The sequence below is a fragment of the Coptis chinensis genome, chromosome 7 (assembly GCF_015680905.1).
Source record: "Coptis chinensis isolate HL-2020 chromosome 7, ASM1568090v1, whole genome shotgun sequence".
In the NCBI taxonomy this organism is placed as follows: Eukaryota; Viridiplantae; Streptophyta; class Magnoliopsida; order Ranunculales; family Ranunculaceae; genus Coptis; species Coptis chinensis.
This window is the reverse complement of record NC_141462.1, coordinates 95,803,533-95,932,500: the sequence shown is the minus strand read 5'-3', so window position 1 is coordinate 95,932,500 and position 128,968 is coordinate 95,803,533. Positions and strand designations below refer to the sequence as shown.

General features: G+C 37.3%; 10 protein-coding genes, 2 long non-coding RNA genes, 1 other non-coding gene and 2 pseudogenes across 21 annotated transcripts; 9 read left to right on the top strand and 6 right to left on the bottom strand.

The window, feature by feature from the left end:
• Positions 1-7,841: 7,841 nt before the first annotated feature.
• Positions 7,842-9,655, top strand: LOC147490269 (pentatricopeptide repeat-containing protein At2g37320 pseudogene; annotated as a pseudogene).
• A 311-nt stretch (positions 9,656-9,966) lies between these two features.
• Positions 9,967-12,954, top strand: LOC147490268 (pentatricopeptide repeat-containing protein At2g37320-like). The gene is made up of 3 exons (XM_086571885.1): positions 9,967-10,197; positions 10,767-10,892; positions 11,016-12,954. Exons 1-3 carry the CDS (start codon positions 10,059-10,061, stop codon positions 11,102-11,104), a joined length of 354 nt encoding a protein of 117 aa, XP_086428011.1. The 5' UTR covers positions 9,967-10,058; the 3' UTR covers positions 11,105-12,954.
• A 5,706-nt stretch (positions 12,955-18,660) lies between these two features.
• On the bottom strand, positions 18,661-19,461 carry LOC147490267 (uncharacterized). Its single transcript, XR_015201315.1, has 2 exons — positions 19,207-19,461; positions 18,661-19,079 (listed from the first exon to the last, which is right to left on the bottom strand). It is a non-coding gene; the product is annotated as an uncharacterized LOC147490267 (long non-coding RNA).
• Positions 19,462-20,592: 1,131 nt separating this feature from the next.
• Positions 20,593-21,228, top strand: LOC147490266 (uncharacterized). The gene has a single exon (XM_086574837.1). The coding sequence runs from the start codon at positions 20,593-20,595 to the stop codon at positions 21,226-21,228; it is 636 nt and encodes a 211-aa protein (XP_086430963.1).
• Positions 21,229-36,611: 15,383 nt separating this feature from the next.
• On the top strand, positions 36,612-37,630 carry LOC147490265 (heavy metal-associated isoprenylated plant protein 47-like). The gene is made up of 3 exons (XM_086573016.1): positions 36,612-36,846; positions 36,954-37,032; positions 37,167-37,630. The coding sequence occupies exons 1-3, from the start codon at positions 36,841-36,843 to the stop codon at positions 37,448-37,450; spliced, it is 369 nt and encodes a 122-aa protein (XP_086429142.1). The 5' UTR covers positions 36,612-36,840; the 3' UTR covers positions 37,451-37,630.
• Positions 37,631-45,259: 7,629 nt separating this feature from the next.
• LOC147490264 (uncharacterized) lies at positions 45,260-46,327 on the bottom strand. Its single transcript, XM_086574836.1, has 2 exons — positions 45,782-46,327; positions 45,260-45,712 (listed from the first exon to the last, which is right to left on the bottom strand). Exons 1-2 carry the CDS (start codon positions 46,325-46,327, stop codon positions 45,260-45,262), a joined length of 999 nt encoding a protein of 332 aa, XP_086430962.1.
• Positions 46,328-47,331: 1,004 nt separating this feature from the next.
• LOC147490263 (uncharacterized) lies at positions 47,332-50,379 on the top strand. The gene is made up of 5 exons (XM_086574959.1): positions 47,332-48,117; positions 48,280-48,323; positions 48,620-48,776; positions 49,503-49,648; positions 50,280-50,379. The coding sequence occupies exons 1-4, from the start codon at positions 48,076-48,078 to the stop codon at positions 49,569-49,571; spliced, it is 312 nt and encodes a 103-aa protein (XP_086431085.1). The 5' UTR covers positions 47,332-48,075; the 3' UTR covers positions 49,572-49,648; positions 50,280-50,379.
• A 107-nt stretch (positions 50,380-50,486) lies between these two features.
• LOC147490262 (uncharacterized) lies at positions 50,487-52,403 on the bottom strand. Its single transcript, XR_015203025.1, has 3 exons — positions 51,097-52,403; positions 50,910-50,995; positions 50,487-50,824 (listed from the first exon to the last, which is right to left on the bottom strand). It is a non-coding gene; the product is annotated as an uncharacterized LOC147490262 (long non-coding RNA).
• Positions 52,404-54,598: 2,195 nt separating this feature from the next.
• LOC147490261 (U1 spliceosomal RNA) lies at positions 54,599-54,757 on the top strand. Its single transcript, XR_015203361.1, has one exon. It is a non-coding gene; the product is annotated as a U1 spliceosomal RNA (small nuclear RNA).
• A 5,655-nt stretch (positions 54,758-60,412) lies between these two features.
• On the top strand, positions 60,413-66,191 carry LOC147490260 (phosphoacetylglucosamine mutase-like). Of its 2 annotated transcripts, none has more exons than XM_086571768.1 (10): positions 60,413-60,750; positions 62,608-62,734; positions 62,818-63,080; positions 63,178-63,297; positions 63,390-63,532; positions 63,616-63,870; positions 64,459-64,877; positions 64,975-65,150; positions 65,289-65,385; positions 65,825-66,191. In XM_086571768.1, exons 2-10 carry the CDS (start codon positions 62,674-62,676, stop codon positions 65,977-65,979), a joined length of 1,689 nt encoding a protein of 562 aa, XP_086427894.1. In that variant the 5' UTR covers positions 60,413-60,750; positions 62,608-62,673; the 3' UTR covers positions 65,980-66,191. The 2 variants fall into 2 exon arrangements, with proteins under 2 accessions (XP_086427894.1, XP_086427895.1); XM_086571769.1 differs by having other exon boundaries at positions 60,603-60,750; positions 62,615-62,734.
• An 845-nt stretch (positions 66,192-67,036) lies between these two features.
• On the top strand, positions 67,037-80,027 carry LOC147490259 (uncharacterized). 7 transcript variants are annotated; one of them, XM_086572378.1, is made up of 20 exons: positions 67,037-67,139; positions 67,408-67,502; positions 68,257-68,279; positions 68,463-68,641; positions 69,605-69,724; positions 69,889-69,934; positions 70,299-70,399; positions 70,577-70,672; positions 70,977-71,031; positions 71,558-71,648; positions 72,940-73,159; positions 73,956-74,121; positions 74,194-74,231; positions 75,198-75,270; positions 75,340-75,432; positions 75,541-75,566; positions 75,666-76,659; positions 76,786-76,835; positions 76,958-77,118; positions 79,656-80,027. In XM_086572378.1, the coding sequence occupies exons 2-20, from the start codon at positions 67,461-67,463 to the stop codon at positions 79,779-79,781; spliced, it is 2,700 nt and encodes an 899-aa protein (XP_086428504.1). In that variant the 5' UTR covers positions 67,037-67,139; positions 67,408-67,460; the 3' UTR covers positions 79,782-80,027. The 7 variants fall into 7 exon arrangements, with proteins under 7 accessions (XP_086428504.1, XP_086428503.1, XP_086428506.1 ...); XM_086572377.1 differs by having other exon boundaries at positions 75,189-75,270; XM_086572380.1 differs by lacking the exon at positions 75,198-75,270 and having other exon boundaries at positions 75,351-75,432.
• LOC147490258 (two-component response regulator ARR17-like) lies at positions 77,585-80,802 on the bottom strand. Its single transcript, XM_086572382.1, has 5 exons — positions 80,459-80,802; positions 78,969-79,045; positions 78,560-78,637; positions 77,852-77,922; positions 77,585-77,735 (listed from the first exon to the last, which is right to left on the bottom strand). Exons 1-5 carry the CDS (start codon positions 80,583-80,585, stop codon positions 77,609-77,611), a joined length of 480 nt encoding a protein of 159 aa, XP_086428508.1. The 5' UTR covers positions 80,586-80,802; the 3' UTR covers positions 77,585-77,608.
• A 9,808-nt stretch (positions 80,803-90,610) lies between these two features.
• LOC147490257 (vacuolar-sorting receptor 1-like) lies at positions 90,611-95,969 on the top strand (annotated as a pseudogene). Its single transcript, XR_015200968.1, has 12 exons — positions 90,611-91,055; positions 91,362-92,051; positions 92,411-92,499; positions 92,618-92,687; positions 92,809-92,892; positions 93,183-93,259; positions 93,465-93,546; positions 94,083-94,165; positions 94,247-94,313; positions 94,878-95,006; positions 95,343-95,451; positions 95,557-95,969. The product of XR_015200968.1 is annotated as a vacuolar-sorting receptor 1-like (transcript).
• A 1,055-nt stretch (positions 95,970-97,024) lies between these two features.
• LOC147490256 (protein FATTY ACID EXPORT 3, chloroplastic-like) lies at positions 97,025-101,646 on the bottom strand. The gene is given in 8 exon segments (XM_086571551.1): positions 97,025-97,271; positions 97,887-97,990; positions 98,954-98,991; positions 99,116-99,162; positions 99,977-100,034; positions 100,036-100,145; positions 100,630-101,023; positions 101,349-101,646. Coding segments are annotated over 7 exon segments (936 nt in total). The 5' UTR covers positions 101,547-101,646; the 3' UTR covers positions 97,025-97,271; positions 97,887-97,899.
• Positions 101,647-117,647: 16,001 nt separating this feature from the next.
• On the bottom strand, positions 117,648-118,422 carry LOC147490255 (uncharacterized). The gene is made up of 2 exons (XM_086574835.1): positions 118,316-118,422; positions 117,648-118,020 (listed from the first exon to the last, which is right to left on the bottom strand). Exons 1-2 carry the CDS (start codon positions 118,420-118,422, stop codon positions 117,648-117,650), a joined length of 480 nt encoding a protein of 159 aa, XP_086430961.1.
• Between the last annotated feature and the right edge of the window lie 10,546 nt (positions 118,423-128,968).

The window sequence follows — 128,968 nt, the reverse complement described above, 5'->3', positions numbered from 1 at the left end:
AGTTGACTCTATTTAGCATTCTTTACATAGTTAGCACTCAAAAAGAAAAGGGATACTGTCAGTTCACTTTATTTCTTCTTCAAACCTTATTAGAGTTTTTGGGTGAAACTCACAGAGTCACCGAAACCATTTCATAACAGGTGCCCTAGAGGCGTGCCATAGCCATGGGACGTTGGCAGTCTATTTAAAGAGTGGATGAAGTTTCGTTTCAACAGAAAACTCAAGTATTCTCCTCCAAGTTGACTCACATCAGAGACCAACCCATCATACGTCACCCATTGTCACCATTTCTCACAACTAAACACTCGCCCAACTGAAACTCAGCCCATGATCCATTAGATCTTCCTGGTTCTTCTTAAACCAGTGCGTTGTCATGTTTTTTAGTTATATGTTAAAAATATACAATTTCAAACACTTTCTAAAGGCGCTAAGGCAGAGATCTGTCACATTCTCATTATGATAGATTATGTTAGGCAGGTCATGGGTGGCAAGCAATTAACCTCTGCCATCAGATGATTTTTCTGCCAGTGCAAGTATCCCTCAGTCACTCGGAAAGAGAAAACAGACTGCTACTTACAGGGTTACAGTTGACAGTTTTATAGGAAGTATCTACCTAGGACCTACTAAATAGAGGTAAACTATATTATGGGCTTTACGGCCACTACCACTATAAGTTTCAGTGAAGCAAGACAAAGGGATTGAAAAATAAGCAATTAGGTAATTTCATTTTGTATCCTTAAGGCACTATGGCCAAACAGTGGACAGAAAGACTCACCCCTTGAAGTAGTTGTTCTTAATGACAGTGGTGGTGTTAAAAATGTAAGAGAGGAGACCATGGGGGATGAATTCCAGAGCTTCATCAGGGTATGGAGGAGTACAGCTGTAGCATCTCTAGCCCACTCAAAGTTTTCAAATAGGCAAGTTCAGACTTCTCTCTCTCCTTGCTATTATCTCTATCTTCACTATACTTACTTTGACCTTCTCTTCCATACATACACCTAGAAGGTTTGACAACTTCCTTTATCACGTGGCTTGCAAATTTTAAGCTTCTCCTTTTTGCATTTAACTTCCAATATGTCACTCCTTAGTTTTACTTCCTTGGCTTGGCTCCTTATTGAAAAAAAATCACCCCAAGAAGACACTAAGCCTTAAATTGCAAAGCAAGATTGGTTTGCAATGTTAGTCATGTTACATGTGCACGGTCTTTCGTGTGCGAGATCGATACTGAAAAATATGAAAAAATAGACGGAAAAACCGAAGTTGTTACCTGAGAGGCCGCGATTAATTGAGAGATGGTGTGTTCGGCGTTGTCTCCGGTGTGATATCGAGAGCAGAGTCGAGAGTTTGGAGAGAAGGATGAACTAAAATGTTCTTTTGGGCGAGAGAGAACGTTCTGGGCCCAAAATGTTCTTTTGGGCTGTCCTTGTAGTCCATTCATTTAATAAGCATAGTAGCGCATCTAGTGATTGGGAGTTCTTGGTTTGACTTTGTTGTTTTGTTCTTCCCGAAGTGAAAATGCATCTTTTAACCTACATTATAGCCAGGGAGTCTTCTACACTCGTGTAGTCAGTATGCTTGAAGACACATTCCATTATCTAATGTTGTGATTTCCTCGAGACCACCTCTGTGTGGCGTACTAGAATTTTCAGGTTGAAGTAGTTTGCTGTTGCACTTGGCAGATCACTAGGTGTTTATCTTGCATGTTTTGGTGTTTAGTATATGATTTCCGACTTTTAATAAGATGCTTGAGCTGTGCAGGTATTCTCCACAGCAGCTGATAACCAGACTCAGGTTGGTGTTAAAGTCCTGCAAGGTGAGCGGGAAATGCGTCTGACAATAAGCCCTTTGGGGAGTTTGAGCTTATGGGTATCCCACCTGCTCCTAGAGGTGTGCCCCAGATTGAGGTCACGTTTGACATTGATGTGTTGGAGTTATCCCTCACATGAGGAGAGAAACTGGAGCCGGATGTAAACGGCTTAATTCGCATCGCGTTAGAAGCGCTCTGATAGAAGCGCGACTTCGGCTCGAGCTCCAAGAACATAGAGGCGACCAGCTTCGGTGTCAGTTCAGTTCTGACTTCGCTTTCCCGTGTAGATGCCCGCTTCTCAGTCTATTTTCGTGGGCCTTGCTACGATTGCCCGCGAATTTGGTTTTGGAGATAAAACCAAAAATCAAGGTTTTGGAAAACCTAACCTAACGAGAACCGGACAAAGTCGGGAAGGATTGGAATCCGGACTAAAACAAAGAGAGAACCTTTTACACGAGATACAACCACAGCCAGAAAGAGATAAGAGTGATCTAGTAAGGTGAGAGACTGTAAGGAGAGATTGTAATCTTCCTTCCTACTTTATTAAGAACTGGCTCTTGTGGAAGTAGGCATCATTAGTAGAACCACGCGTAAATCTTTGTGTTGTGGTTTGTTGTTTAAGCTTTTTACATTATTATATGTTGTTGATAGTTGTTTAGTGAGTTGGGCATGTTAGTATAGAAGTTTGTAGTTGATATTTAGATTTTGTCCTGGAGTTGAAGTGTGTTCATACAAGTTATCTCAGTGTAGTGGGGAACCGACGATTGGTATTGGTGTAATCCCCAACAAGTGGTATCGAGCCTTGGTTAGAATAGCCTAGGGTGTTATCCGAATCTTAGTCGAAGGTGTTTGGCCAAATTCCGAGAGAAGATTTGAGGTTAAATAACTTGTAGAGATGGACCATTCCGTGAACACTTTCATGATGATGAGTGAATAGGAAGAACTACACCATCCGGAAAGCCAAGATGGAAGACTTGCTATCTTGCAAGGACTTGGCACTTCCCATTGAGAATGAGGGAGTAAAACCGTAGAAAAAAGGCCGATGAAATTTGAGTGGAAAAAGCTTGACCGAAAAAGCGATTGGATACATTCGGCGCTGGATTGGCGGCGATGTCTTTCACCATGTAGCCCGAGAGACTGACCTTTCGATCTATGGAAGAAACTCGAAGACCTTTATGAGGAAAGTCGGTGGAAACAAAGTGCTAGTCGTTAAGAAGTTTGCGGAACCGCGAAGTACCAAGAAGGTTCTTCAATGTCCGAGCATCTTAATGAAGTACGAGAATATCATCAATCGGGATGCATTTGATGAAGATCAATTTGGGGAGGCGAAGTTGAGGCTTTGTTTCTATTATGCTCTACCCGAAAGTTGGGAGACATTAGCGGTTTCTACATGGAGCGACCAAGGATGGAATTGTTACCATGGAGATGGCTACCACGTCTTTGTTGAATGAGGAGACTAGAAGGAGTGCAAAGAAGCGGCTCTTCTAACTCGGAGGTCCTTTCACGCAGAAACGGGGAGAGGTCGAAGCGAAAAACCATCTCGTTCTAGAGGTGATGGCGAAAAATCTAGGGGTGAAGCTAGAACTCCTAAAAAGCGTAGAGGCAATGTTACTATTGTGCCACCAAAGGCCACTTCCGGATATGAGTCTGGAACGAAGAGGGATGAGAAGAATAAGCGTGTACATGAAGACATGTGGTGCGGAACGGAAACACAAAGCGAGATACTACCGCACTAGTCGGCGACCTAGTGGGGAATTGTGTCGTTGTGGTGTGTCTTTGTCTTAGTACCTCATGTCGGGGATCTGAGTGGGTGATAGATCGAGGGAGCATCCTATCCGTCACACCACCACGGGGATTCTTCACTACCTACCGTAGTGGTGAATATGGTGAAATGTAAGGATGGGGTAACGATGGAGTCTCAAGATTATAGGCATTGGAGATGTTCATGTAGAAACCAATGTCGGCTACACCTTGACACTTCGGGGATGTAAGACATGTCCCCGACATCTGGCTAAACCTAATTTAATTTTGGGAATTAGATGATGATGGCTTTGTAAACTTCGTTTGGTAGCGGGGTATGGAAACCGACCCGAGAGGTTCCATTGTAGCGGCCGAAAAAAAACTTGCTCTCTTTACAAAACACGGGCTAGTTTGTGTAAAAGCGGAAGCGAATCTTGGCGAAGAAGAAGCTTCATCCTAACTGTTGTGGCACAAGACCGTATCGCACATGGGCATAAAAGGATGGAAGTTCTTGCTAAGCAAAAGGCCATGCCGGACATTAAAGGTACACATTTAAATACATGTACTCATTGTTTGGTAGGAAAGCAACACAGGGTGTCTTTCCAAAGATTCCGTCTCCTGAAAAGGACAACGTCGCTTGAGCTAGTGCACCACGACTTATGTGGTCCTATGAGAGTGAAGTCCCACCGGGAGCCGTGCTTCTTGACATTCATTGATGATCGTCAAGAAAGATATGGGCCTATAGTCACGAAGACCAAGGATGAAGTACTTGGCGTGTTTGAAAATTCCACGACATGGTGGAAAGAGACTGGGAAGTTGTTGAAGTGTATTATTTCGGATAATGGGGGTGAGTACATTGGGCCATTTGAAGAGTATTGCCCGTCATCATGGATTAAATCATGAGCGGACCGTTCCCAAGACACCAAATGAGAATGAAATAGCGAGAGAATGAACCGTACCATTGTAGAGGGATAAGATGCATGCTATCTCACTCTAAAGCTACCTAGAAGCTCTTGGGGTAGAAGCAATGCGTCTGTACCGTGCATGTGATCAACTGTCACCCGGAAAGCCTCCGAATAGTGATTATCCGGAGAGAGTATGGTCGGAGATGTTGATTATGGATACTTGAGGGTATTTGGGTCGCGGGGCATTTGTGCATATTCCGAAGGATGAGAGATTCAAGCTTGATGACAAAAGCAGCGGTGCATTTTCCGGTTATGGAGATGAAAAGTTTGGTTACAAACTCATGATCCGATTAACAAGAAGGTAATCCGAAGTCGATGATGTTGTGTTCTAGAAGACCAAACCATAGCAGACTTTGAGGAGGGTGAGAAGCTGAGGGCTTTCACCAATGATCTTGTTGATTGAGCCGAAGTTCCTACTTGGAGAGCGTCTTGAAGGCATTGAGAATCTGAGAGAACCATGAGTTTGAAGCTCGTGATGAGAATCTATTGCTCATGATGGGATAGAACCTATTGGAATAGAAGATGCAGATGAGATGCATGAACCACCACCACGAGCAAGCGAAGTGCATCCTCCGAGGCACCGGCCGGATGGGGCAAGGGAGGTCCGCCGAGAGAGAGACTAGCTTCAACCAGGTATCCACCACATGCGTGCGTCTTCTTATCGGATGGTGGAGAACCTATGTACTATCAAGAGGCACTTGAAGAAGGTACGACAAAGAAAAGTGGTTGAAGGCCATGCATGACGAGATGGATTCTTTGCATAAGAATCACACTTATGAGTTAGTTGAGAAACCCACGGGGAGAAAAGTTCTCAAGAATAAGTGGATATACAAAGTCAAGCATGAGGAGAACAATCCTCACCCAGGCACAAAGCTTCGCCTTGTTGTGAAGGGATTGATCAAAGGAAAGGGATTGACTTTGATGAGATTTTCTCTCTGTAGTGAAGATGACTTCTATCCGGGTGGTATTGGGTATGGCCGAAAGTATGAACCTAGAGGTTGAAGCGGCTAGATGTTAAGGCGGCTTTTCTTCATGGAGACCTTGAAGAAGATGTCTACATGGACCCGACGGAGGGTTTGAGGTCAAAGGCAAGGAGCACCTAGTATGCAAGGCGATAAAGAGCTTGTATGGGTTGAAACAAGCAGAGACGGTGGTACATAAAGTTTGATTCCTTTATGGCGGCGGGATACAAGAAGTCCGCTTCCGATCATTGTGTGTTTGTTCGAGATTTCGGATGGGGATTTCATTGTCTTTATTCTTTGTATGTGGATGATATGTTGATAGTTGGCCCAAACATCAACAAGATATCAAAATTTGAAGAAAGACTTGAGTAAGTCCTTTGAGATGAAGGATTTGGGTCAAGCAAAGCGGATATACTGGGATCGCGGATCACTTTCGTGACGTAAAGAGTGGAAAGTTGTGGCTTTCTCGAAAGCTACATTGAGAAAGTGTTGAAGAGATTCAACATGGATCAAAGCGAAACCCGGTCGGTTAATCCGCTTGGTGGCGGTTCGCATGACCAAAGAGATGTGTCCTAAGGGTGAGCATGAGCGAGTCGGATGGAAAAGATTCCTTATGCATCCAGCGATTAGGCGGTTTGATGTATGCCATGGTGTGTACTAGGACCGGATATTGCTTTTCGCCGTTGGGGTGGTAGCGATTTCACATCAAATCGGGTAAAGAGCATTGGGAAGGTGTTAAGTGGATATTGAGATATCTCAAAGGCACTTCCAAATCATGTTTGTGCTTTGGTGGAAGTAAGCCCTTACTTGAAGAGCTACAATCGATCACGGACATGGCGGTGATGTTGACTTCGATGAAGTCCACCTCCGTTATCACGGTTACTTTTGCGGGGGCGGTTTCTTGGCAATCTAAGTTGCAAAAGTGTGTTGCCCTCTCCACTTCTGGTAGCCGGTATATTGCGACCACTCGAGTGTTGCAAAGAGTTGCTATGGATGAAGAGGTTCTTCGACGAACTGGGGCTAAAAGCGAAAACGGTTTGTAGTTACGTGTGGCGATCGAGGCGCCATCCACGAAAGCAAGAATCCGAGTTTTCATTCTAGATCCAAACACATACGTCGTGCGTTATCATTGGATTAGAGAAGTACTTCGAAGACAAGCATTTGTGTATCGAGAAGATCCATACCGACAAGAACGGGTCGGATATGATGACGAAAGTCTTACCGAAAGGTAAGTTTGATGTTTGTTGTCTTATTCTTGGGAATGGCGAAGACACTCTCCTCTGTTGATTTGGCAATTGCATGGAGGTAGCCCCCATCATTTGGGAGGGGAGATTGTTGAGTTATCCCTCACATGAGGGGCTTGGGAGAAACCGAGCCGAATTGCAAACGCCAAGAGTTAAATTATTGCTTTTGATGAAAGGCGCGACTTCGGCGCGAGCTCGATAACATAGAAGAATACCAGCTCAAAGTGGCGCCAGCGCTCGATGTCAGTCTTGGTAGCGACTTCGGCGCTCGAGTGGCCAGCGCCAGCGCAAGGTCTATTTTCGTGGGCCCCTTACTTTCTGATTACCCGAATTTGGTTTTGGAGATAAAACCAAAAATCAAGGTTTTGGAAAACCTAACCTAACGAGAACCGAACAAGTCGGAAGGATTGGAATCCGGACTAAAACAAAGAGAGAACCTTTACTGAGATATCAACCACGTAAAGAGATAAAGAAGAGTGATCTAGTAAGGTGAGAGATCGTGTAAGGAGATTGTAATCTTCCTTCCTACTTTATTAAGAACTCGCTCTTGTGGAAGTAGGCATCATTGGCGAGAACCACGGTAAATCTTTGTGTTGTGGTTTGTTGTTTAACCTTTACATTATTATATGTTGTTGATAGTTGTTTAGTGAGTTGGGCATGTTAGTATAGGCTGTAGTTGATATTTAGATTTTGTCCGGAGTTGAAGTGTGTTCATACAAGTTATCTGTGTAGTGGGGGAACCGATTGGTATTGGTGTAATCCCCAACATGATGCCGATGGTATTGTGACCGTTTCTGCCAAGGACAAAGCTACAGGAAAGGAGCCGCAGATTACAATCAAGTCATCGGGAGGGCTGTCTGAGGATGAGATTGAGAAACTGGCAAGGGAAGCTGAGTTGCATGCTCAGAAGGACCAAGAAAGGAAAACACTCATTGACATCAGGAGCACAGATGACACAACCACCTACAGCATTGAGAAAAGCGTGAATGAGTACAGGGACAAGATCCCTGCTGAAGTTGCAACTGAAATTGAAACTGCAGTTTCAGACCTCAGGAAGGCTATGGCGGGTGACAACGCTGATTAGATTAAGGCAAAACTTGATGCTGCCAATAAGGCTGTATCCATGATTGGGCAGCATATGTCAGGAGTTTCAGGTGGATCTGGGTCAGGAGGTCCATCTCAAGGTGGTGATCAACCACCAGAAGCAGAGTATGAAGAAGTAAAGAAGTAACTTTATATACATACTTAGGTTTTCTCAGTAAGTTCATCATAACAGCTTCAGATCTTGTTGAATCATCAAAACTTATTGTCATTAGCAGTTCCACAGTGTATTACTGTATTATGGGCCGTCTGGTTTTTTCTTCAATGTATAAAAGTCTCTTTTTTTCCACAGTACATGTTTTTTTGCTAAAGGTGCGCGTGTGTGTATCAGTGTGGTCAGATTAGTTTAGGACTTAAGGTGACAATTTTATCTTCCCTGTTGCCCCGCGATTGCTAGATGAGCTTTGAGTCTGAGCGTATTGAAGATGTCAATTTCCTTTACTCAAGTTCTTTGAGTACTAGATTTCATAACACCCAACAACAACAACAAATGTACCCAACAACCTCAAAACCATCTACGACTCATACAGTCATGCATGCAAAATTACAACAACCAACACACTTAGATACAACACCTTGTATGTTTGATAAAATGTATGAGAGAAATAATGTTTGTTGGGGTACTTTGTTTATTCAAATGCATAGACAAGGAATGAGTGCTGACGCCTTGAGTACCCTTTAGGTGTGCGTTGAGTTCGATCGATGTTTAGAACAGGGAGTGCAGCTTCATTGTTTAGCAATGAAGAGTGGGTTTTATGTGTATGTGTATGTTGGGAGTTCTTTGACTAGTTTTATATGGAAAATGTGGTCATTTGAATGAGGCTTATCGGGTTTTTGAAGAAATTCCTGTGAAGAATGTGGTGTCTTGGACTTCTATAATAGCGGGTTTTATTGCCAGAATTGGGATGTTGATATGTGTTTGATGCTTTACTATAGAATGAGATGTTCAAGTCAAAACCTAATGATTTTACTTTACTAGTTTACTTGGTGTTTGTGCGGGAAGTGGCTCTTTAGGCCAAGGGAGGAGTGCTCATTGTCAAACAATTCAGATGGGTTTTGAATCTTATATCCATATTGGTAATGCACTTATTTCTATGTATTCTAAATGTGGAAACGTGGATGAAGCTTTTTTTGTATTTTTGAATGTATGCGAAAAAGGGATTTGGTATCATGGAATTCAATGATTGCTGGATATGCTCAATATGGTCTTGCTGAGGAAGCTATAGAATTGCTTAATGAAATGAAGGAACTGAAAATTAATCCCGATGCCATTACTTTTCTTGGTGTGCTCTCGTCATGTTGTCATGCTGGTCTTGTAGAATATGGTCATTATCTGTTTCAATTCAATGGTTCAGTATGGAGTAGAGCCAGATTTAGACCACTACTCATGTATTGTTGATCTGCTAGGCCGAGCTGGGATGGTGAAAAGAAGCTAAAGAGTTCATTAACAAGATGCCCATTTGTCCTAATGCAGTTATTTGGGGTTCACTACTTTCATCTTGCAGGCTTCATGGGGAAGTTCTTATTGGAATTGAGGCTGCAGAGAATAGGCTATTATTGGTTCCAAGTTGCACTGCAACCCATGTGCAGCTAGTGAAATTGTATGCCAATGCAGGTCGCTGGGAGCAGGTAGCAAGAGTTAGGAAGCTTATGAATGATAGGGGCCTAAAGACTTATCCTGGGTGTAGTTGGATTGAGATCAAGAATGAAGTTTACAAGTTTAGAGCGGAAGACAGGTCAAATGCTAGAGTGGACGAAATCCTGGCAGTGGTTGATAGTTTAATAGACAACATGAGGCGTTTTAGTCATGTGCGGAAGTACATGAAGAAGGTTTAGACCAATAATAAAATCGTTGCAAATCATGCTGGCTTAATGATGGTATGTTTATTGTTTTGTACAATGCAGACATAAAGTTCACCGATAAATTCATAGGCTAGAACCAAAACTGAGGCTGTTTTAATGTTTTATACCATATGTTCTTCCCGGTTCTGTTCATAATTCAGATTTTGATTTGGCGCATTGAGCTTGAACGCTGTCTTACACGGGTTGTGTCATTCTTTATAGTTCCTTTACGTTGGTTCCACCATGAAGTTGAGTTCATAGCCACGTATAATATCTTTTGTAAGGGCTTAAAGCGCCCGGTCTTGTATTTGCTGCTGTTGGGATTAGAAAGCTTGCAAAGAGTTTTTTCCAATTTCGTTCAAAGAGTTTTGATGTTCTTGCAAATGCTTGTCTTTACATGTGTCGGGATCTGAAGGAGGTTTCTCAAACGAGGAGATTCATGAGGAGTCTCCCAATAAGAGGGCAAAGGGTTTGGGGTTTTTCACAGAGGGAGAGTTATTTAGTAAAGAAGAATCCTAATAGCACTAAGCTCACAGGTTTGTCTCTTAATCTCTGCTTGTTTTCTTCTTGGTTGATATTTTAATTAATTGTTGTGTGCAGTACTCAAACTTGTTTTTGGCGTGTGTGCATAATTATCATAACCATCATTGATCCAGGGAAATTAGGAGGCAGACAAAAGAGCTACCTAGACATGCAATTTACAAGTTTGATTACCTACAAAGTGTCTGGGATGCTAATTGCAGGGCACTACTTCAGATTGTTTGTAATTGTTAGAAGTATACTTTTCATATAATCTATTCCTTGGAACATTATAGATTAGCAAGGTTGATTCTACAATTTAAGAGGTTTTTAGTTTTACTAATGTTTATATTGAGTGTTATATTAGTATGCATTCATCCTACTACAAATGTTTACTTACTCATAGATTCATATATTTATTTTCCTTCTATATGGTTCATTTTGTTTTAGGTTCAATTGGTTAGCGAAAAACAATAATAAAATAGAATAGGAATAAATGGTTACTTTGACATGCTATCATAATATTTTGTATCCATGATGCAATTGTGTTGTCCCAACATGTGAATGAATTTCCAATTATCTTCAGAAACTCAATATGGAGTGGAGCCAGAGTTAGATCACAACCCATGTATTGTCGATCTGATAAGCCGAGCTGGGTTGGTGAAAGAAGCTAAAGAGCTCATTAATGAGATGCCCGTTTGTCCAAATGCAGGTATTTGGGGTTCACTACTGTCATCTTGCAGGCTTCATGGTTTCATATCAGAGAACCGATTATTATAGGTTCCAGGTTACGCTGTGACCCATGTGCAGCTAGTGAATTTGTATGCCTGTGCAGGTCGCTGGGAGTGGGTAGCAAGAGTGAGGAAGCTAATGAAGGATAGAGGACTAAAGACTTATCCTGGGTGTAGTTGGATTGGGATCTAGAATGAAGGTTACATGATTAATAGACAACACATGACATTTTGCTTATATGCCAAAAGTACACGAAGAGGATGTTTTGTTTTTCGGACAATTTGGTAATGGAAGTTCTGCTGATGAAGTTAGAACTACGACTTATTATTATTATTTTATTGTTTGTTACACTTTTGTTCTATCTGGTTTTCTTCGATGGTTCAGATATGAAAATTGTGATGCTTAAACCAACATGGTTGGCCCTGAATATTACATTCTTACTAAACGTGTTCCTCATTTTGGATGAATGTTAGATTTGTTACCCTTCACAGGTGGAAGAACGGGTTTGATTGTGTAAAAATGTGGTGCTCTCCTCATTAGAACGCAAGCTTGATCATGATTTGGGTATTGCTTTCCTTTACTTATCTGCAGGTCTTGTGGTTCGCCTTTACAGAGACAGAATGGGTTGCAGAAAAAGAGCTCAATTAACATGTGAATTGTTCAGAAATGGGGACCCTGAAGGTTTTCTCCAGTGATGCTTTCGCTGAATAAGTTCACGAAGAACCAAGTTTTGCTCTAGCTGGAACTGCTTTTCGGTGTGAAAAATCATAGCCCATGTTACTCCTGGAAATGGTCTTTTGTTTTTCAAGTACTTGAGTCACAAGCAACATATTGAGTAACATGAAACCAAAAAGTGAGAACTCATTGTAAAGTAAACCAATTGTACAAATGATTGATCTCATTTGACAATGTACACTCTAATTTTAGCTTAAAAGCTAAAGTTTTATGTTAAATTTAAAGAACAGGGATAGGAAGTACGAAAAAGCGAATGAATACATGGCTCTCAGAAGCGGGCAAGAAGCTTCACCTTGATCTGTGAATGGTTGGCACCTCTTATTTTGTCGAAGTGACCTGTGACCTCTTTGGAGTCGATCCTCGGAAAGAAAGAGGATGTAATCCTGCGGTTCCTGCCATTGGTCTACTTCATGAGCAAGTAACCAATCTTACTTGTGCAAAGCCCGACTTCAAAGTTGCCGTATCTCTTTTGATAATATACCGAGGGTCTCAAGTCATTTACACTTCTGTGTGCATTTCAACCGTGCAAGGAAATATGTGGCACATCACTAATGTGGATGCAACTTTTATTAAGAGAAGAACCTCATGTATGTTTGTTGTGGTTGTCACTGATCGCAATGGAGCCAGAGTTGCATTACATTCAACGTTTATTAATCTGCATATATCCAATGTTAAGAGTAAAATTTGGGAACCCCTAGATACTTCTGTTGGGGTGACACATTTATCTGATGATACGGAGCGTGAGAGTCTGAGAATCAAGCATTTTCACAACTTACTGTTGGGGATTATACCAATACCAATCGGTTCCCCTACTACACAGATAACTTGTATGAACACACTTCAACTCCAGATGAATTCTAAATATCACAAACTACCTATACTAACATGCCCAACTCGCTAAACAACTATCAACAACAAATAATAATGTAAAGCAGTAAAAGCAAACCACAACACAAAGATTTACCGTGGTTCGGCCAATGATGCCTACTTCTACAAGAGCCAGTTCTTATTAAAGTGGGAAGGAAGATTACAATCTCTCCTTTTCAGTCTCTCACCTTACTAGATCACTCTTATCTCTTTACAGGGTTGTATCTCTGTAAAGGTTATCTCTCAATCTTGATAGCTTTCAAGATTGGTTTTCTCTCTTTGTTTTTGTCTGGTTCTCAGTCTTAGTCTTCTTTTCGGTTTTCCAAAACCTTGATTTTGGTTTTATCTCCAAAAACCAAATTTCGCGGTTACTGTAGCGAAGCCCACGAAAATTAGACCAGGGCGCGGGTGCTCCCCCTTTGAGTGCGGGTCGCGCCCAAACACTGGAGAGCCCTGAGCCTTGTGCCTCTTTCCGGCGGGCGGCTTGAAACATGGAACCACGAGTGCGGGTCGCCCCCCGCGGCGGCGAGTTCTTCGGCCAAATCTGAAACCGAATTTGCTCCGTTTCTCTCCAGCTCTGTTTCTCTCCTCATGTGAGGGATAACTCACAATCTCCCCTCGAACGGTGGGGGATACCTCCCATGCAATTGCCAAATCAGCGGAGGAGTGCGCTACCATTCGCGGTAGCGGCAAATATCAAACTTACATTTCGGTAAGATTTTGGTCATCATATCCGACCCGTTCTTGTCGGTATGGATCTTCTCGATACACAAATACTTGTCTTCGAAAGTACTTCTCTAATCGATGATAACGCATGTGTATGTGCTTGGATCTAGAATGAAAACTTCAGATTCTTGCTCAAGTGGATGGCGCCTCGACCGTCACATAGAACTACAAACCTGTTTACGCTTTAGCCCTAGTTAGGTCGAATAACCTCTTCATCCATAGCATCTCTTTGCAACACTTTCGATTGGTCGCAATATACTAAACTACGTAGTGGAGAGGGCAACACACTTTTGCAACTTAGATTGCCAAGAAACTGCTCCCCGCAAAAGTAACCGGATAACCGGAGGTGGACTTCATCGAAATCAACATCACCGCCATGTTGCGCATCGATGTAGCCTTCAAGTAAGGGCTTACTTCTACCAAAGCACAAACACGATTTGGAAGTGCCTTTGAGATATCTCAATATCCACTTAACACCTTCCCAATGCTCTTTACCCGGATTTGACAGAAATCTGCTTACAACCCCAACGGCGAAAGCAATATCCGGTCTAGTACACACCATGGCATACATCAAGCTGCCCACTGGCCATCTGACTCTGCTTATGCTCACCCTTAGGACACATCTCTTTGGTCATGCGAACGGGCCACCACCAGCCGGACAACCGACCGGGTTTCGCGATCCATGTTGAATCTCTTCAACACGCTTCCGATGTAGCTTTCTTAAAGAAAGCCACAACTTCCACTCTCTCCACGAAAGTGATCCGCGTCCCAAGTATCGCTTTTTTTGACCCAAATCCTTTATCTCAAAGGACTTACTCAAGTCTTTCTTCAAATTGGATATTTTGTTGATGTTTGGGCCAACTATCAACATATCATCCACATACAATGATAGCCAATGAAATCCCCATCCGGAAATCTCTCGAACAAACGCGACAATGATCGGAAGCGGACTTCTTGTATCCTTGCTTCGCCATAAAGGAGTCAAACTTTATGTACCCAATCGTCGTCGGTGCTTGCTTCAACCCATACAAGCTCTTTTTATCGGCTTGCATACTAGGTGCTCTTTTGCCTTTGACCTCAAACCCCTCCGGGTTTGGTCCATGTAGACATCTTCTTTAAGGTCTCCATGAAGAAAAGATGTCTTAACATCTAGCTGCTTTCAACCTCTAGGTTCATACTTGCGGCCATACCCAATACCACCCGGATAGAAGTCATCTTCACTACTGGAGAGAAAAATCTCATCAAATTCAATTCCTTTCCTTTGACCGAATCCCTTCACAACAAAGGCGAGCTTTGTGCCTTGGGTGAGGATTTTTCTCCTCATGCTTGACTTTGTATATCCACTTATTCTTGAGAACTTTTCTCCCCGGGTTTCTCGACTAACTCATAAGTGTGATTCTTATGCAAATAATCCATCTCGTCATGCATGGCCTTGAACCACTTTTCTTTGTCGTACCTTCAAGGTGTGCCTCTTGATAGTACATAGGTTCTCAACCATCCGATAGTAACGCGTGCGTTATGTGGTGGATACACGGAAGCTAGTCTCTCATCCGGACCTCCTTGCCCCATCTAATGCCTCGGGGAGGATGCACTTCGCTTGCTCGGGTGGTGGTTCATACATCTCATCTCGCATCTTCTATACCAATAGGTTCTATCCCATCATGAGCAATAGGATTCTCATCATAAGCTTCAAACTCATGGTTCTCTGCATTCTCAATGCATACGCGCGTTCCACGGTAGAACAACTTCTGGTTCTAAATCAACAAGATCATTAGTGAAAGCCTGTAGCTTCTCACCCTCCTCAAAGTCTGCTATGGTTTGGTCTTCCAGGAACACAACATCTCGACTTCGGATTACTTTCTTGGTAATCGGATCATAGAGTTTGTAACCAAACTTTTCATCTCCATAACCCGTAAAAATGCGCTTGGCTTTGTCATCAAGCTTGGATCTCTCATCCTTCGGAATATGCACAAATGCCCCCGCACCCAAATACCCTCAAGTATCCATAATCAATATCTCTGCGACCATACTCTCTCGGATAATCACTATTCGAGAGGTTTTGTTGGCGACGAGGTTGATTACATGCACGGTATGACGCATTGCTTCTACCCAAGAGCTTCTAGGTAGCTTAGAGTGAGATAGCATGCATCTCATCCTCTACAATGGTGCGGTTCATTCTCTCTGCTATTCCATTCTTCGCGGTGTCTTGGGAACGGTGCGCTCATGGCCGAATCCATGACTCGGCAATACTCTTCAAATGGCCCAATGTACTCACCCCCATTATCCGAAATGAATACACTTTAACAACTTCCAGTCTCTCTTTCCACCATCTTTGGAATTTCTCAAACACGCCAAGTACTTCATCCTTGGTATTCAGACTATAGGCCCATATCTTTCTTGGCGCATCATCAATGAATGTCAAAAATCTGAAACTCCGGTGGGACTTCACTCTCATAGGACCACATAAGTCTCCAGGCATTATAGTTCAAGGGCGGTTGTCGCTTTCGTGAGACGGAATCTTTGGAAAGACACCCGTGTTGCTTTCCTACCAAACGATGAATACCGCGTATCTATATGTGTACCTTTAATGTCTGGCACGACCTTTTTTGCTTAGCAAGAACTTCCATCCCTTTTATGCCCATGTGACCGCGGTCTCTTGTGCCACAGGTTCAGGATAAAGCTTCTTCTTCTACCGTGCGTTCGCTTACGCTTTACACAAACTAGCACGTTTTTGTAAATAGAGCAAATTTTCTTTCCTCCGGCTCTTCTGAATGGAACCTGCCGCTTTCGGTTCCATACCCGTTACCAAACGAGTTTACAAAGCCATCATCATCTAATTTCCTAGCGAAATTAAACTTAGCGAATGTCGGGGGACATGTCTTACATCCTTGAGTGTCAAGGTGTAGCCGACATTGGTTTCTACATGAACATCTCCATGCCTATAATCTTGAGGGCGCCAGCATTACCCCATCCTTACTTCACCATATTCACCACGGTGTAGGTAGTGAAGAATCCCTGTCGCGGTGTGGCGTGATAGGATGCTCCTGTATCTATCACCCACTCTCAGTATCGACATGAGGTACTAAGGCGGCCACACCACAATCGACCGCAATTCCCACTAGGTCGATTGACTAGTGCGGTAGTATCTCTGCTGTGTTTCCGGCTCCTTTTGCACCATGTCTTCATGTACCGCGGTTATTCTTCTCATCCCTCTTTAGTGTTCTGCACTCATATCCGAAGTGGCCTTTGGTGGCACAATAGTAACATTGCCTCTCGCCTTAGGGTTCTAAGCTTCACCCCTAGATTTATACATCATCACCTCTAGAGCGAGATGGTTTTCTGTTTCGACCTCTCCCCTGCTTCTCTGTGAAAAGGACCTCTGAGTGAGAGGACCTGCTTCTTGCACTCCTTCTAGTCTCTTCATTCAACAAAGACATGGTAGCCATCTCCATGGTAACAATTCCATCCTTGGCTGCTCCATGTAGAGAAACTGCTAATGTCTCCCAACTTTCGGGTAGAGAGCCTAATAGAAACAAAGCCTCAACTTCGTCTCCCAAATTAATCTTCATCAAATGCATTTGATTGATGATATTCTGTACTTCGTTAAGATGCTCAAACATTGAAGAACCTTTTTGGTACTTCGTGTCTGCAAACTTCTTAACGATCAGCACTTTGTTTCCACCCGACTTCCTCTCATAAAGGTCTTCGAAGTTTCTTCCCGCAATTTGAAGGGTCTCTCTTAGGACACATGGTGAAAGACAATCGTCAATCCACTGTCGAATGTATCCAATCACTTTTCTGTCACGCTTTTTCCACTCAGCCTCATCAGTCTTTTCTGGTTTTACTCTCTCATTCTCAATGGGAAGTGCCAAGTCCTTGCAGTATAGCAAGTCTTCCATCTTGGCTTTCCAGATGGTGTAGTTCTTCCTATTCAGACTCATCATGCGAGTCTTCCCGGAATGGTCCATCTCTACAAGTTATTTAACTCAAATCTTCTCTCAGGAGTTTTGTCAAACACCTTCCAACCAAGATTTGGATAACACCCTAGGCTATTCCAACCTGGCTCTGATACCACTTGTTGGGGATTATACCAATACCAATCGGTTCCCCCACTACACAGATAACTTGTATGAACACACTTCAACTCCAGATGAATTCTAAATATCACAAACTACCTATACTAACATGCCCAACTCGCTAAACAACTATCAACAACAAATAATAATGTAAAGCAGTAAAAGCAAACCACAACACAAAGATTTACCGTGGTTCGGCCAATGATGCCTACTTCCACAAGAGCCAGTTCTTATTAAAGTGGGAAGGAAGATTACAATCTCTCCTTTTCAGTCTCTCACCTTATTAGATCACTCTTATCTCTTTACAGGGTTGTATCTCTGTAAAGGTTATCTCTCAATCTTGATAGCTTTCAAGATTGGTTTCCCTCTTTGTTTTTTGTCTGGTTCTCAGTCTTAGTCTTCTTTTCGGTTTTCCAAAACCTTGATTTTGGTTTTATCTCCAAAAACCAAATTTCGCGGTTACTGTAGCGAAGCCCACGAAAATTAGACCAGGGCGCGGGTGCTCCCCTTTTGGCGTGGAGTCGGCAAAACATCGGAACCCCCCGGTGTCTTCCGAGGCCTTGGGCCTTCCTCGACAAATCGAAACCAATTTGCTCCGTTTCTCTCCAGCTCTGTTTCTCTCCTCATGTGAGGGATAACTCCAACACTTACAACTTCTTTTTGTCGAACAATTCTCTAACAGGGTTTCATCTTCAAAACGTGATAACATACGGGGTGGTCTTCTAGTAGTACTGGCTGTAATTAAATAGAGCATTACAACTTCGAAAAAGCTTTACATTATTTACCGTAGATAAAGAATATTTATGAGTACTGGCTATAATTAAACAGAGCGAACTTCGAAAAAGCTTTACATTATTTACCGTAGATAAAGAATATTTATGACATAAATAATGATTGCACCCAGAAGAAAGAGGCATTTGCTCTTGGACGCGACTGATTGTGGATCGATATCAACGAGAATTGACTTCGAGATTTGGTTAGTTTTTGAAAATATAACCAGGTTTTGAGTTGTGAAGAGAGGTTAGGGGCGGCATTCGAATGCTTTCTACAATGGTCCATCAAGTCAGGAACATCTGTAGACATGGAGTCATGGACGCATAACAAGTACAAAAAAGTTTCACGGACTAGGACATCTTATTAAACTTGGGGAGATAATGGACTTGCTTAGTTGCTAGGAGAGAGAGGTATAAAAAGTGATCTAGAGGTGTGTCCCTGCCACTCGGTGCTTTGATATATGTAAAAGAGAGTTCATAAGTTCATTAGTCCGGTCCGTCCATCCCATTTTGATTTTGATTTTGATTTCAATGTGTTCTTGTTGTTATACAGTTCACCGACAAAAATGGATTGATCATGTAAAATTGTAAACTCTTTTAAGGACGCAGGTGTTGGAGTTGAACATCAACACCTTCGCTGCTATATGTGGTAGCAAGGCTACTTGCAAAAGGGAAAATTTCTCTCGTGTACAATAACATCCCATCCGTTCAAAGGAGTATACAACATTGTTGAAATCACCAACAACACTACATGGACCACTAATACTTCAAACATAGAACATAAGTCCGACAGTTTAATTCTATCATTCTCTCGTTGCTAGCATAAACTATATTGACATGAAACCCTTTTGGAGTTTTGCAACGAGGTTACTGGAAGCATGTGCGGAGCACACTACAGATAATATGCCATAATCAAAATCCGCATGAACATCACTTATACTAGCCCTTTGAATGCTTTCAAACTTTCCATTCTGATCTCTGTTTCAAGCACTGGGAAAAAATATTTGAACTATTCAGTTAAATATGTTCAAGATGCAACGCAGCAAGTATAGTACGAATAACAGCAACACAATAAATTTAGCAATCAATGAAGTCTAATAGCAACAACAGAGATCACCTCGTCTAAAAATCACTCAAAGCAGGCCATCCAATGCAGACAATTTCATACACTAGGCAATGAATATCTTTTTGTTACACCAATGAAATGTATAAAGCATTCTGCTCCCATCTACTAAATGCTAAATGCTTCATTGCACAATATTACAGCAATAGAGGTAGGAACAAATATGGTTCCTTGTGAGTCACAACTACTCTTCTCGCCACTCGCGATTGCATTCGTCATTGCAGCACCTGTAAAAGCGTGACATGGGTTCATCTGGCTTTGACCGAAGTCCGAAAACTCAATAAAGTAGGCTTCGATGGAGTTCGCGATGCAGGCGTTCTTGAATTTTTTGCGGTCTTCATTTCGTCTTTGCTATTGAAGATGGGCTCAATAGTTTTCTTTACAAGGGGTTGTCTACGCTTTATTTTATTTTCTATCTACGCAAATGTATGGACAGGTTGGCAGAATAACCTAAGCTTTCGGCCCGAGGTTTTGTGCATCGAACGCAACATGTTCCCACACGTTGGACAGAACTCCATTGCAGCAATATATGCTTCTTTGAAACTTGTGGAAACTGCATGCAGCAAAGCTAAGTATTATTGATATTGATATTGATATTGATATTAAAAGTGTTATTACATTCATGCATGCAACGACGACGATGACGACAACAACAACAACAACAACAACAACAACAACAACAACAACAACAACAACAACAACAACAACAACAACAAGTCAAAAACAACAACAATAACACATGACGAGAGAGGGTCCAACGGTCCAACTCCAACCGTCACTTGTACTGAACAAATCATATTGACAGTAATTGTGATATTTAAAAAATATGAATAGGCCCTCATTATATCCAACCTGAACAAATGATTTGTGGTATGATGATATCTCCAGTACACAGAAATAGAGATCATTCACAAAAATCAGAAGTGGAATAAAAAGATATAAACAATAAAAAATAGAACACAACTAAACATTTAAAATCATCAGATAACTAAACAACTATCAACCTTACCTTTATAACTTTCTCTCAAGATGGGTTTTAGTCTTTTAGACTAAGTTACGTTAGCATGGGATGGTATTAAGACTACAACTATCAATCATCTCACAACTATAATAAAAACAACTGACATTTATAGCTTTTGTGCACAACATATCTCCAATAATGTTAGCAAAGAAGACACCAAAGGGAGAGTTAAGGCTGCAGTAGAAACTTATGATAAAGCTGACTTTGTGAGAATCATGTGTCGTATTTGGTGTAGTGATAGTAAATGTTACGCCAAAAAATAAAAAGATTCGAAGGAACGGTTGGTCATTTGCCTATCTTTGAAATGAGAAGGTATGTAATTTGTTATACAAATCATATCGAGTTGGAATAAGATGATTATGACTGAGCGAGCTATGCCAATTACATCTATGCTAAATGGTATTCGAATGAACATTATGAGGCACTTTTATGACTATCGGGTCATGGCTTCGAAGCTGAAGACAAAGCTGACAAAATCAGCTGAGGATGTAATCATTTCCTCTCGTTATGTTAGTCGGTCGTTCACTACAATAAGGGTTAGTGAGTACGTATACTTGGTTACCAGCGTAGAGCGCACGGATACAGTTGACCTACTAAAAAAATGTTGTACATGTGGTTTTTTTCAACAAGTTGGTATTCCTTGTAGCCATGCAATGAAGGCCATTGATGATGGTCGGTTTTGTGTATATGACTTCTACCTGCCGTGCTACTCAAAGGAAACGATGATGGATACCTATCAAGAGAATTGGACACCGATGAAGGGCAAAGAACAGTGGCATTGTGGAAGTTACAACATCATGGTTCGTCCTCCCACAAATGAGGTAATGCCTGGCAGGCCCCAAAAGAAGAGGAAACGTTCTAAAGGGGAAGGTGTGTCAGTGCAAAGGAGAAGGTGCAGCCGTTGTGGTGCCCTTGGACACAACAGAGCAACCTACCCTAATGCGACAGATGATGCTGCTTGGATTGACTTTTCAGCTGGGGTGGGTTCCGGCTGATTTTACCAACGAAGATAACATTTGAGTTAACCATCAGCGATAAATATAAGTACTGTCAACAACTAATCTTGTAATGTTATTTGGATTTTCTTGGGCCTTTCAATGACTATGTAAGTTATTTGGGAATCAATGTAATGGTATTTTGTTGTTTATACTTGCAGGTGTTTTTTCTATTGAAGTTATTAATATGTAAGGTAGCAAAAAAAACAAATACTATAAAAAAATACTATAAAATTAAGGGTTAAAATTAACGCCACAATTGAAACACTTAGGATTGTAACTTGAAAATTAGAGACGTTATCTAGGGCCGTTATCTAAACAAACCACTGACTTCAAACCCCTACAAAATATTATGTTTGTCAAAACGGAGTACTACAAGATTAGACACATAAGTTCCAAAATAATAACAAACATCTTAAAATGAGAGCATTTCGATGTCCCCTAGTTCTTGTCTTCAACTATTTTCTCCTGTTGGTCAGCAGACCCATCTTCAGCATCCTTACCTTTGTTGTTTTTTGCATCCTGCAGCTATACTTAGCTTCTAGCTGTGTCGTCATGAGTCTCTTCATCTGGGTCAATGTTGAGTTGGTCCTCAGTAGCAGCTTCAGCATCCTCCTTGACTTGGTCACTTCCAGCTGCACTCTGTTGGCATTGGTTAGCCTCCACTTGGACCAACATACTTATTAGCAGGTTCAACATGGAGTTGGTCCTCAGTACCAGCTTCAGCATCCTCTTTGACTTGGTCACTTTCAGCTGCATCTGTTGCACTCTATTGGCATTGGTTAGCCTCCACTTGGACCAACTCATTAGCAAGTTCAACATCCTCATTCACTTGGTTACTTCCTGCTGCATCTGCTTCACTCTGTTGGCATTGCTCAGTCTTCACTTGGACCAACTCAGTAGCAGGTTCAACATCCTCCTTGAGTTGGTCACTTGCAGCTGCATCTGCTTCCTTTTGTTGGCATTGCTCCGTCTCCACTTGGTTCAGAGTAGCAGGTTCAACATCTTTGTCCACTTGCTCACTTCCAGCTTCAACATCCTTTATCTCAGTAGCTGCTTCAGCATCCTTGGGCTCTATGCCAATGTCAACTTGCTTCAGTACCTCTGTCCTAGTAGCTGCTACATCCTTGGACACATGCTTCAGTACCTCTGTCCCAGTAGCTGCTACATCCTTGGACACTTGGTTATCTACTTGCAGACTTTCTTCTATCAACCTCTGTTCAAATTCTTTTATCTTCTTAGCCACTTCATTTGGATTTAATCCACAGGATATAATGTCTATTCCAATCCTCAGCCGCATTCTAAATGGTTGCATGTCAATATTGTTTACCCTATCAGGAACACCTCTAAGAAGATTATCAATAAAGGCAAGGCAATATAACCCACAGCTGTTGGAATCTGGTTGTTGTGTGGCACTAACAAATTCATGAGCCCATGGTGTGTTCAAATCAACAGTAGAGCTTGGATCAACACACCTGAGCACATAAGGAATCATTCCCTCCAAAGCTAGTTGTTCATTAGAAATTTGGTTTCCACCAAGAGAATCATAGGTGCACACTTTCATCTCTTTAAAGTTAAAGACATCAACAATCCAGTGACTACCATGAACTTGAAGAGGTACAATTACTCCCTTACCCTGTACTGGGTGCAGTTGATTTCTAATCCTTCCTTCAAAAGGGTCCAAATACTCTTTCACAATTTCATCTGTATGGTACAAACCATTAACCAATCTTTCCTCTGGTCTTGTAGCTCGAAAACTTGGGTCTTGTAGCTTATTCTTGAATATCTCATACTCTCTTATCATGAATTTCTACATCCACAAAGTGATGATTAAGTTTATCAAACTTAAGTAAGATTAGTGAGTAAGCTTCAACAGAAACTTAGTATTAAAGTATAGAGAACTCACAGCAAAGTAAACATCCTCCATAATAGTATACACTTCATCTTATGGAATGGCATGTTCTTTACAGTGCTGCTTATACCACCTTATCAATAGCTTGACATATAAGCTGAGAACCTATAAAAGAATCAAATATGAATTAGTAACAATTAACTTTCTGTAGTAGTTTACTTTGCACATTAATACCAAGTTGCTGATAGTTTTAAAGCAAATTACTAATGGTAGATTCATTACCTCACCATCCACCCATTATCTTCCATGTAACGAATGAAAATTATGCACTGAAATAACTTGATTATACCTAAAAACTCTCATATATGGAGAGCTCTCATTGATCCTTCTTCCCATCTGCACTTTCTCCAGTAATAATTGACAACATTTACCTCACCTGTGGTAGTTGTTTTCTTGTAAAAGGTTGATGACAGAGCAACCTTGATTAATGAGTCACAGTCATTTCCCAGTTTTTTCTCCCTCCTCCTTCTTCTACGACCACTCTCTGCACTTTTCTTATCCATTTCCTTCTCCATCTAAGTGTGAATGAGTACCACATTAGGATCCTCCACATCACCAGCATCATGCTAACCCACAGTGTTCTGGTCATCATCTATAGCTGCCACATCATGTTCAGTGCTTACTCCTTCTGATGGTGATAGGGCTGGCAATACAGTTATGTCAGGGAGCTCTGCACTTCCAGCCAATAGAGAAACAAAACTGAATTTTTCCATTTCTCTATTCAGGATTGCTTCCCCATCAAGATCACCAGGAGGAAGGACTAAAACTAAAGCCAAAGGATATGATTCCCCATCAAGATCCCCAGGAGGAAGGACAAAAGTAGAAGACAAAGGAGAGTAAAAGGGAACATGATCAAGCATTGAAGATTTAGCATAAGATACTATAGCAGTCTGTACCCCCACCAGGTCCTCCTCCAGCTCCACACTATGTTTTTGGTATGTCCCCTTGGGTATGATGATAAACGAAAAAATGATAATTTACCTACGAAATGAATGATAAAACTCAAAACGTAAGTAAACTAAAACTTGTTACGAGTCTATATTATCAAAGATTTCTACTCTCAATCCTATGAGATATAGTGGAGTAGATGATTCGTTCCACTCCTAGTCCTTCCGCATGCTGTGTTCTCTACGTATAAGTAAACTACTCTAAAGTCTAATGAGAGATTTACGAAATGGAAACTAGACTACGATGCAACTACCCACAAGATGCAACTAGTCGACTATTAGAAAAACTATGGGAATGCTACGTTGATTCTATGATAAGGAGTTAGAGGGGGAATTGATTCCACCTTAACTCAACTTAACTTGCTAACGATGAATCGTCGTAATCTGAATTGAACTGCTACGCAGAACAATTGGTTCTTCCTAATCCCTAATTACACATGGCATTTCTACTAATTCATAACTAGCATGTGAACGATTAAACCCATTCTCATGGTGAACTAATCGTTTCTAGAGTGGAATAGAAATTACGACTATCCTATGCTAACACAAATCAAGCTTTCATCAAGGCTTCTCAACCCCCTTCTAATGGAGGTTTAGCCGAGAATCATTACGTAATCATTTCCGATTAAATTAAAACTAAACATACTATAAAGAATTGAAATTTACTAATCTAATTTAAACAATCATTAAATTCTAATTAATAACTAAGAATTGAATAACAAGTAATAAATGAAATTAGATCTAACAATTGTAAATGACAAGAAGCGAAATTGACAAACTAGCTATTTATTGAATCAAACTAATTAAGAATAATGATTCTAAGAGTTTAATCCAAAACAAGAATTGGATTTGAAACTAAACTTAATTAAAAACAATTAAATCTAGATCTAGAAGCTATTCTAATGGCTACTTTCTATTCTAAGCTACCTTTATTTTCTAACCTAACTATCTACCCTTAACAAAGAGTCAAGCTCTTGTTTTTATACTTTCAGATCCAAAAATCGTGCATGGGCTTAGAGCCATGTTTTGGGCCAGAGAATCAGGCCCAAAACCCAATTCTTTCAGTCCAAAAAGGCCTCTTCAGCTACAGTTGGCTTCAACAGACTTTTCGTCCAATTATGCTCCTCTGATTGGGTCAAGGGTTAGACCATTGGAAAGCTCTTTTCGAGCCGGTCGTTTTGACATAAGGTAGGCCCAATTCCGAGATCTGAGTCCAAAGATACGGCCTTGAAATTCTCTAGCGACTTTGTGTCTTTGTTTACGCCAGCGTCGACTTTTCAGCTTTTGACCAGGGCTTTAGAAAGGCTTTGTCTTCTTGAATCTTGGCCTTTAATCACAGAACTCCTTAGTAACCGACCTTTGCTCCTTTATCTCGCTAAAGTGGCACATTTCTGCACATAATGAACTTTGAAGCCTGAAATGCATAAAAACACGTAATCAGTGTTAACTCTTAATTATTACTCACATAATTGGTCTAAAAGTATGACTGTTACAGGGTTAAAACTACAATTTTGGGCTCTTATCATATGACCTCACTAATCTCTTGCAAAGCACTTGCAGCAATTGACTCGAAATCATTTTGCCCTCTTTGTTTCTGTGCAACATCTTCATCTTCATCTGACTTAGCCTGAATCAACTTCCTTCTTTGTTTGGGTGTCTCAGCTTCCTTAAGATTCAGCTCCCTTTCTCTTGTTCTCTCATTGATTTGATATTTTTTCTTCAAGTTTTGCCTCTCACTAGCCTTTATAGCCTCATTTTTGCTGGCCTTTGATGGCTGAACTCGAGTACCACAAACTTTGACCACTTTCCTTTTCTTTCTTTCAATCTGAGCAGGTATTGAAGTATCTCCCACAACTTCGAGGCTTTGATCCTTGTCCAATGCTATTTTTCTTTTAGATGAGGAACTAGGAGAAACCTCAAAGGTAACTTTCTTAGAAGCAGATGAACTCCCTTTCTTAGGTTTTGAGTGAACCTTTTTCTGGGAAGACTTCGGTAGACTTCTTCTGGGAAGACCTTGTTGGTGTTTTCAGTTTAGCATCAGCACCTACATTGCTTGGCTTTCTTGGGCTTGAGCTTCTAGTTGTAGCTCCTTTCATAACCTTAACCTCTAAACTTTTGCTCCTTGTTCTGCCCCTTGTTCCAGGCCCTTTCATAACCTCAACCTCTGAACTTTCTATACCACCTTTCATCCCACCATGAGCAATCTCTTGAATTATTGTTTCCATGCCAGTCCTTATTTCACTCTGGAGTATATCCCCAACAACCCTAACCTCCTTACTGACCTGTTTTAGATTAATCAGAGCACATAACAAAGAATATAAGTAAGATCCCACTTCACTATTTATAAACCACTACAGATGAATTGTAGTGGCTGACATATCATGTCTAACAATAGCTCACTCATGATACATTAACATATTACTGCCTCATATATGAAACAATGCTACAACATGCAGTTCCATAACAACACATTATTAGTGCTTCATATAACAACATGGATCCACACAACATTTGCAATTCCAATTCAAGAATGTACCCATATCATATTACAACTTTCAATAAAATTTTAAGATTATATGAGTACTTCAAATGTCAAATACTGGTTACCCATATATTATCATAGGTACCCTATTATTATTCTGGGATCAACATGCAAGATCCCACTTCACTTTTTGTAAACCACTACAAATACATTGTAGTGGCTTACATATCATGTCTTACAATAGCTCACTCATAGTACATTAACATATTACTGCCTCATATATGAAACAATGTTGCAACATGCAGTTCCATAACAACACATTATCAGTGCTTCATATAACAACATGAGTCCTAACAACATTTGCAATTCCAATTCAAGACTATATAATAGGGTACCCATATCATATTACAACTTTCTATAACATTTTAAGATTATATGAGTACTTCAAATGTCAAAAACTGGTTACCCATATATTTTCATGGGTACATGTAACACCCTCATTTTATTAAATGTCCAAAATTAATTATTTTACAAAATAATAATAATAATAGTAATATAATATTGACTAAGTCTTAAGTTAAGTGGAGTGAATATGTATGCTTGACTTTTGGGAAAAAAAGAGGGAAAATAATTTGTTTGGTTTGAAAAGGATTTAATAGGAAAGTTTTTAAGTTTTAAAATAACGTGTAGAGATTGTATTAATAAGGAAACAAGGAGAGAATAATTCCAAAATTTATGGGAGAAAATATGGAAAGTTTCTTAAAGTAAAATATGGTAGAATTCTTTAGAATGGGATGCTTTTTCAAAAATGGAGGTTTTTAAGAAAAAAACTAATTTTTCATTAGAACTAGACAAGTTAAAACAAAGAAGAATGGTGCACGGATCATGCGTATTCTAGCTGGCGTGGAATCATTTTTCTTTCATATTCTAGATACGTTTTCGCGATACAGGTGAGTAGTTATTTTGTTATTTTTCATCGAACCTATAGTTTAGTTTTACGTGTATACATAGATATTTGTCTGTCCAATGTTTTCGTCCATTGTTACTGCTCATTCTCTTGTTATTTTCGATGTCGTGTCGTATTATTAAATTAAACTCTATTGAATATCAGAAATTGAAATTGAACTTTTGAAGAAGCTTGATTGGGCCCGTTAATGGTGGCGCAAGCCCAGGAGACAGAAATCGTCCTCATAGTTTTACTTTTTTTTGTTGTGGTTTTAAATTCCTATTGTTGTATATATTGATTGTGGATTGTGGATTGTGGATTGTTGGTTTGATGTTTTGGTGATGTCGGGGGACTATTAGAGCTTGAAAGGGCGTTAATGGCGGCTCAGAGAAATTGCCAGTAAAATGAATGTGAACTGTTATTGTTGTTTTTGTGTTGATTTGAGATTGGGGGTAGAAAGGGGTTGAGGTTTGGTTATTGTTGTTTGAATGGGTGCCGGAAAGGGGCTGTCAAAGCTCGAAGAAACCGTTAATGGCGGTCGGATCCATAATTTGGGGAGTGATTTCAAAACTGGAAATTGGGAGTTTCTTTGTTAATTAATGTTGTGGGATTTTTCACCTTCACCAATTTCGGTGGGTTTGTATAGGGTGGTGTGTGGAGGTTTGTGGTGGCTGGGAAACTAGCTGCTGGCGCTGGGAAGGAGATGACAGAGAGAGAGATCCAGTGCTCCCCATCTCACCAATGCAAGTCTATTTCGGTTGGGCTTTGGGCCAAAAATTTATTTTTGTTTTGGGCTGGTTTCTATATTAGTTGTTGGGCCAGATTTTATTATTTAGTTTTGGGCCAGTTCAGTTTAAGTTTTTGGGCCAGTTTCATTTCTTTTGTTTGGGCCAGTTCTATTTTTGTTTGGACCGGTCCATATGACTTAAAAATGGGTCCAATTGGGTCTTTAAATGTTTGGACTTTCGGGTTTTGGTTTTGGGCTTTGATTGTGAACTTTTGACTGTGGAATTGTGCTACATTTTATATTGTAAATTGTATGGACAAGTCCAATGATAGAATATTGCGAAAGCCTGTATAATTGGTCAGTCATTATCTAAGAAAGATTTGACGTTGATGTTGTGTATTTTTGACACGTGTCGAGATAGAAATTTTAGGAGATATAATATTCCTAAAACGCTATAAAAATGTTATGCGATACGTTTGAAGCAATTATGACATTATATAATATGTTGGAATATATATATTAAATGCAATAGTTTTGGAGAAATAAATGTATAAATGCTCCATTATTTTATCTGTGAGATGCTACTAGGAGGTAGTAGAGTATTTGTGGATATTTTCCACGGGATTGTGGCGTAGTGCAATAATATATTGGCACGTGAAAGAATGAAAGTGGTTATGAGATATATTGAGATATTTCTAAATATTGTGGCTTAGTGCAATAAGGTATTTGACCTGTATGTGATATAGTGGAATGATTATGAGATATAAATGTATGACACCTGAATAAATTACGTAACGAAAATCCTAGAACCTAGCTACCACAACTCATGTGATTTGGCTCTTGTGATCGGCGTATGTGATATGATTGGCCCTTCTGGCGTTTCAGTGAATCTGAATGGCCCTTCTGGCGTAAGTAATTTGATTGGCCCTTCTAGCGTTTCAATGAATCTGAATGACCCTTCTAGCGTAGCCGAATAGTGGCAGTACTCACATAATGGCTTTTCGTTATGAGGTTACCCCACGTCGATATCCCGCTTAGGGTAGCTACGATTAGTGGTTTATTATGTGAGGGAGGCATGTGGATATACATGTTAAGGCGGGTAGCGATTGTGGGTAGCCAAGAAAACTAGGTAAGACATAGATCTGACGTGATTTTAGGGACACGCAAAGAAAACCTTAAATAATATAATTATGGTAATATGTTGGTTAATGATATATCTTTAAATATATAATTGTATATGATTTTGCAGAAGGGTGGGTCAAACTAATTACTTGCAGAGACGACCCACTCAGTAATTGAGCATGAAATCACGGTAAGTATAGAATATGCTTGGCTGGTTAGTAGTTTAGTTAGAACCTAAGGCGCCTTGGTGGAGGAACTAAATGCCTTTGTATTATTGTTGGGAAGCTAAGGCGCCTCAGTGGAGGAACTATCTGCCTTAATTATTGTACTTAAGGATGTTGTATTATTCGTTGGAGGTTAAGGCGCTTCGGTGGAGGAACTAACTGCCTTATTTAGTGTGTAAATATATGTATAAGTATATATTATATTTTAGGGCTACTCACACCAGCATTGTTTATAATGCTGACCCGATTTGCATGTTTGCTTATCGGGTGTGTTCATTAAATGAACATAGTTGATAAGTCTTGATAGGTTTAGTGTTAAAGAAGGTTGGTTGCTGCTTGTGGTTTGCATTAGCATCGCATTCAGGAGATGTTTGTTTTCCCTTAAGGTGTAATAGATTTTAGTTGAGACAAATGTAATTTGTATTTTCAGTTGTAATGATAATTAAAGAGTTGTTGAAAGGAGATTTGTAAGTTAATCAGATTTGTGAATTTTTGAAATGAATAGGACTTTTGTTTATCTTAAATTTTTATTGGTTTTTAATTATCCGCATATTTAAACTATTTATGGGTTTTTGGAAGTTGAGAGTACATCACACCTCGAAAATCGAAGAGTCGGGAACAAATATTGTTTTCAGATTCATGAAAATTGGGTGTGTGATTCTATTATCATTCTAGGTTCAACATGCAAGATCCCACTTCACTATTTATACATAGTAGTTGCTGACTTATCTTGTTTAACAATAGCTCATTCATGGTACCATAACATATTACTGCCTCATATATGAAACAATGCTGCAACATGTAGTTCCATAACAACACATTATCAGTGCTTCATATAACAACATGGGTCCTAACAACATTTGCAATTCCATTATCATATTACAACTTCTATAACATTATAAGATTATATGAGTACTTCAAATGTCAAAAACTAGTTATCCATATATTATCATGGGTACCCTATTATCATTCTAGGATACAACATGCAACATTGTTGAACACAGTAAAGAAAACAAGTTACTTACAAGACCTTTAATTACTTTTGTCTGTCTTTGAAAATGTTCCTCATTATTGTATGTCCCTGAAACTGCTGCACCACTTTGCATGGGCTGTTGCCCCAAAGCATTCTTTAGCACTTCTTCATTCAGTTCTCCTTGAAAAGATCTAGACTTTCCAACACCAATCGCGCTTCCCCCAAAAGAGGTCTTTTTTTCTTATAAGTATGTAGATGTATGTTTCTGGAAGGTAAGTTTACCCAATCTAGTATTCTGGGGAATCTACCATCAACTTGTCTCCGAGCCCCAAGAGATGGGATGTGAAGATATACCCAAATAACAAAACAAATTAAACAACCATAAACTGCGAAAGAATCCTTTCCAACACTCACCAGGTTAGACATGTCTTCCAAAGACTCTTCCAACATTTCAAACAGAGGTGTGCCCCAACGAAAGCTGCCAAATGCATTTAAATTCTCAGCCAGATCAATATACCTCCCATCAACCTGTCCTAGCAGATCCCCGGAAGCACAACCCCCTGATATATACAACCTAGTCGGCCTAAACACATCATTAAGACTTTCTTCACCAACACTTGATTTTGCCAAGTTTCTAGCTTCTAATATTTATGTTTGAAAACCGTGGTTCCTTTAAAAACCTTGCGAAATTGGGATGAGATCTTGATGTCTGCCGTGTAGAATGAATTAAACCGGCTTCACACTAAGACCCATTATAAGAGCAACATCACTTTTTTAAACACCAAATCCTTCTTACCGATTCGATAGCAAAGTTTACCTACTTGGTGTCCCAAAACGACATACACACTAAGCGTAGTAGTGGTGTGCATTCTCTAGTTAATGCTTAAAACTTCCCAAAGCAAGACTTCTCAAAATCTTCCCTCTCTTGATGAGTGAATGTTTTGAACAATTTATGCATTTTATCGGTGACATCTGAATAGTCAAATTAAACTTTCTCATTTTGAAAGATTGGAAATGGTCTGAAAATTAGGGATTCGAGGTATTCAATTTGGTTTTTGGTCGAAAATGAACACTGAACCGTCCCCTTATACCCTCAAACATATTACTACCGACCGCGTGCAGTTAAAAGGTTAAAAACCATCATTTCTTCAATAGTTCGGGCTAATAATTAATGCTATCGTTATCGTTCTTAATACGCATTGGCAAAGATTTTTCCCCACCCAAAGTAGATTTTCATCTCACCAAATTTATCTTAGTACGGACATATTGTAATGTACTACCTATCAACAACTTCGAGTGCGGTCATTTTACAAAGGGTGGGACTTCCTAACATTTTGGCTATTTGTATAAAAAAACTTTTTAAATATTGAACTACGGGACAAGCTTGTAATTGAGTTGGAGTCTTAACAATGGTGAAATATGGCCTTTGAGATGCTAGTTACTACTTCTCAACTTCAAGTTATGTGATTAAATGCTACACTTTTGTTTTACTTGATATTGAATAAAGGGTTGAATAAACTTATCAAAGTTAACTTTTGTTTAACTTGTTATTGGATAATACTATTTTGTACATAAGTTATAGGTGTATATTAAAGCCAACCTGATAGTCTTAATTGTGTTCTTGTATATTTTGTAAATGCTAAATGCATTTTTTCTTTTTTCTTAAAACATATTTATTTCTATTAGGGTCTCATTATCTCCTTATAAACAACAACAGTGATATAAGGGTACCCCTGATATAATCACAAACAAAACATATGAACATTAATTGATTCTTTGTCGACACTCCAAAGCCTGATGAACGCCGCGTTTCACAAACAACAAAATACCATTACATCAATTCAAGCCCAAACCTATACAGTGAAACATACTTCCAAAACTCCATAAGGTGATATGTGAAGTGGAAGTGGGATTTCAAAAGAAACCCAAGTTGCTGACGGTACATGTAATTTAAGTATCGCTTATGGTGACATACACAGAGTCTTCATTGCTAAAACCTGGCGGAACCGCGACTGAAAAGGCAATCCAAGCTCACCACAATGACTGCTCAGTTGTCTTTTTCTGCTTTTGAATCATGCCTTGAATCATATTCAAGTAGTCAAATTTTTTATGGATCTAGAAAGGGACTTGTTCATCAAATACATCATACAAAAACTCAATTTCATGCACTTGGACAAACCTTCCACAAGACACATGAATCCTTCTAAGAAAATATACACATCAAACACTCTCAATTTCACCTCACCTGTTACATACTTCTTCACTCAATGCAAAAAGAACAAAATCAACATGGAAATAGTAAACATATATAACTATGGAAACCTTAAAAAAACTCTATACACTACTATGTAAAAGCAAACCCAAGTTCTTGTGGTACATGTAAGTGTAAACATGGTGGCATCCATGAGTCTTCATTGCTAAAACTCAAAAAACCCTTTTGAAAAGGCAATCCAAACTCACCACAATGACTTCTCAGTTGTTTTCTTTTGCTTTTGAATCATGCCTTGAATCATATTCAAGTAGTCAATTTTTTCATAGATCTAGAAAGGGACTTGTTCATCAAGTACATCATACAAAACTTTCAATTTCATCTGTTGGGACAAACCTTCCACAAACACATGAATCCTTCTAAGAAAATATACACATCAAACACTCTCAATTTCACCTCACATGTTACATACTTCTTCCTCCATGCAAAAAGAATAAAATCAACATGTAAATAGTAAACACAACTATGGAAACCTTAAAAAACTCTATATACACTACTACATAAAACAAACCCAAGTTCTTGGCGGTACATGTAAGTGTAAACATGGTGGCATCCATAGAGTCTTCTTTGCTAAAACTGGCGGGCTATTTGAAAAGGCAATCAAGCTCCCACAATAATTTGCTCGCTTGTTTTCTTACGCTTTTGAATCATGCCTTGAATCATATTCAAGTAGTCAATTTTCATGGATCTAAAAGGGACTTGTTCATCAAGTACATCATACAAAACTCAATTTCATGCTTGGACAAACCTTCCACAAGACACATGAATCCTTCTAAGAAAATATACACATCAAACACTCTCAATTTCACCTCACCTATTACATACTTCTTCACTCCATGCAAAAAGAACAAAATCAATATGGAAATAGTAAACACAACTATGAAAACCTTAAAAAAACTATATACACTACTACGTAAAAACAAACCCAAGTTGTTGGCCCGGTATGTAAGTGTAAACATGGTGGCATCCAAAGAGTCTTCATTGCTAAAACCTGGCGGAACCACAATGACTGCTCAACTATCTTCTTCTGCTTTTGAATCATATTCAAGTAGTCAATTTTTTCATCGATCTAGAAAGAGACTTGTTCATCAAGTACATCACACAAAAACTCAATTTCATGCGCTTGGACAAATCTTTCACAAGACACATGAATCCTTCTAAGGAAATATACACATCAAATACTCTTAATTTCACCTCACATGTTACATACTTCTTCACTCCATGCAACAAGAACAAAATCAACATGGAAATAGTAAACACAACTATGGAAACCTTAAAAAACTCTATACACTACTCCGTAGTAACAAACCCTAGGCGACCTAGAAAGAAACCAACACCAGACAACAAACCAAAATTCAACATTTTAATGAAATTGCAAAGTTTATTTATAAACAAAAACTAATTCGGATCACTTGATGTTTGTGAAATGGATTTAGGTGAAAATGATGAAAATAACAGAAAATAGACTTTTGATTTGAAGATAGAAAATCCGTTTGAGCAAATCATATCTCTGTTAAAGAGTTAGTCTCGATTTTTAATCAATCGTAAAAGCATTGATTGGGGTTTATCATTTAACTTCACTTTTCAATAAAATTGCAAAAGTTTATTTTATAAACAAAACTAATTAGATCCATTGAATTTGTGAAAAGTGAATTTAGGTTAGAAAATGATGAAAATAAAAAGAAAATTGACTTTGATTTTAGGAGATAGAAAATCCGTTTGAAGCTGAATCATATCTCCGTTAAAAGAGTTAGTCTCGATTTTTGATCCCCTAATAACGACTTTTCATCTCTGAGGAGGTGTTATTAGCTACGATGAAATCGATTCAAAACCCCATCTCTCTCGGGTGAACTTTTCAGTTCCCTAATCGTTATAATTATCCGAAACACCTTCCCTTGAGGATATAATCCTCATTAGGGTGGCGTTTACGCTCGAGATCATAGAACTAAATTGTTATTCTAACACATGAAAATAAAACTGAATTAAAAACATTTTAATTAAAATTGTAAATTAAATTCTTCATTATACTAGGAAAGCGATAAACTTCTCTATCTTTCCCTCGATGGAATGCTAACCATTCCATCCTAAAAATCGAAAACCGACCCTATTTATAGTTTTTAGGCGGTCTAGATTCAATCCATCTAATCTAAATCTTCGGTTCTGAAATAAAATAAAATATCCTAGAGAATATTCTAGAAATATTCTCTAGAATAGTAATGGGCTTGGACTAAATAGTAACATGCTTTGGCTTTATCTTCATATTCCAAACTGTATGACCATTTTTTGGAAGCTAGATACCGTTAGTAAGAGTTTTTACGGTCTTGATCATTTTAGTTGGTGAATGCATGAATCGAGTTAGGAGACGGAAGATATCGACATTTGAAGTTTTCTCCTGACTTTTGGGCTGATTTACGTCAGTTTGACCAAAATCTCTTCTTTAGCTGGCTTAGGGACTCAAGTTTGGATTCTTCAACTTGTTTCATGGTTCTCTACGAGTCTATATGAGCTTTGTTGGCGTTTGGAGTTTTAAATGAGCCGATCATCAAGATTTCAAGTCCAAGCTTTATTCGGCCGAAAATATTTCATGCTAAACGCGGGTTTCCGTGTGTATTTTATGGTTGTCCGTTAAAACCGCGAAACATGAAAATACAATTAATTTACATTTATTAAACACATAATTGACCCAAATGTAATGTCTCTACGGGTTTAAAACACAATTTTGGATACTTATCAACTACTAAAGACCATAACAATCGGTAAAAATCTTTATCTAGCAACTTGAACCTTGCGACAGAAGGACAATATAATATGTCAAATGTCAACTTTGCTAAGTAACATCTAATATACAATATATGAATTTGATAAAATTAATTAATACCTTTTTAAATCTCCAAATCCATTAAATAAAATGCATAACTACTACAAACTATGTGATAATCAAATAATAAAATTTCAAAAGAATTAAGCAAGTTTAGACTACTCACCGGAATTAATCGAAAATTGAAAACGTTAGTTTACGTTACAAACTTGAAATTAATTCGAAAAGGCAAACCGACATTAAGATAGTCTTTCTCCTTTGAAACCTTCTCTTTACCACTCTCAAGGCAGTAACACTTTATCTCTCTCTTTTCATTCTTTACGTCTCTTTTTGTTTTTCTTAACCTTTTTTTTTTTTTTTTTTTTTTTTTAACCCTTAAAAATATCCAAGAGGGAGCAAAAGAGGGTTCGGTTGTAACTAAACCCTTTTTCTCTCTCTCCACGTTTTCTCTCTTTTATTTTATCTTTATCTTTTTTTTCTTATTATTATTACTTAACTATATATTTTAATTTAAAAAGGAGAATAAAAAATAGGGGTGTTATATCTTCCCTATCTAGAATAACATAAATTTATGTACACACTTGAATGCAAAATACATCCACAAGTATAATGCATCATGGTAGGCTAGAAATTAAACTGCGTAGTTAGTTGGTCTTTTTGTAGAAAGGACAGCACTTCAAACTTTTATGACTAATTAAGGTCTTAAGGTCTTTTTTTTTTCTTTTAGGTCTTTTTTGTTTGATGATTAAAGTCTTTGACATCATCATCTTGTTTGATCTTTGGGTCAAGTACCCAAGTCCAACATGAGGATGGACGAAGCTGTCTTGATCCTTCTTTATGAGATAGTCCCTAAATAAAAAACAAGTTAACATGACCGTAGTCTTTCTCTATTGGACCCTAGCCTTAAATCTTGATGATCAATTTCTTTTATGATTAAGGTCATTTTTTGGGTCTTTTTCTTTTATGACTAAGGTTTTGTTTGATCTTTCTATTACCCAAGTCCAACACGAGGAAGCTGCCTTGAACCATCTTTATGAGACCTATAAATATGAGTATTATAGATCTTCTAGACTCTGAGTCCAAACTACTAGAAGAGGTTGACTCAAACTACTAGAAGAGGTTTTATGTACAAATATAGTGCAACGAGCTAGAGCAGAATTCAGTTCGTTGCAGTGCCTTGATCGACTCGACAATGAAGGTAGGGATTTGTTGCAACATGTATGGAATATTATGTGAAAGTAGTGTACTCGATCCGAATTCTGTTTAATTATCTAACTTGGTGCATAATTCGTTTAAATGTTGCAGCAAAAGGTGGTGATCAAATTTGCAATGAATGGTCCTAAAAGCAGGACAAAGGCCATGAAAATTGCTGTTAGTATACCAGGTACTCAACTTATTTCTTGTTAGTTGTTCAAATAACACGACCATGAATATGTATGTAGGAATCACCTTCACGTTCACACACTACACGAACGTAGTCTTATCACTTCCGTAGTTGTCATCGTACATGCTTTGCAGGTGTCATATCGGCAGAGTTACAAGGTTCTGATAAGAACGAAATTGTGGTAATTGGAGAGGGAATCGATTCAACAATTCTTACAATGTCAATAAGAAAAAAAATTTGTTGTACTGAACTTGTTAGCGTGACCCCGATTCCCGAGAAGAATGTAGAAAAGAACAAACCACCGACGAGTGACGACAAGGTGCAGCCAATGGTTTGGAATAGTTACTCCCACGGCACGCCTGACATTTATTGGACTGAAGTTCGCGACCACAATCAAGACTTTTGTAGCATCATGTAGCTAGCGAACCATGTCTTTTGCAAGGATAAAAAATTTGAATTGATCGGGTTGTGCAATGTTCATATAGCTTGATATATTTATGTGATTTTTTTTTTTAATGAGGAAGAACTGCTGTATAAAAAGTACTATATATCATAATACAAAATATCGCGATATGGGTATTTATCGATATTGATTTCAGATATGTATGGAGTGGATATATCTCTCTTTTGGAGATATTTGGCATTGTTTTACATACAAATATCGTAGATATATCCAAAATATCGACAAATATCGTGGATATTGTGGATATTTCTTGATATATCATAATACATTATTTATATTTATTTGAAATATAATGGTAAATATTAAATAAAATTGTGATATACACAAAATATCGCCAAATATCACAAATATCATCGAAATATCGCTGATATTTGCAGTCGTATATATCTCTGAACATATCGTGATATTTATATATCTTTCTATGAAATCTGGATAGATATCCCCAAATATCGCGATATATTGGGATATTTTGTACCATGATATATATGATGTAGATGTTGAAGTTGTTACGGTCAGTGTCAAGAGCGTTCGCCCCTAGTTCGAGTCCGAGCCCATAGTCGTGTTTTGTGTGTGTAATTAGGAGTCCATTAATTATTATTTGCCACGTGTCTGTTTTCTATTGGTTTGCTTTGTTGTCAGGGTTAGTATAAATAAGGGCTTATAGTTAGGGTTTTAGGGAATTGTTTTAGTTGTGTTTATGTGTGTTATGAATTATTAAGTGATTATCAATAAATGTGAGATGTTTATGGTTTTATAAAGTGTAGATTTTGATTAAGTGTTATTTCTGCCACTTCAATCTATATTATTTGGTATCGGAGCGTGTTGATTTTTGGGAGATTGGTGCAAAAACACTATTCGCAGTCTTGTTCACCGAACACTGTTCATCCGGTTACTGATGAAGAATTCATGGAGAACTCATAGATTCATATTAACCCCTACAGTACGAGTTGCTTGATTAGAAGAGTGGAGAGAAGCCTTGATGCAAAACATGTTTAATCGATTAGAAGAAGCGACTAGTCAACTTAGGGAGGCTATGGTGGAGCTTTTGCAGCCCAAACCACTTATCGTTGGTGGAGCTTCTATATCCCAACGTAAAACACCGATTGTTGTCGATGACAACAAAGAGAAGGAAAGAATTTATGAAGTCGTTGTGTCAAGTCTTAAGCGTGATAACAAACGAAATTAGCAAGTTCATCACCTTCCTTTGCAACAAAGACGTCCTACTGACCATATCTATGAAGGTATTGTTCCTCCGATTCGACAAGCACAAAGTGGTGGTTATATTGATCATTTTCTAACCAATTTTGAGAAGGTTTTGCTTTCGCGCAACCACAAAGCACTTCAACACATACTTCGTGATTTTCAGTATCCATTGTGTTTCAAGAAAGGAGTACTAGCAACATTGTGGTGCCATGTTATTCGTTTGAGCCGATATTTGGGCAAAATTCGAGGTCGAATTTCTCAGAACCATGGGAGGGTGACGTATACAAGTTTAAAGCTTGGAGAGTTTTTGCATATTGGTGAGTTTTTCATGTCAACAAGTTTGTGGACAAGCTTCTTCAACTTGGAGAGAATGATATAGGACACACATAAAACTTAGAGAATAATGCAAATGTATTGAACTAACCTAAAAAATAATTAACGGAAAATCGGAAATTGGATGTAAATACATTGAACTAATTAAACTCAAATGATAATTAACTTGAAATAGGAAAGTTAATGTAAATGTATTGATCTAACCTCATAGAGTTATTAACGCGCAATCCAAAACTAAGTGCAAATTCATGGAACTAATCTCAAAGAATAATTAACAAAAATTGAAAAATCGGAAATCAGAAACTGGATGTAATTGCATTTAAGTAACATAAAAGATGAATTAATAGAAAATCAAAAACTGGGTACAAATGCAATGAATTGATCTCAAAAATATTTAACGGAAAATCGAAATTAAATGCTAATGCATTGAACAAATCTCAAAACATCGTTGTTTTATGTGTAGTGGAAATGTCTCGACAAGTATATGATTGGTAATGACTTGATATTCAAGTATATTCAATATGAATTTAAGTCTCATTGGGCATTCTCACAATTTTTTATCAAACTTCTATTATTAAAACAACAAAAAACTTCGAAGGATTTTTATAAAAGTTATTATTATTATTATTATTATTATTTTCTGGAGTGTGGTTTTCATGTTGTAAGAAATTTGGATGAGTAACCAATGTAATATTCATATCTCATAAATAGATCTATATACATAGTTCAAATATTTTTAGAATAATTTAATATAACGGCACCCGTTAAGTAGGGCCGGGTTTGAAAGCTAGTTGATTTATCTGTTTTAGTTGTTTCTTAAATTAAAAAGTCTCTTTAGTTTTATCTGTTTTAGTTGTTTCTTAAATTAAACAGTCTTTAGTTTTTTTTTAGGTGAAGAGGGGAAAAGACAGGGGTTTTTTACTTGGGTGGTGATTTTGTTGGAGTAGGACTCTTTAGTTTAGACTTTAGAGTAAGTAGGACTCTTAAAAAATTGATTTATCTGTTTTTAGTTGTTTCTTAAATTAAAAAGTCTTTAGTTATTTCTTAAATTAAAAAGTCTTGTGATCACCGTTAGATTATCCCAAAAATGCTTTCTCCGAGACCGCTCGATATAACAACATAAAAAATCAAGCTACTTTATTATATGTTTTAGTTGTTTCTTAAATTAAAAAACTAATTTTAAACATGTTCTATTTAAAAAGATTGCCACTCGAGTCATTATGAGTGAATTTAGCAAAATAAAATCGTGTCAATTTATTATTTTAACCCTAATTTTATTGGGAAAAAATCAAGAGTGTTTCCACTATTTTTTTACATTTAAATTGAACTTTTGTGCATCATACATACTCAATTTCACACGGCAATATGCCCATAAAAGTGATGCACCCACAAATGCTTCAAATCCCATGAGTAGTTGTTAAGTCCCTTTATAAGAATTAAAAAAATAAATAAAAAGTCAATAGCAAACTCCTATAATCCAAGGTATATATTGCTATCAATAAAAACCTAAAGCTCAAGGGTTATATAAACACTGTTGGAGCACTATTAGGCTCTTAGTGAGAACTTGTCGCACATTTGTATACTTAGAGTGAACATTGAAGCACACCCCATCCTCGGATTAAACAAGCAAATGTTATTTTTAAGCCAATAACAATCTTCGTGGGAGAAATTTTGTGGGTCTTTTGCCTTACTTGTTTTTAATCTTGCTAAATACATAGCGAGATTAGCTTATTAATGAGCACATAATTATTATCATCAATAGTTCTGCAGATAGTCTTGCGGTAGAACATGCTTGAATCAAACAACTAAGATCCCAAATTGATATCAAATGTTTCCTGCTAAAGGACATGTTTGCAAGTCTACAATCCATTGGACTGCCAAACGAAGTGTCAACAGCCAACAACAAAAGCAATAACTAATATGAACTGCTAAAGTAACAAAAAGTTCTCAAGTTTTCTTGATTTTCTCAACATCAAAAGTTCGAAGACAGTAGCTAAATGAATTCAATGCATCTAATTAATCACGTCCATTACACAATTACTACAAAAATGCATAAGAGATCATATGTAAGATGCACTACAAATTATGCCATTATATTGAACAAACAAAGATATTTCAAATGACCAATATAGAGCCCATGGAGCTTCAAATAGGCTCAATTAAAACATGGCTATTGTAAACAAATTTATAAGTCTGCTACTCAAAGATACTACTATCTTTGGGAATAGTTCGATCCGGCCACTCAAAGATACCACTGGGAATAGGTTTGTTACTCAAATGAACTTCCAAAATTTGCTCTTAATGCCTATAATACCCAATTTGCAAACTTCAATGGGTGGGGAATCTGTTAGTTGCCAAAATATTATCGTCTTTATTTCCTTCGTTGGATAGTTCCTGCATAAATATAATAATAGTGAAAGTCATAGATCTATTAATAAGTAAAAACAAAATGGATCCTTGCTAAATTCAGCATATATGCAACCAACATGTCACAGCCCGAATTTCTAAACAATTAAAAAAATGAATATTTGAAATATAAATATCTCAAACATCACTTGGTTCAATTGTCTAAAAACCCAGGCTATGACGGGGTGGATACAACACATGTCAAAACCTAAAACCCACATCATAAACAATCTTAACCACAAATTCAATCTCCAAAATTCTCTTTATTACTTTATACAAGTCTATCTTCCATCAAAAATCATCAATATAACATTCTAATAATAACAGTCCTCAACATCGTGATTCTCATGTCATACTAAAAATGTAAACTACGTTATTACATCATTCCATAAGAATCGGACCTAAAAGAAAACTAACGGACTGCTCGGGCAAGAATCCCAAATCAAACGCCGCGGTTCCACGCCTTCCACCTATGTTCCCAAGAACACACCCACGCCAAAACAAAGCAAACATGTGTGAAATTGAATTTGCTTTGGTATGAATAGACTAAATACATATAAACATTTCAAACTTTACTTATCCAACTAACACTTTAAATCTATCATAACCTAATCATTCTCAACTTGGAAGGCGGTGGGTTCGGAATATCTCAACCGCATAGTTTCTTCCCAAGCAAAACTTCCATTTTATTAACTCATTCTAATAACTCCTTTTAATATCTAAATAATTGAATTGCACTTACCGATGTCCACCATCAGTATAAGGGTAGGACCCGCCCCCTCAAGACAAAAATGTTATTAAGTCCTACCCCTCCCGCAAAAGAAAGTTAGAACTTCTATATAACCTTTGTAGATATTATATTAGGCATTCAAAAGTAAACCCAACACACTTCGCAGACAATCAACTTAATTTCTCTTATTAATTAATCAATTACTTTTCTTATACACATATTTCACAACTTATGTACCTTAGGTCATTCCCCGCCACATTCAGGAATACCCAACCCTACATTCCCGCAAGACACTCGAGGAATACAACTAACTGCAAGGCTTAATACCTTAGTTCCTACTCAGGGTAGTCGAAAACAATCACGGTCATTCAAGGCGCATTCAATGAATATCCGTCATTCATAAGACATTCAATGAATACCCATATATAACGCTTAATCCGCCATTTATGGCGCGTTCGAATAAATGCCCACCTAATATATGGCATCATCAACAAATCGTAAAACTCAATTCTAAAACTTGTGGCGTAGAGTTCTAAAAAAGGTGGTAAATTGGTTTACGCTTTTTTGAACCTTATAAAGATATATTATTTCAAAGAACGAATGAGTATCTTGATAAATGTATTTTTGGTTTACGCGTTATTAATTAGATTGATGTCTAAGTGTCATATACGTTGCATATCATAAAATCTTGCAGAAAACACATAGTAGTTAATCTGGCATACACACGATATATATATACATGTCTTAACCTAAAGTCAAGACACTATCCCAATAACCCAAATCATAATCCGAGGTTAAAGGTCAAAATTGAGTTAACTTGTCAAAGTCAACTATAGTCAAAAGTCAACACTGGTCAAAGTCAACTCTGGTCAAAGTTAAAGTCGACCGCCAAGGGTCAACAGCAGTCAACCAACCCCAAACTCCTCTAACCCAAAAGCCCAAAGTCAAAGGCCCAAAGTCTAACTTAAAAGTCAAATTTTAAAAAAAAAAAAGAAAGATATAAGCCCACGATTTTGGCCCAAGCCCAAAATCGTTTTTGGCTACTGTTCATCTCCTTCACTCCTTCCTTCTCCAGCCACCACCGACCACCACAACGGCCACCACCGGCCACCATGACAGAAAAAAACCCAGCGGTTTTGATCCTCACTAAAAACCCAATCCACCGATACCCTCAAAACGCGATTTTGTTATACTGACAAAATCGAGGTCGACGCCATTACAACCCTTTTTAAAGCTTCAACAGCGCCATTTTCAATACTCACACACACCTAACTACCTCCAACCACCCATAACCAATCAATAACCAACCAATAATAACCAAAATAGTTCAAACAATGCAATAGGATTTCGTTCATGGCTGGGCGATTCTCTGGCCGCCATTAACAGCCATGACCAACCTTCAAAGCTCTCACAACACCCAATCTCCAGTCCACCATCACCCATCTCACACCAATTAGAACACTCACAGTTCCAACATCACCACAAATCAAAAAAAGAATATACTTCAAACACAAAACAGGAAGTACGGTTTGGGGCTTTGGTGCTGATGGCGACGCCATCAACCACCGCTGTCCAGACTTCGACAGTTTAAACTCTCAACTTGTCAGAATGGATTTACTGTAGTACTTAACAATGGTAATGGTATCTAATAGAGACGGCACCATTAACAGAGTTTTTACATACTGTTACTGCGACATTCGTATAAATCAGTCGACAATATTAAAGGGGTTTACACTATACAGTATATCGTATTGGCAAAAAAAAAACATCATGTGAACAGTATCTCGTATCACAAAATCGATGGTAAACAAAAATAAAACGTGAAATATCCACTCACCTGCAGCGCTCTCCGATTATCAAATTTACTGAAAAAACTTCCTTTTTCTTCTTTAAGAAAAATCCCCGTTTTTTCTGCAAAAACTCGCTTTGTGTTTTTCCCGAAACTTTCATTGAAAAAACTATTCTGTTTTCTTTACTCGTTAAAAACAAAACCCCGAAATAGGGAAGAAGGTTTATCCCATAAACCCACGTCTCCTATTTCCACTAACACTTATCCTATTTTTATTTTTTTCTATTATACATTATTATTATTATTAGGAAAATAAACGAAATAAAACACGGGGTGTTATACAACACTACTGCGTAAGAAGCTAAAGACAGCCCACAACCAATGCTCATGACAACATGGGGCAGTTTAGTAGCTAGCTATTAAGAAGTGAGCCCAATTGACAATGAAATTTGAACTTCTATACCCACTTCTTGCAGCTAAATCTTAATCACAAAGCCATAGCCAACCTTTCACAATGCAATGATGAAAATATAATATTTTGTCAATCTGGCAACGTTCGTTAGACAATCCAAGGATATAAACCATTAGATTCCAAACTTCTGACCCAAATATGCAGCTCAATTGTATCTGATGAAGAGTGTGCTTTCTTGCCTACCTTTATCTACTTGTTCCAATCTTGGTGTGAGGTAGTCTTCATGTGTCACATTCTCAAAATGTTGGTTTCAATTCAACCCACAATCCTTTGTACCTGGATTTAACATAATTAATAACTGTCAAATGATAACTAAATACATATACTGTGTGAGGTACGGTTATGAAGTCCTAATAAGTGCACACAAAGTCACAATACAAAGAGGCGAAAACATCCAAGAAATTACAATCTTAATATAAAAATTTATTGAAACTAAAATATCATGTTAGAAATTATGAGAATTCAAAAATCTGATAAGAAGAGAGGATACTGATCCTCGATAGTCGAGTAATGATATCATAAAAAGTAGAAGTTCTACTTGTGCCTTGACTTATACTCTTTTGGTTGTTGCATTCTTGACCATGCACTTATGCAACACAATAAATATGGGAAATGAGTCCAGCATAAACATTTGGGATTGGAAAACGATACATTCTTCTACATTTAGTCTCCTACTCAACACGTCTTTACAACTACAAAATGCACAAAATGAAACATACATCTACAGACAAATAAGACATAGTTTTTCAAATATAAATAGTGAAAAATAACTTTTCCACTAACTTTTTTTTTTTTGAAGAAGTTATGGGTTAGGCCTGACCCAAACCTGTATTACTCAAAATCTAGTGTACATGTATCCAGTTGCATCTTCATGCATGCACTATTACAGACAACCTTTCCTCTAAAGGACCAATATGAAATTCTAACATTTTCATCTTCTTGACAACAAGCTTTAGCTACAAAATCTGCTGCTCTATTGCTTTCCCTATAGATATGCTGCACTTTCAAGTTAGAAAACATTTGTTTATGTAACCTGATCGCTTGCATTATATCCAAGCAGTACCAAGGTGTGCCCTCAGTCTCATTTACTATATTTACAGCTCTCTCAGAATCAGAATTGACATGCAATTGCTGGAAACCCATCATCACTGCAGTCCTCAAACCCACTTCAATACCCAGTATTTTGAGGTAAAGAATAGACCTTTTCTTTGACGCACCATTGTACACCAATAGAACTCGTCCATCAGAATCTCTGAACACACCGCCCATACCTGATATGATTGCCTGAAGAGTACCATCATAGTTCAACATGACATAGTTTGGAGGTGGCTTATTCCATTATACTTGTTTTACCACTAAACTCTTGTATTGTATATGAATGCCCATCCTATCCATCATGAGCCTTGTTGCACTAGTGTTGTCTGCTTCCTTGAGTGCCTGCTGAAGGTAGAGTTTCATTTTCTTCAGAATATCCTTTAGAACATGAGAAGAAGAGTGATATCTCTGTTTGAACCGTCTACAGTTTCTCTCATTCCATAGTGCATATATCACTGCACATGCCATTGCCCTTATCATCTCAGAATCAATAGTGTTCTTTCTAGTTATTCTGAATATCCAATACCATTTCTTGTTGGAGTCAATCACATTTGAATTCAAACCCATGCTTATTTTAGCTCCAGACCACACCTCCTTAGCATATGGACAATTAAAGAAGAGATGGTGAGAATTCTCTTCCGAGTTTCTGCAAAGAATGCATTCTGAGTGAGTAAGAATGTTCTTTTTAATGAGATGATCTTGAGTTGACAAGCTGCCGTTGAAGAGTTGCCACGCCATGAAAGAGTGTTTGGGGACACACAATTTTCCCCACACAAGCTTATACCATTTCACTTTCTCCTTCATTCTCTTGAGACCCACATATGCTGATTTAGTGCTATATTCCCCAGAGGGAGTAGCAGATCAAATAACTCTATCTTCCCCAAGGTATCGTAAGATCTCTACATTCAAAATACTCTTTTTTAGTTCTCCTTTAGGTAAACTTGTGACTCTATAGCTAATTTACTTGCTTCCATTATAGCTAATTCTTCACTCTTATATTTTTTTTTGTAACTTCGACATCGCGTTCGGTCATGTTGGTGAAAAGTTCCCATTCAACAATACGTAAACCTTCCATTGATTAGTTCAATCTTGCAAAGAAGCGTTGAAGTCTCGCGACTTTGTACATACCAAAATGAATGTTGATTCTTTGTTGTTTACGTGCATAGAAATAAACTTGAACAATTAGAAGGAAATGACGTTAAAATGTACTTGCCTTCTGGCCGCTTAATCCCGGAGGAATCTTATTCAATAGAAAATATTTATTCAATTATCAATGGATTTTGCCAAAATATTTAGAAATCCAAATTGAGTGTTAAAGGCATACTTTTCATTACGCCCATAAAACTATGCACTGAACCAATATGTAAACTAAATACAAATTAATATTACTTGTTGAAGAAGAGACATAGAGTGGTGGAGAGAGCATGACGCAGTGGAGAGAACCGAGATAGATAAATCATGTTAAGAATTCTTACTGAAGAGAAGAAGATAGTATTGAAGAAGGTTACTGAAAAACAGTATGGAAAAAGCAACAAAACTCACTGACAACGAAGTAATGAGATTTTTTTTACCTTAAACCGAGGGATTAGCGTCGGGAGATCCTTGTACTCAAATGTGACAGGTGAGAAGAAAAAGGTGTTATCTTCTTGGTTAAGAAGAAGAAAAGGTTGTAAGGTATCTTAGTGAGGAAGAGGAAAAGAGTGAAAGACGTAGTTTTTATTTTTATTTTTTCCGGTAACTAAAAGTGATTTGTTTATTGGTAACTAAAAGTGATTTGAAGAAAAAAAAAGAGAATGTTCATGTGGCAAGGAGGTACAGTGGTTATTCTCTTAGTGTGCGTGGTTGCATATTTGCGGCAGTTGTGTTACCTATGGCCTACTAGTCATTTGTTTTCTCAAATGCAACCAAGTGGTTTGATCTTTATATATCGTTCTGATTCTCCAGTTCTGCTTTTATCAGGCAATTAGAAGTAAGAAAAGAAAAGTATGTGCAAGGAAAGTTAATTCCAAGAATGTTGAAGAATTCTCTCAAGGGGCCCTAGATAAAAGAACTTTAGTAGAATTCTCTCAAGGTAAATGAATATGGTAAATCATCAAGGCAGCTGAGAAAGAGGTCAGGTGCTTCTTTTGTTGACGAGCCGGATGGAAGTACTGAAGAAAATGTTGACGTGCTTGCTGAAACATCCAACTATTCTTTAGTGGATGAAGATGACCAGTATGATGTTGATGAGGAATACAGGGAAGAGACATCACATCATAATAAGACAGCAAGAAAAGCTAAGCCAGCAGTTCAAAATGGGAAAATGGGTCGAAGGCGTAAAAGCTCATCTGAAGGAAAAGAGTCATCAAGCAAGGAACCTCCAAAAAAGAAGTTCCCTCACTCTACTCGAAGAAACAGAAGAACCTCCAATTACTAAGTCCCTAAATTCATTCAACTCTATGGTGTTTAGAGATGCTTTTTTCATATTACACTAATTGACCTATGCATTTCTAGTGAACAAGGTGTTGCTTGAAACCCCAAAGGAAGAAATTGATCCCCGAAAGCTACCTATTATGGATTTAATCCTTCCAGGAGAGTTAAAGGAACAGAGATTGGTACATATTCGTTCCCACCTCATGTTTCACTTGTCCTTGTATACTAGAGATGATTTATGTTTTGTCTATAAGTAGACATTTAGTTCATATTTTCACTGTTGCTTGTTCATATTTTCATTTGTGCGATTCTCTTACTGAAACCTGTCATTTTCTTTTTTGCAGAAGAAAGGTGCAGCGACTAAACAAAATTCACTTCTCAACCGAAGGTATTGACTCCACATATTCTATTTTTGTTTCATTTAAAGATTTCAGTAATCTTACAAGTGAAAGAGTTTCTGCTTCTATATTCTGTGGCATAAAGCTTTTCTAGGTGACGTCTCCATGGTAGCTCCTGATTATTTTCTATGTACAAAAACTATATGTATAATAAATAAATAAATAAGTAACAGAATTGCAGATTTTTTCCTTTTTGTAACACTGAAAGTAGCATATAGAGTACTAGTCAAATTTTCAAATATACTGGTTAAAGTTATCTGTGTCTCTAATTCATTTCATTTTGCAGTGGCACTAATCCTTTTGCCGAGGATGCTCCTTATGATGATGATGATGAAGCAGCTCCATATGCAAGTTCTTCAAAATATAATTACCATTCCTTCATGGAACCACATAAAAAGCGTAAGAAGAGATGGTCGAAAGAAGATACAGAGCGTTTTTATGAGGTGAAGTTGCTTTTATTCCTTGTAATCATACGAAATGTTGCCTTTTGAAAGTTTTAAGGTACATGTGAAATCTATATTGTGTTTTAGAATGTAAAAGTGACTTCAGAGAGTTTTTCTTTTTGTTTCATTTGGTTTTGTCCTAGTTAAAACGGATTTAATTATATTTTTAGCAACTTGGACAGAGTTAATCCACTCTAGTTCTGGTATTTCTTAGCCGAGTCAATGCTACATATTAAGTGGTCTAATCTTCTTGTTTAGTTGTAGTGATACACACACCGAGTATCTAAACCTACCATTTTAAAGAATTGAGAATTTTCTTATGATCCAATAGAAATTTCCAGTTGCTGGGTAAATAACTGGATAATACCCATTGAAAATTGTCTTTTTCCCAAGATATCAGAAATCAGAAATCATAATAGGATACTGGAAGGGGCACTGGTATAATGAACAGGAATAGAAATTATCCATTGCTAAGGTCAAGAACGCGGACAATGAAGTAGACAATAATTGGTCATGACACTTTCTCGCGTGAAGTATTGCTGTATACAAGGTTAAGGACGATGTGCTGAGAACTTGTAATTTCGAAGTTACATATCACTATTAGGTTGCACTCAGTACTTAAACCTTTAACATGTTTTTTTTGGAGTATGTGTTGCATTTGTTAGTAACTTTATTGTTTTTATTGAAAGCTGTTGGCTTGTTTATATGGTGTATCCTGTTTTTTAGGCCATTCGAGAGGTTGGGACAGATTTTCAAATAATAGAAACATTATTTCCTGGTCAGCCATCGCCGTGATGTGGTGCTGAAATATAAGAATGAAGAGCACCGACATCCTATGAAGCTTCATGATGCTTTAACTAATTGATCCAAGGGTAAGTAGTGTCTTCCCTGATAAAGTTTCATCTTTGATTTGATGTTGCTCTGTATATATTCAATCATTGTCAACTATTACGTCCCTATGAATTCCATTTTTATGCAGTGCGTTCTATATTAGTAGAGTACTAGAGTGTCTAGATATATGTTTTTATTTTTGACAATTTGACAAAGTCGTTTTGGTGTTTGAGTTGTAATTGTATAGATGTGGGTCCACAACAACATGATAAGTTCTGCATAGAGTTATTTTTCACTCTTTCCACACATATATACACACAACAAAGGAGAAGATATGGGTAAAAGCAAGAACTGCGTTACTTGTCAAAATAGAAAACATATTGTTGTAGTGATAAAGCCCTTAGAGTCTAGATCAATACCACAATGCTAATGAAGGTGTTGGTGAAATTAACACAAGGTTACTGATTATAAGAATATGGATAAAAGCATATACTCCTTTACTCGGGGACATAAACACACTTGTTTGTACATCACTGTGGGGGCTTTGTATGAAGAAAACAAAATAAGCAGAATTTAGCGAGTGGTTTATCTGTAGATATCTTCCTAGGAATTAGCATGTTTGAAATTTATTGTTTTATGTATACATTATTGTTCTCTTTTCTTTTCTTGCAGATCATTCTGAATTTGAACAGCTGATAGAAAAGCTGCAAGTTGCTGTTCAGACAGACCAAAATTCTGACAGAGACATGGAGTCAGTTGGTATATCTGGCGAGGCAGAGGACAACTCTCCTGAAACAAATGTAGGGTTTGTCATTGTTCATGATTTTGTTTTTATATGGATTTTTGAAATTAATTTTAATACTATATATCCTTCAGAAGTTCCTGCAATTTCAAGTATATTTATTCAAATACGGTATTACAACATTAACATACTGATCACACATACTTTGAACAGCACATCTCAGAACATTTAGAATTTTAGAGTAACATATTTAGAATCCAAGTCCTACTTCCTAGTTAATGACGTGTTATATCAAGAAGTAGAGAAATCCGACCAAAATGCAACAATCGCTTTGTCAGTTAAATCAGTTGTAGCGCATCTTTCTAGTCATGCCAGAATTTATACAGTTAAATCAGTTGCAGCGCATCTTTCTAGTCATGCCAGAATTTATACATCCGCAGACTTCTTTATACGATCCAATGCATTGTCAACCTAGCTACATACATAGGGATCATTAATGGTGTTTCAGTACCAATTTATTGCTCAAATCAAAATGTAGGAAATTAGTGTAGCTCTGTTACCTCAGTTTCCCAATCTGTCATAACAAATAGAGTGATCAGGACTAGAGTTTGTAGGAAAAATCACATATCATTCCACACCAAATTCCCTGCAAAAAGAACAACGTGAGTCAATATCTAATGAGTTGGATGAAAGATTCAGAGGTCTGTATCTTAGCTTTGCCTTAAGAGTTGAGATTAGTATACTTACAGCTACACCCATGCTTGTCATGAAGATGAGACCAAATCCTATGGTGAGACCAATAAAGTAGTAATTACTAATATAAAAGCAAGCACCAAAGCCTGGTCTTCCAATACCATTTGCCACACCTATGTAAAAATATAAAATAAAATGTGTGAATAGAGATGGTAGGAACAGCACATGGTATTGATAAACGGTAATTTCCAGAAGGGTTAAGAGTTATCTGCAGGTTTTGTAAAAGCTCATTACAACTAAGCTAGCAAGGGACATGGGAAATTATTTTGATCACAAGAAGGGACTCCTTAATTTCTTCATCTTAGGAGAGATATCTTAATTAGTAGTTGCTTCATACAAAAAATTACTGCGTGCAAATCAACAAGAAGTTCATGTCCAAGTTTAGTATGTAGGACCATTATTTTTCCAACAAATTAAATAAGTAAGTACTAATTAATTATATGGATGATTGCCAACATGTTTAATTTGAATTATAGAAAGAAAAAGAAATCACATTGCTAGAATTAATCATAATAAGATAATAATAATAATAATATGATAATTGATATATAGGATAGAAAGCTTTTACATATTAGCTTTTACATATTTCTTAGTTCAATCCTTGATTCGGATTATATTGGAGAACAAATCCCCCTAATCTTTTAACTTATTGTCACCTATTATGCTTTTCATCCCCTAGTAAACATGAGGAGTTTCATTAATTAGAAGCTTCAGAGTCTGCGGTGCTAGGTCCTTCAGATGAAGCTACAGATTCTGCGAGGCTAGGTGCTCCAGAAGCTTCAGATTCTGCGGGGCTAGGTGCTCCAGAAGCTTCAGATTCTGCGGGGCTAGGTGCTCCAGATGTATTATCAGCACTTTGAGCTGCTACCGAATATTCATCTGACTCATTATAACTCGATCGACCACTGCTGGATGAGGTTTTCAAGGACTCCTGATTACTATCAGATGGTTGATCATTATTATTGAATTTGAGATTGATCGTTGTCCCATCTTTAGTTACATACATTCCAACATTATAAGAGTCTAGTAACTCTTCCTTGTTGTGCACAAGATATTGTTGGTTCCTATCAACAGCACATAAAGGCTCTAGCTTTTCTTTTATTGCATAAATGGTATCATCAAGTTCCACGTTGAGATTGTAGGTTGCATTGGTTACTGATTTAACAATGATATTGATTCTACCAGCCATCTTCTCAACTCACCAGATGTAAACCAGAAATACGAATTAAAGAAAAGACAAACTTAGTATGTGGAAACTGATTCGTTATTTACTTCTTTATATAAGTGAAAAGTCATGGTAAAAAGAAGGTTGTCATGTGTTGCAAGCTCCATTCACTATAACCCAATACATGTGATGCATAGTACAGAATGAGGATTTTATGTCTAATTGTACACAAACAATATTTTGTTCGCAAGTTCAGATACTGAATTATGGTAGCAAGACAGAAACATTATTGAATATTTGAATGTAAACTTAAAATGATTTGGTTTCTTAGATATAAGTGTAGGAAGGAAATAGCTTTGTCTACATCATGAATAATCACTTTTGAAACCGGCCTTAAATTTGACTATACTTTAATGGAAACCTCGGCTAGATACAATGCAAAATCAGAACTAATTGAAGAGCAAAATCCGTGTTAATAAATATGGAATTATGGACCCCAATAACTCAGTTATTGTGGTGTGCCAGCTAGAATATTATGTCGGATAAAAGATTATGATAGTATTTTGCATATACACATACTCTCAGAATTATGATAGTAGTGTGCCCATAGTTCGGAATTTTGGAATTTTCGAAATTCCGACAAATTCAAAAACCGGAATTCATTAAATTTCGACCCTTGTTGTTTTTGGAATTTCAGATGATTTCGGAATTTCGGATATTTCGACCTTATATTCGGAATTCCGTTTTTTTGAAAAACCGAAATTCCTGGCGGAATTCTGGAGTTTCGTTCGGAATCACAAACTATGAGTGTGCCAGCTACTGTTTTATGTTGTTCAAACTTTTCAAACTAACTCGGAACTTGTGTGTTGCTAAACTTTATTTAGTATGATTTTTTGGGGGTAATTTTGATTCATTTTTAGGTGGGTTGTGACACCAAACTGAATTTGACCTTTCATATCTTTAATTTGGGCTGATTTATTATTATTTTTTATCGTTAATCACTAGTATGTGTCCTGTGCTACGCATCAGTTCGCCAAGTTGTAAAAAACTAAAATGAAAATTGTTAAAAAAACTAAAGAGATATATAATTTAAATAAACGTAGGGAGATTATAAATACACTGTTCGGTTGAGAAGTGTGGTTACTACAAACCCGGCTATCATATAGTGTAGAGATGTGACTGAAGAGAATTGCTTATGATTGAAAGTTTCAAACACTGATCGGTTAACATAGCTATTCATCCAAAGTTTCAATAGCTTTTCATACAAGTGTCAAATAGCAGAATCGCCGCTCGTCAAACAATATATCTGTGAACTGGTTGATTTTGTCATATTGCCCGAGTAATTTTCTTAAACACGATTCTTGTGTTTTACGCAGGTGGGAGGGTGGACTAAACAGTACGTTGGTCTGAACTTTGTATCAATAAGAGGAGCAGGTCATAGGTCCCTGCGACCAAACCCAAGCTAGCTCTTGTCCTCTTCAAGTCGTTTCTGTCGGGAAATCTAATGCCTTCTCTATTACCATAGATTATTGATTATTGATTTTTCTCTTCTACCTTCAGTTTTTTACCTTGATATTAAAGTAATTTTGTCACGAAAAACTTATAATGAACTATCAGTAAGAAGATTGAAACTGAGGATCTTTGTATATCCGTTATGTCCTTCACATCGAAAATAAATTTTGCGACAAAAAAATCTGATCCTTGTTGGAGTTACTTCATAACTATCTGAAATTCAGAAGCAATCCTCCAGGACTCACAGTAGAGTCCAGATTCAGCTGAAGACATAGATGCATATCTCTACACTATATGATAGCCGGATCTTTAGGAGAAAAATTTCTCAACCGAACTGTGTATTTGTAATCTCTCTATTTTATGATTTCAGAACCACCTCCCTTAATTATTCTAATCAGCTCCTTTTTTTTTAAATAATTTACCAAAAACTTTCTCACTTTATTGAAATTAGAATTAGGTTTATATTATTTAAAATAATTTAGAAAACCTTATTCACGTCATTCAAATTATATTCAACCCCTCTTAATGTTTTATATTATTTTTTAGATTATAACTAGAATTCAAAAAATCATACTATCAATGCGTAGCACGGTTCGCATACTCGTTTTTATTAATGGACCATATATGCCGAACACCGCCTTACTAATCAATGAACATTACTGGTTGATTTGATCTGCCAGATTGAACAACTGAAGTGATGCCAGTCTGAGTGTCTTAGAATGTGATTGGGCTCTTAGTGACTTAGTCCCACATAGAAGAAGTGTGATATTTGTAAGGCATAGGTGGATGTACTAAAGGTAATGCCAAATATTGAGATACATACTTACCTGGACGGGGTCAATGGGCGATCAAGAAGGTCTATGGCCTAGGTTAGTGACCTCCATTGCACTCAGGAGGGGTGCTTGCCTAAGATATCTCCAAGTGGGATAATCTACGTCATAATTTGTTGTAGAGGGGTACGCGTTCGCGCGGCCCTGCAAATCTGATTTTCAAATTTTTGTGGCACTGTTTTTCTTGAACTGGCAATCTAAGGTGCGTGCCGAAAATGATGTTGCTAATCTTAGTATTTGTTTACACGGAACGCGTTCTAGCTGCAAATATGATTTAAAGCATGTCTTTAAAGTAGATATATATCTGAATCAAGCTATGTGAGTTAAAGGTTAAACATCGATGATCTGGCTGCAGCTTGAGAACTGCTTTTTCGAAGGCGCACTAAAAGAAGTCCCGCTGGAATATTTGTACTTGGCTTATTAAATCCATCATGAAAGTGATGAAACAGTTACTCGAAATCATTGAAGTCTCAAAGTTATACATTTACTGATCAAAAAATAAAAATTGATACATTTTGAAACCAACAAAAGGCCAGGCAGGTTTTAGTTCGGCCTTTCACTATGTTAGTAGGAATCAGTCTTGAATCTTGTGGACACAGTATAAATTTCTAACAATGCGCTGTTTGGTTCATTATTCCTGAAATTAATTTCAATTTTGAAATATTATTAGCCTAACCTTACAGAGATTAACTAAAACCCCTCCAGATGGGACTGATGATTAGTACTTAGTTCAGTTAGTTGTGCACAATGAACAGAAAGAGCCGATAGAGTGAACATGGTGTAGTACTTGGAGGATAATATATACCTCCTACCTTGACAAAAAGTTCTAAGTTCAGATATCTGAGGAGCTGCTAGGAACTAGCTAGTATCATACTGTGGTACCGTGATTTCACAAAATCTTACAAATACTAGATCAATATGATGCTTCGCGTACCATAAAAAATGGATTACCAAAATATGTAAGAACTGTGCTTCACATGGTAAACATCATTTGGTCATTGTGGGATATAAGCGGGCTAATATATCGTGTAGACTACTTGATGTGCACATGATCGAGGAAGGCAAATGGAGCAATGCAGTTATCATGCACTCCGCTCAAAGGTTTCGTCCTGCACCAAAGAAGGTACCGGTAGAAGCTCTTGAGGGAGGGTGAATGTTAGATGCATTGGATACAAAAGCTGATCCCATATATGAACTTGATGCAGGCAGACTTGAGCAGCGGAAGAGGGGCACCATCATTGACTCTGCTCATCAAGGACTTCCATATTAACTAAAGATGGTAGAGATGGAAGCCCTTGAAGGAGAGTCAATGCTGAATGCATTGGTTAATTGAAGAAGCTAGGTATATATATGTGATCCCTTATGTGCACTTAAATCCAAATTATTACTTCTTTCTTGCGGTATATATATAGAGATCGAGTAGGTCAACAACTTACATATATGCTCACACATCTCACTTTTGTCACGTACTATAATTGCAGTAGATAGGACGTTGACATTGTTTCTAACAAGGAATAAGTTCATAATGTTTACCATTACCAATTGGGTGTCCTATATGTTCTCAAGCAGATGTAGGTATCTGAAAAGAAATCTGACATTATTCCTATATTTCAGGGTCATGCGCAATATATTTGAAATCATTAAGATCTTCCCAGTGATTGACTAAGTGGGCATCTGATCATGTTCATAGTTCTGGATTTCGGAATTTTTGGAATTCCGACAAATTCAAAAACCGAAATTCATCAAATTTTAACCCCTATCATATTCGGAATTTCAATTGATTTCAGAATAATCAATATTTTGACTCTATATTCGAAATTCCGGTTTTTAAAAAAACCGAAATATTGGGCGGAATTCTGAGGTTTCGTTCGGAATCACGAACACTGATCACAATCTAATTTTAAGTCGACCTCTCGTGTTCTGTATTCCTTGAGCAACACAACAACTCAATGTCGTTGTTGGCTATCTACTGTTTATAGAATAAGAAAAAATTACATTGATAAGATTAAGGATGATAATGGTATTTGGAAAGAAGAAAGGACTGGGGTAGGCAATACTATAAATGAGTATTTCGACAATATCTTTGAATCTGATAATCCTGTTGATAATAAATCTATTCTTAATCTGTTTAATCCTTGTATTAGTGATAGAGAGAATGATATCCTCGCTGTTTGTCCTTCTGATGATGATATTTGGCATGTTGTAAAAAAGTTTGGGGCTCTTCAAGCCCCTTGCCCAGATGGGTTCTAAGGTATTTTCTACCAGCAGTGCTAGAATGTGATAGGTACTAGTATTTTGAAGTGTGTAAAAGACTTTTTTGTGCAAGGTAAGATGAACCCTAACATCAATGAGACTTTCATAACTCTTATACCAAATATTTCTAATCTTGACCATATTTCCCGGCCTTGAACTTTAAGGGGCCCAAGGCGAGTTTCTTAAAATGGGCCTATATTATTGAGAAAAAAACAAGTCTTTTACACGAGGGGACGTGGGCCAATGTTTGAGTGGACTGGACTGCACATAATTTGACTGGACTGAATAACCTTGAGTCCTTTACATGTGATCTAGTGGGTATAAAATTATACTTGGGGGCCCAAAATTTAACCAACAAGCTAGGGACCTAGGCGGCCACCTAGTTGGCCTGCCCTTAGAGAGTCGGCCCCTGCATATTTCTAAGTTTAGACCCATTAGTCTTTGTAATTTTTGCTATAAGAGCATCTTTAAAAGAGAAACCAAGAAAACACCAAATTTTTGAACCAAACCAAACACCAAACCAAAAAAACTCCAACCAACTTTAGGAGAAACATCAAATATTCGACATCAAATGACGCGGTTTTGGATAAACCGTGCCATATAGCCCACGCAACTTTCTCAAAACCGCGCCACTGAAGCACATCTTAAAAGCCCAAGCCCATGAGGTTTTCCAGAAACCGCGTGATGTGTCGCACATCAACTTTCTTCTTTTTTCTCTGTCCAAATTTCTTGCGCAGTTTTGCAAAAACCATGTGATTGAAGCCCACATTCTAGCCCAAGCCCATGCGGTGTTCAAAAAACCACACGGTTTTTCCAAAACCGCAAGAGAAATTTGATACAACACCAAAGCTGGAACCAAATTTTGGGCAATTTGGTGTGATTTGGTGTTTGGTTTGGTGTTTTTTTTTGTGTTTTCATCAACTTGTGTCTCTCCTGAAGATGAAAAAACACCAAATTATTGGAAATTTGGTATTTGATGCTAGGATAGTATCTCACCTAAAAATGCTCTAAGATCATATCAAAACTTCTTGTTATTATACTAAATGCTCATATCAATAAAATTGTCTCCCCTTTTCAAGAAGCTTTCATAAAAGATAGGAATATAGGAGATAATATAGGATTAGCTTGTGAGATTTTCCATAACATGAAACATATGAAGAGAAAACAGGGGTTTGTTGCATCGAAAATGGATATGTCTAAGGCTTATGATAGAGTAGAATGGTCCTTACTAGATAAAATTTTCCAAAGATTAGGCTTTAATGATAAATGGAGACTCCTCATCTCCAAATGCTTGTCCACAGTCTCCTTCAAAGTCTTATTGAATGGGGCACCTCTTGATCAAGTTAACCCTCAGAGAGGACTTAGGCAGGGAGATCATTTATCCCCCTATCTTTTCATTATTGTTTCTGAAGTATTATCTAGGATGATTGCAAAGGCAGAGCATCTTCATGGTATTAAAATAAGAAGGAATGCACCTCCTATTACTCATTTATTTTATGCTGATGATCTTATTCTGTTTACCAAAGCTAACTTAATAGAAAGTGGTAAGTTAAAGAACATTTTGGAGGATTACTGTGTTGTATCTGGTCAAAAGATTAATTATGATAAGTCTAGTATCTTCTGCAATAAGAATGTTCATAACAGACATAGGAAGATTTTTAAAAAGTTTTGGAAAATGAGAGTTTTTGGAAATAGAGATAAATAGCTAGGAGTCTCTAATATTGTTTTATCTAGGGAGAAAAGTGAGGATTTTGATTATTTAGTTGATAAGGTGCATGGTAAGATTAAAGGTTAGAGGGCTAAAGTTCTATCTCAAGCTGGTAGAACTACCCTCATTCAAGCTGTTGTACAAGTCATTCCCTTGTTTGCTATGTCTACCTACTTGCTACCTATCTCTACTTGTGAGAAACTTGATAAAACTTGTAGGAGTTTCTGGTGGCATCGCACAGAGAAAAGTAAAAGCATCTTTTGGGTGGGATAGCATCTGTAAGCCTAATAAGGCCATGGGTGGCCTAGGTTTTAGAAAAGCACAAGATATGGACAAAGCTATGTTAGCTAAGCTTTCTTGGAAAGCTTTAACTGATACTTCTTCTCTGTGGGCAAGAACTTTCATTGCGGTATATGGGAGGAACTAGTTTGATATTAAAAAGGATCCACCACCTTATGCTTCTTGGTTTTGGAATGGGGTTTATAAGGTGGCTATCAGTATTAAAGATAGCTGTATTTGGAGTATTGGTAAGGGTGAGGAGGCTTCAGTGATGAATCACTATTGGCTTTGCTTCAATAACAAACCTTGTACTATAACTGATCTTACCCCTATGAAGCCTGACCTCTAAAATCTCAAAGTTAAGAATCTTTTTCTGGAGGATGGAAGTACGTGGGTAGGACTCAAATAGGATTGATCACCTATTCCCACCTACCATAGGTAACCTTATTAAAAAGGTGGTGATTAGACCGAAATATGCTGAAAAAGATAAACTGAGATGGATGGGAACCAGAAATGGAACCTTATCTGTTAAGTCAGCTTACTCTATGCTGACAGAGCACCAATGGCTTGAGCAAGCTTCATCTTTCAATACAAAAACTATCAAAGCTCTCTGGGAGCGAGGGTAATATCATAACCAGTAACCATTTGTTCATCTGGAAACTGTACATGGGAATCCTTCCTACTAGGGATTTGTTATATACAAGAAATATGAAATGAGAGTTCTCTTGTCCATTGTGCTGGTCCCAAGAGGAGGATCCAATACATGTTTTTTTCAAATGTGAATGGACAAAATCCATTTGGTTTGCCTCAAACATAGGGGGTAGGATAGATGAAATGGAGGACAATACCACCATAAGAGACTGGTTGGATGCATGTTTTCTTAGAATGGATCAAGGATGCAGACCAGGGTAAAGCAGAAAAGGGTATATTAGCTCTGATTATTCTACAGGAAATATGGACCATGCGTAATAAAGTAAAGTTTGAAGGCAAAGTTAGCAACAGAGACAGCCTGATAAGAAGATCATACGCACTCTGGAATAGGTGTCAACAAGCATATGAGGAAAAACAAGGAGTTGGGATTGGAAATACACAAATATGATCTTATAGGATTAATAATAACTACACGTATAATGATATATCCCCTGTTGTTGAATTTGAAACTATTGTAATAAGATTTGATGCAGTATATTGCAGGACTTCAGGAAGTGGACAATGAAGGAATTCTAAAGGGAGCAGCCAACAGGAGATTCATAGCAGCAGAGGTGGAGGAAGCAGAAATGGTGGCAATGGAAGTAGCAGCCAAGTTAGCTAGGAGTACAGGAAAGCGATCCTTTTTGTTTGAGGGGGACAGTAAACTAGTAATGCTAAATCTACAGACCTCTCAGGAGGAGAACTCTAATAATTGGCGTTTAGAAGCTATTAAGTTTTTGATTAAAGGCTTATGTAAACCCTTTAAATTTTGTAAGTTTAATTGGATTAGTAGGAAGTACAATGGAGAGGCAGATGCTCTGACACAATGGGCAATCCATAACTAGGATGTGGGTTCTCTTCCGCAACACTTATTTAGATTGTAGTATGGTTCGTCTAATGTTCTAAATATATATACCGTACGTTCAGAACTGGTTACAGACTTACAGCTAACGCAAATTAATCCAAAGTACTAAGAACCGTGGGCCGTTGTCCGTTTCTTACAAACAAAAGGAGGCTATGTTGTTCTGGCCCATTGGTTGGTTTATGTCTGTCCTCATTTTTCACTCTCAAAATTTCTATCGCCCCCTTCATCTCTCCCTCGATCGTCTCATCCTTCTCTCCAAACTCTCATCTCTGCTCTCGATATCACATCGGAGACAACGCCAAATACACCATCTCTCAATTACTCGCTGTCTTTTTATATTTCTCAGGTAACAACTTCGGTTTCTCCGTTTATTTTTTCATATTTTTCAGTATCGATATCGCATAATGGTCACCGAAAGGCCGTGCACATGTAACATGAATAATACTGCAAACCCATCTTGCTTTGCAATTTATCGATATCATTAATCATTTTCTTAGTGTGTAAGCTGATTTGGTGCGATTTCCACTTTGGCGGCATCTAAATATTATAATGTAGTAACGGAGAATCCAGTTATTATTTTTCACGTGTACCCTTTCTAAGGAACATACTGAATTTGATGTTGCAATGATTTAATTACCTGAAAAAATGGACTTGTTTAGTTATTCGTAATGAGATCCTTTTATGAGCGACTTAGCTAAACTTTATATATTGTTTTTCTTCGAACTGCACAAGTTAGAAACTAGAAAGTGTTATTTTTGTTTTGGGTGATTTATTTCAGTAAGAAGACAATCTTAAGCCAAGGAAATAACTAGAGATTTGGTGCCTTCTTGTTAAGGTAGAGGTTAATTGCTTGCCACCCATGACCTGCGTAACATAATCTATCAGAATGAGAATGTGACACATCTCTGCCTTAGCGCCTTTAGAATGTGTTTGAAATTGTCTTATTTTAACATAAAACTAAAAAACATGACAGTGTACTGGTTTAAGAAGAACCAAGAAGATCTAAAGGATCATGGGCTGAGTTTTGGTTGGGCGAGTGTTTATTTGTGAGAAATTACTAGTGACAAACTGACAATGGGTGAAGTATGATGGGTTGGGCTCGGATGTGTAGTCAAACTTGGAGGAGAATACTTGAGTTTTCTGTTGAAACGAGGCTTCTAGACTGCCAACGTCCCATGGCTACGCATGCCTCTAGGGCAACTATTATGAAATGGTTTTGGTGACTATGAGTTTCACCCAGAAGCGCTAACAAGGTTCAAAGAAGAAATAGAGTGAACTGACAGTATCCCTTTTCTTTTGAAGTGCTAACTATATATAGAGTGCTAAATAGAGTCAACTTTTCATTATGTATAGCGGGGGCTTAACTATGCCGGTGGTACTTTCGACTTTTCTTGAAGAAATGCACTGCTCCGCACACCCCCACTGCAATGCAGTATACTAGTACAGTTTTGTTTCCTTCATCATCGGTCATTTATCAAATTATCAGTCTATGCCTTACTGTCTCTTTCTCCCTAACACCTAATAATTCACAGCAAGGAATGGTACCATTTTTATCTAGTTTTCTTTTTACTTTTTTATTATTATTTTTTCTCATTTTTTTTAGTCAGGCCCAAGGAATGCCCATGGTGATATGATCCTCAGTTTATATTGTCTTTTACTGTTACTGATTAGAGGTCCTTTTATAGTTTTCACTTTATTACTGAAGTCAAATATTTTGTAATAATCATTATCTAATTACATACTATTTTGGCTTTTGGGCACTTAATTAAATCTCAAATGCAGGCCTTATGGGGCATAATTGAGGAAAGACCACTGCAGCCCCTATATCCATTTTCGCCATCCTTAAAAAGAGTCCTGTCGTTTTAAGGATTTTGGGGTGTAATTACTAATTATGTGTGTTACGCTTGAGATTGGATTCATTGTCAGTAGCTCAGCTTAGTTGGCATTTGGCAAGTAGATGATGATATTACCGCTATGCCATTGACTTTTACCCATTAGCATTGTTCACATCTGTTTTAAGAACCTAAATAATATCAGTATGCATTGGGAAGCCTATCTCTGATGTCCATTAAATTGACCTTTATAATCTGATGTTGCCATCTATTTAATGGGCCTGCAGTGGATGTTTTTATTATAGTTATTATTATTATTATTGCTATTATTTTTATGAACTATTTGATTTCATTTTGGTAATTGTTTTTAGCCTTCAGCCATGCTTGATCAGTGGATTTAGAGGTTCAATTCTGCTTGCCCCAAAATTTCTTCTAATATGAACGAAAAACAGCGGACCCTTCTTATTGAATCAGCTTCTCGTTTCCCACCTCCTCAAGGTTCGTAAAATAAATTGGTTTGTTAATTTTTTTCCTGTCGCTTGCATTTTCTAAATGGTGTGTGTAAATTTGGTTTCATACAGGGGTGAAACTATCGTATGGGACATCAGGATTTAGGGCAGATGCTTCAATTTTATCATCGACAGTCTTCCGAGTTGGGATTTTGGCAGCTTTGAGATCAATTAAAACAAAATCAGTTATTGGATTGATGATTACAGCTTCACACAATCAAGTTTCAGACAATGGGATCAAAATTGCAGACCCTACTGGTGGTATGTTGACTCAAGACTGGGAACCCTTTGCCGATGCCATTGCAAATGCCATCGACCCCAAAGATTTTATCCAGGTGAATATTGAGTTTGCGCTCTCTTTTTCTTGCTGTGATCAGTAAATGAACTTTATTACTCATTGGTATTCTTAATGATTATTCCACTCCTTTATAGTTGATAACTGAGTTTGTAAAGAAAGAAGATATTCCAATTGGAGGAGTCCAATCTGCAGAGATATATTTGGGAAGAGACACAAGGCCTAGTGGAGAGGTTCTTCTTGAAGCTGCCAAACAGGTATGCTAATGTAATCTCATATCTGCTTCAAAAAATCTATCGTCTTGTTGACTTGATTGTATGAAATTATTTTATCTTTGTATCCTGGGCAGGGAATTAGTTCTGTAGTCGGTGCTGTCGCAATTGACATGGGAATCCTCACAACACCGCAACTGCATTGGATGGTCCGTAGAAAGAATATGGGCATGAAGGTGTCTGAATCCAGTTACTTTGAGCAGCTGTCAAACTCGTTTAGGTCAGAACCATATGTAGTCACATAATAAATAAAACATACCGACACACACATATATTTGCTTAGCATCTTCAAATATGTGTTAGGTGTCTTGTTGATTTGATCCCAAAGGAAGATACTGTCACCTCTAAGGTGGATGAAAAATTGATAGTAGATGGTGCTAATGGGGTTGGTGGAGAAAAGCTTGAAGAGTTGAAGAAACTAGTGGATGGTCTGATAATTGAGGTCCGTAATACAGGAAAAGAAGGGGAAGGCATTCTTAACGAAAGAGTTGGTGCCGATTTTGTGCAGAAGGAAAAGGTTGCTCCCCTTGGGTTCAGTTCAAATGATGTTGGGATAAGGTTAGTCAGCTATCTACATGTTCATACTCATCGGCAATGTGTTTTGGTTATTTGAAACGATTAGGATATTTTATGGATTAAACAACTGTCAAGGCAAACACATGAACCATGGAAGTATACATTCAAGTCATTTCGAACTTTCTGTCAAACATCTAGATCATTTTCTACTTACATGGGTTCACTCAGACCAGCTTCCAGGCTATATTTTTCAATTAAGGTGTGATAGACTGTGGGTTCTTGTATTCATCATTTGCCTTTGATATGCATAATACTGCTGTCTCTGTATAGCAGTAGTAGTTTTTGTCAAATTTTCATAGACGCTAAACTAAGTAAATAGATAAACAGGTTTTTTGATTGGCGAGCATTGTATGTAAACTGCATGGAATGATCTATTATTGAATTTCCTTAGATTTATCATTCTAGGTCAAATTTGGAGTTGAGCGGTCAGGTTTAGAATAAATTTGGAATATTTTCTTTATTGATGATTTCTTTTTTGTTTTTTCCTTTAGGGGAAGTTACATTTGAAATAAGACAGTGAGTTGATGTAGGAACTGCATGCTAAATGTATTAAGTAATTTAATGTTTCAGTTGTGCGAGTCTGGATGGAGATGCAGATCGGCTTGTGTATTTTCACATTCCATCAATTTGTAATATGAAGATTGATCTTGTCGATGGAGACAAGATATTATCTCTGTATTCTTTATTTATTATGGAGCAATTAAGGGCTCTGAGCAAGAAAGAAAACTCAGGCATGATAGCTGATTATTCTGTAAAGCTTGGTGTTGTACAGACAGCCTATGCAAATGGGGCGTCAACAGAATACCTCAAACAGCTGGGTCTTGACATCGTGTTTACGCCTACAGGAGTTAAGTACCTACATGAGAAAGCCGCGGAGTATGATATTGGGATCTATTTTGAAGCTAATGGGCATGGAACCATTTTATTTTCGGAACATTGCATTTCTTGGTTGGAGAGCAGAACAAATGAAGTTTCATCCACATCTAAAGGTTCAACTCTGATATGCATTTCATGTGCTACAGTGATTATTGCACTCTCAGTTATAAAATTTAGTGAAAACTGAAAACCAATTTGTTTATGTTTCAGGTTCAGAGCAGCACAAAGCTGCCTTGAGATTGTTGGCTATTAGTAATTTGATCAACCAGGCAGTAGGAGATGCTTTGAGTGGGTTACTTTTGGCTGAGGCTATCTTGCTACACAAAGGGTGGTCAATCAAAAGATGGGCCACACTTTATCAAGACCTTCCAAGTAGGCAGCTTAAGGTTAGTTCCTTCGAATGTCTCAAATATTAGAGGGGGGGGGGTAAAATTCTTTTGCCATTTTACACATTAAAACTGAATTTGCATATTCTCTCACTTGTAAATTGATGTTTCATTTGGTTTGCCATCTTAATACTACAGGTAAAAGTTGCAGATAGAACTGCTGTTACTACTGCAAATGCTGAAACTGTGGTTGTGAAGCCTTCTGGTCTTCAAGAAGCCATCAACAGTGAAACTGGTAATTTTCTACATGCTTTATATGGCTGTTTAGATGTTTAAACATGTGAATAATCATATTTGTATTGCCAATAGTTTCAGACTCTCTATATGTTTGAAACAATTGTCTAATTCTTTTCACAAAATCTTGAATATTCCATTTTAGCTGTGTAAGATGTTTTCCAACGAGTGAGTCCTAAATCAACCAAGATATAAATCATCCCAATCTTTAGCTCTCTCGTTGAATCATTAACAGTAACAAGTTCACCAATATCCATATGACTGCCGAAAAAAATGATTATGTACCATCCAGCATGCAACATTAAACATTAGATGAAGGTCATTATCATCCAGAAGAATTCTTCATATTGGTTTTGGATCCATTTTCATCTAATGTATTCAGAATATATGTTTTTCTTAATGCAATTTAACAGTTCATCTATTTTTTTCCTGGTATGCAGCCAAATTTCCTCTAGGCCGTTCATTCATAAGGCCGTCAGGGACGGAGGATGTCATACGGATATATGCAGAGGCATCCACACAGGAAGCAGCAGACACCCTAGCAGAGTCAGTGGCAGAGCATGCGAAATGTTTCCTTGGTCTTAATAAATCCTAGTTACTGAATGTGAAGCTAATTATTGTCTGAAATGAAATTATACCCCGAGGTCTGGTAGCATTTTTGGGAAACATATTTAAAGCTTGGAATTGGTATATGCAAATTCCATTGCACCTAAAGTATTCTCTTACTAAAACAAGTAGAGTGTATATTAAAGTGCATGAAAACCTTGCTTTGAAAGTAGGTTATATATGAAATCCTGCTTTGGATCAGAGTGTTTGTTCTTGCTTTGCAAACTTTGCTTTGGCACTACCTCTCCATTACAACTCCTAGATGCCCATTTACAGGCAAAAGGATTTAAAGAAAAACTCACGTTTCTTAATGGAAAGTAAGATATGATAGTTGTTCCAATCTGAAGGGGTGAGATTTCCTGCAACTGAATCTACTACTATCTTGTTGTCTCCATGAATCTGGACTGAAGTCAGCTCCATCTGATGTGCCAGCTTCAGAGCAAGCTCTGCAGCCAAAAATTCTGTTTGTTCTGCAGTAGAGGTCTTAAACCTAGTGTAGGCAGCTACTGACATGCTTCCATCCTCAAGTAAAACAGCAAGAACCAACAGCTCCACTCTTTAGGAATCTGTTAAAAGAGGCATCAAAACATATCTTAGGCCATACATCATCAGTCACAAAGTGTTCCATATCATGGACAGTAGGAGGTTGTTGTAAATTTGATTATGTATAAGCTTTCTGACAGGAAATCCATGAGTGCATTGTGTTCTTTAGTGTTGTCTTCCAAGAGATGGCAGCTCCTTTCAATTCCATTCTTGCTTTGTTTATGTGACACCAGATTTCATAGAGCAAGCAACAACAACAAGAGCTTTTTTGTTTCATATCCTCTTAAGGAGATTCATTCCAGTCCATTAAGAGGTGTATAAGTTTGATTTACCCATGAAATGCTTGCTCAATATAACTGTGCATGAAAGAAATATATCGACATTTTGATATTTTTCAATACATATCGAGATTTCAGCAACCGTTGGTGTTTGACCATTGACCAGCAACACTATAAAAGCCCATCTGAGTCTCCCGCCTAACAAACAAACAAAAAACAAAAAAAAAAAAATCCCTGCGACTCAAAATGAGAAAAAAGAAGCGAAATAAATAGAGATCTGAAATTCGAGCTGTTTACTTACTACTCCAAACAAAATCGATCGATTAAAGTAACTAAGATTCAAAACTCTTCTCCATTTTCATTCGTTTACATTTATCAGCTTCAAATTTCATTTTAATCGATTCAAAACTTATATTTTGATCAGTAACAGCGTTTTTACCCGATCTTTTACTCATAATATGAAATGTTTTAAGCTTTAATGTTATGAAATTTGTGAATTCAATGTTTATATTGTCTGATTAAGTTCGGAAGATGTCTTTTGGAGTGTTATTGTTATTTGAATTTAGGGTTTATTGTTTCTTTCTATTTCTGAAAAGGTCATATTAGATTGTTGTTGCTTCAAGTTTTGTGGCTGGTTACGGCCGGTACAATGTTGCAGTGGATGGGAGGTTCACGACGGAAAGTGAATACTGTAAGTTTGCGAACACGTAATTCATCTTCTGATTGTCCCTGTCTGTTTCGAGCTTTCATTTTTCATGTTGAACTCTTGAGTGTTGGTTGAACATCAACATTAGACTAGATAACAATAAAAAAATAAAATAAACCCTGAAGCTGGGAGGGACTAGATTAAATGTTTTGGGCCTGTTTGACTGGAAATAGTAACATAAATACTAGAACAGTAGATAAAAATCTGTCCGGGAAGCTATGCCAACATTGTGCAAAGGGCTTCATTGACATAGTTTAGTGTTCAAATTATCCATCATTTTTTTAATTTCTTCAAAAAAGGAAAAGATGTTAGCTCGCAATCGTAAAGCTTCTCATCCTTAGATGCTTAGACATTCAGGTTTAGATAATTGGCTCTTTTCACCTGGATAAAATCTCAATAGGCTAAGCGAGAGCTGTGGCATTGGTTGGTTTCAGGTTCCTCCGTCTTACCCTCTGCCCCGAACACTTTAGTATGCATGATTTGTGTGTATTCTCGAAGGCTTTGAGAAGATGGAACCTCATCTGTTCACTTCCATAGTTCCATTGCATGTGTATTTATATAATTTATTTTGTGCGCACACAACATGCCTCGCGTCAACTACAATAGCTTGAATTCTTTTATGTGCTATTTCCTGGCTTTTTTGAAGCATCACGAGCAATGCTGATTTCTTGACTGACGAATTAGCTTGCTCTTGTTTTCATTTCATCTCTTGTTTCTGGTGGATATGGGGAAACTCCAGTCAAGAAAATCAACACATAAAAGGTAGCATCAGTATCATTCAAGTTGTACTTCCTTCAATTATATGAATTGTGTTACACAAATATGGTGTTCCATTTCACAACCGGTCAGATGCAGACTTACGTTGTTATTTCTCTTTAGATAAGTGAGAATGTTAGTGCCCTTTATGTGTTTAATCAACCTGATCTATTTTCAGTGCAATTTCAGGCAAAGACAATACTTTGAGCAAAAGAAACGTCAACAACAGCAGACAGCTGGATTTGATAACAATGTTGATGGATTAAATAGTTGTGGAGAATATCATGAAAACCCCAAATCACTGGACATATTAAGTTTTTTAAACTTGGCAACAGTTTCTCAGGAATGCAAATCTAGTTTGACCAATGGTAACCTACCAATACTTTTAGTATATGGAGTTTCTCCTTTCTTCCTTTGTAAAAGCTAATTTTTGTGTTTTCTTCTTTTTCACTGCATTTTTAACTCTAGTTGAGGTACTTAGGAGTACATATAGTTCAAAATTTATCTGTATTGTTCATCAAAACATATGTTTATTTCTGTACCTTGTCTTTGTTACTTTTAAGCTTGGTTCCTACTTCCTAGTTTGCATCTTCTTCTTTTTGCTTTTTTGGCTCTATTATTGAAGATGATAACTGAAGCATCTTGTGCGCGTAGAACTTAATGTATTGAAAATGTTATTCAGCTCTAGGTTAACTAACAGAAACTAGACTTTGTAGTGTTGTGGCCAACAAGCTCAGATTATTTTCCACTCTTATAAATTCATTTCTTTGAACTCCATTAGTTATCCCAATACTCTGTTTCCTCAGTGGTAAACTTTTTTTTTGCAGTTTTCTGCTGCAATCTTGCATTTTACAAACATTATCCTCTTGTCTGACCCCTTTTTGACTTGTCAGCGTGCATGGAAGCTATTTGTTACTGATATTTAGCATAGTATGGTAAACAAATGCTATCTATGATGTTTAAGTGATGCATTTGTCGAATTACGTTAGTTTGTATCAAACATTAGTCAATATTTCCTATAATTCTTGTATGAGGTGTCTATAATGTTAAAAAAAATTAGTATGTGTTTATTTTGAAATTACTAATCCCTATTTGTTATGTATGGGCCTTGTTGTGGTTGGAAGAATGTCATCGTTATAAATAAAATTAGGTTGTAGAACCAATGTTTACAGTGCTAGTTGTTGTCAATTATTTTGCTAGTAACATAATGTGTTTTTGCAAAAGTGGTCATATATTTCTCTAAGGTCGTTGTTGATTTCATATATCTTTGTCTTTATTTTTATTTTATTTAAGGTTCATGATTCATGTTGATGTTGTTTACGTGTTCACAGAAGCGGAAGAAAGTGCAGTTATCAATGCTTCACCAGTAAAACACCACTTTCCGAAAGGTTCACCTTTGAACCTAATAACAAGAATCACTCCTAAGCATTCAGCTGATCGAAAGGGAGCAGGTAAACTTTTGACCCTGTGTCTATAGTCTTATGCATGATGGAGACCAGGCTAGAAGTAGCTGGAGTGTTGCTCTGAAATGTTGCACCTGCAATGATAAACGCTATATGGATGATGGTTATATGCTGGATCTAACCAATTAGTCTTGTTTAATTCATAACTGCAGAAGCTAATTCATCTGGCATTGGAATGGAATATGTGTCATCAAAAAAGTTAGTGACAAATTTCAAAATACTCAAACACTTTATTTACTAAACTGAGGAATGGTACTGAGTTCTGACATTCTCTGGGTCAAAGGATATATGCCTGTATAATCTGGTGTAATGGTGTCTGTACTCTGGGTGTCTAGATGCTCAACTTGTGTGCACGCTTGTTATGTCTGTGTTAACGGTAATGCTTGCTCATGTGAAAAAAAAAACTTCATCTCGTAGCCGTTGGATCTTGCAACTGGGGGTAGGGGTATCCCTAATTGCAACTAATAATGGGGGATGTATCCCTAATAGTTACTGTTTATGTATCTAGTGTGGATACCTGCTTTCTTCCCTGTGAGGAGCTCATGTTGTGTTCTCCTGACAGTGTTATCTCCAACAGTCCAGTTAAGATACCATCTTCTCGCAAACACCCTAACAACAGAACCAGTGATAAGTTGGATAACCAGAACATGGACACTGAAAACGGTAAATTTCAAGTTTTATTCGCTCTAGTTTTATATTTTCTTTATTTGATGCTTACGGACTTTCAATTCTCCTAACGAAGTGAGACTGTGGCATCAAAGGTACATTTAAAGGTCAATGTCTTTATTTCATGTTTTTTTTCATTTCCTGTTGCTGTGACCTGTGAGTCTGTCATTGCAGAATTATGTGTTTTAGATTTACTTGGGGATGATGGTCCAAATGAGAATTCAGAAGGAAGTCCAGTACATGAAGCTCATGTTGCATTTTCTGTGGAAGGTATCCATTGAAATTCAATTCAAACTCTGGTCTGAAACACTTTTAAGGTCTTCAAAAAAAAACATGAAATGCAAACCCTATACATGATAAGTAAGCATCTCTTTTGCAGTTGTAAACTATATGAGAAAGACAAGTTAATCAACAACAATTGGTCTGCTGAATTTTAATGTAGTGTACTATATATATACAATCTCTAATTCGTGGCACTTTGGATCTTTGTCTCCTCCTACTTTTCTTGTCAGATGTATGTGGAATGAAACTATATTTTCAAAACGTGCTCCTTGAGCTTTCTCTTGCTTGCCAGGTTTGGGTAAAATGGAGATGGGTACACCGGTTCATTCACCACGGCAACCTGGCAGGTACTTATTACACCCTTATAGATGTGTATGTAGATAATTTAGGTGAGTCGGTGGATAGATGGATGGTGGCACAAGCAACCTCACACTTAAATTATCTTCAGGGTACTTCTGCGGCCATAGTAGGAGGGCACAGAAATTTTTGCATCCGTAGTACTTCTCATGTTACTTTTTTTTAACAGATTGCTTGTATCTAAGCAATTAAGAACTGGAGCATATAATTCCTTGTGTTTAAGATAATAGACTATGAATAGTCTCATTAAGTGATATACAGCCTTCAGTTTATGCCTTTAGTCACAATTATTATAATTGTAGGTAAAGGAAAATGGTTTCAGAATCAAATGTTGCTGAGATTTTCTACTTATTTGTTTTGTCCTAGATGCTTCTGAAGTCTAATATGTTCATCTCATTAGTTATTAACCATCATAAGGCAAAGTCCAGAAAAGATTTTATTTATCAAATTAAAATAACAAAGAGAAGAATGAAGCTTTATGTAAGTTGTTGTAACCTTTTGCATATTTGATATTAGAGTCTTCGATGGGTTCTTGCCACCAAAGCCTGTGAAACGTTATCAGTCATCCAAGAACCTTCATTACGTGAATGATTTCGAGTTTGAAGTGGTAAGAACCATACCGAATATCTACTTGGTCTTCGTAATCGCATATTTCTTTTTAGACTCTTGCATGCTAGTTTATTTCCAATAGCTGAACCAAAGCAATACTTTTTCTTCTTCTTACTCACTTACAAAGTTTTACCCTGTGGGCTGTGGCTGTGCTTGGTAATCCTGCAAATAGAAGCGAAGTGTTCCTGCTCAAGTCATACTTAAACTAGGAAGGTCCCTTGATTATAGTTCTCTTGGTAAAATATTCAACTTTGTGCCTGCAGCACCTGGAAAGTTTTGCAGTTTGAAACAACTGCAAAGTTTTGAATGTGTATGCAGCCACAGGGATGGAGATTTTGGTGGTGGAACCACCTATCAAGACAGTCGTAGCCATGAGACCAGCTAGGCTTATGCATAAGTATAACATGAGCAGGAAATTTTGCATGTGTTAGTATGTTACGACCAATCATCTGGTTGATGTACATTGTTGGTGCCTCTCACTACAAATTTGATCAACAGTATTCATAAAAAATAAAAGAAAAGAAAAAGAAATAAATTATCCTGTGGTATCACTGAGGGAAAGATCTGGTATGTACGCATCCAGTCTATCTGGCCATATGTATTTGCCGAGTGCATGACCTGTCCCACTGAGGGAGAGTGTTACGACCCATGATATGGTTGATACACATTATTGGTGCCTCTGTCTACAAGTTGAGCTTCTGGAGCAACTGGTGCTTAACAGCAGGTTCCCAAGCACAGCCGATTACTTAAACTCATTCTTTAGGTTCAGAAATATTTGACCAATTAACAAAGACATTTATCTGACATGGATTAGAAGTGTCAGACCCAAAACCCAGATTTTGTCGAGTTATATAATTCACGTGTACACAGAAAAAGGATTTTTAATGCGATAGCTGATAGGGAAATACAGTTTATTATACAGTTTTCATTAGATTGTTTTCAGTGACATTTTCTTTTTGGGCATTGTAATGGCTGTTGCATGCTGCAGCAATCATTTTGTAGCCATTTGAGCAATTTCAGTTTCTGACAAAAATGACAATTTATAGAGTGAATTCATATTACTTTGTATTCCAAATTTCGACATTGCTCAGTTCGTTTTCACTTTTCTTTGGACAGCCTTCTTTACCGACAATGGTTCTCCATAGACATTGCTATCAAAGGATGAGCTCTATTTCATCCTTTGTAATCTATGAAGGAACTAATTTTACAGAATGTCTGGCTTATGACAATTTGTATGCTAAGTCCTTTTCTATTGATAAAAACAAGTTAAAGTTCAAATTTGACTGCAGAATGCTATGATACATGACATTGATATGCCACCATGTGGCAATCATTTGGAATTACCTATCAACCTAAAAGGCATCAAGGATCACTCTAGCCATTCAAAGCATGAAAGATTGATTGAAGAAGAATGCATGCCATTGGATGCTCATGTTTGTCAAGTAGACAACTACTTCAGTGCGGAGGCGAATCCCTACATCAATGATGAGAATGAAAGGCTATGGAAAGGTTAATTCACTTTGAACCTTCCAACTAAATTTTACAGCTTGTCAGATCTAAATCTTGTCATGTTCTAATATGTCCTTATACAATAACCTCCCTCTACTCGATATTGTGGGGGGAACTCTTCAGTATGAAATTGGAGAGGTTTTCAGTATGTTGGAATTGAATTATTAAACAACAAGCCGTAATTTTATTCTTCAATAGAACATTAAGATGTTGTAAATGCTCCAAAACCATCTCTTGCTCTACCAGCTGCTTAGACAGTATTTCATTTCAAATATATTAGTTAGAGATGTAGACTTTGGAAAATAATCTGCTGACAATATATAGGCTCAATGTTCTATATCTATGTAACTTAAGGTGTATTGTACATCTTTAATCTACCTTGTCCATAAATGATCTCTTTGGACAAAATTTGTATAGACTCTTTTGATTTAGCAAAGAGGTTATTTACTTATGCCTCTGAATCTGGGACCAACAATCTCACGCTAATGTAAAGACTTATAATAAAGGAGAGTATGAGATAGATGTCCTAAAGAAAAACCATTTTGGTGAGAAAATCTACTCTATCATCAATATGTATTTTAAAAGCATTTGGGGAATACACTTTCAGGTGTGCCTTCTGCAAAGTTACTCAAAATGCATCAAACGATACACAAATATTTTATGCTTAGTACCCTTAGGTAATAAGAGGTGTAAGCTTTCTAGAAAGGTGCAGGGTACCTATATGGCTATATGCATCAGATCCAAACATTTAACTCTGTTGGTGGATGGAAGTTTTTAACTGTTTCATTATAATCAGCTGGGTATGGCTTCCTGGATGAAAACTTCCCTTATGAGAGCACACATGATGCAGCTTGGAAGAATCAAGCATATGATATGGATAGTAATTATGTGTATTTCTCGATGGATAGTACAGAAGATGTTTCTGATTTTACGTTTGAAGATCCTTATTTGACAAACAAAAGGTTTCTTCTTCATACTGTAATTTGTTTGATGTGTATGTTCTTCGTCATGACAACAATTTTACATCTATGCAGGGATGTGGCCAAAGGACTAGGAGATTTCAATATTTTAGGTGCTTCATTTACAGCCATATAAGTAGATTTTGTTGAAATTATATGACATTTATGTTTTGGTTTTTCAAAGTACTGCTGAAAAGCTAAATTAGAACAAATCTTGCTCTTTCTATATAAAGTATGGTGTTTTTTCGTGTGCTGCATGGACTGTGTAAGTAATTCGCATGGAATGTTTCAAAATACTTTCACTTCCATAAGACTTGATAGATAGACGATATGAATTCTATGGTTTGTGTTCTAGTGGGAATTGCAATCTTTTTCAATTTTAGTGAAGAATATATATATATCTTTGACCGAGATGAGTGAGTTTTAGTATACAAGAACAAGAATTCTGTTCAAATGTTTCACAGCGGCACTCATAACATATATTAAGAATAGTAAAAATGTTTTTGCACCATGGCTTCACTGTATAGCTCCAGGGACTGTGTCTTGGTACGAGAATGTCCCTACAAACCAAGAATGTGTCCACTTCAGTGGTTGAGTAATCATATATGGCAGTTATGACTCTTTGGTTGTTGAAGCTAGCTGTGACAAAGTTTCACCGAAGTTTTGGTCCTTAGGCCCTACTGGCCTACCCCTTCACCTAGATTTGTACTTGCAGGGTGTGGATAGGATGCATTGATCGCATATTGACTGCATGTGAAGGATGTATGTGATGTTGTTATTATGATTAACAAAATTTTATTCTGAGGGGGAAGTTGGGTAAAGCTTGGATGTTATCACGTTTGAGTTTTTCATACTTGAATTGGACTCATTTTTCCAATGAGAGTTGAGCTTTGTTTTTGTTGAAGAGTGGTTGTGTGTGTCTTTTTTCTATCTCTGTTTTTTTCCTTTTCATTTCTCTCTTGTTTTTGTAGTCTCCCGCATGTTACAAACTTCATCTTTCCTCAACATGTGTTGTATTTTTTACTTCAAGTATGTAGCAGTAAGCGATTCAGCTTTTAAGTTCTCTTTAGTGAAAACAGATTTTCCTGCATCTTATCACAAGCACCAGGCGTCACAGAAAGAACAGGACTTCATTAACATAAATGCAAAGAGGTAGTTCAAATTTGCAGGTGGAGTGTTTAGATAACAGGAATAATAACTGAGTCCCTCCTTGATGGGCAGGAATCCCGCAGTAAATGGAAGTTGGGATTTCAATCGACCAACTTGGCCTTCTTTTGCTGCAGAAGATGCAAAGGATAACACAAGCTTGTTGAGGCAAGTTTGGATCTTCTTTTCTTACGAAGCAAAATTGTCTATCGGCGTTTGTCCATCTAAAGTGATTCTTATACATATCACTTGCTTCTTCTTTCAAACTTTTTGCAGTGAAGAGTCATGCTCATCCAGTGCGGGTATCTTTGTTGCTTACTAATAGATTAGTTGGTTGCTAAAGGATTGTCTAACGAATTGTTTCTTTAAATCATTTTTGACGTTGTCATTTTTTTCCTTAGTGAAAGGTGAGAAAGCGATATATTCTCCACGAAACTCTATTCTGGGAAAAGGCAAAGGGAAGTATGGAAGTGAGTTTTGCAGGAAGAATGCAAAACACAACAGTGAAAAGGATCTATATGCAGACAGAACAGTGTATAAGGATGGGGACAAAAAACATCCAGGCAAAGATCTGAAAGGGTCAGGAAAGCAAACAAGGGTGTTGAACTCATCAAGGAGAATAATATTTAATCAGTCAAATAGTCTCCCTAGTTTTCAGAAAGATCATGATTCACAACATAATTGGTTGCCTGAGGAAGAATTTACATCAGTTGATATGGACTCACGTCTGAATTCGTTTCAAAGAGTTTCTGTAGAATCAGATGTGGCATCCGTGGACTACAACTATTGGTCTGAAGATCTTTTTGGTGTATCTCCTAGTTCGTGCCTTAACACGCACTCGTCTTGTAAAAATTCTAAACTTGATGCTCCTATCAAGTATGCTGCCCCTTCTCGCAATAGCTTATTCCCTGAAAAATCTGTAAGCCCTCAACCATTCAGTCCTTTGCACTACTATGATTCTCCCACATTTCTAAATATAGGAGGCAAGTCAAATAAGCCAGATATAACTCAGGCTTCCAGAATGGAAGCCGAGCCTCCCAATTCAGATCGTGCTACTGATTCTGAAGAAAACACTAAACACCCAGCTTTATCTGGGCAGGGTGATTTTTATGAAGATAGTGAAGATGAATCAGAAGTTCAGCCAACTGGAAGTGGGAATTCTCCCAAGGAGCTAGAGAAAGAGATTTCTGTTGGAAACAATGATTACTCATCAGAAAATGGGAAGACTGAGGATGCTCCAGGCTTTAAAGACAATGGCAAATACATTGAAACAGAAGATGGGACTTCAGAACACAGTGATCAGCCAATAACAGGAGATTCTCCCAAGCATGTCAAAGAGACTTCATCAGCTAAAGTAGAGGTTCCTGAAGAGCTAGAAAGATGCATGGATGACAAGTAACTAAAGTTCTACCTTATGTTTTTTATCTTCAGTCATCATTCTCACTTTCTATTGCAGTTGTACCTGATTTCTGTATCAGATTCCTTCCTCGTGACTTCACTGAATATTTCTAATTTGCTCAGATACCCGTTCGATAGCGTCATGCACATTTTATCTCATGGGTGTAATGAAGGTATTCATTTTTCTTATTTGCTTGTATCCGAATTCCCTTTTCTTAGGTTTACTCCTTGTGTCTACTGACACCTATTTTGAATGCCATGCTACACATTGGTGGAAAATATGTATTTTGATCAGGAAATGTGGGAAAAGAAGACTCCAGATCCGAGAAAATAAATATCAAGAGTGACGGACACCGTCGCAAGGACCAATCTTACGAAGTGACGCTTGAAAGCTATGTACTTCTATGTGTAAAGAAAGTTCTAAAAGAAGTATCTGGAGAAGACACTGTAAGAAAGGTATGATGTTTCAATGGCATTCTCCCATCCAAATAGATTAAACAAGTATCTAACATTAAGGGTGGAGTATCGAAAAAACATTAAGGGTTTAATACATGGTTGGAAAATGACCTTCATACATTAAGGGTATATTAGTACACGATTGGAAATTACCTTCATACGTCTCTCTGCCTATATATTAGTTTTAATAAGAACCGTGTCACTCTGTTATCTGAAGTGCAGCCATGTCCAACTAGACTATTATGTAATTGGAGACACCCAGATAGAGAGAACAGAAAGCTAGTGAGCATTGAGATAATTTTTCTTTTAATAGGATCCAACTAAACAAAATTCATTCAACAGTATCAAATCTCATGAATAACCACAAAAAGCAAGAAAGTTATCTTTCTTTCAAAACCCAGTTTCTTCATCTCTAGCTTATCACTTTAGAAAACACCGGAAGTGATAATGTGTTTCAAACTTTTTCTCTAGTCCATGCTTCCTTGTTTGTCTACCTTCCCAAGCAAAATCTCCCATTAGTTGGCTTGTTCAATGATGTCATTTGACATCTCAATTTCTTCACATCTGATGGCTTGATGGGTTTCAGCATGAACTCCTGGGCTCCTTCCTCTATACACCTGTTTTAAAGTAGGATAGAAATTAAAATTAGTCAATCTGATTGCATCAATTTGAGAAAAAAAATATTGTTTAAAATGCCAAAGCAAGATAGGAAATATGCTTTGCTAGTAATTACTTGTTAATTCGTGTTGGTATATTTTCTGAGGACACTATGACCACTGGAATCTCCTTCATCGTAGACGACTCCTGCTTAAAAATATAGAGAAATTATATCTCGTGTAAACAAAGCAGATTAGATTTCATAATAATTCTTTGGCAATTAATATTCCAATTTGTTTATATTTTTATGGTACAAAAGTCTGACTAACTGATCCTTCAAATTAGGGCTGGTCATCGAGCCGAGCTGCTCGAGAGTAACTCAAACTTAGCTCGACTCAAACTCGTCCACGCAAAAGTATTGAGTCAAGCTTGAGTTTAATTTAAAGCTCATCCTATATCGCGAGTAACTCGAGCTCGAAAGTACCTCATGAGTCGCTGCGCTCGAAGTCGAGCTCAAGTTTGAGTAGCTCATGAGCTACTAGTTTTATAAGCTCATACCCAGTATATAATTTATAATTTATACCGGTTTTAATGTTTTATACACTTTTTTTTCAAGTAGCTTGAGCTCAAACCCGAGCTCGTAGTGCAAAACGAGTTGAGCTCGAGCTATTAGTACAACTGGACGAGTCAAGCTTGAGCACAATATTAAACTCAAAAGTCGAGCTTCTACATGTGCGAGTCAAGCTTGAGCATGGAAAAACTCAACTCGGGTAGGGTAGCTCGATGACCAGCCCTACTTCGAATGATTACATTGATCTCTACTTAAAAAAACGCAGCACGATACCTTGATCTTTTTAAGCAGTTCGTATCCGGTCATTCCTGGCATGCAATAATCAGTAATAACCATATTCACCTTCAATTCCTGCAAAGTAAGAAGGTATGCACAAAAGCTTTAGATTCATTTTGGTTGGTGTAATGACATGAATTACATGCCTAAAGCATATGATTTTGAGGACTCGACTACAAGTATGAGTGTATTCCAGAGAAAGAGGAAACCTCCTGCACTTAAGCATGTGAAATGCATACACGACGGGGAAACTTTTCAAGGCAGATAGATTTTAGATCAGGTTGGCTGAGATGCCCCCAAGCCCTTCTTAGTCCACTCAGAGTTTTTGTAAAACTCTTGATGCATTCATCAACAAGAAGTACTATGATTGAGTAAAAATTAATAGATCAAAATTAAACCCGCTTACTTTGTTTTCTGTAGTTCCTTTCTGATCTCCAATGCCAAGATATTCCAAAGCTCGTAGGCCATTTTCTGCAATAGTCACTGCAAATAGCAAACCAAGATTGACATCCAAATGTTCTTTAAGCAAGTATGTAGATCGATTCTATAAATAAAAATATTAATTAGCCTGCATTAAGAGTGAAGAAATAATAACATTCATACATACAAAAAACATCAAAATCAAGTTATAAATTATTGCTCGGCCCATTTTTGTAATAGGCATTAATTAAAGATTTTCACACAATCCCCATTTTTAGATTTGTGCTTGTTGAATATATATATATATATATATATATATATATATATATATATATATATATTTTTTTTTTTTTTGGTAAAAACTTTGTTTTAAATTAGATCAAGAACTTTTTTGATCTTTGGCATACCTCGAACCCCAGACCTCCTGTATCATCACCCAAAGGTTTTTACCGACTTTGCTTTCTTAGTCAAGATGCAAAACTCTTAGTTTGGGAAACATAGAAAAACTCTCTCATGAATCAAACTTCCTTCCCATTTAATTTTGGAATTCCTTTCCAGAAAATTTCTGGCCAAAACTTAAAATTCGGTAGGATCGAAAGTTAAAAAAAGAAGTTACTATTTTATGTTTCTTTCTTCCTTATCTTTTTCTCTATTTTATGTTTTCATATAACAGCATTGTCAATTCACAAGCAAACGTTCAACAATCAACAACTTTGTTGATTTTAGTCCAAGGCCCAGTTTATATTGTAAAGCACAATCAGCATTCAGCTATTCATCATCCTACAACTTGTTTATATAATTATATACAAACCTGCTTGGCGAACTTGCTGGACACAAAGATTATAGGCAGTTTCTAAAACGGAACTACATTGTGCGGTCTTACATTGTGCTCAACACAACGCTTCATTTGCCTAATGTTCCTAAAGTCCCTAGCTGTGGTGTCACTTTGTTGATTATTTGCTTCAACATTAAAGTTTGTTTGCAACGTTGCAATTTATAAACAATTTAGAAGCACTGAAGCATACTTTGCTTATAGATTGTTGAAGGACTGGAGTTACTCTAGAAGTCTAGATTAGTTTTACTCGTTTTCAGGACGTGAGTTTTTTTTTTCGATAATAATTTTTTCAGGACATGAGGTAACATCACAGATACAGGATAGAAATGGCTATTTTGATGGTTCCATCTTAGAAAATGCATGAAAAAACCTCAAAAGTTCTTTTTGACAAAATCAACATCTATATCTGTCGTGAACACAACATGATTAGCTTTCATTTTGTTGGTATGTTTGCTCACAATTTGTTAAACCACCACAAATAATGTATCAAATACAAATAAACATTTCCATAAAATAGAGTTACATTCTCCGAGTTCTGAACATCAGATCAAATGATTTTTGTGTGAAAAATCATTTTGAAGAAACTTTTGTACACCTCGCTAGAAGACAATAAGAAAATTAGTAAGTTATATAACTCGTACCTTTGCAATTATACTTTTTAAGAATTTGCTCAATGAGTTTCCTGTCAATAATATTGTCGTCTACTGCAAGAACATGTGGTTCTTCTCCACAGTCGAACTCATTTGATGTTGATGAAGAAGAAGCCATATTATTTCTCTTATTCCTGTCACCTTTTTCCCACTAACCAAATTAAACTACTCAAAAACCTCTACAATGAAAACCAACAAACAAGAGTGTTAGATAGAGAAGACAATGCAGACATACACAGTTACACACACACACAAGAGAGGTCCACAATGCAGTCTTATTTATAGGAAAAAGAAAAATGAAATCGCAATAATATCAGTACACAGATATTTCGTGATCTTTTGTTCTGGTCTCTGATATATTATTCCTGCGTCCTGCCTACTCTCCAAATCCTCTCAGTATCAAGTTACGATATAAGCCAGCTCACCTTTTTGGTTCAGCTTCTAATCCCAAAATATATATATATATATATATATAGATAGATAGATAGAGAAGTTACTATCTGCCAACAAATATATTTCTTGTTTTCGCTTCAAATCTAGGATTGCATTCCGTTTGTACTGATTCACCTTACTAATTGGCTCCAACTTATGACCATTTCTTGTCTTCTTTTGCTTTTTCTGAAGTAAAAATTATGACCATTTCAAACTATGGCAGTATGGCGGCTCACTTCATTTCTCTTAAATAGTTGTTTGTTGCGTTTACCCAGAAGAGTATCGTAATCTAGAGTCTAGACATTACGGAGATCATCATTCTCAAAAATCAGGCATTTAAGTTTTCTAGCATCATCAATCAAATCCACAACATGGCGACAATGTGTTTTTGATTAAGATACAAGATGACAGTCGAGATCATAAGACAATTGGATATGGTCTATCGAATGTAAGGTTTGGCGAGGGTTTTCGTGAAGGCACTACTTATTTTATTGAGAGCCTACACACTCAAAACAAAACCAAATGGGTCATAAAACTAAAAGGATACCGCTTTATTGAGTAGGCACTCTTTAAGATTGATATGTTTTTATAAAAAAAAATGGCTTAAGTTTGATTAGTTTGGTTTTATTTTAAGTTCTATTGAATTAATGTGTTTTTTCAATACTAACAAATTTAAAATTTTAATTATTTTATATAAAATCGAACGAATGAGTATATTCAAATACATTATGGATTTGATTCGTAAATTATTATGAGATTTATTTGTTTTAATATTTGGGTTTTTCTAAACTTTGATAAATTTTATAATTCAGTTAATTTTTAAAAATAAAAATAAATCAATCAATTAGTATCTTGAATTAATAATAAATTTTATAGATATTTTTTATTTGATTTTGAATATTAAAAAAATTCGAAAAAAATTGTAATTTGATTATTAATATACTATTTTAAAATATTATTATTTTCAGTCTTAATTCCAAGACACGTTTGTTTTGTAATTAGTGTCAATATAAAAATTACGTGTAAATTGTGCCTACGTGGGAAATGAGGAGATCAAGAGTGGCCCCCTTAATTAGGTGTAAAATCTTTGATGATGCTTTTACCTGCAACGATCAAATCAAGAAGTAAATCGTAACAAAATAGAACAAAATATTGGTAGGATTACAAACTTATTTATGACAATGACGGGCTAATTTCGGTGGGCCATTTATACGATATCATTTACTATGTCTTGAAATTTGTGGAAAATAAGATTTGATACTGTGGCCTTTGACTTGGTAATTTTAAACGTGTTTATCGAGGTATATCTCAGGTAAATCTCCAAGAGAAATCTGTCATCTCTCAATCTTGTTTCCTTCTTCTCATGGATTTTGATACTGCCCACTGGTAAAACTTGTCGCGGTCAATGCATATATGGATTGGACTTTTATTTTTCTCCACTTTCAGCTGGGAGGATAACTTCAAAAGATTGACTTTGAGATAACATGATTGCCGCCACGTTGGCAGGGAAATCTTGAAACACAGAACTCCCAAGCTGTTGTAAAAAAATCAAAAATCGAAAAAGACTGGGTTATGATCCAGAGATAAAACACTGTCACTGACTCTCGGCTATTTTTTGGCCCCAACTCGTAAGGCCAATATAAAAGTTATAAACACAGGTTGTTTTTTTTTTATGCAAAAAACACAGGTTTACAGTCTAATTAAAAGTGGTGTCCAAACTAGGGGTGGGCAATGGGCCGGGTCGGACTAGCCCGGCCCTAAACATTTAAAGTCCTTCAAATATTAGGGCCGGATTGGCCCGGCCCTAAAGTCAGCATAGAGTCAAGTCGGGCCGGGTCACAAGTCTAAACCTCAAGCCCTTACCCTACCCTAAGCCCTCTTTAAAGGTTTTAGGGCCGGGCATATATATTTTCTTTTTTTTTACTACATCAGTTTTAAAAGTCATTTATATTGCAAAAATGTACAATAATATACAAACTCAAAGTCCAACCAATCTAAGAATAATCCCAGTATAAGTCAAAAAATTTAAAATGCACATCCACAATCTAATGAATCAAGACATCGAGAGTTCGAATTTGTTTTTCCTCAGACTCAAACCTCACTAAAATTACATTTTAAATTGAAATACATAGACAAATAATTATATTATCATTTTAAAGGAATAAATAATATATATAAAGAAGAAACATAATAGTTTTGGTTAAAGGGTCATGGAAGTTGTTAAACTATTTGTAATATCATAAATTATTTCTATAATAGATTCAAACAAATATAATATTACCTTTTCTTCTAATTTAAAAGTGATTCAAGAAGCTTTGTATATGGAAATGAAAATATTGACTTTTGAACAAGTGATGGAGAAAGGTTTGAGATTACAAATGTCATTTTTCGACAAATGTTGTTTTGGTTTTATGTTACAAATGTCCGCTCAGATTTTGCTTTTAATGGTGTGGAAGGAAATCTTTAGTTTTAGACTTGGCTTGGATGTGAATAAAAATATAATTTATAAGAAATAAGTGAGAAAAAAAGAAATTGAGAATAATAAGTTATGGACTTTGACTTGATGATCGAAAGGAATAAAGTCTTATTTTTATTAAATTAGTGCTCATTGTTCTTTCACAAGTTTAAGTTGACAAGTTTTGTTATATAAGACAAGTTATTGAAAGTACCCTCAGCGTGTAAGTGATAAATTACAAAGGACAATGTTATTTTAATTGAAAATATTTAACAAAAGAGTTGGACAATTATAGTATGTGTATTTATAGTGAAAGTGTGAAACAGGGGGCGGTTAGGGCTTGGTTTAGGGTCGGACCTATGTTTTAGAATCTTAGCCCTAATAGCCTTCCTAAGGCATTAGGGCGGGCCCGGCCTACGCCCTAAACTCTGTGAGGACTTTAATTGTGAGGGCTTTATAGGGCTTAGGGTCGGGTCGGTCAGGGCCGGGTTAGGGTCGTTAGGGCCAAATTCTCACCCCTAGTCCAAACTATGCAATATAGCTGCTACCTGATTTCAAAATAACACGCACTTGAGAGGTTCATTTTGTGAATTGAAACTGTCAAAGACTCAAAGTTAGAATAAATGCTTTAGAAATCCTCCGTTTAGGTGGGGAATCTGACATATATGAGAATGTCCATCCAATCTCTAGGATATGTAAATATGCATTCATAGATTTTGTTTCATCTATTTTTACTCGATATCATCTTATTTATGTATTTTAACTAATAAAGTGACCCTCTAGCAGGTACCTACTAACAAAGTTGGTAAAATCTTTGGGTGATGATACCAGAAGTCTGGGGGTCGAAGAGTTACTGATCTCATTTAAAACAGACTTGTCAATAAATAAAAAAAGTGACTCTCTAGAAAAGAAAATACAAGTATTTGTATTTTGAACTCACCAAGTGCCCACAAGGCAACCAACAAAGACATTTGTTTTTTGAGTTCCAACTTTTAAGCATTTTTGTTGGAATCCCAAGACAAAAAAATTGCATGCTAATTAGGGGTGGCAATGGGTCGGGTTCGTGTGTCATATTCGGGTCACATGTTAGAAGAGCAAATCCAAACCCGATCCAATTACTAATCGTGTCGAGTTTGTCAAATCTAAACCCAACCCATCTATATAACGGGTTACCCAACAGGTGACCCGCTAAGCCAGCGGGTCAATTTCATATCAGATTCACAGACAATCTGTGTACAAAATATTTAGTATTTCACGATTTTATATTATCAAAAAAATATGTATAAAAAAATATGTATTAATTCTCAAAAACCATCCATAATTTAATCACATATTAAGGGAAATTGAATAATGAAACATATTTTTATTAAATGAATCAATATGACAATTAATCCATCTTATTTTAGTCGTTTATTTTAGGTAGTTAAGATGATAAATCAGATTTTAGATCAGTTTCGGATCGGTTCACAGACAACCTGTATGCAAAATATTTAGTATTTTATGATTTTATGTATCAAAAAAAAATATATGTATTAATTCTCAAAAACTATCCATAATTCAATTACATATTAATGAAAATTGAATAACAAAACATATATTTATCTAATGAATTAGTATGTAGGCTCATCCTTATCATTTTAGTCGTTTATTTTAGGTTATTGGGATAATGAGATTTAAAAAAATAATAAAACGTATCTTAAAACAGATTATACAGATCACGGGTTAATGGCCCAACCCATTATACCCGAAAGCTAATCGAGTCTACTAACGGGTTACTTGAGTTAACATATGTGACCCTAACCTAACCCATTTATTTGACGAGTTTGGCGGGTTAACCCTTAAATAACTTAAAAGCCTTTTTTTCCAATCCGAACCCGCTAATATCATGTCGAATTCGTGTCAAGTTAGCGGGTCATGTACAAAACTGGCACCTAATCTACGCACTAATTACTTGCACTAACGGACTAACCTACAGAGTGTCTTGTGTGGAAGACTATAATCTTTACTCTTTCAAACATAATTTTGTTTTACGGCGAATCACCTTGAAGTTGGATATCTTCATCATTCACTATTTTGGTAAAACTTTATTAACGCTTACCTTTATGACTCGTAATGTGTTTCCTAATCCATAGTATATATATTGATCACCTATCTAATTTAAGTTAAAACTCTTCCAATTGTTTTTATATTTTGTCTTCTATTTTGGTATTTTTTTTTATAATAACAAATATATGATTTTTGTATCAAAATTAAGAGATCGACCAAAGTCTACTTTGGAATGCTCACTAAAATCGTGAATTTTTTATTAATTGGGAGACAAAGATCAAGATCTAATACTAAGCTACTAGCCAGTAGCCACTTCCCTATGATCTTTCACTTACATTTGATTATGCCAATAATATTTTCATTTATAAAATTCGTTAATCTCCAAATTTGAAGTGTCCTACTTATTTAGGGGAATGTTTCTTCAACAAACAAGCAATCGATATTTCACAATCTAATAATAAGGTATAATATCTTGTTTTTTCGAATATCTTGTAACAAATAAGACATATTCATATTCTGGTTAGATTGAAATACTTGTACAAAAAAACCATGATGGTTGGCTAAGCTAATTAACTAACTTCTTTTGTTTCATCAAATTATCACCACGCACGTTAATTTCACCAAGAGATATATCATTATAACTATGTATTAGTAAGAAAAAGCAACCTGAACAATTAGGGCTAAAGTGGCGAGTACTGAGATTTAGCAGTCAAAATTAGAATTGGTCTGTTAAATGTTAACGGCTAGGTAGATACTTGAGACGAGATAATTTTGTATAGACATGCATGTTGCGCAAGAATCAAACTAATTAAGTTTGTTTGGGGTTTTATATTTACACTAGTAACAATATAGCAACAAAATTATCTTCAATTCGTCAATTAGGTTGAACTTTTGGCGAAATTAGGAGTTTAGTGAGATAAAATTCCGCACAATCTGAATATATTAAGTTTTTGTTAATTTACTTTAGATATACCCTATTTCGTTATCATTTTTTTTTTTTAAAAAAAATTTGTGTCAATAATAAGTTATTTTGATGTGAAACAATTCGGGTACAATTAAGCACATTCACCTTTTTAATTTTTAATTTTTTTTGTTGGTAATCATTTCATATATTAATATATCAACAAGGTGTTACATTAGCATTGTTATTTTCCAGTCATGCTTGGTTATCTATTACAGGATTGTTCTTGCTCTATCCCTTTCCAATATATCTTGTAGCCAAGGTGGAGGCATCGCAGTCCACAAAAGTAGGGATCGATTTACCAAAAGATGTTCTTTGAATTGGTGTGCTACATTATTTCCAGATCTATGCACCCACAAAAAACTGATCGACAGTCCCAAACGTGGACGAACTAGTATGACATGAGATTGACCTCCATAAAATGCTTGATTTATGTTGAGTGAGGTAATCCACATCAGCTTTTGCATCCATTTCTACCTCTACTTTAATGTAGTTGATCTGCTAGCACCATTGAAAGGCTTTGAGGACTCCTTTGTACTTTGCCTCCTCATCACTGCTGGCTTTATTTCTAGCTGAGCATGCCGCACCTAAGAAAAATCCTTTAGTATATCTCAACACATCCAAAAGTGGCTGTTAAATCTTTCTTGCAGAAGCTGCCAACCACATTTAGTTTTGTATAGTTCAATTGTGGCATAATCCATTTTATATTTTGGGGAACCTTTGGATCAACAGCCTGACAGTAGCATTTTCAAAGAAAGTATCAAGTGTTATGCATAATTTTTCAACATTTGGCTTTCTATTGTTATGAAATACCTCACATTTTTCTAGCCAGATCAAGTATAACATTAGGCAGAATTTAATTTCGTCCACACATTCTTCTCAATAAACTAGATTGTGGGTGAATTCTACCAGGTACATGAAAAAACACATGGCTAGGTGGTCTCTAGTTGGTAGCTAGCACATTGTAATAACATTTCCATTTCCAATAGCAGAGAGAAGCTCTAGGGTGATTGTCTAAATACCAAACAACCAAATTACTGATGTTATTTTTTGTTCTTGGGAATGAACAGATGCAATGACACATAGATTTTACTGTGTGTTTTTTTTTTTTTTTTTATGTCTCCATTTAAGCTTATCTTCAGTGTTATGTCTTGTTAAAAAGATGGTTTGAATTTTGACACTAGTTTGGGCGTTAAATAGTTAATTCATAGTATCAAGTTTCCAAGTTCTAGAGTTTGTATCAATATGGTCTGACACTTTGTTATAACCATGGTGAGTTATGGTATCTTGGGGCACTTTCCCACTAGGTGTATCAGGGGTCCACGAGTCATTCTAGATGTTAATATATCCATACCTACACACCAAATGGAGTTATTTATCAAAGATTTAAGATTTGTTTTTGAAAACCTATCCAAACCCAAGAAACAACATGCTTAGGAATTGAATGTAAGACATCTAAGTGGTGGAAATACTTACATTTGAGCTGCTGAAAAAGAAAGGAGTATGGATTAGTTATAACATGCCAAACAATATAATTTTACTTATATGGGCCTAATTGTCTGTAGCCATGTCTCTAATCCCTAAACCTCCATATTTGTTTTGAGTGTAAATGTAATGACTCGTCTCATTTTACTACGCGGATACTGTCCCCACTTAGTCACTGTGGACATCCGACAGTGTGGGGTTTTTTGGATTCTGGACAACTTCCCAATAGGTCACCCATTATTAAACTAATTTTGCACGAGCACGCTTAAATGTGGAGTTCTCACCAACCCTACAACCAAACAATCCAAAAAATGCCTCGATGTTAGGATTTAGAGATCAATTACTCATAGCCAGGATTTTTGGACGACCACCTAAGTGAAGTGGGATCACATTATAGCGCAACCATCACCCATATATGGACTAGGCGCCTTTCCATCATGCCCCCCCTTGGGACACATTCAGGGATATCACAGTAGATAGATTTCCAACTTTTTAGATAAAGTGGGTGGGATTTCCCCTTGTTTGTTCCCCACTAGAAGTCGTCCCTTTGCGTGCAAACCACGTATTAATGGTGGTAGTGACTATGTCTGGTAACATGAAAGTGGACATGTGGAACACATGCATAGCTAAAGGAACTGTTTTGTAAGAACAATTCTAGCAACTTGAGACGATATTTTCCCTTTCCAACCTGCAATTCTCTTATTTACCTTGGTAATAAGATCATTGAATATAACAAATATAGGTTGGCCTGGGATAAGGAGAGAGCCCACATACTTCTCTCTAATGGTTATAATTATCATGTCTAGTTTTCATGATGGAAGCAATAAGTTCAGGATGCAGATTATTACTAAAATTGATACCATATTTTTCATATATAATTGATCTCTTTGCTTGTAACGTCATAGTAAGAACTTTAGAGCATCTAAAAGTTTTTCAGCTTCATTCATATTTGCTCTACATAATATATATAAATGCATCATCAGCAAATAACAACAACTGCGATATATGAGTGCTATCTCTTGAGATGTTGATGCCATGTATATTTTTTTCAATATGTTGCGGCATTAGCGCTCTTTTCAGGAATAAAATCAGAAGCAACTGTTACAAAGTCCCTTTTGATGATTGATGCCAAAAAGACGGGCCTCTAGTTTTCATATCTAGGATTCTAGAGAGAACTTCCATGATAAGAATGAACAAAATGAGACCAAGGATCCCCTTGTCTCAAAAAGAGAACCATTTACATTGACATAAAACTGAGGTGAGGATATAAATTGATTTACAAGATTTACAAGAATGACTAAGTGTGGGTCAAGACCTAGGGATGATAGAATAGAGAGGAGAGCTTGCCAATTGACTCGGTCAAAAGCCTTTGACATATTAAGCTTAATTGCCATTAAGTCATATTTACCTTACTTATGTTTCATAGTATGCATAATATGGTAGGGAAGCCATCTGGCCCAAGTGATGTGAGGCCTCCTATATGTTGAGTACCATACATTCCAATAGTCCATAATATCCTAATGAGGATGAACCTTTACAAACATACAGGACACACATAATATGTACAAATTCAGACATGCATGAAACAAAATCTAGCAACCACATTCTTGTAGTTGCCTCCATCCAAGGAATACTCCTCGATCAGCTCACCAATCTATTTACAAATATCATTACCCAGGAACAACCTGAAATAGGAGTGCAAGTGGATATCCAAATATTCGAATCCAATTTGAATTCATATTTGATAAATCGGATATTATTCAAAATTTTTGGATATCATATTTGAATTCGGATAATTTTTTATGTCCAAACTAGTTTCGGATACGGATACAAATTCGGATATATCCGCATCCAATAATATCTGATCCAATTTAAAAAACTGATAGTTATTATATATAATTAATTTATAGGTAATTGTTTATTATATAAAATCATAAACTAATATTATAAAACTATAATAACAAAATAATAATAATAAATGATAAATATATATATACTAGTTTTTATAATGGTAAAATAAATTATTCAAAATAAATAAAATTTCTATTGATATTAATTTTCAGATAGGATATTATCTAATATTGAATTCGAATATAATTTTAATATCGGATATCAGTATAAATTTTACCCCTCTGTTTTCACTTTGCACCCTAACCTAAAGTGTCGCAACCAAACTATCATCAAATGCATTATGCATATCATATTTGCCATGGATTTTGGCAGTTTAGATCCCCATTTTACAACGTGCATTGTATAAAGTTGGCAACTTGCACGAAGCCACAAATATAAAACACGTGAACCCAAACTGTAATCAACGCCGACAAAACGCGGGTCATTTTTGGTTGCCCAAAATTCCAAACAGATACCGAAAATTTCAATTGGTAGGAGAAAATGTGAAACTCATTCAAAATATCACGATAAAAACAAGGCTTCAGCTAACAATCTTATTATTAAGATCTAATCTACTTTTCGTTGTTACTAAACGAACAATAAAACCTCTTCTAATAAAAGAAGTATCCAAGTATTAGTTATTTATGTTTTTACCATAAATGCCCTCAATCTTTCAACACTTTTCCATAAAAGAGTAAATTATTAGATGCAGACATTTTCAGTTGAACACACAAACCACGTCTCTTTCCTTTGCCCTTAATAAGAAGATTCTATACTTCATCTCTTTTCTTAATCCCAATTCCCATATTCAGCTTAAATTTCACGTTGCATGATCCATTAGCACACGTTTTTATTACAAATTTTGCTTATTTACGTCACTTTTGAGGTAAAAAACGTATCTTTATGTGCTGGGCCTGTTAATTATTGAGTTATTCGAGTTGGGCATGTTTTAAATTTGATTATTTGAAGTAAAGTTGAAGTTTTTTTGATTGGATCAGTTGTTGACTTTTGAGAAAATATGATGGAAGAGAAGAAGATATGTGTATTGGTTTTGTTTTTTATGTTGATGATTGGTAGCTGTTTAGGTAGATTTGTTGTGGAGAAGAATAGTTTAAGAGTAACATCACCACAGTCATTAAAATCTGTTTATGAATGTGCTATTGGGAATTTTGGTGTTCCTCAATATGGTGGAACTTTGATTGGAACTGTTGTTTATCCCAAAGCGAATCAGAAGGCGTGTAAGGGATTTGATGAGGTTGAAATTTCGTTCAAATCCAAGCCTGGTGGTCTCCCAACTTTTGTTCTTGTTGATAGAGGAGGTTAGCTCTATAAACTTTGATTGCATGTTTCATATTGTCTGAAGTTACAATTAATGAATTAGTATTGCTTTGGTGCATGATCCATTTTGATTTCGATATAATCGAGGTTGATACACTTTTTTTTTTTTTTTTGCCATAATTAGTATGTATGAGATACAATAGATTTGTAGTGGAATTTTATGAAATGATCTACATGTTTCTGATTAGGCTTAGTTCATTTAACCATGCTTGTTAATGAGTTCAGCTTTCAAAATCTCGTGGACAATGCCAACTAGCGTCTTATCTGTAATATTGTTGTGAGTGCAGATTGTTTCTTCACGTTGAAGGCATGGAATGCGCAAAAAGCTGGAGCAGCTGCAATCCTTGTTGCAGATGACAAGGTAGAGCCTTTGATCACAATGGATAATCCTGAAGAAGATAAGAGTCATCCTGATTACTTACAGAACATTACTATACCGTCGGCTTGTTCACAAAACTTTTGGGGAAAGCATCAAGAAAGCTCTGTCAGATGGAGAAATGGTTAATGTCAATTTGGATTGGAGGAGTCACTTCCTCATCCTGATGAGCTGGTAGAGTACGAAGTTCTGGACCTAACAGTAATGATGAGTGTGGACCCAAGTGTGACAGCCAGATTGAGTTCATTAAGGAATTCAAAGGTGCAGCTCAAATACTTGAACAGAAAGGTTATACTCAGTTCACCCCACGCTACATCACTTGGTACTGTCCTGAAGCTTTTATATTGAGCAAGCAATGCAAATCTCAGTGCATCAATCATGGGAGATATTGTCCCAGACCCCTAACAGGATTTCAGTAGAGGTTATGATGGGAAGGATGTTGTGGTTCAGAATCTTCGCCAGGCTTGTTTATACAAAGTTTCTAATGAAAGCGGTAAACCATGGCTTTGGTGGGACTATGTAACTGATTTTGCCATCCGATGCCCAATGAAGGACAAGAAATACACGAAGGAATGTGCTGATCAAGTCATCAAGTCCTTGGGTATGTTAGAAATTTCCCTTCAGTAAATATATTTTTCGTAATGTTTGCATCTATTAGAATGGGTCCTTTCTTTTCTTCAAGCATGCTTATGCATGATCTTGCCTATGACTCAATATGGTCCGTGCATACAATAGCCATTTCTATGTTAGTATTTGCTAACTTGCTTTTATCTATCAGAGGTGCTAATCTTGATTCTATTTTAGTTTTTTAGAGTGCATCCTCATGACGTGTTTGTGTTAGGCAACCAGTGTAGTGACTAATTGACTCGTGATGTTATAATTTAAGTATACATATGGTATTAGTTTACAAGAGGTACTATATTGTTCAAGTTGGTATTTATTCACTTGATGTGTTAACAGGTCTTGACCTCAAAAAGATAGATGAATGTATAGGAGATTCGGAAGCTGATGTAGATAATCCAGTTCTTAAAGCAGAACAGGATGCTCAGGTTATTTGGATATCTCATTCTAGATCTCTCAAATTGTTCCATTACTGTGCATCTTGTAGCGGCCACAAGTGTGTGTGGACAAACACTGATATTCTACTCTGGTGGTTTCTGATTTTAGATTGGCAAAGGTTCCCGAGGAGATGTGACCATATTGCCTACCCTTGTAATTAACAACAGACAATACCGAGGTTTGGACCCTGGTTTCTTAGCATTTTGATTGGCCCATGTTGTGTTAGTGAGTTGTGTGACTTTAACTTGTGTTGTTTTTATGTTTTGTTTTTTATTTTTATTTTTCTCTATTGTTTACAGGTAAGTTGGACAAAGGAGCAGTTTTGAAAGCCATATGTGCAGGTTTTCAAGAAACTACTGAACCTGCAGTTTGCCTAAGTGACGGTAAGTTTCTAAATATGAATATGTATTTCCATGTCACCATGCTTACTTACCTTCAGTTTCAATACTAAGCTCTTCTCTAATTCCCCAACTCATCCCTCTTGTTCCATTTATAAGCACTTAGTTCCTACTTCAAATCATCTTCACCACATGTATGGATTTTCATAGTCTAGTTATTCTCTGAAGTTTAGACACATTACAGATGGGGGCAGTCATTTTTTTAATTAATTAAAGTTAGTTTAGGATGATGGTTGAGCTTGTATTTATCTTTTATCTATACTTGATGTGTCAAGGGATTGAAACAAACGAGTGCTTAGAGAATAATGGAGGATGCTGGAAGGATAATGCTGCTAATATTACTGCATGCAAGGTACATTTTTTCATCTAGACATTTGACTTCGTTTTGTAAATGTGATGTTTTCTCTTATGTTTTCTTGTATGGTGATAAGTATATAATGAACTTGGTATATGTCGTCAGATCTTTTTATTTATTTATTTTATTATTATTTATCTTTGTTTAGTATTTGTGTTTCTCATGATATTCCTTGTTTTGTACTATACTTTCGTTTTTTTAGGATACTTTTCGAGGGAAAGTGTGTGAGTGCCCTGTTGTGGAAGGTGTAAAATTTGTAGGCGATGGTTACACGCATTGTGAAGGTACATACTTAATCCATTTTAGATTATAATAAATTTTTATACAGGATGGTAATTTGTCACATAAGACTTGTGATTAAGTTCTTATATATAGTGAAAGTTGAGTTCCTTGGTCTTATTGATTTTCCTTGTATGTTCAGGAGGTCAAAACAGTCTTTGTTTTCTGTGAATCAGTCCTTTTACTAGACTGTATGATTCGGTTATAGTTCTCTTGCAGGAGTTTTTTCATTGGTCTATCACAAACAAAATTTGTTGGACATTAATTGGTTTCTCATAATTTATTAAATGACTAGCGCATATAGTCTGGTGATTTCTTTATAAACTTACACAGGTGGATTCAAATGCATGTGTTAGCGTGAGAATTGATTACGTTACATTTATAATATTGTGTGGTCGCGTAGCTCATCTTTAGGTGCATCATATTGACTATCATCTATATTCAATTTATAGTAGTTCTACAATAGTCATTAGTTGAAATAGTGCATTGGTAGTTTTCAAATTTAGCTTAGCTGAAAAATTCATTAATCTTTAATCGACAGCTTCGGGAGCTCTACGTTGTGAAATTAATAATGGAGGTTGTTGGAAGAAAACCCAAGATGGTCGGACATACTCTGCTTGTGTGGTAAGTGGGTCAATGCAACTTCTCCTTTATGATTTCCACATTTGTGTTTGCAGATTGATTAACTTTGAGTTGGGTTTTCAGGATGATAATTCCAAAGGTTGCAAGTGTCCACCGGGATTTAAGGGAGATGGCATTGAATCATGCGAAGGTACTTGTCATTTGTCATTGTTTACTATTGTTTGTCTTCTTCAGTAACTATGATGTATGTGGGGAGCAATCTGTCTGCCTATAATCTCTCACTTTTCCTATATACTTAAAAGTATGTTGCAGTGAATTTTCTTTCATCTTTGTTGTAGATATCTATCTTTTAATTGATGAAGTTAAAAAAATTATGTTTTAGATGTATAATGAACTATAATGTTCCTAGCTATCTAGTAAGTTCCCTCCACACATAAGTCAGTAGTTGTCGTGTCTGTAGCACTCCAGTCAATTTTGTTCCTGTAGAAAATTAATGGCTAGTATTGGCATGCCTGATGCCTTATGTTACATATGCTTATTTCACATTGAAATTGGGAAGAGTATTAGATGGGTGAAGATTTTTGAGCTCTGTTACCATTCCAAAGAGTTGACTTTCATCTTTTCCCTTGTTAAAATCATGATGGATGATTGGATGCGTCTATTTAATATATATTCTTCTTTGTAGCTGACATTTATTGGAGATAATCATTCTATTAGTAATTCGATGTACTTAAGTGTCTTCTATGTGTTTCAGATGTGGACGAATGCAAGGACAAACTTGCATGTCAATGCCCAGAGTGCAAATGCAAGAACACGTGGGGAAGTTATGAATGCAGTTGCGGTGGTAATTTGTTGTACATGCATGAGCATGACACATGTATCAGTGAGTTTCTCAATCCACCTTCTTTTCCTTCCTACTTTTTTGTGGGGGAGAACCTCAAATAATATATCCCATTGGTCATATTGTGATTTGATAACGTAATATATAAGAAGCAACAGAGAAGTCACTCATCCTCAAGAAAGATCTCAAAAATTGAAATGGTTATTGTTTGGAATTGGGCCTAAAATATTACAAAATGTTTCTGGTACATGATAATGATAATTCCAGAATGGATGCTTTTAGCTTCAGTTTGTCAACTTTGTAATTGTTGGATATTGTGTTACCTCATTATGCTTTCCTTTAGCATAGCAGTGAGAATTTTCCTGTGGTGATTTGCAGGTAAAGAGGGATCTGCACAGGTCAGTTGGAGGTTAGGTGGTGGGCGATTTTCCTCTGTTTGGCTGTTGCAGGTGTTGGTGGTTATGCTGTGTACAAGTACAGGATCCGGGTATGCTGCAGCCTTTCTATTGTTTTGTACCATCTGCTTGTCTAATGCTGAATGCATCTGTATTTGCTATGCTGTTCTGACATGATTCTGTAAATTCTTATGCAGAGATACATGGATTCTGAAATTCGGGCTATCATGGCGCAATACATGCCATTGGATAATCAGGGAGAGGTCCCAAATCATATGCCCCATGGGGACATCTGAAAAGTCCCAGGTCCCAAATCTTTTCATCTGAAAGCTCATCGATGAAAAGATTGGGTGATCAAGAAAACAAAAAGTAGAACGTATACACTTCCTCCCATTAATTAGGTTGCAGGCCATCGTTCTCTCCATAAAGCTCAGTAGTGTTATTGCTGCTGCTGTTGCTCACTGTGAAAATGTGGGGAAGTCTTACCCTGGCTCTTATAAACGTGTATGTATGTGTTAATTTCATGTATATTTGATCCTAATACACGGGTTTAGCACATGAGTGTAGGTACTATTCCTCTGTTTTCCTAATGTTACACAATTATGCCTGAGATGGATTGTGATGATATTTTTCTGCTCATCAACAGGTCCTTCCTCTAAAGAAATGAGAACATTATACTCAAAAACAGAAAACGTTTTAAAATTATGTGGGTTCAATTAACTAGGTTTTTTATGCAACAAATAGGTGCCTTTAATTTTTTTCTAACAAGTTTTTTACTGTATAACCCGTCTGTAGATTGATTTACTGTATAACCCGTCTGTAGATTGATTTACTGTATAACCCGTCTCTAGATTGATTGCTACTTCAGACTGTAGAAATCCAAGGGTGCGCATCTGGAAAGCCGGGGTGGGTTTTTAAAAATAACTGAGGGGTGAAGGTTTTGCTATGCGTAAAAGCGTTACTTCTTGTCACTGTAATAGTGAAAATCTCAAGGATGGATGACCTTCGAACTCATTTTCCTATAGTAAAGGGAAAAAGCCTTTTGACTATTTTTTATGAAACAAAACTTGAATTGGAATTGCTCAAAAAATGAGGACAATACAGTCGGAAAAAAAGTTTTTGGTTTTTCGGAATGGCACCAGGTTAAGCTATTTAAGGAAGAGCCGAAGAACTGTATGCACATTGATAGAGTTCTCTACTAAATGACCAGTGTTTGATACCAACCTAATAAGTATGCCAGGTTAAGGTGCTGTGTGGATGCTTGAATCAATATTTGCGCTGGCGTATCTTTAACCTCCCTTGTAATTGTGGAATTGTTTTGGCCTTCTTCGGTATTCCAACTCTGAGGTGTCCCATAGTTCAATATTCCATCAAGGACATCCAGGATGACTGACTGAAACTGTTGCTTTTTACATTCAGCAGCCAAATGAAGACTTATCGGGCGGGTAAGGCAGCCAAATGATGTTGTCAAATAACACTACCACCGATGGATATATTATATGAGGTTCTCTCCAAATGGATATATTATCCAAGGTGTCAGTTCCATATTCTACCATGAGATATTCAGGGTACTATTTCCACTCTGAAGTTTCAAAAAGTAAACAACAACCAAAGATCATCCAAATCAAGAAGCAGCATTGGTTGCAACATTCAACAAGAAAAAAATAAAGAGCGCAACACATTATGCATCTTATTGCCAGAGAGAAGCATCTTCATATTTTCCACTCTCTTCACTCCAAAAGTTTTATTCGTTGTTTCAATAAAGATACAAGTGAAACATATAAAACCAACTTAGGCATCCAACTTTGCAGGCATCCAATTCTTCAGTGAACATGACTCTTGTTTCAGCAGTTTCTATCTCACGTCCCTCTTAAGAGCAATCACTCTGGTATACCTCATTTGTCCCTGGTGCCTGATCGAGCAGAATGACACGTGAGTACGCTACTAGAGAAAAAACTCAATGCAAAAACTATGAGACTAAGGACAAACTGTTTCCTCTACAGTTTTTCTCTTCTATAGACCAATGGGTAAAGGGTGTAATGCTATTCTTTAAAACAATGTCCACTATAGGAATTTCCATAGACCATCCCAAATAAGACAGCTCCTCAAATTATATTGTGTTCACAGAATGAATACATGAGACCTCGTTGCAACTAGCCCTTTCGTCATACCTATCAAAAAGATATCTCATCATGAGAGATCTGGTTCGATGCTGTTGATGGACCATATAAGTCTACTATTATTTTTTTGGGGGGATAAATTAGCATCTTATTCACCGATCAGATACAAAGAGTACTGCAAAGAGAAGTGGTAGCTAGGAATACTTGAACTCCTCATCTCTAACTTGCTTCTCCATGATGGTTCAAAATTTTAATTCTTGAATATAGGATTTGAGTTTGGGCAAACACTAAGGGTGTCTGTAGATGAAATTGAGCACCAAGTCTGTCAAGAACTGCTAATTTGTGGTCCGACTTATGAAAAGTTACAACAGAACTAGCAACTCTCGGGAAAAGCCACAGATACTTACCCTCCATATTGAGCTAACTTTCAGATCCACTTTCCAAATTTTGACCTTTACTTTTATCACCATCGAACATGATCCTGTACAGATAGAACGCCACCATTGCACCACTGCAAAATAAAGCTATTGTGTCAGGAATAGCACAATCTTGTAAGATAGGAACTCACAAATTATTTTCATGGAACCAGAAAATGACAAATTATTTCTAATTACAAAGAGTTTATGAATCATACTCATAAAGAATTAAAGATTAAAAGGCAATACGCATAACAGAAAGGCTCAAAGGCATAAACAGATTTCACTACAAGTCAGTTTTTGTAATGTGAATGGAGTGCAACAAAGGTTCTCAGAGTAGGAAAATTTATCAGACTTCACATATCATTTGCGACATGCTAACAAAACACAAGTTTTGCATTATTTACCACCTAAAAACACATTTCCTATCTTATACTATCACTCTTTATATGCAAACCAGAGTAGGTGGTAAACATCGAGGAACATAAAGTGACTTGAGAGCTATTGAACCTAATCTCAGACACAAGTTTAAATATACCTTCAAGCGAAAACAAGATAGAAGGTAGTGGAGGTTAAAATTATAGCATTGACACAAATTATTTAGCTTATTTCTTTTTTCATCTTAAAGAAGATTAAAAACTTTTGATTCAGATTCAAAAATCTCATATTGGGTATGTAAAGCTTCGCAATAAAGTACATAAAATCATTTGGGTCACTCCACTCTGCCAATTGGTTTGAGTTGGATGCCCAAATTTAATATGTATCAGAGCAAAATATTTCTCTGGCCATTGCACTCCACGTCACCTATTTAAAATTTTACAAGTGTTTGGCTCAAGATACGGCACACGTAAGGGGGGGATGTTGATATTTATAGTCCCATATTGGTATGCAAAGCCTCGCAATAAAGTATATAAAATCGTGGGTAGCTGCACTCATTGCCAATTGGTTTCGAGTTAGATTCTCAAATTTAATACTTCTATATCAGATTGAAAGCAAATGAACAGAGGAAAACAGCATGTCAGCATCTATTAAAATCAACAGATCTAGTATTAGTAAACCTGATCAATGTCGTAATGAATTTTGGAAATGATGGATTCTGCACCAAAGAAAAAGAAGTCAGAAACTTACATATAAAAAGTAAAAATAACAGATACCACCACAAAGAATACTCTGTTTTTTAGAAACAAAAACATGTAATTGCATGATTAAGAACCATCTACCTGAGTAACCAAGCTTAGCTCCCTTAAAAAGAGTACGGATGATATTGCTGCAACACAAAATTCCAGTCAGCAGAGGACTTAAGAAACTAAATCAAAATGTAATGTGTAACAATTGATTAACACACAAAAATAAATAAATAAATTAAATACGTATATAGATAGAGGTTCCAACCAGAACTCCCAACCAAGAATACCCAGCATTACAATTTCAGAAAACATAGCATAAAATACAAAATAAATCATATATAAATGGTTGAGGGGGTCCAGCATGCTAGATTGGGAATCTTTTGCAGGATATAATTTCAGCCCAATCTTTTGATCAGCCTGGTTTGGCAGGATGAAAGAGGTTATGATTCTTGGTTCTTGAGAGTTCATTCTTGGAAGGGGGGTTTTGCATTAAGAATTACATCCAGCTGCTATCTAGCTAGAGTTGTGGAGAATAAGTGGGCATTTTGCGGGCTCCGTAGCAACTGCAGAGATTATAATAGCAATCAAGGGGTTGATTCTATTTTGGACCGTGGGGGGGAACTTAGGATATCCAGTGACATCCCAAAATTAACAGTTTATTTTAAACAGTAATGAAAAGAAAAGTAAACACTACTAGTAACAAAGATGTACTTGAAACCCAGAAGAGACGAAAATAAAAACTATCAAATCACTACTTTATGGTTTGGACAAATTAGAATATACAAACAGGCCGTATGAACTACGAGAGCCCATATGCAGCATTTTCATCAACTTGTATTGTGCTTCACAATAAATAACTTTAAACCTTTTCCCAGTTCTAGGACTTCTAGGAATGTCTATCATTTTTTAGTGATAGTGTAACATAAATAAATAGAGATGTGCTAGGCACATTACCTGTCTGTCCTTTCAAAGCCAGATCAGATGATTCTCCCTTTTTCCATGATCTTAGACTTTGATACACTTAAGGCCAGCAGAGTACCACCCAGTATGACACCAAATCTAATGGAAGAAGTGCTTCCAGTAATCATGAAGGACAGAAAACCACCAATAGTAAGAATTGCACCTGCACATAGTACATGTTTCCACACCCAAGTCAAAACAAAATTAATGTATACCACCTCGTATCAGCTTGTGATGTCACATAAAATAATGTAAAACAAGTTAAACCACAAACAAATACAATGAGAGCAAAACCAATAAGGAAAGGGAGGACGAACTATGCACTTCACATCAACTAACTACTTATACAATAAAATGAATAACATGATATCATTGACATCCACGACCGCTAAATCTAAAAACAAGAATCAGCAGGACCCAATAGAAGTGGTTAAGAAGTATCAGTGCATCATATCAAAGAAGTAACCAAACAAAAGATATTCACACTTACCTCCTGTTTCCTACACGTATCTAAATTGTATATCTACATACACTTATATCTAAAACGATTCACATACAGATTCGCCTCCTTACTTGTGACTAACTGTGCAGTTATGCTTTGCATTAAACGTAGATTTAAATCCAAGATTGAAATGTGTTGTACATACCATAAGGTATCCCAAAGTAGAAGTCCCGAACTCTAGACACATCTTTCAACTCATCTGTTGAGGAGGCTAGAGTTTCCACAATATCCTTCATCTCTTCAGGAGAGTTCTTTGCTGCTTCAGCAAGATATTCTTTACTTTCTTCGCTGATTTCTTTTGCAATTATACTCAAATCATAGCTTGTTTTTTCTGCTTGAGTTTTCAACTTCTTGGACGCTTCTTCAAGGATAACAGCCGCTTTTTTCGAGTAGACCTCATAAGCTTCTTTTGACATCCCTTGCATTTTAATGGTCTGTTCCTTGAATGATTCCAGCATTTTCTCCCACTCTTCTTGTGTTTCTTTTGCTCTTACATCAACCTCTTTCTTCTCCTTTTCCACTTCAATCTCTGAATGCTTCTGAATAAACAATTTCTCAAATGCAATATGATAAAAGAAAAAAAAAGAAAAAACCATAATTTAATGATCTTAGATACGATTGGATAGTCCTCAATTCTATCAAGCATCTTAATTTTTGTAATAAGCAAGTTTAAACAATAGAAATTTACAATCACACATCCTTGGCCTAAATGCCGTCAATTGAGTCCATGCCTAATTTGTTTTAGTCAACTGACAAAACACATTTCTACTCATAAACATTACTGTACATAATTACCAGAATTGCAACAGTTTAATTAATGTGATTGTATACAGTAAAGTTTCAATCTTTGAACATGGAACTTACAGAGTCTTCATGGGAAGCTGCAAATGAGAGAAACTGACGATTCCTGGAACAGTTTCGAAGGTTAACAAGTGAGAGTGAGAGACCACGACCTTTTGGAGAAACAGAAAAGTGTATAACAGAGATTTTCTGGTTTTGAGGACGGTGAATAAGTTCGAAACCAAGCGAAGGAGTTGAATGAGGTTGTTGCGATAACGCCATCGAGATACGAGTTAAGTTAGGGTTTATGTCAGCACGAACCCAATAATGAAGAGAGTATATTGTATATAGTGTGGGGGCAGATAGAAAATTTGTTGACGAAGATCTCGAGGAAATTATTTGATGGCCAACAACAAAACATGTCTATTTGTCTATGTACACGCAATACTTGTGCTTAGAGTGTGTGGACAAGTAATCTATGTGATAGCTACAGAACCCCACAGAATCATTTTCTCAGTTTTTTCGTTTTGTGATTCACAAGTGTAGTACTGTGTACATAAAGAAAAATACATTCACAAATTATACATATTTTCTACCTAGTGTCTTCATTGTATTCTGGCATAAACAACATTGCTTAAATTTACAAAATCTCAGCAAATTGAAAATCTGTTTTAAAATTTGTCACCAACTCAATTGTGGTAGATAGACATTCTACATGAAACGTACATGTGAAGGGTGCGTGAATATTAGGGGTGCAAGTGGATATCTAAATATTCGAATTCGTATTCAAAAAATCAGATATTATCTGAAAATTTCGGATATCGGATTATTTTTCATGTTCGAACTGTTTTCGGATACGGATTCGGATACTGCCATATCCGCATCCGAAAATATTTGATCCGATTTAAAAAATTAATAGTTATTATATATAATTTATTTATTTATTTATTATTGTATAAAATATTATATAAAATCATAAACTAATAATATAAAACTAGAATAACAAAATAATAATAATAAATGACAAATATATATATTTATAATAGTTTTTATAGTGGTAAAATGAATTATTCAAAGCAAATAAAATTTTAATTAATATTAATTTTTGGATCGGATATTATCCGATTTGGATATTCGAAATCGGATTCGAATAAATTTTTTAATATCCGTCGGATTTAGATACAGACATATCCGAATCCAAACCTATCCGTTTGCACCCATAGTATATATTGAAGCCTACTACTGCAATCTTAAGGCTCTGTTTGGCATTAGATATTTACACTGCATACAGAAAATGCACATATTCACTACTTGTACAACCAAGACAAAAATAAGGTAAGAAGTAGAAGAATCAAGAATCACATGATATTGGGCTTTTTTACACGTGTTCACTTACTCTCTAAATGAGTTGCTTAGCTAGCGTTTTCATTTGAAACGGCTGTGGTATAGTCAAGACTCAAGAGGCAAGGAATTGAGGAAAAGGGATCAGTGGATCACCATTAGTTGCTTCAGTAATCAAGCAAAGTATCTGTGCAGGAGTAGGAATGTGGTCAACCTGAAAGGATGATAATCCATGGACATTCTCGGGTGCAACCCATTTGCAAACTCTGCGTAAACGTGTAGCTTAACCATTGGATCACTGGGCTACGAAGTTTATAACACTGCACCGACACGAATTTTGGGTTTCAAAAAACAAAGGTACTTATGATCCAAGTCCAAGTCTATAAGTCTAAGTCTAAATATGGATTTCATATGAATGAACGTGAGGAATATGAGCTGATCAAACCCAAACCCAAACCCAAACCCAGTCCACTACCCAGCTAAAGGCGTTCGGTGTTCCCCAATCCATAATTTGGAAGGGAGTAATGCTACAGGTACAGCTACTGTCACAGTGTCACCCATATTTGTAACAGCCCAATAAAAGTATGCCATGTTGCATGGACGAAACAAGCAACTCTTTCATCCGGTCTAGTAAAAGATAAAAAATAATTAATAATTAAAATAAAATAAATAGAGAAAAAGTTTCTCTTTGTTTTCTCTGTCCTCGTCCTTCTCAATGAAAATCTCTTCAGCAGTTTTGCCATGGTTAAACTTGAAATTTAAGAAGCTATTTTTCTAACTTTCTAATCCACCTCTCACCTTTCCTCCCATTCCGTTGATTTCATATTGAAATGTTAGTAGTGTTTGTGAACATTTATCAAGTTTGTTTTTTAACCTAAAGTTTGGAGTTAAGATAGAACTAGAGAAAATCATAAATGGGGAGATCACATTGTGTGAGAGAAGAAAGAGAAGGTGTGGATCGCTTAAAAGGTTGGAGGTCGACCAATTCAAGGCAAAAGCTACGGTCGCTACTTTGAGCAAGACTAATTGGAGCTTGCTAGCCCTAGTCGGTTTTGACAGAGATTTGTCAGATTTGTATATTTTCTATAAAGGAAAGTTTTTGGAAACTATAGACACGAATTTGCACTCATGTTGTGCTATATAAACACCTCTGTAACACAAAAACCAAATCAACCGAGCAATAATATCTCTTTCTTCTCCCGTGGACGTAGGTTGCCGCAATGGCACCGAACCACTATAAATCTTGTGTTTTGTCTATTTAATTAGTTGTTTAATTCTACATGGTATCAGAGCGGAGCGCTTAATCTCTTCTCAAAATCAATTTAAATAAACACAATACACTATGTCCGATCCAAAACCAAACCCAAAGTCCGGCCATTTACAACAGAGACCATTCTAATCTGATTGAAGTCGCTGGCCGATTCTCTTGAATTGAACGAACTATATACCTTTTGGTCTAGGGTTGTTTAAGCTTATCGCTTGGTGGAAAGAGAAAATTAGGGTTCATTAATGGTGCAAAGGTGTGTCCCGCCATTGATGATGCGAAATATGAGAATTGGGTTTCCAATGATTAGCTTGTTCGATCTTGGTTACTCAATTCTATGGAGTCTACTATTGGGATTTTTACTTTCTCTCGATTCTACTGAAGGAGATGTGGGATTCAATTGAAGATTTATATGGAAACCCGAACAATTATGCTTTCGTGTGTTTGAACTTCAACTCGCAATCGGTATTTTGCAACATGGTGAGAAGACTTTTACAGAACACCTTGGGAATTTGAAGAAATTGTGGGATGAGTTAAACATATATCGTCCACACACCACTAATGCAAAGGCTCTGTTGAAACGGGCTGAAGAGGATAAAATCTTCACAATATTTCGTAGTCTTAAACCAGAATATGAAAATCTGGAAAGCAATATTATAATGGAAATCACTCTTCCATCACTTGCTGCTGTTTGTGCAACTATTTAGAGGGATGAAATAAGGAAGAAAACCATGAACTCCAAGGTAAAGTCATCAATCTCTGAATCTACTGTATTACTTGCAGAAAACGATTTTAGAAAGAAGTTATAGGGATTTGAAAAGGGTAAGGGAAAAAGGGAACCGTCTCACTGTGATCATTATGGAAAGAATTGGCACACCAAAGACCGTTGTTGGGAATTATATCCATATCTTAAGAAGGAAAAGGAACTGTCCAAGAAAGAGCATGATGCTGTTACCGAGACATCAATGTCCAACTTAGATATTAGTCATCAGTTGAGTCAAATTCTCCAACAACTCACTAAGTCCATGTCTTCTAGCAAAGGTCAGTTTACCTCAACTCATGTGTCAGGTAATTTACATGCCTATTTTACTATGCCAGAAAACATTAACTCATGGATAATTGATTCGTGGGCTCTTGATCATATGGCTAATTGCCCCGGCCTCATCCATAATTTTGTGTCAAAACTGAAAATCATAATATTTACATAGCCAATGGTTCCACCGTTCCCATTCTAGGTAGTGGTCAAGTGAATTTTTTTGATCAAAGTATCAAGAGTGATGCTCTAGTTGTTCCTTCATTCCCTGTTCAACTTATATCTGTTAGAAAACTTACCAATTCTTTAAATTGTGATGTCATTTTTTCTCCTAACTTTGTCGTCTTTCAGGATCGAAAGTCGAAGAGGATGATTAGTGAAGGAATTTATTCCAATGTACTCTATTTGTTGAAGTTGCATAAGAAGGCGTGTCAAGCTAGTGATTTACTTGAGAGTCGTATTTTGCATAAAATACTTAGGCATCCATCTAGTCATGTCCTGTCAAATATGTTTTCGCATGTTTCTTTAAACTCTGATGATGTTTGTGATGTTTGTCAATTTTCTAAACAAACTTGTTTATCATTTCCAAACTCGAATTCTGTGTCAAATAAGTTGTTTGAGTTAATTCATTCTGATTTATGGGGGCCTGCTCCCGTTAATTCTTATGATGACTATAAATATTTTGTGTTGTTCATTAGTGATAAATCTCGTGATATATGATTATATTTATTGAAATCGAAAACTGAGGTTGTGACTGTATTCAAGGATTTTCATACTATGATTACTAACCAGTTTGGTGCTAATATCAAGATGTTTAGATCTGACAATGGCACTGAGTTTTGTAAAAGTATGTTACCTGAGTATCTTCATAGCCAAGGGATAATTCATCAAACTGTAGGAATCGTTATGGTAGCACCGAATGATTTACGAACTGCGAAAACCTATGCGCAGCGGAATAAAGGGTGTTTACGGTTTGGTTTAGAAATTCATACATTTAGATCGGCTGTGATATCTCTGAGAATTCAAGATCTACGAAATCAGCAACCTCTTGATCTTCTATTGTATTCCTATCCTTAGATTGGGCGCGTTGTGGGCACGATTTTCCACCTCTTCTTTCTCTCTTGGCCTCTCTCATTCACAAAGTTAGAACTGATTTTGGATCTATATTTCCTTGAGCAAAACCTGAGTTTTTCTTGTGTAAAAAAATGGCCAGAGAAAGAGGTTTTTATTTATAGGCTACAACAGGGACCATGAGGAGAAATTAGGGTTGGACCTCCTGACGGGCTTGGGCTTCCCATGTTCTCCCAGAACACACGGCCTAAGTCCGTCAACAAATGACTTATTCCACTAAAGGTCATTGTTGCATTACCGCCCTAATCCTAAATTACGTTTTACGTTTATGGGCTCCATATTATATGCTTGTTGATCTCCCCGTGTTTAAGATATCGAATGCCCGTTGATTAAGTCAAGTTACTGACAATTACATTAATCAACTTCTTATGTCCTTGAGTAGTACCACTCAACCTTATTGTCATATCGGATCAAATCCACCTGCAGGATTTACATGACAATCCTTATGAGCTCCTCAAGGGGACATCATCAGCCTAACTTTCTACGGGTCACGGATTCCTTCTATAATCAATAACACACCTTACATACAATGTCATTACCCAATCCATCAAGTTTGTTGATTCACAAATGAATCTCACTCATTGATGATTTAAAGTAATGTACAATGCTCGTAAGTGCCCGTTATTATATCCGGATTAAGAAGACAAACATCCATAATAACAGAGGTGTTTGTTCTCTTATATAGTCAGTATAAAGAGAAACAACCTTACTTGGTCATGTTCAATACACACAAAGTGTACTAGTGTAATCCTGTAGTCAAGATAGACTAATACCATATTATATTACAATCGTACCAATTGTTTGTCCAAATCCATCTAGGTTGTGAACGTTTACTTATACTTTATAAGGTACCGATGATATGATATTCTGTGTGTCACCACACACCATATCATTTACAACATAAAGTATTAGACGTATGCATATAACTAATAACATATATAATATGCATAATATTTGCCCATATGATTCTCATTCAAAATATAAAGAATTAGAGTTAATACAAAGTAATGTTTTTAGTATATAACCCTATCACAAACTAGCTATGTTGGCACACCTCAGCAGAATGGCGTGGCTGAAAGAAAGAACAAACACCTCTTGGAGACCACTCGTGTTCTTATGTTGGGCATGGATGTTCCTAATAAGCACTATTGGTCTCATGACGTTTTAACTGCTGCCTATTTGATTAATCGTCTTCCCAGTAGGGTTCTTGGTTTTAAATCCCCATTGGAAGTGCTCAAAGTTAGGCCGCTGGATCTCTCTCATCTGCAAGTGTTTAGGTGTGTCTGTCATGTGCATCAGCAAGCTATTCATCGAGATAAATTTGATGCTTGAGCTACTCGATGTGTGTTTGTTGGTTATTCTAAAACACAGAAAGGCTACATATGTTACAATCCTGCGACAAGGAAACTGGTTGTCTCTCATGATGTCCGATTTGTGGAATCTGAAGCTTTCTTTCACGATTCAGCTGTGCCTGGGAATCGGTCCGAGGGGGAGTGTTTGGCAGATTTGGCACCTCTCCCAGCTGTTATTACGGCAGATTTCTTTCCTCTCCCAACAGTTGGTGAAGGCATTGTTCCTGTCCCAATGGTTAGTGAAGGTATAGTCCCCATGCATCAAGAATTGGGCTATACTAAAAAAAATGGCGCGGCATCCCCTGGCCGAGTATATTGGGGGGCGGCTCGGTAATCCACGACATCCAGTAGATGGGGCGCGGGCGCGCTCCCAGGATGAGCAAACTAAGGGTGGGGCGCGCTCTGCGCTTCTCTAGCTCCTCCAGTTTCTAGACAATCTGAACGAGAGAGATGACCTCCAGTAACTCTCAAGGATTACTATAAATCTGATAGAGAACGGCATCTTCCAGTGACTCACATGAATTTTTATTCTTTGCATGATATTACATATCCTCTACAGGAGTATATAACGTATGCCAATATCACATCATCTCATCATGCTTTCTTAAGTATAGTTGATGATGTGCAAGAACCCAAGAACTTTAGAGAAGCTAACTCTCGTCCAGTATGGAGAAAGGCGATGCAAGAAGAACTTTGTGCTCTAGACGAGAATAAAACTTGAGATATTGTTATGCTACCGTATGGCCGGAAAGAAAACTGTTGATTGTCGGTGGGTGTTCAGAAACAAGTTCAACAGTGATGGTTCCTTAGATAGGTTTAAAGCTCGATTTGTTGCAAGGGGATTCACCCAAACTTATGGTCAGGAATACAAGGAGACTTTTGCACCAATTGCAAAGATGAATCGTTTAGAGTTCTTGTTTTTCTAGCTGTGAATTAAGACTGAAATTATTTCAAATGGATGTGAAAAATGCATTCTTACGGAGATATTAAAGAAGAAGTGTATATGAGGCAGCCCCACGGACATCCTAATTAGTATGCAAGTTAAAAAAGGCTATCTATGGACTTAAACAATCTCCACGAGCGTGGTATGCTAAGCCTAGTTCTGTTCTAGTTATGACTGGCCTTAAGCGAAGTGATGTTGATCCTTCCTTATTTGTTAAATCTAGCAGGTCTGGCTTGGTTACTGTTATTATTTATGATGATGACATAGTTATCATAGGTGATGACCTTATCGAGATTTCTAAGCTCAAGGGAGTTATTACACAAGAAGTTTGCCATCAAGGATCTGAGTATTATGAAGTACTTTCTTGGGATCGAAATTGCTTATTAAAAAAAAAGGTACATTTCTAAATCAAAGAAAGTATGTGTTGGATATTTTGAGTGAAGCAGGAAAGTTGGGGGTAAAACCATCTGATTTGCCAACTGACAGTGGAGCCAAGTTGGATAACACTGGTGATCTTCTTACTGACATTGGTCAGTATCAGCGATTAGTTGGTAAACTAATATATTTAACTATTACCCGACCAGCTATTTCTTATGCAGTGAGCTTGGTTAGTCGTTTTATGCATGCTCCAAGGACTCTACATATGAATGCAGTTTCTAGAATACTGCAGTATCTGAAAGGGTCACCACGCAGAGGTATTTGGATGCGGAAAAATGAGCATACATCTATTCTATTACCACATGATCTTGATTAGGCAAGGGATGTCAAGTTGATCGGAGGTCTACTTCTGATTATTGTACCTTTGTGGGAGGTAATTTAGTTACTTGGAAGAACAAGAAACAGTATGTAGTGGCTCGTCCTAGTCACGAAGCGAGTACGGGGGTTATAGTTTCTACCACCCGGTGAAATCATATGGCTTCGCTCTTACGAAGGATTTGTGTTTTAGGTTGCATCTGCCAACTACACTTTACTGTGATAATCAAGCTGCTATGCACATTGCTGCAAATCCGGTGTTTCATGAGAGAACTAAGCATATCGAAATTGACTGTCATTTTGTGCGTGAAAAAGTATAGTCTAACATTGTCACTACTCCTTTGTTTGAAGTGATTGACCAACAGCTTGCAGACATTTTTACCAAGGGACTTCCAGCTTCCAAGTTCCATGATATTCTCTCCAAGTTGGGTTCGCTGGATATTTTCGCACCAACTTGAAGGGGAGTGTGGGAGAAGAAAGAGAAGGCTTAGTCGCCAAAAGGCAAGGCCAAGTTGGTAGTCCGCACGGAAAGGTCTTGGAGGTCGACAAGGCAAGAGCTGGTCGCGCCTTGAACAAGACTAATTGGGCCTTGGTATCTTAATCGGTTTTGACAGAGATTTGTCGATTCATATATTTTCTATAAAGGAAAGTCTCCAATCCTTTTGGAAACTATAGACACAAATATGCACTCATGTTGTGCTATATAAACACATATGTAACACAAAACCAAATCAACCAAGCAATACTATCTCTTTCTTCTCCGTGGATGTAGGCTGCCACAATGGCACGAACCACTATAAATCTTGTGTTTTGTCTATTTAATTAGTTGTTTAATTCTACACATTGATTTGTTAAACTTTTGGCGGTTGCTATTTGGGACTTTGGGTCTAAAAGATGGTTTAAGGCTTCAAGCATCTAATTGATTGTTGGTTGTTTTTTGTTCTTTTAGATTAAGATATATCTCCTAAGTAGCAAACGCCATCAATACTTGTCTTCGTTGTTGGCTAATGGGGAGAGAAAACCATCGAGAAATTCCTACCTCTAGTTTCATATGATAATTTTTTATATATATAATTCTCTAAAAAGTAACTACTTAAGTTAACTTAAAATAAGTACGTACGTAAAACTTTACCTACAAAATGAATTCAAACCTAATGTTTTGTGGCTATGAAGCACTCACCATAATGATTATCTTCCCAAAATTTCAGATCATTTGAAAACCTCTAACATAAATAAAAATTGTTGTCATCTTTAAAAAGAAATCTAACGGTCCAGAAATATTGAATTTTTGTAATTGTTTTTTTACCAATGTTAGAGGTTTCCAAATGAACTGAAATTTTGTAGAAATGATCTTAATATTGAGTATATTATATCTACAAAAAAATAGGTTTAAATTCATTTTCTAGGTGAAGTTTTATTTACGTACTTATTTTTTCCTGTGTATAAGAAAAAAGATAAAAGAAAAACCGGAAGAGAGAGTTTTTGTTTCTTCGATGCAACGTGGCATCTGTTTATTGGGCTGTCACAAATATGGTTGGATGTAGTTATCTCCGTAGCATTTTCGTTTGGAAGGTAGGCATTTAAGCTACCTACTCCATAAGACCGTAAGAGAACTTCGAACAGTTGTACCGCGAGTAAGGGGGGAAAACTCCAATTCCGACACAAATTTCTCGATATTTGGTTAAAATGTTACAAAAAGAAGTGCAAGGAGTGTCGTTTTATTGTCTTTTTAATATTGTATTTACTTTTCCTTATTCAACCTAGCTAGCAACTATGCCAAATTCAAGAGATGAAATGTTCCGAAAAATTAAGAAAATATGTACACTGTTTCTAATGATTAAAGAATGAGAGTCGTGGATCAAAATAGAATTATTTCACCACTTTCGTTGATTTTTTCCCAAAATGAACTGCTAATACGTCATCCATGTCTTTGGATAAAAAATACGGGGGGTGGGAGTCAACTGTAAAAAGAGGAAGAATATTGAGAATAATCATCATTTTTATCCAAGTCCTTTTATTTAGTGTCTCATAGCCAGAATAAATTCCCTCAGAATTTATAATTAATTCTATTATATATAAGGATTGTAGCTTTCTTCAATTTTTTTTTTCTTAAAAACAAATTGTAGCACGTTTGTTCTCTAAATCTTTTGTATAATCTATTTTTCATATCAATAAAATACAACTTTGTAAAAAAAAATCAATGGAACAAAATGAAATTAAAGTCAAAAAGAGAATTGAGAAATCAGGAGAAATAAAAAAGAAAAATATATTGAGACAGTGAGAGAGATGCCACCGAAAAGAAAAATTATATTCTTTTTCGTATTGTGTTTAGGAGTTATATATGTCGAGTAGAAAAAACACAATTTAACGAAGAAGGTTCAACGAATACCTATAAAATGATTAGAGATGATGAGAGATACCATAACGACAATGGAACAAGTCCAATTTATCGTATGGACAGTGAAGCCAAATGAATTACGAAAAAATTATTGTATGATCAGATTTTACAACCACTGAGATCACATACTCTCTCTATTACTTTCTCTCTCTCTCTCTCTTCTCTTTCTCACCTTTTTCTCCTCTTCCTCTTCTCCTCTCTTCCTTGCTCTTTATATTCCATAACCGCTCTCTTTCTCCAACCGCTCCATCTTCTCTAACCGCTCTCCATGATCTTTTTCGTGTCCCACGTCTGCCCCTTGTCCAACCGTCTCCCTATGCATCGTGTTCTGGCTACTGTGCTCCTCCTGCCTCTTTCCTGAATCCACCTTCATTTAGGCCCCCGACACTTCACGGAATCCTATGCCTTACTAGGTTCCGCGATGTATCTCGTTCATGAGCTTGATTAAATCGCTCTCACTCCTTCTCACGGCGACATAGGGCGGCTCGGCGGCAGTTGTATTACCGCGGACACGACCCGTTGCACTAGGTCTCTTCTTTGCTACCCGGCATACGACCCACTTGCCACCTATAACTCCACGTGTCATGAATACGTCCTATCAGATGATGCCCTCCGGTCCGTTTGATGTTCCGCGATATCGCGTTTAAGTCCAGCGGATAAACTACTGAGACGCAGAAAATCTCCCATTTCTTTTACATCGTGGCGTGCCTCATGGCACGTCGCGCTATCATTACCTCTCGATGTTCGATCCGCCGCGTGCATCGAGCTTTGTCATTCAGCGCCGCGCGATCGAGCTGCTTTTTCCACTTTTCAAGGCCCCACGTGTCCCTTGTTTCTTGGTTCTTTTCCCGATGAAATAACCTTTTTGCCCTTGTCGATTAGTATCCCGCCCAAACCTCTCTCTTCCTTTAAAACCCTAAACTTCGTCTCTAAACCCTTTTCATTTCTTCTTCTTCCAGTTTTCTTCCCCATTTCTTCCCGTCTCATCTTGATTGGGTCTTCGATTTTCTGCAAGATTCGAACTTCTCTTCGTTGCTATTTGGCGCTTTGCTCCTCGGGTTTGTCTTCCTCCACTTAGTTTTTCATTGTTCCGATTACTCTCCATCGTTTTCTTGTTCCCATTTCTCTTCCTCCATAGCCTGTTTTCACTATTGTTCTTCGGTTTTAGAAGTCTCCGCCGTTTAATTTTGTCATGTCGAGTCCGGATCGGCTAATTCCTCAACCACCGACGATGGATCGGAGTCCTCCGCTCGGATCTAGCGGTCACACCACGTGGACATATCGATTCAGCGGCCGGGCTCTGCTAGCCAGCCGCGGAACCTTCCACCTCGGGAAGGAAACCACTCTGCCTCCCCCCCTCCTACCGGCTGTAGGCCCACTTAGATGCGATTAAAGGCTGCTTATGGCATCCCCCGCCCGTGATCCTTGAGCACGTGCCTGGCGTCTCCCATTTCCCGCATCTAGTCCCACCACGGTCTGGTTGTCTCATTGCAACTGTTGGTCAAATAGCGGCCGGCTTGCGATTTCCATTAACTCTCCTTGATGTCGAAGTATGTAACCACTTCAACATCCCCCCCTGCCAAGGCATTGGTAATTTTTGGCGTAACTTATATGCCGCAGATCATTACAACAAAACCAATTCTCCCAAAATCCAACTTTGCGATATGATAGCTCACTACTATATAAAAAAGAGTACCAAATTTGGTAGTGTAGGATATCAGTCTTTCTGTACCCGTCCGCAGAAGAAGTCCTTTATCCTCCACCTTACTACCTCTGATAAAGTGTGGCATCATTATCCGTTATATGTGTCTGGTAGTTTTTACGTCCGCTGGATCGCCCTCGGCGTTTCTCGAGGCATCTCAGTTTCCTTTCTAGTGGTACGTCAAACTTTTTATTCGCCGTGCTCGTTCCTAACTTTACTTTTAACTTGTCTCTCTTTTGTACCACAGGTTGGCGCCCAGATTCGCGATCCAAACTTTACAACGGTGTCTACTCAGCTATTTTTCAAAAACTCCGCGACTTGGGAAGTGGACAGAGTGAAGTCCTCGGCATAGATCCAGAAAAGGGCCATCCTCTTCTCCTTGATCATTCGTTGAAAAATATTGGTCCGTATCAAGGTCCACTTTATCGCCCAGCCCCTCCCAAAGAGAGACTCCCCAAATCCTCTCCTCGCCCAAAGAGAAAGTCCTACAAATCTTTTTAAGTATACTAACAAGATATCGCTCTCGAGTAGCCCAGCGTTTTGCGCTGCGTCCAAGGCCCATCCCTCCGCTCCCTATACCCCCTCTTCCTACTCTCTGCTGTGGCGGATTGGGAAGACGACTTAGATCAACCTTCCTCCTCCGGTTCAAGAAGCTGCCATGGCCTCTTCTAAACTCAAATTGTGGGATAGTGACTCACGAAGGGGATAAACCCGTTGAAGTCACCGCTAAAAGCCCTCCCCGCTAAAAGGCTAGGGCTGCGGCGCTGACCCCAATGGAGCTGGCTGGCTTGCCGCCAGCCTACCATCGCTTTCGCCATCCTTCTACAAATTCCCACCATCCGGGTTGACCCACCGGCGTGCACGAAATATGGCGACCTCGATTCGGGGCTAGAGATGCGAAGTAACTATCTGGCGACTTCGATACTGGACAATCCCTCATCATTTGCGTCTCTTTTCTTGGTTCTCACCGCCCAAAGATCAAAGCGTATGGTGATTCCGGCAGCTTTGCATCTCATAGAACCTCCATATACCACGGTTGGGAAAAGGTATTATTCTGCTTTTTTTTTTCTCTCATCTTCTTAGTCGTTTCAACTCTTTGATAACCCGTGACCTTTTTCAAACCGTTTGGATATTGGTTATATGATCCGCGGTCTCACCACCACATTTGGACTCTGTGGAGACCATGAAGCGGGAGCTTGAAGGACCTGGTTTGGAAGGCCAAATATCTTTGCGTTGGAAAAAGATCGCGATGCTCTTGAATTGTGGCGTGAAGGCCCAAAAGGCGCTTCAGGTGGCCAAGAGAAGCGAAGACTGTGTGATTATATTTCGGTGTTTCATCAAAGCTGGAGAGCGGAAAAGGGTAGCTAAAGCCCACTCGAGTCGCCCGTTGATAAAGGCTGTTCAAGATGCCGCCGTACCGCCGTTTTCGTAGCCTTGCGGAGAAGAAGATTAGCCCTTGAACTTAAACAATGGCTTCGTTAGAACTCTCTGGCGGCGGTCGCCTCCTTCTGTTGAGTCTGCGGATCAAATAAATAGCCCCCCACTTTTACATCGACGTCAACTCCTGTCTCGGTCCCCTCCCCAACTGAAGTTGTTAATTCAATGAAGCCTGCACCCATCATAGTGGATATTCCCCCTCCTTCTGCCGGTGAGGAGGAATCATTGCCTGCTCACCAGAATGTTGGCGAAGGGCCTCAGTAAATTCTAGGATGTTTTGTACTTAAAATGTTCCCCTTTGTACTTTTTACATTTTGTGATTCCCACTTTGACAGTGCTTGATTGTAATATCTATTTCACCTGATTCCTTGGAATGGCCAGCAGGTCTTTAATGTAATCACTTTGCAGTCTAGAGTTCCTCTCTTTATCATTGTATATATCTCTGTTAATTTTATTCTCAGCTGAGTTGTACTCAAAATTTGCAGTAAGTGCACCGATATGAGCGTTATATTAAGCTGTGACGCCTAATTGGACACTTATTCGTACCATCTTGTTGATTTGGACATTTATTGCGCTAAGGGTTTCTTCCCCCTTGTTTTTCTGGTGGCTGTGAAGCCTGGAGGGGCAACTCAGCTTGCCCCCAAGTCGATTTGGACGTGTAGTCCGCGAAGGTATCCTTCCCCCCTGGTTTCTCAGACGGCTGTGAAGCCTGGAGGGGCAACTTCGGCTTGCCCCAAGTTGGTCCCGACATGTAGTCCAGGGAAGGGCTCTTCCCCCGCTTTCTCGGGCGGTACGTGAAGCTGTGGGGCAACTCAGCTTGCCCCCAAGTTGATTCGGACATGTAGTCCGCGAAGGGCTTTTCCCCTTTCTCGGGCGGGCGGGTGAAGCCCGGAGGAGCAACTTCGGCTTGCCCTCATGTTGATTCGGACCGTAGTCCGGAAGGGCTCCTCCCCCCGCTTTCTCGGGCGGCTGGAAGCTGGAGGGGCAACTTCGGCTTGCCCCAAGTTGATTCGGACTTGTAGTCCACGAAGGGCTCATCCCCCCCGCTTTCTCAGACGGCTGTGAAGCCTGTAGGGGCAACTCAGTTTGCCCCTAACTTGGTTTGGAGTTCGTTCGTCAAACTTTCTTCTGCTTTCCATACCAACTATAAAGTGGAAGGACTTGTTTTATTCATGGAGAAACATATACTGTACCAGCTATTACACTCCCTCATTTCTCACTTGAAAACTAAACAAGGCTTTCACTATGGTAAATTTTCAACATTCTTACATTCCACGGTTTGTCAATCATTTTCCCTTCTGAAGTCCGTAACTTATAAGTTCCAGAAGTTCCCTTTTCCGTCACGACATATGGTCCCTCCCAATTAGGCCCCGGTTTGCGCCGTTTCTCCTTCTGGTGGTGGGCGTAACCCGTCGCAAAGCACTGATCCCCACATTGAAAGTTCAGCGGCTTCATCTTTTTATCGTCTTTGTCTTTGTAGCTTCCGGATGATATGCTTCCGCAATCTGGCGCCAATTCTCTTTTTCCTCTATGAGGTTCAACTCCATGGTTAGAATCGATAAGCATCCAAAAGTGTATTATGAAACCCCATTGAGACATATAAATTTGGTTCATTATGTGTTTAATAATCATGAAATAAATATGTTTTCATACTTTTGCGGGTATTTGCGATAAACATGGAAATATTGGTTAAACCCCGCAATAAAGCCGACGAGGAACGGTATATGAATTTTCTCAAATCCACGTAGAAGCATCATACTTCCAAAGCTCCTACCTCTCGAACCCGGGACTCGAATCGACAAGAGAGCTGCTTTCGGACAATCGTATGATGAACTCTACGATAGGCGGGAAGTTGTAAAAACGCCCAAAATACCGGATCGCCATTGGATCGCATATGGACCCACTATCTCGCGGGGCCACAAGATTGGATGAGTCATCAATCATGGAGCATGTCAAGACAAAGATAACAAATTATTGGTGCAAAGTTGACACCTTGCATGTAATAAATTAGATTAGGTGTTAATAGTGAGAAAAAGGCAAGATGTCACTTTGTTTTTAATGTGGTAGATAAAAATGAATCAATGTGGTTTGATAATTCACGTGGGAGGAAATGAGATTTCTCTCAAATGGAGAAGAAATTAGACAAAGGTGGGGGATACTCCATTTACTCCCTTGACTTATTTTCCTCACATGGCATTATTTTAGTTCCTTAGTGAAAATGAGAAGTAAGTTTTATTTTATTTGCAAAAAGCTTGTAATAGTTTTAATGGAGGAACACTTGTTCTTCTAGTTCTTCTAGAAATATATAAGTGAGTTTGGTTGTGGATTCTCTCTCTCTCTCTCTCTCTCTCTCTCTCTCTCTCTCTCTCTTTTTCTCTTTTGAGTTTTTAGTAGTTCATAAGTCCTTGTCCCAAGGATCATGAGCTAACTTCCCCTTTGGGGAGTTAATCCAACTCATGTGAGGGAAAAACATTGGTTGTGAGTTTGGTAGGTTTTTAGGATAAACAACTAACACTACATCCTATCCCAAAATGATAGTTGGTGTAGTGTCTAGTTAGAAATCAAACAATGAGCTTAGAGATAAGTCATTGTTTGGTTTCACTTGCTAGCATGTATGAGCTCTTAAGTGAGCCATGCATGCTAGGGATCAATTATATTTTTCCGTTAGGGACTTGTCTATGAGTTTAGGAAGAATAAAACCTATTTCAAATCAACACTAATGGTAGCTCACATGAGGAGGATTAACTCTCCAACTTCTCTTCCAAATTTCTATTTTTAGTATCAAGTGCATGTTTTCAACTTAATGTTTTCTTAATGTTTAAGTAGGAATGATAAAAATCTAACATTTATAATAGACCCTTACTCCTTAGTTCCCTTATTGTAACATCCAATTTGTAGTTGTTCTATACTTTAGGTAGTTCGAATCCTTATTCTAACTCTACTCAACGAAGATCGTGAGTAAGGAACCTTGATTTCTTTTGCTTCAATTTAGAGAGTTCTAAACTCTAAGTGGTCGTAAAAAGCGAATATCAAATCCCCTCATTTTTGCCTGACTCCACTGCGCTGGTTCTTGTTGATTTCTCTATCATTTCCACCGGAATCACAGCTTCTACCCCATACGCCATTGAGAATGGTGATTCCTTTGTTGATGTTCGCGGTGTTGTGCGGTAAGCCCATAACACATGATGCAACTGGTCAGCCCATGCTCCCTTCCGCTCCTCCAGCTTCTTCTTAAGATTATCCATTATAATTTTGTTCGAAGCCTCTGCCTGTCCATTCCCCTCCAGATTGTATGGGGCTGAGAACCCCTGCTTCACCTTAAACACCCGAAGGAACTTTCGTACCTTTCCCCCAGTAAATTGTGTTCCATTATCCGCGATGATGGTATGTGGCAATCCAAACCTACAAATTATATTTTCCCACGTAAATTTGTTCACATTTTCTTCCTTGACTTGTTGCGGTGCCACTCCTTCCACCCACTTTGTAAAATAATCGGTTCTTTGCCAACATAAATCTCCTCTTGCCTTGCGTTGGCGGGGGCCCCACTATATCCATCGCCCACATGGCGAATGGCCACGGACTAAACACATCAGTCGCGGTGGCTCGCCCGAGCATGTATCGGCCGGTGCAAATCTCGACATTTTTCACACCCTTTTGCATATCCTCTCGATCCCTTTTCATATCGCGGCAAAAATACCCTGTGAGATCAATCGATGTGTGGTCGTATATTAATGCAGAATGACTTCCACGATCGCCTTCATGTACCTCGGCCCGAACTTCTTTAATCTGCGGTGGCCTATGCATTTTAACATTGGTCCGCCAAAACTTCTCCTATCTGAGATCCCCATCGAGTAAAGTGTATCTTTGGCTCACTTTGTTCCATTCTCGCATCTTTCCCCGTTTGTTTTCTATCTCCATCCCCATCAAGAAAGCTTTGATGGGTGTTATCCAACTGGGCTCCATATCATCGACAAGGCAGACATCTTCCTCTTCCGTGGTACTAGGCTTGCTCAACACCCTTACTTCAATAGATCTTCCCTCTGTCCCTGGTAGTACCGCGGCGACATATGCCAATGCATCGGCATGTCTATTTTCACCGCGGTTCAAATGTGCAAACTTAATATTCTTGAACTTACGTGCCTTTTTCTGCAACACTTCCAAGTATCTCGCCATCCTTGGGCAGCGAGCCATGAATCCTCCATTCACTTGACACACCACTAGGTTAGAATCCGAGTAAACGGACAGTTCGCTCACTCCTAAATCTTGGGCCATACCCAAACCTGCTATCACTGCTTCGTACTCAGACTCATTGTTGGAAGCCGCAAATCCCAGTTTCATCGATAATTCCAACCTATTGTTCTCAGGAGTCACCAAGACGACGCCTATTCCGTTCCTCAGATTCAGAAGCCCGATCCATCCGCGAAAACTCTCCAACCGTTCCGCGCATCCCATGGATCCAATGGGTCGTGGTTAAGCTCCCCTTCGCGATCCATGACCATCTCTTTCTCCCATGTTTGGGTCCTCGGCCTAGGAATTACGCTAACACCTCCGCCATCGCTTGTGCCTTTTCTGCGGTTACGATGCGGTAATGGATTTCGTAGCAACCGAGTATTATTACGCCCACTTCAAGCATTCTTCACGACTTCTCGCCCTCAACGCCGCTTTGAGAGGCGGGTTTGTTATCACCACCACGGAATGAGCTTGAAATAAGGTTTCAATTTTAGTCTTTGAGAATACTAGTGCCAAAGCGTATTTCTCGAATTCTGGCCAGACGGGTTTCCGCGTCCAAAGATGGTCTTACTCAAAGTAAACGGGTTTCTCTATCTTTTCAACAATTCGCACCAATACGGAGCTCACCGCTGCACTCAAAACCCCGGATACAAATACAGTTTTTCCCTTTGTTAAAGGCCGTGACAAAAGTGGTGCTTTACCTAAATAACTCTTCAACTCACGGAGGCTCCCTCACATTCAGCGGTCCATTGGAAGTCTTGTGTTTTCCTCGACAATCGATCTGCGATCGACATTTGTCCGATGATTTAGAAATAAATCGATTCAATGCCGCTGACTCTTCCCGCTTAAACTTTGTACCTCCTTCACATTTTCGGGGGCGACATTTCTATCGGTGATCTAATTTGTTCGGATTTGCTTCTATACCGCGGTGTGTTACTATGTAACCCAAGAACTTCCCGGACGCTACACCAAAGGTACATTTCGGGGTTAAGCTTCAAATTGGTGCCTTCGTGGTATGTGAAAAGTTTCACGAAGACCTTCCAAGTGTTAGTCTTCCGACATGCTCTTTTCCACCATATCATCAATATATATCTCCATCCCTTTCGAATTTTCCCTTGGAACATTTTTTTCTCTCCTACTCGTTGAAATGTTGCCCCGGCATTTTTAATCCAAGGGCATCCCGGTGTAACGATAAGTGCCTCCCTACCCGCGAGCGTGGTCTTTTCTGATCCGGGCCGTATATGGCGATCGATTGTATCCATGGAAGCGTCCATGAAAGAGAACACCTTGAATCCGGCCGTTCGATCCACAAGTTCATCCACCAGCGGCATAGGGTAACAATCTTTCGGACACTCTTTGTTCACGCGTCCAGTAAAGTCCACGCACATTCTGACTTTTCCATTCTTTTTGTAACCCGCGACCACGTTGGACAACCATTCCGTGTATTCTATCTCCCTTATTATCCCCGCCCACTTTCGATTAATAACCTCCTCACGAATCGCTTCCGCGTACTTTGGACGTATGCTTCTCATCCTTTGACGAACTGGCTTAGCACCCTCATTCATGTGCAGATGATGACATGCAAACTCTGGATCCAAACCCGTGATATCCTCTATCCCCTACGCAAACACGTCTGAATTTTCAGTTAAGAACTGCACGAGTTTATTTTTCCATTCTCCTTGCAAGTCGGTTCCTACGGATGTAAACTTCTCATCATCTCCTACTCCCAGGTTAACTACTTCAACCGCATCCAGCGTTTTCGGACCCAATGGCGGCTCGGATTTGATTGTCTCTGCCGCTTCCTGTAATTGCTACGCCACTCCTTGTTCACGAGACGACCCCTCTCCTTCGCTTTCGCGGACCAAACTCTTCGCAGTTACCTGCTGTATACTCTGCGCGGCCACTTGATCCCCCTTGATTTCATACGTTCCCCCCTTCGTGGGAAAGCGGATCACCTGGTAATACGTCGATGGAATGACCTTCATTTCATGAATCCATTTTCTCCCTAAAATCGCATTATATTGCGAACCAGTGTCCACCACCATGAACCTAGTGAATACGATCGGGTCCTCAGTCTCTTGCCACAGGAGCGTTAACTCCCCAACGGGTTCGGTCATACTACCGTTGAACCCATACAGATTGGTTTGTGGAGCCTTCAACTGGTTTCTGTCGATGTTCATCTCCTCCATGGCCCCTTTGAACAACAAATCCACCGAACTACCGCGATCTATCAACACCGCCGAACTAGGTAATTTCCCATCGCTATGGTAATTACCAAAGCGTCCTCGTCGCGGCGAATTACCGACTCTAAAATCGCCGGGGTGAACATTATACTCCCGTGTCATTATCATGCGGCCCCACTAACTAACCGCGGTATACTCACCACCACTCACACACACCTGTCGTAGACTTCTTTGCCTTTCTCATCTTATCCCCGTGTGTATTCCTACCTAAGCGTCTCCACCGAAAATGACATTGATGGTACCTTAAGATTCTGGCGGGGCACTCTCTCTCTTGCTTGGTGAACTTCGCAACAAACTCTCACGAGCATTCCCTTTTCTATCATCCTTTCTACTAGCCATTTCAAAGCGTAACACTCATTTGTAGCATGGTTTCGACTTGATGATACTCGCGAATGGTTTCCCTTTCTATCTCCCTTGGGGTACTTCGGCCCCTCATAATCTTTAGTTCCCCTTGATTAGAGGCAAGATTTCCTCTAAAGGTCTACTAAGAGGTGTCTGCTTAACTAACTCGCGATGCGGCTTCCTTTCTCGTCGTCCTTTCTACCCGGTCTCCTCTGTCCTCTCCCGGACCTCGGCTCTCCCCTGTAAGATCCCCTCTCCTTGTCCTCTATCTTTCTTTTACCTTTTTCGCTCTTCTCTCTCAACCTCTTGCAATCGCTTTTCCCGATTTCTTCGTTCCCTTTGCGGTTCTGCATTATATCCTCATATCGTATGTATTTTTCTACTTTTCGGGTATAGATGCGTGCAAAGTAGTAATTCGATTTTAGAAACCGACTCATGGACCCTCGTTCGATCTCAATCCGTCTTTGGAAAGCTATGACCGCCGTATGCTCCTCCAAATTTTCCACTCTTAGCGTCTCTTCTTTGAACCTACATAAGAACTCCCTCAATGACTTTGGGACCTTTGTTTAATATTGAATAAAGCCGCGATATCGACCCACCGCTTCTCTTACGGTGAATGAAGTGGTCGATAAATCGCGCCCAATTCTTCAAACACTTTGATGCTCCGTGAAGCCAACCTGTAATACCAATCCGGGTGCCTCCCCCTTGGGCTGGCTTCGGAACATCATCTGGTGGAGCCCATCATACTTACTCTCCTCGCCATAACGGCATTTCTTTGTCGAAAATGGTGCAAATGATCGGTTGGGTCTCCTTTCCCATCGTGCTGCAAATTCAAATCGGGGGTGGGAGAACCTCTTAGGCACCGAATTCCATATTGAATCGCGATTGGATTTTTATTGAGACTTCGCTACCTCTTTTCGAGCCGCGCTCGATTCACTTTTTCCGCCACCACGGTTCACTTCCCTATCTTTCTCGATCATGGCCTGAACTACCTCCAAAGTGATACCCGCCGTTGGTTCGACGTCCGGTGGCAGGTACTCCACATTCTCCCCCTCTGCTTCACTGCCCCTAGGATCCCCCAGCTCTGTTTCGCCCCGGGTAGTCTCCCTGTCCTTCCTCAACTCATCATTTTCATTTCTTAGCCTAACTACCTCTTCCTGCAGAAGTCTGGTGGCGTCAGCTGCCACATCTGATAATTCTTCCACTCCTATCCCTTCCAACCCAGCGCTCTCAACTTCCTCAACATCTTCTATGACTGCTCCTTTCTTAGGTCTTCCTACACCTCTCTTTGCTATAGTGGCCATTTTCTCCTACAAGCTCTCCACATACGGTGCCAAAATGTATGATCAGATTTTACAACCACTGAGATCACAGACTCTCTCTATTACTTTCTCTCTCTCTCTCTTCTCTTTCTCACCTTTTTCTCCTCTTCCTCTTCTCCTATCTTCCTTGCTCTTTATATTCCATAACCGCTCTCTTTCTCCAACCGCTCCATCTTCTTCTAACCGCTCTCCATGATCTTTTTTTCGTTGTCCCACGCCCCGCCCCTTTGTCCAACCGTCTCCCTATGCATCGTGTTAAGCATCGTGTCCTCCCCTGCCTCTTTCCCGAATCCACCTTCATTTAGGCCCTCGACACTTCGCGGAATCCTATGCCTTACTAGGTTCCGCGATGTATCTCTTCAGCTCCATGAGCTTGATTCGTCAGCTCTCCTCCTTTCTCCGGGCCGACATAGGGTAGCTCTCGGCGGTTGTATTACAGCGGACCGCGACCCGTTACACTACACTAGGTCTCTTCTTTGCTACCCGGCATACGACCCACTTGCCACCTATAACTCCACGTGTCATGAATACGTCCTATACAATTATTGAATTGCAAAACAATTATTTCTACAAACATAAAAGAATTAATGATTTGTGAATCTTAAACGAACTATTTGGTTCTGGAACCAGCACAAGATCATTAGATAATGAGATGCTGAGATAGTTATGTGAAAGGAATCGCATCGAAGCAACTCAAATGGGAATGAGATATTGAGAATGAGTTTGAGTTTGAGAACTGAGAGGTGGAGGGCGAAGCAACTCAAATGGGGAATGAGATATTGAGAATGAGTTTGAGATTTGTGAACTGAGAGAGGTGGGGAATTTATTTATAATCTTACTCACACTAGTTGATATTGTGTGATTCAGCCATACAAGTACTGAGTCATCACGTTCAAATCATCTTACAAAGAATTGGTCCTTGCACAAAGAGTCGTATCCAATAATTCCTCGAGAACGACCAAGGATTTATTCTAATGTCGCCACTTTTGAAATTTGTGTTTCACACATTTGAATCTTATGCAATGCATCCTTACCATTTTTGAGTAGTTTCATGCCAATAAACGATGTCCTGTAAAAGTGTAGAAACGCTAACTTCTCAATTATGCTATCTTTAACCCTAGCAAAATTCGCAACCAGTAATGGATGCTCATATTCAAGTGTCTGTAGTCAATACTTACAGAATTAGCAGAAGATAAGCAACCATGTAAATCTTCTAAGGCTTTTATGCCACTTTCCCTATAAAGGTTCTCCTTTATCGATGAGTGAGTTAGATTAGAAATGAATTCCCCATGCCACCTCTCTCAATTCACAAATCTCAAACTCATTCTCAATATCTCATTCCCATTCGAGTTGCTTCGATGAGATTCCTTTCATATAACTATTCTCAACATCTCAATATTTAATGATCTTGTGCAGGTTCCCAAATATTTCGTTCAAGATTCGCAAATCGTTCATCTTTTTTATGTTTGCAGAAATCGTTTTGCAATTCATTAATTTGTTCGTAATTCACTTGGCTTCACTGTCCACACGATAATTGGAATTGCTTAATTGTCATTGTGGTATCTCTCACAATCTCTAATCATTTTATAGGTATTCGTTGAACCTTCTTCATTCTACTCGCATAACTACCAAAAACAATGCGAAAACGAAAGGACCTTCCTTTTTGGGTTACGTCTCTCTCTCTCTCTTATTATATCTACTATCTATATACTAAAGCAGAGACCTCTAATTGAGGATTTTCTCTTTCCTATGTGGCACTCTAATATGAGAGAGTTAGTTTTTTTTCTCTCCTATGTGGACTATAATATGAAAGATAGTCTTTTCTAATAAATCTGACAATCTCACATACATAGAACCTCTTGGGAGAGTTTGAGTGTATTTCTAATTATTATATTTGGAGTTTGAGTGTATTTCCAATTCTTACATATTTGATCAAATAAAAAAAATTCTTAAAAATAGGTGATTTGTAAAAGGTAATTTCCTATTATGAATCAAACACTTTTAGTGTTCCAATTCTTATATATTTGATCAAATAAAAAAAAATGTAATTTGTAAAATTCCTTATTACAAATCATACAATTTTAGTGTCTATGATAAAACACCGACTTATTTCAAATATATTCTTAACACGGCCTCAAAACATAGTTAAAAACAATTATACAAAAAATAACATCACAAAATATATAATATAAAATGAAAAAAAAAAATAACGAAAAGCAATAATGACAAATATTTTTAAAATTTGCTAAAAATAGGTGATTTGTAAAAGTAATTTTCTATTACTTAATCAAACACTTTTAGTGTTCCAATTCTTATATATTTGATCAAATAAAAAAAAATTGCTAAAAAATATGTAATTTGTATAAACTAATTCCTTACTACAAATCATACAATTTTAGTGTCTATGATAAAACACCGACTTATTTCGAATATATCCTTAACATGGCCTCAAAACATAGTTAAAAACAATTATACAAAAAATAACATCACAAAATATATAATAGAAATTTTTTTAAAAAAAAAAAAAAAAAAACGGCAAAACAATAATGACAAATATTTTAAAATATATATAATACTGAATGAAACTAACGTAAAAAAACAATTAATGAGGAACCGAAAACTGGATGCAAATGTATCGAACTAACCTCAAATAGTATTTAACGGAAAATCAGAAACTGGATGCAAATGCAAACATTAAACTAATCTTAAAAAGTAATTAATAGAAAATTGGAATATATATGGATACAAACTGTATTAAACTAACCTCAAAGAATAATTAACGGAAAATCAAAACTTGGATGCAAATACATCAAACTAACATAAAAAATAATTGTCGGCAAATCGAAACTGGATGCAAATGCATTGAGCTAACCTCAAAGATTAAATTAATAGAAAATCGAAACTGGATGCAATTGCATTGAATTAACATCAAAAAAAAAATTAATTATTAATTGGAAACATGATGCAAATGCGTGGAACTAATATTAAAAAATAATTAATGGGAAATCGGAAACCGGATGGAACTGCATGAACTAATCTCAAAAAATAAACTGGATGCAAAATGCATTGAACTAACCTCAAGAAATAATTAATGGTAAATAGGAAACTGGATGCAAATTCATTGAACTAATCTCAAACAATAATTAATGAGAAATCGAAACTAGATGCAAATGTAACTTTATCAAATAATAAACGAGAAATCAGAAACTGGATGCAAATGCATTAAACTAATCTCACAGAATAATTAATGGGAAATCAGAAACTGGATGCAAATGTATTGAACTGACCTCAAAGAATAATTAACAGGGAATTGGAAATTAGATGCAAATGTATTGAACTAATCAAAAAGAATAATTAACAAGAAATCAGAAACTGGATGCAACTGCATTGAACTGATCTCAAAAAATAAATAACGGGAATTGGAAATTGGATGCAACTGTATTGAACTAACCTCAAAATATAAATAACTGAAAATCAGAAACCGGATGCAAATACATTAAACTAACCTCAAAACATAGTTGGGTTATATATTGTGGGAATGTCTCGGTAAGTATAATTTTGCATTTAAAATGATGTTTATCTTATCTCTTCCCGTATGATTGGGAACTCTTTGCTATTCAAGTAGCTACAATATATATGAACTTCACCTTATTAGGCAATCTCACAAAACTTCAATCAAACTTCTATTATTAAACAACAAAATAAAGTTGAAGGGTTTTATTAAAAGTACATGAGTTATTTTTTTTTAATGGAGAATAAGGTTTTCACGTTATAAGAAATTTGGTTGAGTGATCAATATAATATTAATATATAAAAGTTTTGTATATTTACAAATATTTTTCAAAATAATTAATATAACAACACCCGTTCGTAGATAATCTTTGAAGATTCTACATAGTAAGTCATGCATAATTTAAAGAATAATTAATGGGAAATCGAAACTGGTAATCTTCAATGATCACACATAGTAAATCAAACATAATTGACTTTTTATGTCATGTTTTGCAAGGACACTCTGAGATGGATCGATAGAAGTTGGTATTATACACCACATTGGATAATTAAAAGGAAATCGAATTGGAAATTGGATTCAAATGCATAACCGAGCTTAAAGAGTAATTAACGGAAAATTGGAAACTTTATGCAAATGCAATAAACTAAACTAAAAAGTAATTAACTAGAAATTGAAAACTGGGTGCAATTGCATTAAACTAACGTCGGATAATAACTAAAGGGAAATTAGAAATTGTATACAAATCCTTGAAAAATATTTAATGGGAAATCGGAAACGGTATGCAAATACATCAAACAAACCTCGATAATAATTAATAAGCCGAGAAATCGAAACCGAATGCAAATACATTGAACTAAACTCAAAAATAATTAACATAAAATAAAAACCGAATGCAACTGCATTAAACTAACCTCATAGAATAATTGGTGGGAATCGGAAACTAAATGCAAATGCATTGAAATAATCTCAAAAAATAATTAACGGGAAATCAGAAACCAGATATAATTGCATCGGACTAACTTCAAAGCATAAATAATCAGAGACTAGATGCATATGTATTGAACTAACCTTAAAGAGTTATTAACGGGAAATCGAAAACTAGATCCAAATGCAATGAACTAATCTCAAAGACTAATTAACGAAACATTGAAAAATGGATGAAACTACACTGAACTAACCTAAATGAATAATTATCGGGAAATTATAAATGTGATGTAACTGCATTGAACTAACCTCAAAAAATAATTAACGGGAAATCGAAAACTTGATACAAATGTATTGAACTAACCTCAAAGAACAATTAACATAAATTCGGAAATTGGATGCAACTGCATTGAACTAACCTCAAAGAATAATTAACAAAAAACCAAAAACTAGATGCAATTGCATTAAACTAAAATAAGATATTAACTAATGGGAAATCAGAAATTGGATGCAAATGCATTGAAATATCCTCAAAAAATAGTTAACTGAAAATCGAAAGTCGAATGTAACTGCATCGCACTGACCTAAAAGCATAAATGTCGGTTTTTTTAGCCTTCTCATATGAGTAATTACAGTAATTAGAAACCCAAAATGAAAGTGAGTTTAAAAAAACAAACTCTTACATGTATGCAAACTATATATAAATTGTAAACTATCGAACTAACCTAGAAAAACAATTAACGAAATCGAAAATGGATCTTGAGATGTATTGAACTAACCTCAAAGAGTAATTAACGAGATATTAGAACACGGATGCAAATTAAATAAACTAATCTCAAATACTAATTAACTAAACATAAAAACTGGATGCAACTGTCTTGAATTAACCTTAATAAATAAGTAACGTGATATCATAAAATGGATGCAATTGCACTGAACTAACCTTAAATAATAATTGATGGAAAATCGGAAACTTGATGCAACTGCATTGAACTAACCTCAAAGAATAATTAATGAGAATTTGGAAACCCCGATGCAACGTGCTACATTAAACTAACCTCAAAGAATAATTAATGAAAAATCATAAACTTGATGCAAATGCATTCAACTAATAACCCTAAAATATATTTGTATTATATGTAGGGGGAATAAATGTCTCGACAAATATAGTTTTGCATTTTAAGTAATGTTTATCATACTTCTTTTATTGTGATTGGGAATGCCTTGCTATTCAAGTAGCTTAAATATTATCTTCACCAAATTGGACATTCTCAAAAACTTCAATCAAACTTCTATTGTTAAAACTAACAATGAAAAGAAGTCGATGAGTTTTATCAAAGTTTGATGCTTCCTTTTTATAGAGAATGGTGCAAGAAATTTAATTGAGTAATTAATATAATTTTCATATCTCATAGCTATGCATAGTTGCTAATATTTTTTAGAATAATTTAATATAACGGCACCCGTTCGTAGGACACGTTCATGTGATAAATCTTTTCAAGTGAGAGTGGTGTATTCTTTGAGGATATGGAAACAATCAATCTATTTTAGTGATTTGTACACATTAGTACGTAAGCTGAGCGGTGATGATTTACCATTAAATCACCATAAATCTAATAAAACTATTATACAAGCTAGATCGAGTTTAAGATAATTCTATTTGAAAATTACGGATTAATATCCTAAACCACAAAGTGAAGAGGCTATCTCAATTTGATCCCTTAGTTTCCAAGTACTTATACACCATAATGTCATTTCTTTCGGCTATCTCAATT

Bases quoted from the DNA above. Each gene is read 5' to 3' on its own strand.
- LOC147490255 (XM_086574835.1), bottom strand. From the start codon at position 118,422: ATGCATAGGCCACCGCAGATTAAAGAAGTTCGGGCCGAGGTACATGAA. The intron at 118,021-118,315 runs GTATTTTTGCCG...TATAATTTGTAG, and splicing joins ACATCGATTGATCTCACAGG to GTTTGGATTGCCACATACCA.
- LOC147490259 (XM_086572375.1), top strand. From the start codon at position 67,461: ATGTTGCAGTGGATGGGAGGTTCACGACGGAAAGTGAATACT. The intron at 70,400-70,576 runs GTAAATTTCAAG...CTGTCATTGCAG, and splicing joins GAACATGGACACTGAAAACG to AATTATGTGTTTTAGATTTA. The intron at 77,119-79,655 runs GTATGATGTTTC...TTCATATAACAG, and splicing joins GAGAAGACACTGTAAGAAAG to CATTGTCAATTCACAAGCAA.
- LOC147490260 (XM_086571768.1), top strand. From the start codon at position 62,674: ATGAACGAAAAACAGCGGACCCTTCTTATTGAATCAGCTTCTCGTTTC. The intron at 64,878-64,974 runs GTTCAACTCTGA...TTTATGTTTCAG, and splicing joins AGTTTCATCCACATCTAAAG to GTTCAGAGCAGCACAAAGCT. The intron at 65,386-65,824 runs GTAATTTTCTAC...CCTGGTATGCAG, and splicing joins AGCCATCAACAGTGAAACTG to CCAAATTTCCTCTAGGCCGT.
- LOC147490266 (XM_086574837.1), top strand. From the start codon at position 20,593: ATGACTGAGCGAGCTATGCCAATTACATCTATGCTAAATGGTATTCGA.
- LOC147490258 (XM_086572382.1), bottom strand. From the start codon at position 80,585: ATGGCTTCTTCTTCATCAACATCAAATGAGTTCGACTGTGGAGAAGAA. The intron at 77,923-78,559 runs GTATCGTGCTGC...ATTTTTAAGCAG, and splicing joins AACTGCTTAAAAAGATCAAG to GAGTCGTCTACGATGAAGGA. The intron at 77,736-77,851 runs GTAATTACTAGC...ACTTTAAAACAG, and splicing joins ATACCAACACGAATTAACAA to GTGTATAGAGGAAGGAGCCC.
- LOC147490263 (XM_086574959.1), top strand. From the start codon at position 48,076: ATGGATTTAATCCTTCCAGGAGAGTTAAAGGAACAGAGATTG. The intron at 48,118-48,279 runs GTACATATTCGT...TCTTTTTTGCAG, and splicing joins AGTTAAAGGAACAGAGATTG to AAGAAAGGTGCAGCGACTAA. The intron at 48,777-49,502 runs GTGAAGTTGCTT...CCTGTTTTTTAG, and splicing joins ATACAGAGCGTTTTTATGAG to GCCATTCGAGAGGTTGGGAC.
- LOC147490268 (XM_086571885.1), top strand. From the start codon at position 10,059: ATGTGTCGGGATCTGAAGGAGGTTTCTCAAACGAGGAGATTCATGAGG. The intron at 10,198-10,766 runs GTTTGTCTCTTA...AATTATCTTCAG, and splicing joins TAATAGCACTAAGCTCACAG to AAACTCAATATGGAGTGGAG. The intron at 10,893-11,015 runs GTATTTGGGGTT...ATGCCTGTGCAG, and splicing joins GCCCGTTTGTCCAAATGCAG to GTCGCTGGGAGTGGGTAGCA.
- LOC147490264 (XM_086574836.1), bottom strand. From the start codon at position 46,327: ATGAAGGAGAAAGTGAAATGGTATAAGCTTGTGTGGGGAAAATTGTGT. The intron at 45,713-45,781 runs GTAAAACAAGTA...GGTACTCTTCAG, and splicing joins TACAATACAAGAGTTTAGTG to GCAATCATATCAGGTATGGG.
- LOC147490265 (XM_086573016.1), top strand. The intron at 37,033-37,166 runs GTACTCAACTTA...CATGCTTTGCAG, and splicing joins AATTGCTGTTAGTATACCAG to GTGTCATATCGGCAGAGTTA.